This window comes from Anopheles arabiensis, chromosome 2 (assembly GCF_016920715.1).
Source record: "Anopheles arabiensis isolate DONGOLA chromosome 2, AaraD3, whole genome shotgun sequence".
Classification (NCBI taxonomy): Eukaryota; Metazoa; Arthropoda; class Insecta; order Diptera; family Culicidae; genus Anopheles; species Anopheles arabiensis.
Window position 1 is genome coordinate 20,638,160 of NC_053517.1, and position 144,179 is coordinate 20,782,338.

A 144,179-nucleotide genomic window follows, 5' to 3' on the forward strand; every position below is an offset into this window, starting at 1 on the left:
CTTCGGCGCTGGCGTCGTGTGCGTCGACAGGAAAACATGCTCGAGATGAAACATTGTGACACATCCCAGCGAGTTGCGAGAGCGTTGGAGCACCGCACCTCAAGGACTGCCCCGGGACGGTTAAGCGGGGAGTTGCCGCCAGCTGTGACCTGGGAAGGATAGGGCGGAAGGGTGTTCATTGTGTTGTGGTTTTAATGTGGACGCGCTTGGACGTGCTTATGCTTTTATGCCAGAAAAGCGAGCTCGTCCCCTTGTCGTTTTTTGTTGTGTGCTACCCATTAAGCCCATGTCTGGTCTGCTGAACGGCTTGGCCAGCTCAAAGCCCCCCCCCCCACTCTACCCGTGAGGTTTTTCTCGCGCTCGTGTTCCTAATTTCGTGCGGAAATGTTGCGCTCGCTCGCCCGAGCCCCGTTTGCAAAGGAGAAGCTAAACAGGAAATGGTTATTTTTTCATATAATCACCTCGAACGGCGACCATTCATCATTGTTTCGTCACACTGTTGGTGCAAAGTTTGTGTCTTTTCTTGTGTGCGCCGCGGCATAGAAAAGGGAGAGCTTGGGCTAGCGCGAACCCAAAACCCATCGTCGTAACGTCGACACCACGAGTGACACCCGGCCACCCGGTACCGTTTTCGCACACGGCTCACAAAACCCATACACATACACTCACAGAGAGACAGGTCGCGCTATAATAAAGTTATCTTCGCCCGTTCCCATCCTGCGGCGTGTGAGTTATGGACGGGAGCGGTTTCGGTTTGGAACGTGAGACGTACTAAAATAATAAAAAAAGACAACAAAAAGAACCCCATCGAAAGCACGTCGATGTTGGCCACCGTACGGGCTCGGGGTGTGAATGCGGATGCTAATAAATTATTCATTCAGCGTACTCATCACCGGTTGTCATACGTTTCGGCGAAACGGGGTCCGGCGCGTTTTTCGGGCACCGCGTTCGGTCGGGATGCCGAAAATGCGCTAAGCTTTCGAAAATCTATTATTTCACTTTCACCCGCGGCCCCTTTCTGTCGGGCGATGATAGAAAAGTTGTCTCTCCGGGAAAAGTGTGGGAGCGCATGGCAGGCAGGTATTGCTTACGTGGGGTGCGCCCGAGGTAACAGGCGGCAACACTTTAAGAGGCGGCAGCTTAAAGCGGTCGGATTTCAGGTGTTATTTTTCCTGGCGTCTAAAAATAATACTTTACATGTTTTCCCTTTTTCCGGTGCGGTGAACTGTCGAATGTCGTAGGCAGTGTTGGAGCGGTTCAATTTGTATAAGGTTCAGGTTACAGGAAATTCAATTCGTTGAGTTCCTAAGAAATGGCAACGCTGTGAAATGGAGGTTGTAATTATGGGAACGGAAATGATAGAACTAGGTATTGGAAAAAATGAAGAAAACAAGCTGAAGTCATCCTGTTTTAATTGAAAAAGACAAGCAAAGCAAGAAGAATCATTCTTTATGAATTAATTATGCGAATAGTTACTAACTTATCCAGCGCTAAATCCAGTCTGCCTTGCGGTTCTAGCCTACTATAGTATAATTGATTTATTAATTAAATTGTCGTTCGTTGATTGATCTAAGACAATTTAATCTTATAGTAGTCTTCTTCTCTATGGGCATGTGGAAAGGTAATAAATATGATAATGCACGACTCACTTCTAAGTGCATCAACAAATTATAAGCGCTCAAACGCTCCACGTCAACAAAATCAACGCGATTTGTTTCAGAATCTGTGAACAGCATGGATAAATGTGTGTGTCTATACCGACCTGAAAGCGGCCTTCGATAAAGTTCGCATTAAACTTTGACTTTTTTCACCTGGCTTTAGAAAAAAATAATAAGCAAGATAATTACTTTCCATGAACATCCTTTAAAAGGAAATTATTGAAGCTTGTTTGCAAAAATAAATCTACGACCTTTCGTCAGTTATTCGGACTTTTTGCCATGGCGGACGAAAACATGCGTGTATGTGCATGTTTTTGAGATCTGTTTGGTTTTTTATAAGTTCCTTCTCAGTTTTCACGACACATTTGCTGGAGTCGAGCTTTTGCATCATTTTGAAAAAAAAAAAAAAACAATACGACGTAGTTGGACCGGTTCGCGTACAAGGTTGTCGAAATTCAGCATGAAATTCGCTTGGAATGATAGAATGGAGTTTGAACATCATTGCTTGCTGCTGCGAAGGTGGTTGACGCGATTTATAGTGATATGTTTGTGTTTCTACTGATATATAACCAGATGTCCCTCAGACTTCAAGTCGCTCAGGGTCGTCGACCATTTGGAACTGGATTTCATTTCCTGGCTCTGATTGTTGTCTAATAGTGCCAAGATGTTGTACATGCCGGAACAGACTTATACGACGTCTACAAACTGCCGCACGGAGTCCCTTTTTAGACGCTACGGGGTGCAGTTCTTTGATCGCGCACGCTTCTAAACGAAGTTGCTTCACTGTTTTGGTCATCAAGGCTAGAGAAGATAGGGGTGTCAAATTTCGTCTGCTGACTTATGGGATACTATAATTGAATGTGAAATCAATCTTTCGTTAGTAAGGATTAAGGTAAACCCATGAAAAATCGACAATTTATTTCCATTTTTTTAAATGCAAATGTTGTGTATGTTTGTGTTTACATTTAAATGTTAAGTAGTAACCCTAATGTTTGGTTCTCTCGTTAAGCATTCATGGTGGATAATTTTGTTCATAATAACAATAATGTGCTTGTAAATCTTTTATTCAATATCAGAGTAAAATGCCTTTTAAAACGAATAGCACTAACAAAATTATCTTTATATCTTTAAAAAATGCAGAACAACATTCATAGAATAGTTAAAAAAACGTGAGAACGCCATAACGAACCAATCCTCTGCACAGTGGCACCGTCCTTACCGAAAAAGGGCTAACCGTAACGCAACAACAACAACGACACTGGTTACGATCTCTCTATCATTGGCAAATATCCGGCTGCAAAGTAATTACCGTCAAAGCGAATTTACGCCGGATTCGTGAAAGCTTTCCGCTGAAAACTTAATCGAGTTGTGCGAGTTTCGCTGCTCCCGGATAAGAATTTAAGCTCCCATTATTTGTAATAAGAAACACCTTGGGGCGGTTTTTCGTCGAGTTTCACCCATTAGCATGCTGCACCAGAGCGTGCGACAGAGGGTTTTTCGTGTGCTTTCTTTTTTTGTTGTTGCTCCCTTTTCTTGCTCGGCCCAACCGATGACTGAAGGCAGTTTGGAGGAATCGTCACCGCCCGGGTCTGCAGATATGGAAAATGACTGAGTGCGCACAGAGAATGCGACGAACCCTCGCGTTTCTTCCCTCCACCGCACCTGGCGGGCAACGCGCGCTAAACTGCAAGCGAAAGATCGCGCACGAAATGGGCAAAGATTTGAGGGGGGTACCGCCACCGAGATTCATTAAAAGTTTCCTTTGCCGTGAGCCGTGTGTTCGTTCGCGCTGTGAAGGGCGCAACGGAACGCGCCCGGGAACGGAATCCTTCGGCTGCACTTTAACGAGTTCCGCATGATGGAGCTGGCTGGCTGGCAGGCTGGCTGGCGTCAACGGTCGGATGAGAATGTGCCAGGTTTTTCGGAAAAACAAAATATGCCATTCAGCTGTGCCGGCGAGACGGTGGGGGTGCCGGGTGGGATGTACCTTCCCCTGGGTGGTGTGGGTGTGGAATCCGTTCTTCAAGGCAGCATGGCAGCAGCAGCCAAAGAAAACAGACGCGAAACCTTCTTCGCTTCTTGTGTCGCAAGATGAAGTGTAAAGATTTGTGCTAAATAGGAAAATAGCAGGTTTGGTGGCTCTTTTTTTCGCGCAAGCAAAAATCGCACCATCGCGAAAAGGATTAGAACGGTTCGAAGCTTGCTGCTGCTGCTGCTCGGAATAGGTTCTCCAAAAATCCCGATCCAACACAAAAAAACGAAGAAAAGAAACCGTGCGTCTGTATGCTCGCGGCAATTTCGGAGCCTTTATCCGTCACTTAACCATTGTTGAAGCGTATTCCGGTAAGTGAGAGCATTTTCGTTGGCGCAAATTCTTCGCTCCCGTGCCGGAACGATGCCGGGCTGCGTTCGAATGTCGTTTAGCGAATTGTTTACCATTTCTTGAATTCTCATTTCCCACCGTTCAACACCTTCGTTCGTTACGTACAGTGAGCCCTGTTCCGCCGCACTAACCCTTGCACGTTCCGTTTCTGCAAATGCTCCAGGCTAAATAATCGCATTTCATTGGAAAGCAGCTTCCGAACGCACACCGGAGGAGCACCGGAGCGCAGCCCCGCGTTTCGAAGGGTGTGAAATGTGTAACACCTTTATCACGAAATGAAATCATCGTTCGCTATTACAGTTACCTTTTTTTATTACCACACTCCCTGCCCTTCACCATTCGTACCGTATTTCGGTTGTGCTTGAGACGAGGTGATGCTGATAGCGTTTTTTTGTTGTGAGCGCGATTTTGTGAGTTTTACGATTACTGAGGCAGGGGTTGGTAATGGGGTACGGGGTGGCGGGACGCAAACACACTACCACATAGGGGGAGCAGGGCGGGAAGAAACACATTTTCACGCGATTATTGTAAGGTGCCACATGGTTAAATTTCTTCGCAACTCGAGTAAAAAGTGCGCGTCGCAAAACTCAATAACATAAACAAGTGGGAAATGTTCATAAAAGGATATTTGATTTTTTTTTCTCTCTGTTCTCCTCGTAGCGTTTGTGTGTGTTCCATTTTCAGTATTGTAAGGAATGTGGCGTTCGTACAATATGGTAGAAATCGTACTCAGCACCATTGGCTTGCCGTATGGGTAATGCAAATTTATTTTGTAGTATCGTTTCGTCAGTAAAGAAAAGAGCGAACAAATGCCCGAATGGAGACGCCTGGTGGGTTGTCGGGAGGGCAAGCAGCAAATAATGAAGCTGCTGTATTAACACTGCCAGCAAAATGTTTACCAGCACGAGATTGATAGAACAATGGAACGACCAGCACCGAACTGCCATATGCATCTGTGAGTGAGTTACGCTGCATGTTGATTTAATCCTCACGGGGTTGTCAATACCGAGTAGCTAAAACAACAACAAAAAACCCGCTCCTCAACCTCCTTCTCCCCGCCTAATCAACCGGTTGAGGGTGGGCCTGATGGTTCGCTTCAAAAGAACAAACATCTTGTTTGCGTGTGCTGGCTAAATGTGGCAGGCATCAGCAATGCAAAACCTTTCCCGGCATGCAAAACATCCTTCCCATTTAGCTCCCAATAGTCTAACGATCAGATGCAATCTTCCACGGCTCATCGGGCTGGAAAGTGGAAAGGAATGTGTGCCCACACGTTCCTGTGTATGTGTGCGTGTGTGTGTGTGGATTTGTTTTTGTTTATCAGAAGCCATCTTCTCGGTCCAGCAATAAATCAATGTCAGGGCGTCTTCCGGATCAGCAGTTTACCGTAACGATCACTTCCGAATGATCTCAACAATCTTCTTTCTCCCTCCCCCTGCTTCCGAAGATTCCAGGTGGCACAGTAAAGTATGTTTTCATTTAATCCGGATTGTGAGATTGTGTTCCGCTTCAATTTAGAAACAGCGGGGACAGATGGGAAGGGTCTGTCGAAACCCTTTTCTGGCCCCTGAGATCCCACAGGATGTTGGGGAGAGTGCGTTCATACCTTCCAAGTAGACAATCGACGCACGATTCGGTCCCACGGGATGTTTGTCTTGTTTTATGTTTGTTTCTTCTTTTCGGTTCGCCGCACCACCTTACTCTTTTCCACCAAAACCCCGCTGCCCCCTGATTCGAGAAAACAGCCCCCGATACGAGGTGCTTCATTTGAAATGCAAAAATGTTCATAAAATTCGATTGGATTTACTTGTATTGGGGCTGTAACTGTAAGCCCTCCCTCCCTCCCACGGCATGTACGGCATTTCATCACAGTTTGGGCCGAATCTTACCGCATTAATCTTTTCCATCTTTAGCAGAGCGATCTGTGCCGCTTTTGCAAAAGGGGACGGCTGGGGTGGGACTTTTTATTGTGTCAAAATTTTGCACTAAAAAGAGAGCAAGCCCACCGGGTTGGGAGGGGAAGAACTTTTTGAAGTTCTTTACGGCACGAAACATCCGGCGTAGCCTCGTGCGGTACTCGATTTGCCCAAGAGATAGGATTACAGTGCAGACTTTGCTCTCCAGTTAAGCTTTCATTGTGTGTGTGTGGGATGCGTATGTGGGAGGATTGTTTATCTTTCTATCCGTATGGTACGGTGCAGCGTAGGAGGGGCTGTTTTTTTTTCGGGTGTATAAGAAGGCAAACCGGATTACGATATTGGCCGGATACTAGTTTCTCTGGCGTTCTGGCTCTGGTAGTGTGTAGCTTTTTGCTCTGGCCAGTGTTTGGAAATAATTCAGAAACAGCGAAACTGAAAGCTTGGGGGCCAGGTACGTGCACGTCCGCTTGCACGGCCCAGCAGCCCGTCCAGGTGACATGCCCAAGTGGTTGACGGTTGGGCGTGGGAACGAAATTATCTTTTTTGTTTGCTTTCCATTTACCCGTCCACCGTTAGAAGCGGAGGAAAGTCAGCGATGGCTGGGATTGCAACTGGGTTCTGCCCCGTTCCAGTGTTGCTTCATCCATCATTGGGCTAAAGTGAAGAGAAAAGGGGAAGAAAACACACACACACACACACACACACACACACACACACACACACACACACGTGCTCGGGGAAACTTTCTGCAAGCCCAGCAACGGGGACGATGCAGGATATAAAACGATCACAAGCCTGTTTTTGTTTTGTGCCAAGCGTTCGGCTCGTTTGCAATTGAATTCGAGGGCGGGTGGCAGCAGTAAGGCAGAAGAAACAAACCCCGTTCTGCTCGCAGGTGCAGGATTAATGGCATGTGCATGATGCTCGACCTGCTGCCAGCATTAGTCACACAAAACTTTGGCTTTATGCAATTACGAAATCCCGAAAGCCGGCAGCGCGGTGGGCGTATTGGTTGCACACTACCCGATGCATAATGACTTCAGTGGGGGGGAAAAAGCGTCCAACTTAAATGAAGCGACCGGCGTTTTTGCGCGACGGGGGATGGTCCGCTCGCGCACCGGGCCATGGTGGGCAAATCTGTGATCGCTCTCCGTGGGGTCGTTTGCGTTGTGGCGTTGTGCTCGTGTTTTTATGTTCAATTAAAGCCTTTATTGTACGGTTCGTCTTTGACCGTTTTTTATTCATTTTCTGTTTGCACTTTCTGTCGGGGATGTACTACTTCGCTGCCAGCCGATACCACCTAGACAACTCATTTCGTGCTGCAAGAGGAAGTTGTTGGACGGTGTTTCATTTTGTCTTTTTTTTGTCACACCCAAGAAAGTTGTTGTGCATACCAACGTGCGAGTTTGTCGGTGGGTAGGAACTTCTCATCTGGCGGCGTTTGTGCCATCTTGTGCACGGATAGCGGTATCAGTGGATACCTTTTTGGTTTCCCAAAGCCCGGCCCGGAGGCTGTGCTCAATCTGGGCAGAAAGTGCAGTACAGCAACTGCATGCTCGTTACAGCCCGCCCATAATCCCGCACACGTCCCGGAGGGCTAGCCGACGCGGTTCACTTTTGCTGCGATGCTTCGTGAGTGGATTTTAATTGAAACCGGCAAAACCGAGCCAGCACTAGCCTACCCTGCCCCCGCGGGACATTAAAGCTGTCGGGAACATAATGAATTGACAACGGGCTTGCTGCTTGCTGTTGTTTTTCGTTCCTGCCTCTCAAAGCCCCAGGTGGGAGATCAGGTTCAGTGCGTGCGGTGGCAATGTACATAATGCAGAAGTTTAGCGCGCTGTGTAATCGGGACGTTTTTGCACAGCTGTCGATGCTGAATGCGAAGCAATTAGGTTGTACATGTGAGTGGTTGTTTCTTTCTTTCTTTTTCTCGCCATCACATCATGTACGGGAAGTGGGTTTTTGTACAGTTTGCATTTAATTAGAATCATTTTTCGAATGGATAATCAAAATAAATGATCTTTTCATTGAAAGTTGTAATGTAGCGTTGTGTTTAAGTGTAACTATTAATTGCACGCAATTCGGTCAGTCTCATACATCACGTGTCTTTACAACACGTGTTTGAGTGTGATTTTTCATTATTTGTACGTTGGATGGCTTACATTGTTGGTGGGGAAACAAGTTTTAGGTCATTTTGCTAATAAACAGCTTCAAAACCAAAAGCTTTCAAGGTAAAGATTTCATGAACAGATATGGTTGTTAATCTCCATAAATTGCATTACACTTCACACAAGAGAAATTATACCGTTTTCGCGGCTGTACCGTGTTGCACATTTGCATGAAAATAGATCATCATGTGTGTGTGTGTGTGTTTTTTACGGTACAAAATGAGAAAAAAAGAGAAATGATGTTCATTCTTCCGTTTTATTCACTACAGTACAGTACAGCTTGTTGTGTATCCACCTTACCCATTGCCCAATTATCCATGAACATGGTTGGCGTTGATTTAAGCGCTGCGCCATCGCACGGCAGACCATCACCAGCTCATCGTTGTTCGTTCGATCGGTCTCGACACGTGGTTGAGTCTAATTATCATAACTATTTACGATATTCATGGTACCAACCACCATGGAGAGTGGATTAATTTGCACCCGCTTCGTAATATTATCGTGCGGAGGGATAACATGTTTTCACGATCGAATCGTTACGGTGTGGAATGCACATTATCGATGTGCTTACTTTCCATATTCATCGATGGACACTGCATAACATAAACCGCTCGACAAATTCGATTAATACGCAGATGTGAGCTTAAGCTTAAGAGGAATATGACACACGTGCACGTATGCTGCTTTAATGGTATAATTTTTTTCCCCATCCAGATGTGTGACCTTAATTTACTCTTTGCAGATTCTTCAATTTTTGCTTGTTAGTATCATAATTTTCAACAAATTATTACAACTCTGCACAAAGAGCGTGAGAGGTTAAAGTTTCCCCGAACAACGCGCCATGCTTTTTGTGGCTTATCAGTTCCGCACGTTACTGCTCCCGGGCAGAAACGGGAAGCGTGTGACACATTGGGTACCATTTTGCTGCACGTACGGTGGATAAATCAATGATCAACTTGTGCCGCAATCTTTCCACTGCGGTTACCATCATCTTGGCGGGCATATTTTCTTCTGCCAAACTTGTTCCTTTCCCCCAAAGAGCGAAAGCAAAGATAGAAACGCATACGTCGTCATCGATATGTAAATCGCTTCGATCGTAATTCCGTACGTGCAAACGGAGTCGTGGATGTGTGTGTGTGTGTGTCCCGTGTGTGCGTCCCGAGGGAAATAAACTTCTTTGTGCTCCAACAACAGTTCGTGCGTTAAGATTCTTGGAGTGCGATTGTAACGATGTGACCAAAAAAAAAGGGACTCAACCAACAGTGCGAGTGCGAGAGAGTGAGATGACTGCCATACCACAACCAGCCCGAGGGCTAGAAATATCGTTTATGTATCAAATGACGATAAAAACATTAATTACGATCTTGGTTGTGGCAGCCCGCATGCCGGGGCAAGCAGGTTGTATGCGGTGGGATATCGCAAAGGGTCGTGGAACACCCAATCCGCTACTCCCTTGGAAAAAACACCCCTCGCTCGAATCAGAAGTAAAAAGTAAATCGAAAAGCGAACAAAATCCATGCCACGTCCACGTTCACGAACGGCTGCCAATTAAGTGGGCAATCATGTGGTTAAAATAAAGTCAGGAAAAAGGCGGCCCCAAGTATATGGGGTTATAAAATCGGATCGGGCAACGAGCAACAATACCGGGGGCCCGGTTTGCCATTAGTATTGTTATTACGGTAGCCGCAAACCGCCACAGCAGCAGTAGCCAAACCTCACGCGACCTGCCATCACCGTCCAACGGATTCCCCCGTGATATCCGAGGCCATGATTTTCGATTATCCACAATCAGCCGAACGTGCCGAGACTGGTAAATTGCATCTCAAGAGGGCTTCCCGCCGGAGGTCGGATGATCCCTTCCGCCCCGGGGTTTCTGTGCGGAGGCATGAGTGGTCGCGCGTTGTTTCGAGTGTTTGTTGTGTTCTTGAAGGTTGGTTGAAAATGAGCAACTTACTAGAGAACGCTTGATGCTAGAAAGGGTAGAGAAAAGAAAATATTACCTAGTGCATTTTTGGAGCTCATTTTAAACGCTTTAAGCAGACTGTATCATACCAACGTTGTGGTGTTGATAGAAGTTGGGGTTGGATTTTACATTAAAACAGGATATTAATGAAGCGTTTTGATGCCAATGGATTTGTTTTGTAAGGAACATATTTCTGATAACACACAAAGGATTTCACATTAAGCATTGTGTGCGCCATCGCGCCCACCATCGGTTACCAAACGTCAATATACATTGCTTTACATGAGCGCCTTGCCTTAACGTCACGCCAATTCAATAGCGCCAGTGTCTTGTGCTACAAAATTAAATTATTTCCTACAGCTTGGCTAACCAGCGTCCAGCTGAGTGCATCGAGAGCGGACCGGCCACGCATACAAATCATCGCCTGACGGAGGTGCAACATGTTCCAGAAATAACCAGCACGCGGTCTTTATTTGCCATCTCGGGTCATTCCATCGAAAAGCGCACTTTGAATGCAACGATAAACTTGGAAGCACTGGCGGGTAAAAGCGCACGGCCATCCCGTTTCGGCAGCACACAGCCATTGCTGTCACCGGCACACAAGACATTTGTAAGCGCAATGGTGCTCGAGATGGTGCTCCTAACGCCGGCTGCTACTTGGCCTGACTCTCGTTGGGTGAGTGTCCATGTATGTGTGTGTGGGTTTTTTCCAGCACTGACCATGTATGTCCTGCCCCACCTGGGCACGTCCCAACAGCATCCGTGTGTGTGTGTTGGGGCAATTTCAACGTAGCAAAACCCATCCACAGCGAAAGACGATCACCGGTACGTGACTCCATCATCTTCGGACGGCGAGTTATTCATTTTGTCTGGTTTCTGTGGCTGCCGGTGTCCAGTTGAAAGACCCGGCTTAACCCTGCCTTAGCGCCTTACCCGAGTGTAAGGAAACCCGTACCCGAGCTGTGTACGGTGCATTTCGGGCGCATGATGATGGATGCAATCACTTGCATCGCTTGATTGCACCGAATTGCAACAGATTTTTGGCTCGCAAGCGCTCAAAGGCACCGGTTGTAGGTGGGCGCTGGTTGGTCCAAAATCAACGAGCCGGAATGACCGTATGACCGCGCTTGAGTTGGTAAGGTTGTCTTTCTGAATGTGCAGGATGTATGTATGTGTGTCTTCTGAGAGGAGTGCTTGAGCGTAAAATTGGTGACGCTGGCGCAAAAAAAAAAAGAAGCCTCAAGCAATTGCCGCTCGCTGAGGAAGACTGATTTCTTGTGTCAGTTAAAAATGTGAGTGTGATGTCTGGAAATTGCTTCCGAGCAGTGGTCGGGTTTTGCTTCTTTGTTTTTCGTTTCATTTTCCCTCCGAGCGAACATCAACCAGCTGCTGATGATTGTAGGATCAGCAGACTGGCTTTGCTTTCTAGATCACAGTCCTTGACGTCCCGGCGTATGTTTCCTCTACACTATGCACGAAAGCATAATGAGTTGCGAAATGACATTCCACACCCTGGGGCAGCAATGGTGGCCTACTGCTAGGTGGTTCCCCGGGACCCGTTGTGCTAGCGGCACTCCGTACGTTGATGTACAGCGATCGCTTTATCATGTGGGGTGACACAGGGCGCTTTCGCGACGGAACCGGCCTCCCGTCAGTTGGGGTGGAAAAAGGCGCGCGCGCGAGCGTTCTGATTGGATCAAATATTTCAACCGCACTGTGAGCGGGAAACGTTTCGGGAGGGAAAGTGTGCCATCGGGAGGGGTGCAAATTTTGGGGGTGAAAAACATTCGAAAGCAGAAAAACGCATTCCAGCTAGCATTGTTTTTCTTTGAGCCACTCGGGTGCCTACCCGACCGTAAGGATAGAGGGAAGGATGTGACACTTTGATGCAGGGGAAAGAGGGATTGTATTTTTTTTGTTGCCCGTTGTGTAGGTCGTCCCAGTCCCCTGCTCACGTTTATTGCGCCACGAAAAAGCGTCCAGATTCCAGTGCGCTAGCATTCAATTCATCTTCGCTTGTGGAGAGATTTTTTTGTGTGTCTTAAAGTTTCTCGTTACGGATTGTGTGCTTGTTTTTTGCCGTTGGTTGGCGTAGCAACGGACCCTCCTCGGTCCTTGCCGGTTTGTGTGTGTGTATGTGTTTGTGCATCTCCCGGCGGGGTCTGTCTTTGATAAATGGTATGACATTTATTTTGAGCTTCATATATATTTCATCCATCTGTTGCCCTGCAAATGCTGAATATTGCGGAGGAAAAACGTAAACCGGCGCCGGGAATGATTTTTGATGGAGCACAGCAACAGCGAGTGCGTTTGTGTAGATTTTGTTTTTTTTTTTCCATAAAAGAGTAGGTTTTTTGTACAGGGTTTTCGTTTTTGTGTAGCGCAAATGAAAGTGATCGAAAGCAAATGTCCCATTGCATGGTAGGAGGATCATATGGTGAGCTCTTATTGCTTTATGAACTTTCTTTTCAATATTTATTATACAAAGAGCTTGTTGGCGTAAAACTAGGCTGATTGTAACTATCGTTGTAGTGAAGTTGATGAACCGTATTTCCTTATTTATTATAAAACAAATCAGGTTTATTTCACTCAAAGGAGTACTTCTTGAGCACAGCAAATGGTAATTATAGGATGAGGCTGTCAAATGAATAAATTTCTGGCCGCCGCGCGGCACTGGCACTAATTAGAAACAGTTGAGACTCTATAGCATAATCTTACCCGTCTATGTACAACGCGGAAGACTGGAGCTCACCAGAGCGTTCTTAATGCGACAACCGGGCTGTGCAGCTCGGTAAAAGATAATCCACCGCTCTGTGCCGAAAATTATTTGCTCGGACAGTTCACGGAACATAAACAGCACTAGCACCACTCGTTAAGGAAAGTGCGGGGGCAAACGGCCTGCGAAGCAGAAAAAAGGAACACCAAAGAACCGGGAAGAAACAACTAACAACACACCAAAAAAGAAAAAAAAACAACGAAAAGAATGCAGAAACAAATGCACCACTTCCTTAACGAAGATTGTTTGAAAGAAAGTTGGTATGATGATTGGGTTAGAAATATAAATAATAACGAAAACTTGTTCAAGATCTTCCAGATACCGGAGGTGGATTCCGAATTCAGGAAGTGGGGAGGGAAAGGGGGGTAGGGGGTGAGGGTTTACGGGTAAAGGAGTAAAAATCGGGCGAAAAATGTAGCATCAAAGGGCATAGCTCGCGCGGCACGGGGAGCAAAGCAAAGCTGGGGTACAGGGGATGGTGGTTTAGCAGGTCAAGATTGTGAAACTTTTGCGCGAGGAATTTGAGGAGTGAACAGAACTAAAGCATTAAGCAGGGGGTGGGTAGTAAGCGAGCGAAAGCGTGGGTTGAAACAATGAACGAGTGGTTGGAACAGCAAGCAAAAAAAACTGTATACACATACACACACAAAGCGAAAAGGGGAGTTCTGATGATGGAGTTGCCGTTTTTCTCATTTGTTTCATATTATTCTAGCGTGCGGAAAGTTTTATGAAAATTCCGAACAATAGCACGGGTAGTGTAGCGGCAAAGGCGCGGCAAGATGCGTTCGCTGCGGGTGTCGAATGCGAATAACGAGCGCGAATAACCGAAGTGCGGGGCTTTTAATGTTCAGTAGGGTGAAGCTTATTATGAAACTAAGATTAGTGACGATTTGCAAATTAGTTGCAGCGTTGGTGAGGAAGGAATGTGACTATTAGGTTAAATTATTAATCACTGTTGAACGAAATTTAAGTAGAGTTTTATGTCAGAACTTTTTGTTCACTCTAGTTCTTTATATTTATACATTTTCGATTACTTTACTACACAAGCGTTTTAAACGAAGATGTTTCTGCATCCTAATAAGCACTCAGCCTTTTCACTCCTTAGCTGCCATCGTGGACAACGCTTCGCAGGCGGTAATAAAGTGCGAAACAAGCCAGCCAGCCGACGCTAAATGTTTGCTAAGAGCACCGTTCAAAGACATAATAATTCACCGTTCTTATCCTGCCGCGCCGTTCAGCGTGCTGGCCTGGCAAGCCTATCCCGCCCCCCCCCCCCCCCCGCTGCCACTAGTGGAACAGGGCTACAGCAGCCACAAAGCGAGGGACAAAAAATATCCAACCCAACAATGCTTTCCGTAACGAAAAAGTGTGCACATTTCCTTTTTTTTTGTCTGTGTGTATGTGTGTTGCTTTGTGAGACCCTACTGAAACGCATTAACGTGGCGGCAAAAGCTGTTCACGCCATGGTGTGGAACATAGCGACAAGATGGTAGATAATTGTTTGCAGAAAACAACTGTAATTTATTATATTTATGAACTTCCATCGTGTAAGACGATGATTTTTTTGTTGTTGTTGCTGCTTGCTGTTAATGTTGGCACATTGCGGATGCGGGCTGGGAAAATGGGGCGCTCGGAGCGTTGGATTCGTTCGTTGTGGTTAAAACATTGTTTCGCTGGCGTGGAGTTTATCGTGACCGGTCTGGGGCCTTTTTTTTGCTATTGAGTTCATCACTGGCACTGTATTTCTGTGCCACTTACAATGCTTTAGCTAGCAGTAACGAGATGTATCTTTGGTGGACGTTTTAACATTTAATAACTAGCGTATGGAAGAGTTTGTTCGAAAAATGTGGTAATACAAGAAAAAAAATGTTATAAAGTGTAATTATAATGTTGCTAAAGAGCAAGCAGTGTTGCATTAATGGAATATTGCTACTAGAAAGCTGGGAAGCGTTACAAAGCTTAAGACTAATAAATAATTCCAGTTACGACTAAGGTATGCAGCGTGTCAAACAGTGCGCCTAAATGTATACGCTTTGCATGGCATAAAACAACGATTATGCTGAATGATGGTGACTTTAGTGCACCGCGGTGAAACACAAAACGTTCCAACAAAGCAGAAGAATAGAGTAAATCCAGCAAACACGAGTCGCATACATTCGCTGCTAGATAGCAATCAAACGACTCGTTTATACGATATTAATAATGAATGAACGTTTCACTGCATGCTGGTTCACGCTTGCCATCGAGCCAAAGTTTCGCCAAGATTATGCTCGAAATGTTCTTCCCATCGGCAACTTTTGAGCTTCGTTACTTAGTAGTTAGCCGGTGTGCGCTTTGCGTTTGCAGTGGGAACAAGTTATCCGTACCTTGCGAAGGAGCCTCCCGATGATAGATATGATCAGCGTACAGCGCAAGGACACTGGAAAGAACAAGCCGCCGAGTGGACATTGGCAATACGCTTGTAACGGGCGTTTCGTTTCGCACAAGGCAAAACTTTGTCGTTGCTGCGCAGAGAGAAAGCGTGAAAGAAAGGGAGCTTCGAAGTGAGAGTTGTCAAATTTAATATTAATGCTTGCTGCATCAGCCTTAACACCCGTTAACCGGTACACGCGCACCGCAGGCGTCCGCGTTACACGTAGCCCGAGAACGGCATGTGTTTGCTTTGGTCTTTTCTGTCCCGGTCGAAATATGCACCGGTGGGTTGGTCATATGTTCTGGCGAAAGTTTTGCCCGTGTACGCTGCCATTTCCCAGCCATGTGTTTGTCCGCACCGTGTGTGTATGTATGAAATGAAACGAAACGGGCTTTGGAAGATGGCACGGAATCGGATCGCAATGCTGCTGGCAGAATTATGAAGTTTTCGCTACGCTTCGGCTGCTGGAAGGACAGTTTTTGAGGGCGATGAGGTCGGTCGGGCGCTGTGTTCCTGGGTGTTGTGTGTGTGTGTGTGTGTGTGTGTGTGTGTGTGTGAGTGTAATCTTTCTGCAGCCGTTGGTACTTGCCGCACGGTAAAACTTGCAAGCCGCCGCATAATTCATACAGCTGGGCGCATAACTTCGATCCCGCTCAAAGGGTTTTTACTTTGGCCCGGATCGGAACCGGGTGCTGAGACGTATCGTCACATGCTGCGATAATAGCGGGAGCAAAAAGGAACCATGTAGTGAATGTTCATACATTTTTCATGGCACCATGAAGGGTGGGTTAAACATTGCTGCTGGTGTGATGTATCTATTAGCATGAACAATGTATTTACCGGTATCGATAACACCTGATTGGTTCAGAAATTTGAAAGCTAATTTTAGAATGTTTTAATAAAAATAGTTCATGTTTCATGCATTTTGTCGTGAATGCGGAAAATTACAAAATTATTAATCGTTTCCCGCCAACGGCTAGATTAGCCGCTGAGATGTGTATCATGCTCATGATAAATTGCTCATGAATTTCGTAATTAAACCTAGAAACCGTATCCTTTCGCAGCCAGCAACGCATCGACAGTGCCACGGGAAATGGGAACGAGCGCCGTCACACTGCTCGAACGTACACCACGAGGCGGCACAACTTCCTGCGCCCGTAGCTGCAGTGGTAGTAAAGTTTCCTAGGGAACAAATCAAAGTGAGCCGGTTAGTTAGAGCATTCTTGAATAAATATGAGACATTTACGAGCTCGATACACTTGCCCCGGAAAACGTGCATCACGAGTGCGAGAGAGAGAGCGGGGTGACACGGACGCGCGACAAACGGAACGAAACGGCTCTGCACCAAACAGAAGAGGGCAAAAAAAAAACTCTACCCCCGAAAAGCGTGTAAGTTTGCAGCTAACGAGAAAGCTTTTAGATTAATGTGCAATTTCATGCACCAGCTGCTTTCGGTACTCACGACCCAATGGTACGGCAGCTCGGCTGCGGTATGTTTTTCCTCCGCGGAGCACGATCCCAGCGGCACGGCATGGCCATCATCCCGGGAGAAGTCGAAACACAGAAGCCTCCTTGCAAGATTTGCGGAGCGCTGTGGCACTGATGTTACGGGTCCTCGGAATCGTGTATTCACACTCACCCCATGCACACACACACATACCACACGTACACGCCCGGTTGAGTTCGGGAATGTATGTAAAGACAGGGCGCTACACCATCACGTTGAGTGGTTGTCCCGCTTCCTGCACGCTCCGAAGCGCGTACCAATGCCGTGCCTTTTCGGGGCGAACAACTCTGCAGCGGCGAAAAATGACATCGTCATTGGTTAGTGCTGGCCTATTTACAATGGGGAAACGTTTCGCAATCATGTCGCGCCAGCATCAGCACCCGTAGCCAGCCGCAGTCGTAACATTAGGTGAAACCTTAAGTGTTGAGAGTGACAAATTTTACACCCTGCACCTCATGGTTTCGGTTCACCCGGACGGGCGGGCGTCAGTAAGGTTCGGGGCTAAAATGTAGCAAACGTAGCTGGCAAAGAGCCTTTGTTTATCCTACAAATGACGATCATTAGGAACGGAATGGATGGTTTCGCAGGGGGTAAATGATTGACTGATAGAAATGATAAGAAACTGGCAACGTAGATGGTTATAGTTATGGAAGTGTCAGCTGTGATACGGAATGTATTGTTTGGACGGTATTTAAATATGCATGAGAAAGAAATAACTATTCGACGGGCATGAATGATGGTTTGGTTATCGTGTTCGGGGAAACCCGGTTCTGCAGCGCAGCTTCCATAGTAACGCACGCAGTACAGCTGCTGCACCGGAGATGATGTTTCCAGCGGCAGACAGTATATCCTGCTTTTCATTGGATCACACCTACGTTGCATCGCGAGTACCTGTCATGGTTTCGGAAATAAAAGAAATCCAATGATTTTGCGTGGTTCTGTTTGCTTTGTGATGTGGCCTCGACAGAATGCAGCAACGCTTCATGTCATACGTCATAAGTGTCATGTCGTGGGTTTTTTTTCTTCTTCCGCTGAAGAGCATCAGAGGATGAGTTTTGACCTATGATTGGTTTTGTGAGGATGGTATGTCAAAATCTTGGAAATAGTGAAATGTATTTTCTAAAATGAAAAAAAAGGACTCATCCAAACACACACACACACACACACACACACACACACGGACAATGGATGAGATTTTCCAATGTTTGATGGTGGATGCATTTCATGTTTCCATGTATTGGATGCGATATACGATATTTTGACACAGTCATTTCCTGGTACATATCCGTAGAAGATAAATAGATGTTGCATATGGATTTAAGCGTTGATCCGAATGAATATTATACCATCAAAGGATTCTAATTACTTTTTTCGTAGCTAATGGCTACTAAGCCGATGCTCAATCAGAAAAATAAATGTCCGTTAAAATTCGCCTAAAACTATGCAACCCTCGTATCAATGTTGCTTTGTTAATCCGTTACTCCACATATTTTTGCTCATTAATTCACTGTTTTATAACAAAAAAATGATAACAGTTTCTATGTGTTTTTTCGTCGAATTCATCTTTGATCGAGATGAGTGTTGGTCATTTCCCCACATTTACGTAGCGACTGCATAGATATGTATTAAATCTGGATTTTATAAAATTTGATTCGGAAAAAGTTGTTGGTGTTTATTTTCAATCAAAAATAATCTATTGCCATTTTCGCTGTACGATTTCCCTGTACGATTTCTAGTGTAATTACGAAAAATAAAATACTGAGCCATATGGTTGAGGCCTCCTTGTTTGCCAACCATGTAACATTAATGCGGCAAATAGCAAAACGTGAACAAACTTTCAAACACCAAAAGCATCCTTTTCCATTACCGAAAATATAATAGCAAACCCATAAAGCCCGGCTATGTTTCAGTGTCATGCCAGCCCAGGAGCACTGGACACAACGGCCCAACCAGGAACGTGTGTGTTTCTCGTGCTAGAAAGCATTTACGAGCAAAAACGCAAAAAAAAACTAAACACTCTGTACCCTCTCGGTACTCGGGCACGGGCACGTAGAATCCATTGAAAGCTTCCAGTAATGAGCACACTCCACCTAGCAGTAACCGAATCCGGCCAGCTTTTAGCACCCTGCAAGCGTTTCCCCCCGCAAAGATGGTATGGTCCCGTAAGTTGTAGCACAACTTCACATCTTCGAAATCCGTCTACGATCCTTTAGTAGAAACATGCTTCGAATACATGGCATCCTAGCGGCACAGGAAGCAGTGGCAGTCCAACCGTAGACGGATGGTTTGTGCAACGGTTCTGTTGCCTGTATAGATTGTACAGCTCAAACAACAGTGCTGCAGCAATGTGTTTCAACTCTTCTACGAGTGCTCGTGAGCCCAAGTTACGTTAACCGAAAACAAGAACCAAAAAGCGTTGGGAAAGATTCGCTATTTTGCTAGCACTTTTTGCCACCGTTCTATGTATGTGTGTGTTTTTGGTTCTAGGATAGGATATATTGGACGTATGAATGGCTTTTGGTTTGGATGGTTAAAGGACACGCCAACAAACCAACACGGAACCGTGCCGGATTTTCCGGATTTCTTGTGCACATTTTCACGTTTCCACTTCATTTATTTACGCTTCGTATCGGTATTGGGGCACGGTTTGTGTTAGTATGAGCAAAAATGTTGCTCTGGCCTTCGTTGGTTCTCCAACTTTGAAGGCGTGATCCATGGCAGCAGGGATGCCGGTGATGTGCTTACGGCAGAGCGAGCTCAAAACAACAAGAAGCGAAAGCCCATCTCGTACCGTCTTCCCGTGCGGTCGAAAGATGACTGATTATGGGGAAGAAATTGAATCGGATTGGGGAATTCCCGTTTCCCGATATTACACGTATTAAGACCGTATTTTGAAAAAAAAAAGACGGTACAAATGAGAAACGGATGTTGTTGAAAGGTTGTTAAATGGGGAATGGAGAGATGATGTTTTTTTTCCTGTCAGATGTACGGTGCTACACGAAATGGAAAGCAATACGTTGTCGGTTGTCGGTAGGTGGTTCGATCTGTTTCACGGTTCACTGGGTGGCTCGGCATAACATAATTGCGCGGCTGCGGTGTAAGTGACAATAATGGGAATGAGAGCGAAACAAATGGTTTTTGATAAAATTTCCAGCAAATTTCTGTTTCCGGATTCCTGTGACCGGTTGATTGGTTCGGTGCGAGTTACAACTCACACTGCTGGCTTCAGCAGTAGCTGCGGCAGTTCGGGCTTTAACGGGAACCATTCTGCGCTGTGTGTTTGGTGAGCTTTTGTATGACTTCTCACGCACAGCTCCTTAAAATCGCGCCCCACCAGACGGATGATGATGATGATGGATTCATGATCATGCAAAAACACGATGCCGCCGTTTATCGACCGGGGCTAAATAGAAATGGTTCGTTGGACGGTTTTCCACCGCATTTACAACGTCGAACCATCATCACGCCAGGCGGCAGCACATTTCGACCCAAGGCAAACAGGTTAGCAAGCTGCAAACGAGGAACGATGGTACGATGGCGCTAAGCGAACCTACCCTGCGTCCCAGCAGCGTTCGATGGATGGCAGTTCCGATACGGTGTCTCGAAGCTTTCGGCCCCGCTTTAAGGGCGTACCCGTGGGGCGACGATGATTGATGAGGAAAATGAATGGAAATGAAAGGATCAGAGCGAAGGGTATCGTTCATCGCCGTCCATTGCAGGCGTATCGTTTTGGGGGGAGGGAAGCAGACAGGAATCGGTTGTTCGGATACATTTTCGACCAAGATTTATGGGCGTGCTGGCCGACCCGCATAAGTTTGCTGCATTTCCGGCACCGTTTTTCTTGATCGTGCTGCCGTATTTCAATGCCGCTTGCTGGTGGATGTCAGGACGGGGGAGAGAGAGAACAGGGTGGAGTTGGTGCTATTTAAGAAGCGATGAAAATCATTTGCGTGATTTTCACATCACTTTGCTGCCGCGCGTACCATGCTTATCTGCCCTGAAAGTGTCACCATGCAAGTGAAGTAAAGAAAGGAGTGAAAGAGAAATTCAACGCAAGTTTGATTGTTGATGTGACTTTTAAATGTTTATTAAACAATTTACTTATAGCCTCTCGTTACCCTCCCTTTCCCAACAGTTGTAATCTTTTCGCTTTGTTTTCTTTGTTTAGTTTAGTGTAATTCGCTATCTCCCGTTTTCCACTCTAGATATATTGTTGTACTCCTCCTCCTTTTGTTCATTATTTCCACTTGAATCGCGAAGAAGGTTAGCTTTGGTATATTCTTAATCTTTCCCGCGTTTCCCCAACGCCCTCAGCTTTGTCCCCCGTTTTACTTTGCATGATTCTTTTGTACACTTTTGTGTCTCCCGCAAACGTTGCCAACTCTTACGCTCTTGGTCTCGTTTTCCCTTACGGATAAATATATATATAATACTACAAAACCGAACTTCATTTGGCATCCTGTTGAGGGGGAGGAAAAAGAACCTATGAAAATGAGCGGAAGTGTCGGATGGCAATGTTAATGGTCGTCAAAGGTGGTGTGGCGTAAAAAACAGGGTTCCTCGCACGGTCGGCTGTAGTGAGCTGTCGATCGTTCACTAATATCGAGTATCGAACTGATTGTGGCAGACAATCACGCTACAGGAAGGGGGAGCGCCTTTTGTTTGGAGAGTTACATTGGGTTTGTACGGTTGCTACTATTTTAAATTCATATCGATCGTTTTTGACAGTAAAGTACATATAATACAACGTGGGTTTTCAGTTTTCGTTCTGCTCAGTGTGGTTGCTTTCTGCTTCAAGTACGCTACTGTACACAAAACACTTTGCTTAGTTATTTTGTTCGCGTGTAAGTGATTTGTCCCTTTTACGCTACAAATCTTGAACGGATTGGTGAGCTGAATCGTTCCCCTTAATCCCACCCTGATAGACACAACTCGCCAACGACGGGCTGGATGGGCTGGTCGGTCAGCTGCGTCAAGCTGCGCTTTAAGCTGTCAACAAAATATGAGTGAATTTATAAATGCATGGGCTTTCACCAGACCTCACCTACAAGCGCATCAATGTTTACCGCCAATCCAGCGTTCCTTCACCTGATTCGTAAACGGTGCCAGTAATGATCGGTGCAACCCATTTGCAGCCATAACAGTTCCATTTGAAACTGTGTAATGCCCAAAAGGGGGAAAAGCAACAAACAATAAAGGGAAAACAACCGCCATAATCTTTTGACCCGATTCTTCACCGTGCATTGTGCGGCGGTGATGATGATGGTGGTGCATAAATCTGCTTTCAACCATTGTGCCGTGATAAATCAATCAGCTGTCCATTGATCCTGCCCCGGGATGCCCGGAAGAGAGCGGGGAGTATGCAAACAACCGCAGTTTACCTTGTGGATGTTTTTGTTCTTTGCTTCACTGCGGTAGGATGGAGCTGTGGTGATTTAATGTGTTTTATTACTCACACACATACACACACATATACAAATACACATGCAAGCGCTCTTTAGTGGTGGGTCACCTGTTTTGATGGGTTGATAGTTAAAGATGATGGATGTAAATGGAAACGCGCGCTCACTGCAGGTTGTGGGGAAGCATTAATGGATGTAACGGTGAGCAGTGATTCGAGGGTGGAAGGAAGTGTTACGCATATCGTTGCATTTATTACACTACTATGACTATGTACAAACTGTTTAGTTGGCGCTTTGCATTCAATTTACAGGAACATGTGGTGTAGGAGGATGGATGAATTGTGCCATTTTCTGTAACAAGCGTTTGTGGCATTGATTGCACAATTACAGACAAACTGGAGCAATAAATGTTTCTGTGTGTGTGTATGTGTCTGTGTATGTAAAGAGGAGAGAGAGAGCAAGAGTGATTAAAAATGAACTGAACATTAGGGGCATAGTGGAAGCTTTAAAAAAATGATCCTCAAGGTACAAGGAAAGGGGAAAAAAAGGGAACGCTTTGTACGCTTGCTGTTGCTGCAAGTGTAGTTGTTTAAGCTGGGCTTTTCTTTTCAATATAACTTTATCACATTTCGATTTGACGAGTTTTGATCTCCACCTGTCTCGTGCTGTGACCAACGTGGAGAACACAACGAAGAAAACGAGTGTTTTGGGAAGAGTGTTTGCGTGAGGAGTTGTGTGTGGGCAGTTGATCGATCGGTTTGTTTGTTGCTCGACAAGGGACAGCTGATTGATTGTTCTACACCGGTAAGAACCGAAAGCGGAGATAATAAATGAACGCTTGAATGTAAACCTTAGCTTTTCTGCTGACCGAACCATTGTAAACCAACCCCGTACCTTCGGATCTCAGTTTGCGCTGTAGCGATTGGCTCCCAATCCGCCTTAAACCGTTTCGTTCCGCTTGTAGTGTCGTTTATCACTTGCTACATGATAGTGTATGTACATGTGGGTTTGTTTTTATCGGTTTTTTTTTGTTGCTACGATACTATTACATCTACCTTACCAATTGAAGCTAACTCCGTTGAAACGGTTGAAGATTTGATCGTGATGCAGACGCTCCTCTGTCAAAGCGTCGATCGGTGTGCGGCTACTGCGCGGAACAAATCGATACCTTCTTCGATGCTGCCGGAAGCTTATCCCTTCGAGACGGAACAACGGCTAGAACTATTAAAGACAAACTGCCTTCGTGACGCTTTGCGTTCAGTAACGGTTTGGTGGCCGTTTGTCGCTCTTTCTTTGTTACAATTTTGATGCATTGCATTGGATGAACAAAAACTGTCATCCCCCCGCTTGGAACTGTTGGAGAGAGTGAAGTCTTGTCCGGAAGGGGACAAATAAACCGGATTGCGAGATCTTATCGTACCCTGCAATTTGTAGTGCGAGCGTTTCCTTCGTAACCCTCCCGTTGTGTCGCTGTGTCGGTAACTTACTACCAAATTACTATGAGTTACTGTGAGTGTGTGTGTGTGTGTGTGTGTGTGTCGGTTTGTGTATCTGTGTGATATGCAATAAAATGGCGAAACCATTTGGTCGGGTTTCGCTTCGTCCATGCGCGGAAGTTCATCGGCTGCTGCTGCTGCTGCTGCCCGAGTAGTTTGGCGTACGGGAGTTTCCCAGGGCGCTCTAATCTGCCGTCAGCCTCAGCGGTCGGCAGCCGGGTTCAGCCGGTGTTACCGCAGTCGCGGGCGCACGGTTCTGGTGGATTGGTTCGATGGTGAGTGGTGGAAGCAGTGGAAGGGGCACGGTCGTCCGAACCGGTCGCACTTCATCACGTACGCGGCCCCGAGTAGCGGCAGTACGAGCGGCCGAGGATGTCTTCCGGCGGTATCGATTGGTCGATGGGAAGCATTCCCTGGGCTTCGAGCTGATCCCGTACCTGCGCAGAGTGGAAGCAGAAGAGAAACCCCTTTTAACTGTCACTAGTGGTGTCCCCGGTGGTGAGGCAGGATACACCTCGGCGGCCGCCACTTACCTGCTCCACCTGTCGAAACACCCGTATAAGATTTCTACCGGCCAGCTTCGCTATGTCCTCCTCGGTCCACCGTTCTGATTCTAGCAGTTCTGCGAACAGGTAAGGATACCTGGAGACATCCTCCAAACCTTGCGGCACTCTGCGGGATCGGGATTGCGCGTACGGTGCGTTACGCGGTTAGTGTTAGTGAGTGCTAGTGCAGACGGGTAGTCAAACAGTGGCTCTACTTACAAATTGACCCCATCGTATCCGGCCCCTATACCGACGTGGTCGACTCCGGCCACATCTCGGATGTGATTAATGTGAGCTGTGTGGGAAAAGCGAGCGAGAACATTCGCGTTGCGTTATTGTGCAAGTTCTTGTTTTGTGTTTGAGAGTGTTTGCTGTTGAGGTGTCCAGAATGCTTCAGAATGCGTTGAGAATCTGAAATTTATAATCCAATTTCAGCTCCCATCCTCCTCAGTGTACACACGAGGACGGAAATTGAGTTGCACCATACGTTAGCCATTTTAATGACTCTTCTAGTGGGCGTGTTTTTTGTGAGCTTTTTCTGATTTTTTTACCTCACCCAAAATCCGGTCACAAAACAGCCGGGTTAGCCATCGTTTTTGCCATCGCTCCCTCCCATGGCAAAGGGCAGAGGTTTTGGGTTATACCAGGCGGTACAGGGTTTCACAATTTTGGGCTGTGCATTAGAAGCATTCGTGGACAAGCGCATAGAAGCATTCCATACTCACCAACTACATCCTTGAGCGTTGCCTTTTCGCCACAGCTCACAAAATGGGGATAGAATGCAACCATCACGAGACCACCGTTAACGGCCTGCATTTCGGTGGGGCAGGTAGTTTGAGACGATCGCGTTTGTCCCCGGGTAGAAGCGGAAGGGTGGAAGTATTGTCCAGCACACACACACACACACACACACCGGTTGAGCGAGTGACGGCAAATTGGGAGCGGAAATTGGTTTTTCCCGTAGTTCCCGTTGTCATTGTGTCCGGTGTCGGTGTCGGTCGATGCCGATGGATGCCGAGTACGTCCGGAGTGGGTTGCAAAAAATAGGAGAAAAAAAGGCAAAAAAAAAAGTGCATTATAGAACGGACGTAGGTGATGTCGCTTGTTGTTGTTTTTATAGCTGCGTGTGTTTTTTTTCTTCTTTCGTTTGTTTCTTTGCGTACGCTCTCGTTTGAAGAAAGGTGTTCGTTTTCGAACCTTCCCCGGCAGCAGAAATCCATAATGAACGCATGGACCAAAGCGGCCCGGCCGGTTTGCCCGTTCACACTGAAATATTCATATTTTTGTGCTGATTTTTAATTAATTTCTTGTTATTCTTTTGCGACCGGCGCAGAGCCGATGGTGGAGCGATTTCGATGCCGTCGATAAAGAAGTGGCAAAAGAACGGGGCCCTACGCTTGCTGTGCAGCACTGGCACGAGCAGGGAGGGGAGGCGCTAAAACAGAGGGAATGTCAACACAAGAAGCACATGCCCGCGCGAGCGCAACGGCTACGGCTATATTAAATTTCATCAAATTATGCAAATATTTTGGATCGTCACTGGTCTGGCAAGTCTGGCTAGCCGCGGTTCATGGAAGGCCAGCAGCAGCAACAGCAGGAGCAACCGCCAGCAGCGGTAGTAGTACCGATGAATAAGAAATGCCGTTTTAAAAATCCAACAATATAGAATGGGAAAAATAATACCCGCCAGACCAAAGTCCGAGACGCTTAGTGGGTGGGGTGTGTGAGTGGTCACGTGATTATGAAGCGCATGGCTAGGGCGAAGGGTGCCATTGTGAGAGAGAGAGAGTGCTAAATTATTTCAATGTGGACCGAGTGTCCACCGTCTACCGGCGCAATATGGGATGGATTTTCATTTTAATTTGCTTTGGCTGGCTAAGTTCATTAGCGCCGGGGACCGGTTTTTAATTGGATCCGTCCCACCCACCTGAGAGCGAGAAGCGATCGCGCGAGATCGAGAACGCAAACAAAACCAGCAGGAGCACCGCACTTACGATTCGCTTCAGCACATGGTCCGGGACGTTGCGCGAGCTGTTGCAGATGGCATGGGCGGAAGAGTGTGAAAAGATGACCGGTGCCTTCGAGGTGGCCAGCGCATCCAGCATCGTCGGCACGGAGACGTGCGACAGGTCCACGATCATGCCGAGCCGATTCATCTCGGTCACGACGAGCGTGCCGAAGTGGGAGAGGCCCCCGATGTGGGGCACCCGGCCCGGCTCATCAACTTTGCAGCAGTCCGCCCACGGCGTGTTGCAGGTGTGCGTGAGGGTGAGATAGCGGGCGCCGAGCTGGTAGAACGTGCGCAACACACCGAGGCTGGTGCCGATCGAGTGGCCGCCCTCGATCCCGATCAGGCTGGCCAGCTTGCCGGAACGATGGCTCTCCTCGATGCCTGTGGTGAGTTTGGTGAATGGAGAGAGAAAGAAAGAAAGAGAGAAAGAGAAAGAGGAAGAACTTATTAGAAATGATTGTATTTGTAAATAATAGAAACTAAACAACATAAATAATATATGAAGCGTTAGTTTGTTTGTCGCAAACGTTTGAAATGACATTGTGTAATGTGGATTGCATACATTTAGGCGGTTAAACCGAAAAAAAGCGAATGTACTCTATAGTGCTGTTTGCCACGTAAACGAGTCGAGTTATTGCTTGCAGAAGGAATGAGCTGCCGCAAAGTACTTACCATCGGCCGTCGTCACCAGGGCCATGTGCTGCGGGTAAAGGTTTACTAGCCGGCGGATGAGATCGATCTGCTCCAGCGTTAATTGCACTGCGTCCAAATGTTGCGACGAGCAGGGCGCATAGGCCGACCAGAACTGGAAGGAAACAAACACGGCACCAAGCGAAGAATGCTTAATAGAACCATCCATAAACGGAAGCGGTTATGGTACGGGAACAGCGGCAGGTTGCGTACGAGACGCTCGCATAAACCACAGTTCCCAGCCCCTGCCGGCTGCCGCTGACACGGAACAAAAACGGAATGAAAACGAGCAGATCAAACATTTACTCAGCTCATGCTCCCGGCACGCAATCACGAAGTGGTCGTAAATTTTTGCAGTACTCCGCATCGGAAGCAGGAAGTCGATATCCGCACCGCGGGTGCGCTACAGCAAGTGAAGAAGCACAGCACAGTGGTACAGTTGCGTGTAAAATGATTTACGCGCGTCGGTTCGGGTCGCTCAGGAGGGAAGAGACTTCGTCGTGGGGGAGATGGGAAGGGGGAAGAAATCATAAAACATAAAGCAAAGCGTCATGTCGGATGTGTTGTCCATGCCGGGTGGCACAGCAAGGCAAGCCACGGTGCGACGACAGGGTGAGAAATTTACTTAGAGTAAATTGACTACTCGCACCGAGGTTAAATAGATGCCGTTTGGCCATGTTTCTCGGGCACAGCTTGGGAGGAAATGTACGGTCGAAAGATAGGGTGGATAGTGGGCGGATGAAGGGAGTTGAAGAGTTTCGCAATAGGACAAACTTCCCTGGCACAAGACAAGTTCTGTGCCACCGGAGCGTTAGTCTCACGACACTTTCCGATGATAAGGACAATCACGAAGCATAAAGATAACATTAGCAAAACCACCTTCGCAGCCAAACTTTGAGGGCTTCAGTGTTTGACCTTTTACTCGACGCCCGGTTCCGTTTGTTCGCAGTTGGTTTCACCTCTTCATCTTGCTTCGCAGGCCGCCAAACAGAGAGAAAGGGAAAGCCAAACAAAGCAAAACAACGCACAAAAAAAAAGAACCACTCAGTGAAGCCAGCGGTAAAGAACCAGAGATGAAGTTGGTTCCGAGATTGAAAGAAGATTGGACCGTCATTGTCGTCTCAAGGGGACAATCAGGGCAGAAGTCGTCCCGCTCGGGCCCTTCCCCAAAAGCAAACGAAAGGCGGCAAACGCGCTCGGCACACACACACACACCCACCCACAAAAACTCAATTCTGACCTTACTCTTGCCAACCACGATGGTGCCGGAAAAATTGAAGAAGGTAGTCGCCGTAGTTGCGGTTTGGCTTCGTTTGCATAAGGGGGGCTTTTTTGCTGCTGCGGGCCCCACTTCTCGGTACACGCCGCCCGGAGACAAACGTCCGATTTCTAACACCTCACCATATCTTGGAGGTGTGTTTCATGCACGAGGGGAATGGTTGGCTTTTTTTATTACTCATGCAAAATGAATTATTTATTCTGCTCTCAAGAGCCCGTTGCTCGAAGACGGCTCGAAGACGGCGTACCGATGGCTGGCTTCTGGCAGTGGCAAAATGGCACCCTGAACTCTGGCGATGCTGGTGTGCGAAGCCCACAGAGCGTGAGAGAGTCATTTAATTTTTATGACTATCCTACTGATTGAGCGTTTTATCTTCAATTAAAAGGGTTGGCATTGGGTTCGGTTGTGCATTGTTTACTTTTGATTGTTTGGTTCAAGCATTGACGACAGGGGAGACAGTGTCGAAGAAGAGAGTTAATGCTTGGATAGTGAGCAAATACAAACAAAAAAGGTATTTTATGCGCAAACCTATTTTAAAGGAAAGCTTTGACGTGCTAGCTTGAAGATCAACTCAAATTCTTGTAGATAGGCACTTCAATCGAATTATGAAACAAAATTTAGCTTCCATTGTATGCTCACTGATAATGGGACGTGTAGGTATGTTGACGCTTGCGATTGAATTTTCTGGTTAAAATGATATTATTTTCTTCAAAGGCTCGCTTTTCTCACTTGAATCACATTTCATCAACGTGTAAAAACGTTCATCCACCCATCGATTTGGTACCGCGAAGAACCATCCTTCTCCCCCAATGACACCGTCCCACCGTCCTGGACGTTCGTTCATCCAGTCAGCACAAATTAAACGCACTCATTATACGAGCGGGCATGGCTCCATCACATCGTACCCACGGCTAGATCGCAGCGGAACGACGAGGTGATAAAGAGGATGAAGTTTTCGTGTCGAATTTAAAGCATCGTGCAAAAGCAAACAAGCTTACAACGTAAACTTTACAACCGGTCAGCCGTTCAGCGATGCAGCGCCGTTAGCGAGAGCGATGCGGTGCAAAATCCCTTTCCCCCCCATGCCCCGGGTGGTCATCGTGAGCGTGCCCAAAAGCGGCCCACGGGACGCGCCACGGTGTAAAGCGGAAAAACTTGTTTTAGCTTTTCAACGGTATTCCATAAAATCGAAACGCCAGTGTCTTGTAAGAGATGTTGTGTTGTTTTTTGCTGTTGTGTTTGTGAGGGGTTTTTTTTGTTGCTCCACTTTCCTTGCAGTTCCCTATCTTTGGACACTGGGAACGATGGATCGAGCGTAACGAAACAAAAAGGGCGAGACACGAAAGAAAAGAGCGAAAAAAACAACAAGACACGAAGCAAACGATAGTAAAACAGTACACAGCTCGACAACATCCATCAAACCGTCAAAAGTTACTACGATAGCCGGGGTGGTCGGTGCTAAATGAGGAGCTGAAGCATGAAATGGGGCAACACCATTTAGCGGGGCGGAGAGAAGGGCAGTGCGAGGGATAGAAGATTCGTTCGAAAATAGTCCGAAACGAGCGAGTTTTTATCACGTCCTCACGGCCTGCGCAACCGAACACGAACAAAGCTGATAGCACTCCCGAGGGTGGTGGTTTCGATGTTACGGACCCACCCCCCTCTTCTTCTCCTACTCATCCCCCCTTCCGGTTCGGCTGATAGGGATGGAGACATTATTATGCTGGCACGCAGACACTGCCGACCGTTTACCGGTGCGGTGGGCGCGTGTGTTCGCCGTTCCGCCACCCATTTCCATTAAACACCCGGGGAAGTGGGAGAGATTTTGAGGATTTTGTGGGTGAGGAAAATTAGTTTCCTGTCTTGAGCGCACACACACACACACACACAAGAGCATAACAAAACAGGGCGAACAAAAAAAAAATCCAGTTCCGGAAGAACTGTTATTGCTCGAAGCTTTCCACGCACTCAGACTCGTTTTGGGCTCGTGCCGTGGAAAGCGAGTATCCGGGACGCACAGACATTCGGGGCAAAACACTGATAGGTGATGATGACCGGGGCCGATGATGGGGTAGATGACAGCTACGGGCATTCGATGCCTTACCGGCGAGACGCCAACCGACACCGAACAGGGACAGGGACAAACGTGTTAGAAGTTTGCGCTTCGTGCTATTATCTGCCAGCAGGTTTCTCCCGTTCCGGCACGGGATGCGCACGTGGCGAACGACAAAAAATCACGTAAAACAACGGTGTCAACGGTAAGTGACGATAGTGACGATAGCACGGTCGTTGTTTTGCTTTTGTTTGCTTCCTTGCTGGCCGGCGGGAAATGGAACCACTTTCGCACCACCGGCACACTCGTTTACGATGGACGGTGTTTGCGAGTGTTCGCCGTGCTTTTCTGCTTCGTTTCCGTGCGTTGACCAATTTAATGATAACTAGTTGAAAGTAATCGCCGCCGGCGTCGGCCCATGATGTCGTCCCCGGTTTATGCTTTGGTGCAGTGTGATTAGCCGCTGCAGAGGTCCGCCGCAAAGGAAAGGGGAAGATCACACAGACAGTAACGCCCATCATTAGGTGGAGACACGCCGGTAAGAAGCAGGTGAGCCGTGGTTGAAGTTTTCATTTTATGGGTCGTTGTTTCACGTGCCGAGCTAAAAGGGGTTCATGGCAAGAAATATCACCCCGCCCCACTCCCACCGAAGATCACTAACCTGTGCTGAAACCATGCCTTCCTTCAAGCGTCGCAGATCCGTGTGACTCCAGGCACTCGTTGACCAGGGTGTAATGTCGCGGAGGTCCTCCCCAAATCGAAACTCTCGGAGCTGATTCTTGAGAAACTTTCGTATATTCCAGGGTAGATCGTTGTGACTGATTGTGGGGAAAAGGCGAGACAAAAGCGAGAAATACACTCACATCAGAAGAGGAAAACTTAAACGTAAGTTGCTAAAGTTCTTCAAGCCAATCGTGATGGTAAAGTGGTTGAGCGGGCAAATTTAAAGAAACAAAAAACTCATACCGTTTTTAGTGAATCATTTCATTTTTTGAGAGAGAACCCACCTATGATACCCCACCGCAACCCTTACACTTACCCATCGATTAAAGGCACTTCCTTCAGCACTTTGCGCACGATCTCCATCCGCTCCTCGAGCTGGGCGGCGAGACATGTCGAGACGAGATGGGCGATTATTGTCCAGCAGAACACTCCGCAAAGAATGAAGCCGTCGGTCGGCTTCCGGCGACGCATGGCGCCGCACTAAACGCAACGTCGCCGGCGTTCTCCACGTTGCGATCGTCGCGCCTGTACCGCTTCCGGGACGGTTCACCGGTTTGGTCCGCAGTGTCGTCGGCAGGACCACGCGTCTACCCGGGCGGCTCCACCGGGTGGAATCGGCTGTCCGGGAGCCGAAGCCGAGGACTTACCGGTGTGCGCTGCCCTGGGCCAATGGAACCAGGTGACGTTAGCGGCTCACCCCAAAACGATTGGATGAATCGAAAGATGGCGTAGAGTATGAGGATCAGGATGGTGGCGGCTGGTGCTGGCTCGGGTGTGATAAGAAGAGCGTTCGCGGGCGCTGCCCACGGCTAGCGGCCCGAAACGGTGAGCTGGGCCGGGTCCGATAAAAACCGCGCGTTACCGGGCGTGTCGTTATCGATTCGAACGATCTGTGGTACCATCAACGTGGTTGATAATGATGGCATCAAGCTTTGCACCGCAGTATTCAAACCGTTCTGCTCCAAACGTACGATGCCTGCCAGCACGCGCTGATTAGAATCGAACCGTTGTGCTGTAGGGGATCTAAGAACAAAATAGAGAGCAAGAGAGCAAAAGAAAAATCAACGTCAAGAAACGATAGCATCATGGTGGCAGCAGCTTTCGCCAGAAACGAACGAATCGGATTAAAATCTATTCCTGCTGAGCCAGTAGTCCCGGGAATCTTCCTATTTTATCGTCCCTTTTTGTGTATGTGTATGTGTGTGTGTGTGGGAAAAGAGATCTTCCCCGGGAGTACGCAGCGTTAGACTGCAGCCGTTCCACTGCCGGTGCGCTAGCGCAAAAGTAGAACGGTACGGCAGCGGTGTTTGAACTTCATTACCGAGGCCCGGTACCCCTAACGAAGCGTTGGTTTGAACGTTTAATCAACAGTTTTCGGTAGCCCGTAATTATGGCCGTACCACCGTTCCGCGTGTGCTAGGCGAACGTGGTGCCGAGGCTGCCGCATGGTGACGTGACCAGGATGATGGGTCGATTATCATCACACCCAATCTGGCGCAGCGTTTTTATGAGATATCTCTCCAGCCCTCGCAAAGCTTTGTGGAAATCGCTGCAATTGAACCCATTTACATGAAGGGTCGTTAGCCGGTGCAAATAAGTAATGTTCGTTTCAGCGTTCGATTTCAGAGCGTAGTTTCTGCGCCCCTCCTGTACGCTGCGTACCGTCAGCAGCATAAGCTAGACAGTTGCTTGAGGCGCAGGTTTGGGTGAAGAATAAGCTTGTTGATTAGATTTCATCGCCTTATCCGGTGGAAGTGGTCCGGAAGATGGCAGGGGTTAGATTTTCTCCAGCGCCAGTGCACCGAGAAGTCAAGCTTGTGGTATCGAAGGCACAGCAGCACAGACTGTGTGGCTCAACCGTATCTGCATGAGGTCAACCGCACCGCACCCACTATGCCACAATGTGTGTACCGTGCGGTTCTTCCGGTGGGTGGAGTTGTGATTGGTTGGGCCTTCCTTTTGCATCTCATTTCGCACCACTGCAAGCGAAACGATACCGCGAAAGGGGCTGCACACCATGCCATCTAAACACACAACGTCTTGGGACGGATCGGGCAGATCGGTTACTCGGTTGGCACTGGGATCAGCATGATGCAACCGTAACCGTACAGCCAGCTGCCGATGAGCTGTGCGTTATTGATCGGAAATTCTCCTCTTCCGGTTGCGTCGTATCCGAACCGGGCAGGAGGCTGTTGTTTGAGTAATCGAATGACGAAGATAGACGCATCCGATGCAGCAAATCGATAGGATCGGGCATGCGAAAAGAATGCTACGTGTGAGCTGTGTGTGTGTGTGTGTGCGTGTGTCTGCCAACAAGCAAATAATCCACATCCGTCTGCTGAGGCGTCGCTATGGGATAACGGAAGCTGGCAAAATGGTGGGCACTGGAGCATGACCCGGAAAACTAAATTGCCAAGCAGCACGGCAGCAGTAGCCATATGCCATCATTAGCCTGCCGTAGTAGTAGGGCTTGCCGGTCGGTGCCGTGCGCTACTGGAAAGGAAACCCTCGGTCCAGCAGAGGTGGACATGAATCGCTACGAATCGCCTGTCTTGCCCGAGAAATGATTATTTGTGAATGATATACGAAGCCTTCGGGGAGCTTGTGCGTTTGAGCCTTCAAACATGAGAATTTGCTGATTTGATTGCACTCGTGGGAAACGGCTGAAACAGATTTATAGTCAACTGTGAGGTCCTGTTTGTTCTCGGAACGGGGTTGATTGAAGAATATTACGGATTTACTTTGCAGTGCAATCGGTATTGATTCTTGTTACAAAATACGGCCAGATTCGAATACGTGATCGTAGTTACAAGGCAGCTGAAAAGGCAAGTAGGAAGGATTGCATACATTCTGGCGTTTACGGCAGAACCGGTGCGGCGAATAGACGCGCGTCACCTGAATCAATAAAGCCAGCATTATGCAAAGGTTGCCATTCAACTCTCGGAGCTGAAAACTTTGCAAACGCACACAGTCAACCGAAGCGTGAACTCGCACAGGAAACTTTATCATAATATGACGCTCCAGAGAACGCGAGGGAGAGGAAAAAATCTACCATTCCTCCTTCTGTTTCTAAGGTCGAACAAAATGTGTCAGAATGTTGCAGCGCTTTGGTTTGCCTCGGGCAGCAACGGTGGCATAATCAAAATGGGAATAGCTATCAGCTTTAGTATCTTTACCAATTTCCAGCCCGACCCTAACCTTCGGTGGTGGTGGTGGTGGCCATAAAACGGAACTACTGCTACCACTACAGACAGCATCTCCGGCTGCACGGGGTTTTCGGGCAGCCGTAAAATGGAGGAAAAAAAAGAAGTTCGACATGCAATTCCTATCACGCACCACCGACACAAAGTTGTACGACCCGGGCCCACGAGGATGGGGAGTGTTTGTGTGTGTGGATTTTACCGTCCTTTTTTTACACTTCCCTATCCCGGCTTTACCCACAGCTGAACCGTGTCTTGTGCACCGCACTCGGAAGGATGTTCGGTTTCATCGAACTTCATGTTGTGACGATGATCGTTGCAATCGAATGAAGTACCCGTGCGGAAAAAAAAACTGGCGGGAAGTGCACACCATAACCCTACGGTCGCAAGGGGCACGGGGCACCAGATTTTGCCCCCAAAACTATCCTTGCCGGCTTGCCACGGTACGGTTGCGGCCAACTTTATCACAGACTCGCACATAAAGTTGAGCCGACTGAATGTGCGGAGAAAGAGCAGTGCAAAAAAAAAAGGAAAGAAAAGAATCTCAATCGTACCGCTCAACCGTCTCCTCTCCCCTCTCGCAACCTCTACGATGTGCATATTTATGTGTCATATGGTAAAATTGATATTTTTATCACCCATCTCTATCAAAATTCCATTTGTAACATTTCCATTCTGTTCGATGCACACACACAGCAGACCGTTGTGCAAAGTGCATTTGAACGGGGTCGTCCTTTGGCTGCCGAACCGTTACTGCTACGTTATGTACGTTCTGGAGCGGCTGTAGCGGCTAAGATGAGCGGCATTTTCGTTCGCTCGATACTACGGTGGCGTTAAGGTTCTGAGTTTAGGAGGAACCTCTTCTAAATGCATTCCGTTTCGTTTCGCTTGGCACAAAAGGGGCCTGGCATGAAATAGTGCAATCATTTCTTGGCAGACATTTTCCCATCCCGCTCCTCCTTGGTTGTGCAATGACGGTGCAGACTGGAAAAGGGATAGTTGCGCTGGACGGAGGAGATTCGAGAGTTCGAGAGAGCTACCAAAAAATCTGCTTTTGTGACACCATTAAAGCGTTCTTTATGAACTATCACAACGTCATCAGTTTTGCGGTGCAACGCTTTGATACGGATCGTTAAAGCGGCAAGCGCGTTTGCCGAACCTCGGGGCCTTGCGTTGGCACGAGCTAACGTGAGCAGTAAGTCCGAACGCTCGACCAGCTTCATTAGGGGCAACCCGAAATTGCGCTTGTATAGTATTTTTATGAGCCTTTTGAGATGGCTTAGAGGAACCACTTATCGAGTAGAGCAAAACGGGTGGAATGGTACTTATTTTTTCATTCTATTTGCGTTGTGACAGTTTGTCATACTTTATGTGTTATGTGGTAATGCTTTTAGCAATTTCAAAATCATTTTCTTTTAACATTCTATTTTTACTAAACAAAAAGTAACAGTTTCGTACACAAAGCAGTGAACATATCCAATCATCGAAAGTCAACAAGCTAATCCAAAAAGTAAACTGCAAACAATATCGTCCAAAAGCAAAACATACCACCATTTGCAACAGTATCGTACACGCTACAATATCGCTCGCTACAGTGGGGGTGGAATTGTGTCTTGTATAAAATGGATCGGTACGGTGATAAGAAAAGGAAGAATCAAGCTTGTATGATGAATGGGCTGGAAAAATCGTTCGACCACTCCACGGTTGGCGCCACGGAGCGGAGGTATGCGAATGGCTAGGCGTAGTCCTTCTCGCTTGTTTATTCGCTAGCACGTTTGTCTCTCGGCGTATTTATTCCTTCGTTTTGGTCCGTTTACAGTGAGCATACGGATGGCCAGACAAGATGGCTGCAACAGCAGTCGGTAAAGAAGCCTGTGTAGTACCGCCGGCGGGCATATGGTTGGCTGCTACACATGCAAGTAAAGCGCTTCCACCTTCCACCGGCACACATGCACACGCAAACGGTAAAGCTTCACGTGTTGCTCAAGCAATTGTGCACAAAAGCGCTTCTCGAGTAGCTCGAGTAGTACGGGAAGTGCGCGGCTTGATGTGGTCCACACTTGTGCGGTCGGTTTGAAGAATCGAAGCGCCGTCTACGGAGCCAGGGCCGACTGTCGATTCCAGGGCGTCCATTCCCGCTTGAATGGCAAAGGGGTGGGCAAAAAAAAACGGATGGCAAAGGCATTTTCTGGCTGGGGCAACTCGAGCCGCTTTACAATAGTGAAGCGTTCTTTCGCGACCATCCTGCCGCCGAACATACATAACGGGTACGGAAGCTCGTGTTTGCTCGGTGGGCCCGGTATGCCGGTTATGTATGATAGGAATTCATCTATTGTACGTGAAGCTACTGATTTATGCAACGTTTTTGATCTTTATGGCACGGTAATTTTTTTCCCTTCATGCGACAACAATTCATTGAGGCTAAGTGTGTGTGTGAGTATAGAAAATGGGGAAGGTCGGCTTGCTCGAATGGTGCACGGAAAGGGAAACTGTTGAAGAACAACGCGCACGTGAAGAACAAATAGCCGCTAGCTTGGTGTGGCAATCACCCACAGATGGAGAGATAAGCGGTAAGCGTTTCCGTTTCGCGTAAAGGGTGACATTTTTTATTTACGGTAGGTGGTGGATTTTTACCTTTTCAACTGAACGTTTCGTTTATTTTCATTGGTATGTACAAATCTGTTGTTCTCCCGAGTGGGACAGCGGAGCTAGGAAGGTTTGTTTATGTGAGATTACACATGCCTTTGAGCAGTTAGATGAGTCGAGGTTGAATGGAGAAATGTTGATTTTTTCGAAAAATAAAACAAAACCAACGTACGTCGGTCAACTTGCAGCATAAACGTACGACTCGATACAAACAGCAAAGGAAAATTCTCCATAAATGTCACCAATTAAATCAAATGGCCTTTAATTCGGTAATAACACGAAACACTTGTTATCCCGAATTACGACCAATATCCGCATCATAATCGTCACAGCGAGCTGATCATCTAAGCTTAAAGCGAACGTAACGCAACCGCAAGGCCCGATTAATGGAGACGCCCGGTGCATAGTGTCCACCTGGGCCTTTGAAGGGAAAAGTTTGTTCGACCACAGCTGCCAAACCACAATTGCCGTGATTGGACAGTGAAACTTTAAGTACATCCGTCCCTTAAAACCAAAACCGCAACCGATGAAAGATTGAATCACCCTCGGAAAGGAAAGGGAGATCAAAACCCCCGTCCGTCGGTTCCCAACAAACCAGCGACAGATAAAATCGATAATGAAAGCTAAAATCACCGTCTGATCCGACATCAATCGGGTAGAACCTCGCTATTTTTATATGTGCGGGAGTGTGTTTGATGGAATGGGAGAAGAAAGAAAAACGATCCACTTCGGGTGAGAAAGCAAACTCCCCCAGTCTAGGCCACATCAATCAAAAAGCCTTTCAAAACTATATCGAACATTTTTGATAAATTATCGGAAGTGATCCATTTTTGCTTCTTTTGCAAGGTGTTTTTTCCTCTTCATATTGAGCGATGAGATGGATTGGTTCGAGATACTACCGGGCTGGACCAGCTCGAAATGGTGCTCCAAGCAGTCCCTTTAGGGGATACGAGATTAAACTGATTGCGGGACGAAGAATGCTTCCGAGAAACCATCGTTGCTTTTGCATTTCAATTTAGCTGCATTTAGAATTCGATTCGTCATTTAAAGAATCAATCATAGTCGAAACGTGTCGTTGAGAGTGAAAATGTGTGTATTTCCATTTATCAAATCACTGCTCTCGCTTCTCAGCTCCCAAAAACCCAACCCTTAATTGAATATGACTGATAAAAGGATCACTAATGCAGCAAAACAGTTGTGTTGGGTGGCGAAAAATCGTTCCGGTGTGAGAGACAAAGGGTAGCGACTGCTCAACATAAGCTAGCTGTGCTGGTTCAAGCTTCCCTGTCACGTACCGAGCAAGTTGACGTGCAGAACAATACCACCTATCTCGTCTCGCTCATTCCTTGAAACCGCCCACTCATCCATTCTTCAAGCAAACAACCCCGTACAGAGCAACTCGAAACATGTCATTTCCATATCGCAGCTTACCGATCTTGTCCGACAATTGCTGTGACGTCTTAAACTATCGTAACAATGTTAATTTTATTTCTCTGCTCGCTCGAGTACTTTATCGTGCCAAAATTTGTTCTCTGCCTCGCACAAAGGGCTTTGCAGAACTTTTGTGAATCTTCTGCTCTCTCCCCTCCATATCCACTCATGTCTCGTTCCTTTGAGCACAGAGACGCACAAGCAAGGCCCGCCACGCATATGGCTTTATCGTCAGCGCATTATCGTCGACAGCATTTTTGCGGGGCGTCGAGTAACAAAGTTCCCGCCACGAGGTACGTGAAACTTACGCTGAGACTCTTTGAAAAGCTCCAAAGGTTTGTGTTAAACCCCGTTTGCCCCGTCACCCTTTCGGCCGGGCCGGTCTTCAACTGTGTAAACTGAGCTGCTGCTGTGGAGTTCTTTTTTCTTCCCCCTGTTTCAACTTATATCTCACTTTTCGTGCTGATAACCTTTTACGTCAAGGTTTCCACGGCTCGCTGTGATCTGCGAGTCACACTTAATCCCCACACACATATACACACACCCACCTATGATGCTCATTCCCATTGCTTCTTTCTTGTTAAGATAACAAGAAAGGGGGGAGAACGCAAAGCAAAAAAAAAATGAAACTTTCCCTTCAAGTACCGGCCGAATGTGCAACTGGGGGGAAAAAATACTCACAACGATCAGCAAGAGAGGAAAAAAAAGAACAAGAGCGACGGAGAGAGATAGAGAAAGAGACCACTGGAGATAAAAAATAAAATGCATCAACTGCAGGCAACACTGGCACTAAATTGTCAACGTGGTGAACTTTTGTCCGAGTTGGCCGGAAAACGGGTGGCCGACAATGGTAAAGCGGGACACCAAACCGCCCGGGAGATAGTGGTGTCATTTTCATTAGAAACATTTTCAACTCCGGTTTCCACCCTCGTTCGAACCACACCCACACTCAGCTCATCCAGTCTGGGTTTTGCAACGGATAGTCGGTTTGTTTAAGACAAGCAGCCCCCAGCCCGACAATCTTGTAATGGTCGCAAATGAAGCAAAAACTTTACCGCCAGAGATGCACGACGTAGGTACGCAAAAAAGGGGGTAAATATCACGTGGTTAAGCGACTTAGCTCGGGTCACCATTCATACAGCAAGTGAGCGAGCTAAAAGTGTCGGGGCTGGTGCGAAAAAAACAAAAAACACTGTGTGTATGTTGTTATCCGTGTTGGAGTTAACATAAAAGTTAGTGCAATAGCGCTAGCAGTTGATAATTAGTTTTATATCCGCACCGGGGACACACAGTGCGGTGAAACGTTTTGTAAACTTTCGCCAGTAATAGCTCGTCGTTAGATGGGGATTCACTTGCATTTTAGCTGCTTTTTTTGCCATGCCAGCGCCAACATTTATATCCCCTTTTGTCGTTCGTGATCGCTGGCACTGACGTGACACAGGATCTTTTGATAGCACACAAAAAAAATAGCCACCCAGACACAAAGCTGCACACCGCGCACGGTCAGGAAAAAGGTGACAAAAGAGCAGTAAAAAAATCAACCATCTAACGTGACCGATTACGTTGCCCCGGTGAGCCGGTGCAGTGTTGTACCCATGTCAGACAGCTAGCACGGGCTCAGCTATTAATACTTTGCGATGAAACTTGGCAATGATTACACCGCTTGGCACCGCAGTTCACCCCACCGCGATAGTGGAGATTTGACAATTAGTTTTTAATAGCAGAGTTAATTTTACTGCAAGCTTCTCAGCCACCCATTTGCTTGCTTTTCCAGCATTCCATCTACCATCGTGCGCGGCGAGCGGCGAGCAACGAAGGAAAGATGATAATTGCCCAGCGTCTCTTACGGTTGCCCGGGTTACACTCAGTGCCGCGATGTACTACTTGCCTTCACGCGTACGCTTCTAGCTTGGGTTGCGTAAGTTTTGCACGTAATTTAATCGGGATAACTCATGACCTGCTCCGAGCACTCCAACCGAGCCATATTCATCAACTCCCTCAACGGCGTACAATTGAACCCGGTCCACAGACACACATCACGTAACTACGTTTGCCAGCGAGCTGAAGTTGCGCGTTGAAAAGTGAGTGAAAAGTGTGGAGCTCTCCCCGTGAGTCTCAAGAGGGCTTCAACTGCCACAAGGGTAATTACATTTAGAAGTTTGAAGAGCATCGTATGCATGCTCGCTGACGTGCATCGTTTCGGGGGCCGGTCTTTTACCGGCGAACACACCGACCCTACCGACCGATCTACCGCCAAAACCGGGTGCAAAAACGGACGACACCAAATTGGCCATAAAACCGGCGTAAAGCATATTTTATTCGCCACGTGTATTTGTCTTCATTCCCGTGACGTTCGTTTATTTCACTTTCTCTCTCTCTCTTTCTCGCCATTCCGCCACAATCACAATCGATTGAACATCGTGTCTATGCGTGTGACTATGTATGTGTGTATGCGTGTGTTTGTGTGTGTGTGGCATTTTATTTGGCATGTTTCAGTGCGGCCATGCATGAAATGGAGAAAACGGCACAGCATTTTGGCACAGTGTTTGGTCACAACTGTGAAAACATTAAACACGCTCCCGGTTTTGCTCGTTGTTCGTTGCTTTCGGGCTCGAACAAAAAAAAAAACTTATGTTTTTTTATAGCCTTCCTTCCTTCCCCGCTTCACGTGTGCGGCGGAGTTGCATCCGCATGCGGGATTGGGATTCCGCCTGGGATGGATGAAGGCAAGGATGAACAGCGAAATATGTCTTCTGAAAGGGAAGACCTGCACCCTTGCCTGACCGCTCCGACACCGAAAAAGGCGATGGAATGTCGTGTGCGCCGGGCTGCAGGCGAACGAATTGACTGCCTGGTTTCTGGGCAGGCGGAATTGCATACATTCCGGCGCATTTTGCCCGAACGGCGGACCAGTCCGACCGACCGGTCAAATAATGTTTCTCTTTTCACGTGTCATCTACCTTATCTTGGATGGCAGCGCTTTTTTGTTGTTGCTGTTGTGTGATCGTTTCTTGCACGTTCCTCCTGTTCGCTTGAATCAAAACTATGGGTCGAACACATAGTTTCTGAGGGTTTCAGGGTGGAAAAAAAAATCTCCCCCGCACCCGGACTAACAACAATCACACGACGGATGATTGCAAGCGGAAACGGGAAGCGCAACACAAAGTGTCCTCGTTGCGTTGGTTTGGTTGTTGTGCGACGTTTCTTTTTGCCGTTCATTTCGTGCCTTCCGGCGACCGAGAGAGAAAGCCAGAGAACGGCAGAGAGAGAAAGTGAGAGGCACAGATATAGTGCGCGCGGAGCCCACACAAGTTGCAGCCGTGCTGCAGAAACCATAACCATAAAAATGAAATCCCTCTGTATAAATAGGGACCCATTGGAAAACAATTCGTGATAAATTACCATTTGTTATCGTTGTCGGGCGAGCGGAAATTTATTTGTTTGTTTTTGTAGTGTGTGCGCTGTATTTTTTTTTTGTTTTTGTTTCGTTCTGTTCGTTTGTTTGTTTTGCTGCTTCCCTGCGCCCGTGGCGCTCCACCTTTCTGCTTCACGCCAAACCTGTGCATCTTTGGCTCGGTGAAATGATGGTTATGGTTGCACCTTTCCCATTTTGAAAGGATTTTCCTCGCAATGAAACGAAGAGAAATGAGTCGTTGTTTTCTTCCCTCTCCCGTTGCCGGTTGCAGTTCGTTAGTGAAGTTTCCCGATGCCGTATTGATTTTGTCTTAAGGGAGTATGGAAACTGGACGGCTTCAAATCAATCGCATGGTGGGTGGGTAAATTCGTGGGAATGGAAATGAAGCCCTTTTTGGTGGGGGGGGGTTTGTTTCACCGAAAAAGTGTGGCTTTTAAGGGGAATTAAGGGGCTTTTAAGGGGAGTGTTGGATCTGGTGATTAAAAAGGTAGAAGAAGCTGGGATGAAATATGTTTCGCGGAAACAAACATGGAACGTGCAGTACGCTGTTCGGCAGAATACAGCATGTGCGAGCGGCAATATTTACCGCATGTCGATTGTTCATAAAAAACATTGAGTGATTGTTTCGTTTTTGTTGTTTTTTGAGCCCTTTAACAAATAGACAGTGGTTCAGTTTTTTAATGGTTTTATTTTTCATTTGTGGCGTTGTGGAAGGAAAATATTTGTATATAGCACTTATTTTGATTGCATTACCCCAAAAAAGTGTGAAGCACAACCTGTTTTATCATGCTGCATTGCAAACAACAGAAAATCATATTTTTATTTCACTTTGATTGTATTCCTGTTGAATCATAAGTAGACACGCATTGTTTAACATATTTTGTAGTATTTGCTTGCAGTTTGCATACATAGAAGGCCAATAATCTTCTCAACTAGAAATTGCAACAAATAAAAAAAATGTCTACATACATGTTTTTGTATCATATCCGAGCATTTTGAATGACACAATCGATTAGCTTTCTATGAAAATGTCGAAATTTTTAACATTTCGCATCTCGCAAACTCGTTCTCTGTGTGGAGCGGATCCTGAACGATGCCGTGTGGTTTTATGATCCTTCTCCGGGCGCACCGAAACGCTGTAGCGTAGTAAAGAAAGGAAAATAACGCCTTTATTGTACGCATTTTAACTTCCCGCATGATTGATGGGAGGGGCACACCAACACCGACCCGCAAGCAATCGAATCGAGTGACACCCGGTGAGGAATATTTTACAACGCAACGCTCGTCCTGAACCGCTGGTGGGTGGCTGTGGGTGGCACAACGGCACAAACGGGTGTCACCCACACATACCAACTACTCGCGGGAGGATCGTTGTGCTGTAGCATAATCATCAACTGTGATCCCGGCCAGTGAACCAAAACCCGATTGAAGTGATCTCACGGTGGGAAGAGTTTCAACACGGCCACGACACCTCGGCGGGGGCAAAAAAAGAAGAAAAGCATGTTTGGTGCAAAGGTGCCACCCAGCAATACGCATCACGGGTTGGGAAGGTTGGGGCACATAAGCTTTGCGCGCTAACGAAATGCTTTGGTTGTTACGCTTGCTTGCACGCTAAATGATGCGCGGCGGCATAAAACGTTAAGAGACCGCAGCAGCCTCGCCGGTGGAGGTGTGCACGCGCTAGGGTAGGTGTAAGCTAATGTTTACTGTTTGGCAGTTGTTAGCTTTTCTCACCGTGGTACGTACGAGGTACGGTTGAAGTGTAGGAGTGCTTGAATGCTTCCCTCCACTTGGCGTACTTGATCCAGCCGAAGGTGCACGGATTTGTTTTTGGGTGGGCAGACGAAATCAAACTACTTCACTACTGCCTACCCGTTTCCGAGACACACGCCAGCCTAGGTGCCCTTTGCATGCTGCTGCTGGTGCGGATGCGCAATGGTTCCCACCCTGGAGGAGGTTGTGTGTTGAATAATGCTTGCGAAAGTTTTACAAGTTTAGTACCGCCGTCGTGCCCTGGGGCGGTGGACTTGGACGAGATCTTTGCCGCGCTTTCTTGGCATGAAATATGACGAGCCAACGCCATGCTGAGACGAACAGTGCTGTGTAGGATCAGCACCGGTAGCGCACAACGAGGAAATCTAATCACAAACAAAGAAAACTTTCATCTTTACCCCTTTACCCCGACCACAGCACGCGCACAACAAAAAGGGCCCCGAAGGTGTTGTATGTAATTCGCGCAGGAACAGTTAGGTTGATTGTTTAGCCCGAAAGTATGCGTAACCGTGTACGGGTAGGATTGTTTTCGGCAGTGTTGTGCAAAGCGGGGCGGGTTTGCAAAAACAATGGCAATCGTGACAAAATTTCATTAATCATCCGAACAATTAGTGGTGCGCACAGCGAGGTGTGAGTGAGCGCAAGAGTGCGCCAGTCAAATTTATCGCCCTTTATGCCGGGGACTCATTTATCTCCACCGCGGTGGCTGTTTTGAGCAATGGAGCTTCACGGAGGATTACAATTTCTTGAGGTGGGATTTGGTTGCTTCTTTTTTGTAATACGAGCTGTTGGGCTGGTTTGAGATTGGTTGGTGCAGAAGATAATTATGCAAAGCGGGAGCGATTTCAAGTCTAATTATATAATGTGCTTGTTTGAACCTCGCGCCATCCATTTAAAGCTTGAATGATGAGTTTCAAACAACCATTTTACGCTTACCGAATCTCCCGGTTTTGATGAAGTAACGAAACTGCCTGCTCATCCCAAAATGAAAAAGCAATTTTATTGATCGACCAATGGGCTTAATGAACCGTGCCGTGGTGGCCGTCTTTCTGTGTTGACTTTTCGGTTGTCTCTCTGTCTCACTCGCACACAGGGCTCAGTCCTGTGAAAAAAAAAACCCCACGCGAAGGGAATACAAAACTGTATTTAAATATCAGATTAACATCCTAATCGTAAACGATTACGACTGGCGGCCTCGGAAGGCTTTGCCACGCGCCAAGGATAATGGCGACGAACGGTGTGACAGTCATGATTTGGATGATTTTTGCACAAATGAAAAAGGGGTTGACAGGGTGAGTGGGTGAGAGGTGCGGAAGCCCCACCACCCATTCGGAGGGAAAGAGCAAGGGTGAAGTGAGCCCGGGGGTAGTATTGTGGTGTGCGGCGTCGATGAAAACACGCGGAGGTGGGAGCTGCAATAAAAGAAAAGCTCGCATCCGCATCCTTTCCTCGGCCGCGCGCGCGTTCGTTTGTTGCGCGAAAGTACGCCGTCAGGCGGAACGACATTGCGGCAGATTTTCATCTTAATCTTCACTTCTTCTCTGCTCGCAATTAGAAGCGACGAGAAGGGAAGGTGATGATGGGGCGGCGGTGCGCTGTAACGGGTTTGCAGGAAGTTGTCCTGTCGATGGCGTTGCTTGTAATTAAAACATTAATCATGCATCGTTGCCGTTTAATGCGCAGGGCATTAATTGCTGTTGGGCATTGTTTCGCGCTGCTAAGTGGCGTGAAAAGCGAGCGAAACAATGACGCGGGACCAACGTGGGGCTGCATGGTTGAGCTGGGAGGGAGCGTGGGGAGCGAGCTGGAGGTATAAGACGGTAAAAGCGGTCATGGCGCGAAGTTTAAAGAATGTGGTGGAAACAAAACAAAACAAAAAAATAAAATTGTTGAGATGATTGTTTTTTGTTTTTTGTTGATGAGATGAGCGACTTTGACAGCGATTGACTTTTAGGAGGGAGATGTTTGAAGAGAAGGGATTGTTTACGTGGCATGTTTTATTATTTGCAGTGATATGCATTGTTGACAGTTTTGAGCAGTGTTTTTTTTTTTGTTAAACAAACTCAAGCTTGAGCCATTTTTAATGACAAAACGTAATCATTATTACTGGTCTAACCTACCACAGTCACATTTGGAAAACATTATCTAGTAATTCTATTAACTAATAGTAACGAGCTTAATTTGAAATCGCTTGCAAATCATCGTTACAACACGTTGGACAGAAATCTTAAAAGACATAAACATTGGATGGAAATAGCTACAGTATCCCAGGTCAGCTCAGCAAACCCTCAGCAAGCGCAGCAGTTGCCCATGATTTAATTAGAACTGCAAACTCTTGAAAGCTGCATTCTACTGCACACAACTCAGCACCGGATGCAACTGCCAGTGTTCAAACGCTGGCCGCGGAAGAACTGACCGGAGTTGGAAGAAACCGTCCAACAGTCCACACAGTGCATTGGCCGCGTAAGGTAATTGGATCGTGAGATTTAATCAATGCAGCCGACACCGCCAGCAGAAGCGACGATGGGAAAGTGGAGCAAACGTCAGAACCATCGCAGAAATTGAAATGAACGGCGATCCTGAAGCGTCGCCGTGTTTCGCATGCCGGCGAAGAAAATCCACTCTTCGCCATTCGGGACGATGTCTGGCGTCGGTCGTACTACTCTGCTCACCCAGCAGCAACCGGGGGCTTCATTTTGAAGTGCAATTGTGTCGCACAGGTGGATGCACAACGACAAAGGGTCGTTGGGGCGGGAATCGAATCAGCGCTAGTGCTAGCACCGGCTTCTCGGACACTTTCCCTGTTCCGCCGGCCGGCACGGCGCTGTGCCCTGGTTCCGGCCATTTCCGGTTTGAAGTTGCGCAAAATTTGTCTCCATTTGGGTTGAATTGCTATGGGAAAGTGCTCACCAAGCTGGGCAACTGGTGGCAACGGTGTTGAGATGGTTCGTTTTTCCCTTGACCGGCAACGCGTCGAAAGACGGTAAAGGTAAAGAAATGGGTTTCTTCTTCGAGCAACGGTAAGGGTTTTGCTCTTGCTTTTTTTTTTTTTTGCTGAAGACTGTTTGCAACTTTCTTACCGTTGCTTTTGCCGGTCGATACACTGTGAAAATGTTTGCAAGGGGGCGAAAAGGACGGAACGTGTAACGTGGTTTTCGCAGAATGCCAGAACAATTTCAATTGTTGTTTCATTTCTGTCCGATAAATGAGTAAATGGCAAAGCGACGGTTCCAATCACGATTGGATGGCAGGCGGGCGGGCGGGCGGTCTTTGTCGAAGCGATAATGGGACGCTTCCGAAAGGGAAACGGAACACGGTTGAAAGCGAATGGGAAAGTTTAAATTATGTTTCTTTGCTAAAGTGCTCGGGGCACTCGGCTACGGTTGAATTGGATCAGAGTTTTTGAGGTGGAGACTTCGACTGTTGCTGCCAAAGTGTGGTTTTAATGCGATTGGTACAAGATTTTGCTGCGATTGTGGAAGATTCGTTTTGCGACGCAGATTGTTGCTTAAACAGTCGACTGTAGTTGTGTGAATTATTGCATACTCAACTACATTGACTTGCTCGAAATGATTTGAGAGTGCATGAAGACTTATTAGAACACATTTAAATACTTCAGATAGTATATCTATAAAGTAGAAGCCAAGTTCTGATGACGCGGAACATGTTAACGCGAGTTTTTGTGCAACTTATAGGGGTTTTCAGGAGTTCTCATAGCTGTGGGACACTTTATTGAGTCTTTCTTAAGTGAAATGAACATAATGTAATGGGAATTGGACTGTATAGTACCCTTGCTGGGCAAATCCAATAAGAATTTCAAAGGAGCCTGTCTAAATAGGATGCCATGAGTCCAATTTACAGCATATGAAGTTCACTTCCAATAAGAAAGAGTCAATGACGGGTCTCACAATTATGAGATCTCCAGGAAAACCCTGTAAAAAACTTGGTTATCCACCTTAAGACTAAATCTACTTGAAGCATGATTCAATTTATTTCCCTCATATTTTAACTGCATAAATGTTATTTGTTTGAATAAACTAAACAATAATCTTTTGGATTATTTTGGATTGCTTTACATCACGAAATAAATAATCACGAAGATTGTTTGGGCAATGTACGCATCGTGGAATATGCTCGAAACCTTCTTCTAGCATCGGTTCAAAAACACTCCGATTGTATAATTCAGTTTCTTTTCCTTTTCAACGCAACAAAAAGTAAAAATACTAAATGATTGACATTCCATTGACGTTTACGAAGCAAAGGTCGCAGAGCTTTTTTCTCCACGGTATTCACTGTTACACGATCCTTGATTAGATATAAATCATGTTATCAGTTTCTGCACCTAAAAAAAGAATTACAGAAAAGGCTATCGCCGCATTCGATCAAGTGAAACCGATCCAGATTGGATCAGCTTCCCTCCCTGGTGTGCCTACTGGTATAGGAAAGTAAATACTTTCCATTGACGTACCCCACCCAAAGCCGGCCCACGACCCAATGCCGATGATTAGTTGCGCAAAAAAAAAAAAACGCAATGAACCAAAAACGCAACCGAAAATCGGCTCGGATGGTTCAAATGTCAAACCGAATCACGTCCACCGATTCGCCATTACGGCTACACAAGTGCTTCGAATTTATTCCCCCATTTCGCGGTACCATTTCACCATGTCCCGAAGGGGCTGCCGACGTTTTAGAACAGCGCAACAAAAGATCGGCACTCCAGATTTCCTTCCCCTTTGCTATGGCCGTTGCAAAGCAAAACTTCTTACCGTTGGTGGGTGTTTTTGTGTGTTGCGTTTGCTTTTCGCCTGGACTGTTTGCCAGTGCCAGCTCTTCCTTTTTCTCCTTCTCCTCTTCCATGTCCACCCGTCGGCTCACATTGACGAGCGAGCCGTAAATATTGTGCGCTGTTGCGTGTGTACATGACCGCACGTTCCGATGGGTACGCAGCTGGAATAAATTAATCCTTGCAAAACATGAGCGACTGGCATTGTCCCGGCACTGAGGTTGGGTCAAATGATTGGCTGTTCCGTTTGGCTGAGCGGCACCAGGTTGTTCCCTTCGTTCACCGTCGTTCGTCTTCGTCTTCGTCGTCCCTGCTCCGGGGGCACAGACTGGGAGCTTCTGTTCGGCTTGGAAGCGCGTGGAAAAATGTATTAAACCCAGTGCTCCAATCGTTTGCGTTTCATCTAACCGACCGATACAGCAGGCGGCCAAAGCAGGCGGCCAAAACCGGCATGGTGTATGGTAAAGTAAATGGTTCGCAAAAATTAGGTTGTAATTTATGACTTTAAATTATAAGAAATTAAAGCGCACCCGGGCAGCGGGGTTCAATGGCCCGGCGGGTTGGGAGTGCCTGGAGTGTGGCAGTTCATTAACGGTGTGATTTATTGCACGATTATTACAATTTCAGTGCGCGTAAATATTCGGACGTGATCGGGAGCGGCAAAAACACACGCACGCGCACACACTTACTCCTGGTCTTAATGGAGGCGCCCAGTACGTTATGGCACAGGTAATGTTCGTTAAAGGGAAAGTTAATGATTTTTGAATACAGATGCGTGGTTGGTGGCAGAAAATCGATCGGTTAGAAGGTTTTGCTTCTGCAGCTGGAAAGCGAGTGTTCCAGCTTCTTTAGTATGAATTTATGCTTGAAAGTATGGAAAGCTGAAGCGTATAAATTATGCTTTGCTTTATGCATAATCTTCCCATAAACTGGAAGTGGTACTCGCTACGCATTGAGCTTGCTCTCGTAGTGAAGCTCTGAGGTGTGTGGTTTTGTGTCGGCTTTGTTTGCGTCTTCTGGCCCTTTTCTAGAAAAAAAGGTATTAAAATGTTGCTTTTCAGGGTTTCTGTGCCTTTTAGCCTAAGGTGGTAATAGGTAGCATGTAAATGATTTGCCTGCTTTGTTCCTAGTAACAGGGCCCATTTTCTGCAACAGTAAGCTTCTTTCTTTCACACCCCATGTCAATATGCAACCATGTTCGGGTAAGGCTAACAAGCCCCCGGTATGTTCCCGTACAATGAATCATTTAATAACGCTGCACATCAGTGTAAAGGTTGTAGTGTCGAGCAGCTCCAAGCACAAAGAAGTGGCACCTCGCTCTCTTGCTCTCTCTCTCTCGCTCCCGGGTGAGAACGAACAGGTTTCCCCCTTTTCCACGAATAACGAAGCATTTGGCTGGGCAAGATATGAAGGGCCAAACAACATGAGCAGAAACACAAATGCAAAAAAAAAGAAGTGGCTCATCTTCGCCACCGTTACACACTGCAGGGATTATTATTTACCTCGTTCGCACATGTGAACAACACACATGCACACACACGCGCGCTTTGCCACGTTTTGCCTCCCAGACGCCTTTATGCGCACATTCGTACGTTTTCACATTCGTTTTGAGGGATGGATATTACTGCTGAGCAGAGCTAGTTTTTTCTTTCTGTTCTGTGCTCTTTCCTCGTCAGCATGTGTTTTTGCCGTTGTTGTGTGCCCGCCGTGCCTGTGCTCCTGCCAGCGCTTTGAAGCGATTGTTTTCGTTTTGCTAACTACAAATCTCGCACAAAGCACCGACAGAACGGTGGGGGTAGCGCCAGCGCCGCAGCATAGTGGCAGCCAAATGGCCATCGCAAATGAATGTGCGCTGGTGCGCCTTTGACAGATAGACGAATGAATGGAATGGAGTCGTTGTTGTCGTGTCGTGTCGAGTAAACCTCGTTAGTGAGTGAGTAATGGAAATGGTGCAGATTCGTACACCTGATCGTACGTGTCAGTGTCGGAGATTTACGGTTCCGTCCTTGGCTGGGCTTGGACGGAGAGGCCGACGGCGTTGCAGGAGCGCGAGAGCACGGCTATAAGCATAAGGTAACGTTTTGCAACATCCAAGCGGGGCGCTGACCGGAGGCAACAAAAAAACAAAGCCCGCAGTCACCAAACGATGGGCGCAGTGCTATAAAGCGGAATTGAATGTAACTTTTGAGCTCGTTCGCCGGAAGATTTAGTGAGCAAGGGTGGTTGTTTCGTCCGTTTCGGTAGTGTAAATCAGAATTAATCAGAGCGTAACCCGATCACTGTTCGGATTTTTGTACGACAAATACCGGTACAGTTTGTGCAGTGGTATTCCAAGAGGAATTCCAATTCCATTCTCACGTTAAGGTATGATTGTTTTTTTTTTTTATTTCCAAAAAGGCAAGCAATAATGCTATAAATCAATTACGTTCGGCAAAGGATCAAAGCAGCACTGCAGCACAAATCCACAAAATTAACCGTTCGTGACCGATTGATGATTTTTCGCCAGCGCACCAACCCCCCCCCCCCCGTGTTGATTTGCCATTTGCCACGTGAGCATAAAGTGGCACGTGGGGCGGCAAAAATTGTCACCTTGTGCGCGCGTGTGGCGCACACAAATTGAAAGGTTAAAACACACACTGACCGAACGGGCCCGCCCGATTCGCTCGACTTCCGCCTGGAAGCACCACAAAATCGCCCAACTGCTGACAAGTGTGAAACAAGCGAAACAATGGTGCGAGAGAAAGCTCTGTGGCGGCGCGGGGCAGACGGGAGGGGCGAGAAACTGTTGTCAAAGTACGAAATGTTTGCCACGGGAAGCTTCCGCGCGTATGCCGAACGCTCCTCCGTCCCATTTGCGTTGGCGGTGATGTACTCGTATCATTTGCATATAAATTATTTGATTGCAAATCGAGTTTCGCACGGTTGAAGCGCCTGTTCCTGTGTCGACCCCAACTGGGAGGCGTTGATTATACGCTGGGAGGCAGCGGTGTGCTTGTCTTTCCGGTCCCGAAATCAACAGCCACGCGCGTGATCCGCCAGACAGCGCAAGTAGAGTGCCGCCGGGGTAGAAGGGTAGGGCTCACCGCCAGTCACGAATTTTCACCGAATGCGTGTCACGAAGCGCCATGAATCGTTTCGCCTGTCAGACGGTAAGGTCTGCTGAGGTCGGAACCGGGTGACACTGTCAATTAAAAACTGAATGTGTGTGTGTATGTGACGTCGAAAAATAGCAAAATCTCTGCCGCTCTGGAACGCCCACGACGTAATGGGAAAGTTGTGCGGTCGGGAGCAATGGTATTTTGTTATTTCTGTTCCTAGAAAGCAAGGGTGGGTTGCCCTTTTTTTAAGCTGAAACATTAAGTCTCGATGGTGATGATGACAGCAAACTGCTAATTAATATGCTGCGGATGAGTTTAATTATCATAAATCGTGTTTAGGTGTAATGAAACAATTTCGTGCGCTCGCAGAGATCGTAATGCACTTAGTGCGATTTCTTAGACATGAGACCGAAAAACGTTTATACTGAATATGTGTGGCTGAAGGAAACGCGCTCGGATGGGTTGATTTTTTAACAGGTAGCAATTTTGATGAAACTCTCGCAGAAAAGCATGTATGACACTTTAACGATGCCCCACCATCAGCGATGGCACTCTGATTGATCATTTATTCACAAAAGAGTAAAAACAGTGTGTCAGCACTGTGAGCCACCACACAAGCGTGTGGTACTGTGTAACATGAATTAGATTTTACGTGGAAGCATTTTACTGTAATTTAAATTATTGAATCGAGTATTTATTTCTATAAATTTTCGTTATTTGGAAAACGTCATCAAAAAAAGTCGTTTCGTTGAGTATCATACATATCAGTTTTGCTTAACTACTTACACAACTTTATCATTGTCGAAATCCAAATTTCGTTTGTGCCTGCGAATGACATTCTTCTATTGGATGAAGATGGCGTTCAAATCGTTTTAGATTTATTTTGCTTGAATATTTGGCAAAAAAGAAGGCACCCCAATTGACATTTTCGAGCACAAATCATCGGGAATTTGAGCCTTAAACTGGAGCCTTAAACTTCCCTTCAACTGCACCAGTTTAAGGGAATTCAGAAAAAGTCCTTTCAAATGAACTGTGAGGCGACTTTTTCGCTAGTTTCTTCTAGATTTGCTCGGAAATGATGTTTCCTATCGTTATAGTTGGTCATGTTCCCATTTTATACTTAAAAAACACCCATTTTTATAGAATATCGTCACACAAAATTAGCTTTTGTTTTTCATCTAAAAACCATGGTTGCGCATATGAATGAAAAATGAGCTCGACAGCATCATCCATCGATAGCAGAAAGTCTAATTTACGAACACACCAAATCTTAGCGCTTTCAACACACTTGATCACACACAAATCCACAATTTCAGGCGTATCGAGTACTAATCGAGCAGATATGGAAAAACAATTTCGAGCAAATGTCACTTGGGAAGATTAAGGTGTCAGTTTAAGGGAAATAGCTCGAAACCCCGATTTTACAACTCAAAATTGTCAATTGGGAAAGCTTCATTTAGTATCTCATGCTGTACATTTTGACGGTGTAGGAAATGTGTAGTGCTATAGCCAAATTAAGAGCTTTGAATGATATGTGTAGTAGTCATAAAAAAGCAATATTGAACGTTCACTTTCATACAATCACTAAATATTTCCCATTGATAGATTGCTGCTTGTATTGTCAAGTGTTTGTTAAACTATTCCAGTAATTACGCCCATAAAGTCGTTGTTCGTCCATACGTGTGTCCTTGCAGCGCTCGCCACTTAAGGTCTAAGGAGCTTCCCAGTGTCATTGCTCGCTCTTGCGCTAGCAGTTTGCCATCGCATTTCGGACCATCAAGCCTTCGAAGCTCGGTGAAAGCCTAATAATTCGTCGAAAGAAACTACACCATCAGGTGTGTAAATTAAGTGGCACATGAGACTGCCCCTCCTCCCAGGAGGCATAGCAGCAGCACAAGGCCCGAAGCAGCACCACATCGCTGCTTCCTTAGGCTACGGTGGCTGGCTAAAAGCATGCAATATCCTCGGGCAAGCCACTTACCCCTGAGCGGCATAATGGACGAGCCGGCAGCGACGAGCGATACGGAGCATTTTAACAAGATGTTAACAGTCGGAAGCTCCCTGCAGTGACAGGCGGGGGAAGGGCAGCGTGAGGGCAATTGGCGAAAGGCGAAACAACAAAAACCGGAAGCATTTGGTTCGTTAAACATCCGCCCCGATACCCCGCTAGCACGCCCTGTCAGCCCTGCCCAGTAAGGGTAGATTCACTTACGTTTCGAACGTTTCGGGCTCGGTTTTTGTTGATTATCTTTCGCTTACAAGAAAAACGAGCCCTCTTCGCTATCAGCATAAATCTGGCACAACGGTTCTTGAGGGATGCGCTTGGTTTGGGTGGGTGGGTGCGGGTGTGTTCAGTCCCCGTTTGCATGGGCGCGCGCGTGTTTGAGGATGTCTGCTAATAAAAAAAAAAAAAAACGCACACACACGACAACAATGGTTCTTTGGAACGCAACGCGGCGAGATGAGAGATAGAGGCAGCAAGGATAAACCCATGAACGGTTGGCAGTTAGGGAAAATATTTACCCACGGGGTTTAATTAAACGCTGTCGGCACGTGAGAAGCGGCAAATGACTCCCGCAGTTCAACGGCCGCCCCTGTCCCGCCGGCCTCTCACCGGTCTTCAGGAAAAAAGGTTCGTGACTATTTGCACATACATACACACACAAACACGCTGGCTGGCAATCGTGCATGTTGCTTGCAGGCTTCCCGTGTGCACACGGCAGCCGCCGTGCCCCACCGTCGACCGAGTTGAGGATTAGTCTTTCGCACGGAAGGTTTCCACCTCGAACAGCGCGACTCACCTGTGTGCGTGTGTGTGTGTGTCTGTGTTGTTCGTGTTGTACCTGTCAGCCAAAACGGGGCAGGTGGGGGGGTTAGAGCACGGCCCGCCAAGAGCCCCACGGCCTGGCGCAAGCACAATGAAAAGCGAAAAGTAGTTTGAAGATTTTGAAAATGAAAGGCACACCTGAAATGGAACAGACAAGCACAAGCGGTGTGCTGCGTGAGGGTGAACGCTCCAACCATCGCCCTTGAAGGGTGCAAAAGTTTTGCACCCCTCCCCTTTCGCTGCCGCCGCACCACACGAAACCTCGTCACGATTTGTACGATCGTTTAGCGAATTGATGAAATGGCTGGGGAACTGCCGGGGGAGGTGAGCGCCAAACCGTACCACCGCAATGTAAATAACGATGAAAACATTTCCCAGCCGAGTCAATCACCCGTGGCTTAGTGCAAAAGTTGGCCAAAGTTCAATCGACCGTGACCGAGTATCGCGCAACCAGGACGGTGTGCCGAGATGATGTATTGGCGGTCGGTAAGGTCGACGTCGTGCAGCCCCGGTCTCTAGGGCGAAGGGGACCGGTGTTAGAAGCTGGCTCTTAAAGTGTTTTTTCAAGTGGGAGAGACTGCGCTTCGGTTTAATTTAAATGCCGGCTCGCCGGTTTAATTGAGTTATGTTTGTTTGAATGTACTTTCTTCGAATGAGTTCAAAAATGTTTGTTATCATCGTGCAGGAGGGGAGACCTTCTCTAATATAGGCAAGTATGAAGCATGTACCGAGTGTATCACAAACTGCACAGACATTGCAACTAATTTGAGACAACAAATCTTGGTTTATAATTTCGGTCATTAAATTATAAGTGAAGTGGCCCCGTGTTTTATGCTCACTCACACCGCTTTGCCCAGTGAGAAACAACCCGTCCTTCGAATGATGGAAGCGGCTGGTACCGGTTGGGTCAAATTACAACCACTCACCCATCCCCGTGGGAGTCGGCATGGTGCAATAAAACCAGAGAAGGGCACATCTTAAATAAGTCCCTCTCGCAACCGAGTGACAGCTTCCCGGTTACTGACGGAACAGGCAACGGTAAGTGTTTCAACAAATTTAGCCGGGCCAGCGCTCGACGCTGGACCCATCAGTCTTTTGGGTCGCGTTTCATTTTACGATCGTCTTTCGCGTACCGCACAGTGCAGAATAAAACCTACGGGACTGAAAGGTGGTTTTCATATTTCTACCCACAGCGCCATAGCCATAGTTTTTTGGGCTTTCTCATGGCCCGGTGGAAGGCGGGCGGCAACTGGAAGCGCCGTTTTATTTTGCGCTCCTTTACAGTACACCTGATACCCGAGGTTGCTGTTGGATGCTGTCGCCGCTGCTGCTGACGTGGCCCCATCCTGTTTCGCATTCATTTCTGCTGGTGTCACTTTTAATGAAACCGAATTTCTTTTTAAACCATCTTAATGGCTTTTTCTTATCAACGCCGGACGAAATGTCTCATTACACGGGTGTGCGGTGCGCTGTATTCATCTTTGAATATGTCATTACGATGGCCGGGCGAGTAAAGTGCAGGACATGACTTGTTTGTCCGGTGTTTTAATGGGCTTCTGGCCGTACGGCACAATAGTTTTTGCAGATGGCAGGTGGCAAAAAACAGCTGGGTAAAAGTAGAAAATAGAGTCGTAAAAACAAAACTTACCTTACTTTCAAACCATAAATGATGAAGCAGTTCGTGCAAAGTCTGAAAAGAAACAGAAAAATTTCCGTTAGTCAAAAAGGAAAAATGCAAAGGGAACAGCAATGTAATGAAAAATGACTGCTTTTGTAAGAAGAATAGCATACGCTCGGGCTGAATATGATGCTGATTGCATAAAAACATTGTACGCGAATTCATAGTTGGAATGGAAATTAACACAAAGCGCCTGAAGATATGCAATACAATGCAGGTAAATACTCATTTTAATATTATGGCAATTGACAAAGAATTTCGATATGGTTCCTGTAGAGCACCTATAGACACAAGCATCCCTTTGAATCAGATTTGATCCCTTGTTAATGTCCCTCCGGCAATGATTCAAATCTGACTGCTTTCGCAAACTATTCACATCTTAACACTCAATAATGCCGACTGGTGGCTAAAATCTTGAGCTAGGACTGACTGTTTGAAAGCTTTCCCAGCACCCTGTTTGCACCTTTTATTTGACAAGGGAGCATACGTCTGGTCGCTTCTGCAATATCTTTGCCATATCGTTTGCCTGCACCAGCATCGGCCCCGGCGGTCAATTCAAATTCGTAGAAATATCTATCCAACGTTAGTCTTGGCAAAGTAGAGCAATGGGAAGACGTGCCCAGTGATGGAGCAGATCGAACGCATCCCTTTCGGATCAGATTTGCACCATAGGCTGAAGAAATCACCGTGACGAAGGCAGGCCGGCGACACGTTGGGGATGGGTTTCATCCCGATTCCATTAGCCGGTTTTTTTCATCCGATGTGCCGGTTCGTCGTAGTACGATTGCCCGAGCACTAGTGGCGTGTGGAAGGAGCCCAGGTCTGCCACTGCACGAGCGAGACTGTAGCAGCGCAAGTGAAACGTACCACGCTGGGTGCAACCGTCCCCTTTTCGAGGTGACGCATAATCCTCAGATAATTTGCTAGCGATATAGCTTCGAAGCAACTTCCAGCCACGTTTGACTAGACCGAGTGGGTGTGGGCAGAAGCGGGCATGAATGAGCTGGTGGTTGGCTACCTTTTTTACGGTAGCCCTAAGGCATCGGTCTCGGGAAATGAGATAGACGAATGCGCATCAAGGCCCGGAAAAGGACCGGCCGTTCGACGGTAGAAAGGGTTTTCATCAATCGGTCACTTCGGAGGCTCGAGGAAGGACGAAATCTGCCTGGAGTGGAATAGAAACAGAAAACATTTATCTATTTCCTCATCGTCGTCCTCGTCGTCGTCATCGTTTGGGATGCCATTGCTCCGGTTGCTTTAGCACTTTCGTTCTTTTTTATTATTGTTGTTGTTGGGATACCGGTTCCCAGTGCCCAGTGGCGAGTGTTTATCACCGGAAATTCACATTCCGATGTGTTCGGCTGCCGGAGAGGATTATTCAAGCAAAATAGATTTGGTGAGCAATTTTTTTTTATATTCTATCTTATCACCAGTACCAGACTGGGTAGCTCGCATTCTTGCGCCTGCTGAAGATGAAAAATGTTAACATTTTTATCGCCCAAAAAGGACTGCAAGGGAGACAGTACAAAGGTACCTGCTACCAGTAGGCATTCTGTTATTCTTTATTTCGATCGTTTTGCCGATCGTTTCAAAATGAAATGTGATCCTTTTTCTGTGCACTCCTTTCTCGGCCCAAAGTTTTGTGGGCATGATAGCGTGGGAAAAACATTTTATTTGCACCCTCCCTTTGCTTCTTTTCCAAAAGCAAAGCAGGAAATCCCTTCGGCAGGAATATTATGCGGCACAAAATCACATCATCGGGTGCGGTGGCTTCGTTTAAGCTGAGGTAAAAGGAAAGTTTTGGTAGGCTGCTGCTAAAGTCTGGGGGAATATAGGGGATGCAAAATCGGTCCTTCACCGTCACGTAAAGCAAATCAACGTGTTTGAACATTTGCACGAACGAAAATTTGTCCCATTTTGTTGCGTTTGTGAAATGCAAATGAAAAGAAAGAAAAAACTCGCTAGAAAAGCGAGTTAAAGATTTCGATTGCGAGCAAGAAAGCAACAGCACCTGCAGTTCTGCTTGCCGTTGAAACGATTTATCTGTGCACGTGTATTTTGAGCATCTAAACCAGGCCTAGGGTAATCTGATGCACCGGAGTCAGCATACGATGGGAGCGTCTCTGTCGTCACAAATTACCCTTTGCGAGTGCAGCACTAGGGCATGGCTCCGAGGCTCGAGGGCTTTGAAATTTGAGCTCGACATGATTGAGCACGAAACACCAAGTCCCTGCTGTTTGAAGATCGACTGAGTGAAGTAATCATTCTTCTTGCGTGCGCTGGAATGAAGTGAGCTCGCCTTTCTGCAGTGACGTGACTAGATCCGGAGTGTTTCGGAACAGAGCATCCCATCCTCTGTTAGTGGTCGAGGTCGCGTACATTCTCCCCTGCTAGAGTGTGTGTGTGTGTGTGTGTGCGTCAAAGCAAGTAGAGATGAAGGTTCGATGGAGTAGAAGTAGAACCGGTAACATATGTATGGGATCTTGCCAGTCTGTGACCACCGTATGTGTGTGTGTGTGTTTACCCTATGTGCCATCGGAGCTCCATTAACTAGATTCGACTTTTCTTCGGGTTGTACGGTACGGTACGGTAATAGCTTTATAAGTGATGAAACATAATACGCTTCACGATGTGAGGGGAGGAGCGTTTCGGTCGTGGGAAAAAGGAGTACTGCCGTGCCACGTACGAGCAGCTTGAAACTTTAGACTTTTGTTTCCCACACGAGATGCGGATCCAGCTCGGGAGTTTGGGTTGAGCGGTATGGCAACAGCCGTTTAGTTAAGCTTTTGCCCGATAGCGGAGTGAATTCTCTTAAAGCGTCCGTTCCTGTGGCAGCCAGTTTCGTGCCAGTTTAATATGTTATTGGTTCGCAATCATTATCCCTCGTCGTGTGTAGCAATCAATCACTCACGCGCAGGTAACAAAAAACCGACATGCTATTATGTTATTCGAACAATTTACTAATGTAATGCTATCGGATCCGTCACGCTGTTTGCGGCCAGTAAATAATTACAGTGATTGAAATGGTAATCACCGTCTGATTCTACCCCTAGCAAGCGCGCTAGAAATTATTGTTCTCGATTGAAAACCGGTACAATGAAGAAGTTTAGCAAAAGCGCGGGGGGTATTTTTAATACGCCCCAATTAAGCTGTGGCGTAATTAGCGTTGCGTTGTTTTGCATAATTTCCAAACCAACTCCATCCAGTTTCGTAATCGGTTGCAGTCGGTTTGTCTAGCTCCATTGGGATGGAGCACCTCAACGATGTAAGCCCGACGGAACAACGGCCAACAGCATCCATCCAGCGAAACGATCCATCAACTGTGCTGCCAGACGTTGGCCGATTTGCGGGATGCTTCAATGTACGACCATTATCGTACACGACCAATCAATGAACTATCGGGCGAATAAATAGCATCAACAAATCTGACTCATTACACGCCAAATGATGGTTCATTTCTCTTCGCCAGACGACGCACCGGTCGGTCCGATGGGCTCGTTACGCGGCACGCTCGAACCGTAAACAGGTGAGGGCCCCTGTTAGCACAAACCCCCAGCTCCCGCTAAAAGGGAGCAAGAATTAGAGCAAAAACAATCACGATCACGCCCGCCCGCCCAGGGTGGATAAAAGGCCGTACTATGGGGTTGGTTTTTTGGATGCCGGGTTTGGCCGAACTACTTGCAGCAGGTGTGTCCCGGCGCACATGTACGATACCGAGCTGTCTGCCGATGAAGTGGTGAAGTGGCCGTGGTGGTAAAGATTGAACGGCGATACTTTATCTTCACCCTCGTTAGCTTCTCCCAGCCCAGGCAGCATCGGCATCCATCGGACTCTCTTAACGGCAGCAACACTTCACTTTGAGTTCTGCACTCAATAGCGCCTAGCTGGACCTAGGCACCCAGAGCAAGGGGTGGAGTGGTGTCTTGGGGGGAGGAGAAACGCTTCAGGCATGTTTGAGAGTTCATTGGGCAGCGAACGTACGGTACAGGTACAGGGTTAAATGTACCGTGACGAGAGTTTGGTTCACTGTAGGCTGGAAGCGAATCTCACCATTCCACTTGCACCTGTGTGGCCTCCTGGCTGGCCTGGGCGGGTTGGTGGATGAAGAGTTTATGTTTGGCACAATGAGGTTCATAAAATTTCACTTCCGCTTGTCGGTGAGGGTTTTATTGATGCTTTAGTGTATTGATGGTGTGCACCATTTAAGGGACGCTCGAGAGTCTTATTTGCGGATATAATTCGGTACAAATGAATGTTTTATGACAATCGGGGAAAAATACGATTAGTGTCACATTGATAGTTTAATTGTTGTTTTGCACTTTCATTTAATTGTAAAAACATTCCACTATTTCTATGAAAAAAGCAAAAATAGTTTTTAAAAACTTTTACACTGAAATAAAGCTCGACACATTTACAATACAAAACGTAACCTGTTGCACAACCTGCAGTATGTTCGACCTTATCGACCTTATACACATTATGCTAATGCTACAAACATTCTACCCGCTCGCTGTGCAGCATCTGCTGCTTTCCAATTCCAATTTGCATCATAACGAGAAACAATTAGCTTCGGAAGAGCCAGGCGCGCCCCAAGCAGTTAATAAAGCACCCGTCCAACGATCGGCAGACAGAGCAAATTGACATTTCTGCCCGTCTCGCGCGATTAATAATGTCCCTTTTCGGCCGGCATGCAATTAATCTTTATTTACGAGGACGCCCGAGATCCTTCGAGTCGGGTTTCCTCTTCTGCGAATCGCTTTTTTGGGCGGGGGTAGATCGTAATTTGAGCATTCCGTTGGCCATCAAAGAAGGTGATCTGATGCGCCGCAGCACTTGAACAGCCAGCACGCCACCAAGGCTTCATTTGTTTGTCGATTTGAGTGTATGTTTTTACCACCATCACCTTTTACGCGTTTATTGCTTTGTCAGCGCCCCGCACCCAGCAGCGCGCAACGGTAACGGTCATTATTGAATACGAGACCGAGCAAGGTGAACGACTGGAGGGGGGAAAAGGAAATTTTAATTACTTGTTTTACTCTCTCCCTCTTCCATTATGCTTGCCATCCTGCTTCCCACGAAGATGGCATTCATTCGTTTGCGTGCGACGAATGGTGAACTTGATCCACGATCTAGGCTGGGAAAGACATTGCCTGGGGTTTGAGTGGCACCGTCTGGTCGCAGGAAAAACACTTCAAACAGGGAAATTGAATATCGATTTTCAAATTAAAAACAATCCAAGCAATTGATTAATTGTCACACCCGTGGCGGTAGTCGACGTTCCAGTGCCATTTTCTGTGCTGGTAAAGGCACACGATCCAGGTAGTGTCGTCGCGTTTGTTGATTGGAAAAGAATTCCGCGAAATGAGTTTCGACTTTCGTCGTTCTATCGCATCGGTTGGGGAGCAAAAGTCAATTGGTCCTGTTTTGGTGGAAGTAGAATAAAAATAAAGGTGGCATGACTCGAACTGAGTGAATTAGAGCGCGATCCATGGTAAGACCAACACGTACTTACGAGTATCCTTTGGCTGGGTTGAGTGTTTTTATGTGGGATGTGTTTCTAAGAGGGAAAATTCCTTTTAATTTCTGTTGAGCGATTTGGTGATGTTTCAGAAAAATAAAACAATTTTTTGTTTAACAAACATTCAAATGAACGCTTCCTCAACAAGGATTGCTACTGAAAACAAACGGTTCAAAATAAAATCAGTTTCAATTCTCCGAAAACAGGCACCCCCAACCTGTCCCACCCATAAAATAGAAGAAAACCATCTGGCACACTGATTGCTCCGAAATCGATCACGGTACAGTCGGGCGGGCGAGCTCATTACAGTAATGATTTGTCGAGTGTTTGGGGGAAAATAGAGCAAGAAAAATAAAACCCGTGCGCGCTTGCAACTGACGTAACCGAACGCGATTCCCGTACCGACGGGGTATTTTCTCTCTCTGTCTCTCTCTCTCGTCCTTAGATCCTTCTCGTTAGCTTTACCCCGTTTGCCGTGCATTCGATTCCGTGGCCAAAACACACTCCACACAAAAACGTGCTTTCACCGGGTTCCGTTCGGCAAAGCGATGAAATAGGAAATAAATCATCACAATTGAAACCCGGCTGCTTGTCGCAAACGAGGGCGAATAGCGATGACATCGAATGGGAGTGACGGGCAGCGGAGATGATGAGAGGGAAAACGTGGTGGTGGTGTCGCTTTATGCCAATGAAAATCATTCGTTGAAACTGTGCCAATCGAAGGCAAAAATGGTCAGAAGCACAGAAGGAGAGAGAGAGACACAAGAAACAGGTGGTTGGCAGTTGGCAACCCTCGCCAGCTTCGCGGCGACTACAGGTGATTTTGCTCGACCCGCCTCTCTCTCGAGGGTCCGCTTTTGCCAAAATGAATGGTTTGTTGATAATTTTCACTGAACGATTTTGTCATTTTCACAATCGTCCTTTCCGCAAAGCAACCGAGAACAGGCAGAACAAAGCAGGAAGTTCGGGCCGCCCGAAAAACCATTCAATTTCAACCCCAGCGGCTAGGCGGATTTGCTATTTTCATCATTATCTCACCCGACTGCCGGGCTAGAGATGCTTGGCGTTCGCGTTTTTCATTCGCCAGTCAGATGGTTGGTTTTGCGTCCTATTAAAAATAAGTTTTGTTAGTCTCCCACCGTGGCCCATTCGATGGTTTCTATTGAGCGGGAAGTGAAATGGTGCCTGAAATAAATAATACGCGACAGTCATCTTTCTTTACACCGGTGACACAACCGCAGCAAACAGCTCCAGCACGGTCCGCACGAAGCACATGAAACATTCGCACAAGCTTTTGGCTTGCTTTTGTAGCGTTCGAAAATCACCTGAATAGGTTTGGAAATGAAGTTTCCGTACTGGTTTGGCAGGGACAGCCGATGGGAGCTGGAAGATAGGCACGGGCGCAGCGCTTTCCTGGAGTGTTTGTGAAGAGTCAAAATGAGGAGGTGGTTGGCTTGCTTTTTTTTGTTGCTGTTATCTTTTCTCCAGCTAAGAGGAAGAAGCAGCAGGCGGACGGATCAACCAAGGGTCGTCTCCGTTGTCGATATCGTTAAAATTCAATCAAGTTTATAATGGCACAGGGCTGTTGATTTTGAGAAACTGTTGAATAATATCGCTCTCGTACGCCATGCGCAAACATCCGTTTAGCCTTGGAATGCGAGAGAGAGAGAGAGAGAGAGAGGTGGAGGGGACGGAAGAAGCCGAAACACTCCCACTCTTACTGACACACCCACACAGAAAAGGCAATTCGGCTTAATCGCTTGCCCTGTTGCTGGTCCGCTGCTCGATGTTTGGAGTGTGTTCGGCTTACCTTACCTCAGGCCTCCGAAGAAAGCGGTGGATTATATCACTGTGCCAATATTTGATCGATTTGCTGCAAAGTTGGGAAGGATAAGGAGGGGGCGCAGTGACGCAGTTGCCCAGCTGGGGCCTGGAAGGTGGCGTTGTACATAAATAGAACATCAGGCGTCCATTAGAGTAGGCTTCGGCGTAAACATAATGGCGGGTCGTTTGTGCGCTAAGGTGTGACTGCTGTTCCTGTTTGGCAATTACGTTCAGTGATTCTAATTTCGTGCACAATGAACCTTTGATGGCATATTGCGGAAAAGGGCAATAGCAATTCCGGAAGAGCAGTAATTGATTTTGGTTGATTGCTTTTTTCAGGCGGTTCCGTTGAAAAATTCAAGTTTAAAAATAGTTGCCGCTAAGCAGTGTAGTGAAATTTAATGTAAATCGCTGTGGGCGCCTAAAGGTAGGCTATCCTGGAGACATTTTCATTTTTTTAGCCTGTTGATAGTACCACTGAGTACTTTTATTTATTTGTTAAAAATATTATTATTGACTTTTTTATTATTGAAACTAAATCTAGAATTATTTTCAGGTGGTTCACTTCAAATTGACAAGAGAGCTTTTATCAATATACAGCCACGTTGAAGGATATCATCCGGTTAGTAATGACCTAAAGCCTCGACCAAAGTAAATCGACAAACACTATAATGAAAACATAAGATAAGAAACAAATACAACCTTAATCACATTTCCAAACCACATACCCATCCTCAAACAGATTCACACCTTTGGCCAAACAAGAAGGCGTCAATGTGAAAGATATCATCACAATCTCCCCCTCACCGGGCGGCCCACGACGGCAATGCGTGTTTGAGCGTGTTTATTTTCATACTCAACCGGATACACCGATCCGAAAGCCCAAATCCTGGACCATCGCGCTCGGCCGGCAGCCGGGCACAAACGGTGGTGAATATTTTATGCTCAATCGGGTCGCTTTCCTTTAGCCCGCGTTATGTTGAACCTTTTTTTTGGTTCACTGTGTCTTATTTTCTTATTGGCTGTTTTCGGGTTTTGGCGTGAGTATACCTCCATAAAGAGAGTTGTCAGCGAGTGCTTTAGCGCGCTATAAATATTTGTGAGACATTGAAAGATTTTCAGCAGAACTTGAAGAATGCCAGAATTCATTTCATCCACGGACAGCAACGATGCGGTGATGTAAAGGGCCACTCGGGATGGAAAGTTTCCTTCCATCGATGAGTGGAATGAAAAGTAATTCAATAAATCTTGAAACTTCCCAACCAACTCGCCCCCAGCCTCGGCCTGGTTGGAGGTTGAAGTTGATTTTAAGGAGCAAACAGGAATCCTTTTTCCACCCTGCAGCGTTGTGCTCGTGACAGTTGACAACGCACCTAAATTACATTCACCCACAGACACACACATACTGTCACATTTTGGTCGAATGTGCCTGCCTCGTAGAACAGAGGCAATCAATGGTCTACGAGGTTTTTTTTTTTATATACATTGTGCTCTCAATCCGTAATTTGGATCAGAAAGAGACGAAAACCGAGCAAACGTAATCATCGAGCTATGTTTGAATTGCTCACTGGCCCAAATTTTTGCGAGTGTGTATGTGTGCGGTTGTGCTCCGTGTCGTAGCGTAATCGACACAAGTCCTTTGGCACAATCCGAGCTCGCGGTTCCGTTGCCGACATTGGCCCCGGTGGTGGAAGGGATTGGGAGCGGCCAAAGAAGGACCAAAAATGATTACGCAAGCAGAAGAACAATTGGCAGGCTGAAGCGTGACCGACCGAGCGTGTGCGATTGTGGCCGGCTGTGTGTGTGTGTGTGTGTGTGTGTGTCTGTGGATATTCGATGCCCGAAGAGGGTGTGTTTGACTTCCATTTTACGGGCCAGACTTTAGCGTGAAGTGGCTCTCACACGACCCCGTTTGGATCCTTCCCGCCAGCCAACGCCCCGTTCTCTCCGATGTCTCAAAAGTGTAGCAAACGTGGACCAAATTAATATAGTTATGAATTATGGGGCCCGAAAAGTTCCGAAAGCACTGGTACCCCTCCCATCGGTAGGGCGGCAGGACAGATTAAACGATTGTGTGTTCGCTTTGGATTTTCGGTGCTTGCGGTTTGCACCGAACATGCTTTCGATAGGAATGGGCAGAGTTGGCAGCTAGCTCATTTTTTAAAGTCAATTACAGCACGGCTCTGCCGAAGGCTTGGATTAGTTGGGCACGGCGACGCTTAGAAAATTGGCCACCAAAGTTCAGCGTGCCGGGGACGACCCAGCCAATTTCTGCCCTGCTGCTTGCTGCTTAATGTTTGATTAATGGAATTCGATAAAGAAGAGCGCGGTCATAGTCGATGCCTCTGGCTGTTGGTGGGCGGGTAGTGGAGGAGTATAGAGGACCGAAGGGAGGATTTTGAACTTGTGTGCGCATTAATTCTTTGAGGTTTGGTGTTCCATTTCATCGCCAACTGTCTAACAACTGTCCTTTAATTACGGAAGCTGTGGAAGCACTTGAATGCTGTAGGTGAGTTGAGAATCTTACCGTCTGGCTGGACCTTTACTGATGAGTCCTTGTTCATACTATTCATCACCCTGCGCACTGGAAATGACAGACGCTTGGTATACTCTACATAGAAATAGCGAGTCAGGCGGAGAGTATGAGAGAGAACGAGCGCAAAAAGAAGATGACACCTTGTTTTTCACCCACATCAAAGAGGGTTTCTCTGAAGTAACCCTGTTTGTTCCGGTTCGCTACGGAAGCTGCTGAGCAAGATTGAAATAAAAAGAAAGAGGGTCAGTGGGAGAGACCGTTGCACTGTTCCCTGCAATTCAAAATGTAAAAAAGAAGACGAGCAAGGTATGGTAGAGTTTCCGAGACCTCAAGTGGTGAAAGTGCGACGATGGCGTCAAGTGATACGTTCCCTGCCGACAGCTGCAGTTGGCTGTTGGAATTTTTCAAGTGGCATAACACTTGCGATGGCAACAAAGTCTCACCAACGCGAAGAGACAATTGTGAAGAGCAAGCTCGCCGACCCACATCCGTGCCAGATGCCAGGCGGTCACAGGACAACCAGGTACAAATGAGACACTCGATGGAATGATCAGCGTTCTGATTTTTGAAGGGATTTTCTTCACCTCTTAGATGCACAGTCGTACGTAGTCGTTGTTTACTTACTGAACGGTTGATTCGTACGAGGTAACGTTCTGGCCCGGCCACTTAAAGCATACACGGCTAACCACGAATGAGCAAACGGTACACGACTTCGGCGAGTCATTTGAAAACACGTAACGCAGCGTATACACGTACCTTCAACGCGCAAATATTCGGCGCGACACGCCGTAAGCATAAAGCCCAAGCATCATCACCCAACCTCGCGCACACTCCACACCAAATTGCGATGATGTGAGCTACGAAGTACATTTGCTACCGTAAAACGAGCACACATATTCTGGAGCACGCAAAACAGTGCGGGGAAGGCACCTTTAGAGTGTTTTTATTTTCGCCCCTTCAACGCTCCTACGCTACTGTCATTCGCCAACCTCGGCTTTCAGGGCAGAGCAGAGCCCAAGTACGGGCTGTCAGTACGTTGTGTCAATCCACTAGCTAGCAATGGCACTGCTGGTGGCTTTGCTGGATGAACCCTAATTTATTTAATTTAAAGATTACGGCTGGCTTTTTCTGCCGTGGCGGCATCTTCGCTCGCTGAAGTCGTTTCAGGATCGTTTGAGCCGTGTTTATGATGATAGAGCTCAGCAGCTGTGAGCTGTGTGGGCTTTTGGCGTTGACTGGTTACATGTGGCGTGTACATGTGTGGCTAGGATTATGGGATACGACATTACGCCCGTACGTTCATTGATATTTACCCGTACGTGATAGGACGTAAGACCGGCGGTGGCCGGTTGGCATTGTGGGTAAGAAGCTCAAACAGCGAACGCAACCAACAGACAATCAACCAGCGTCAATCTCACGCCCCGCTTGTTCATTCTAAATTCGAAACAAATGGTATGTTTGCCCGTACCAATCACTCTACGCAGATCAAACATGGCCACAGTAGGAGGCTGCACCAGCTGCAAAACTGTATACACCTATCAATCTCACGGCCGTTTATTTGCATGCTCGTTCCTCCTGCTACACGTTGATTACAAACAAGCGTAAATATAGGGGAAAAAAATCTACTGTGTGGTTTTTTGTATTGCACTGCCACCGGGAATTCCCTTTACCGCGGCAAAACAATTCCACGTGATTGTGCTGCATTGGAGCGATAGAATTGGTAAAATAAATAAACGCAAAATGTAATCGCAAACGTGAAAGCGACGATTTTATACGATTGAGTGACTGTGCTTTTTTCAGTCTGCTGGACAACAGCTCGATTTTCGTTGCTCAATTTTTCGCCCGGTCTGGTCTGGTAAATGCTGAGTGATTCATATTTTTATCCGTGCACCATTCGCGCTGATTTGCCGCAAGGTGTCAGAATTTGAAGGGAACTGTCTCTCTCTTCCGTCCACTATCGTTCTAGGGGTGGAATTCCCCGAATTCGCAGGCCCAGTGACAGCCAGGCAAGCAAAAAATGGGGCAGCGAATTGTCTCTTCCACCGTCGAAATTGTACCAGATCAGCAGAAATCAAAAACTGCTTGTTCCGCGCACTGACCAGGGGGCGAGGCTGGAAACGCTTTGCGTTAAATCTGATTCACGGAATATGGAATTTGAAGCACGTTGCTTTGGGGGAGCCCTGTTGAGCTCCAACTACCAGAGAGCAGTGATCGTTTAGCGGTTATATGATATCAACACACACACACACACACACACACACACACACACACACACACACACACACACACATACACACATACTTTTGTCTTTAGGTGGGAAATTCCATCGTTATTTTTCCTGAATCCACGAATGAGGTTGAAATGTACGCGACAAGTCATCTGAAAATTGAGCGTTGTAATAGTAACATAGTAATTTCTGCAACGAACATTTGCTTAATTTTTAAGCTATACTTCGATTATCAATGGCCGTGTAATACACAGCCAGATGCATTTCCAGTGCTTCACCAACTCTACCGAGAAAAGTATGGTTTCGAAACCTTCCAAACAGAGCAATTGTGCAGCAATGTTGCAACTGTTACAAATGTTGCAAATCGCAGTTCCTTGTACGCTGCACAAACAATCAAACATACACACACACACACAGAACCGCCACTAGCACTGCACTGGCACTGTGGGAAAACATCAGAAGCAGGGAAAAAAACAAACAGAAAACCAAACCAAACGTAACGCGCTCGGTATATCCGGTTGATCGATGCCGTTTCGCTTACACCGGCTTGGGTGTGTGTTGATGTTGTTGTTTTATTTTTTTACGAGGCTTTTTAGCATTCGCCTCTCGCTTGGGTGTGTGTGTGTGGTCGTCGTTGATGCGGAGAACAGCGTTGCATAGGGAAAACCGGGCTTCGTTTGATGTCATTCGAATGCTTTCTGCGTTGGCTTGTGGCACCCGTTGGATCCAGATGGATTGCAGCCAATCGATTCGCTGTTATTAGAAAGTGCACTCTTCACTCGACGCCCGGAACGGGATGGTTTCGATAGAAGAGTGACTGCTTTCCAGACGAGCCACAGACGCGCACAAAATTCGCGCACTCAACTGGCAGCAGCAGCACTGACTGACAGTGCAAGAAAATTCCAACCTACGCTCAAAGCATAAATTTTGTATCGTCATTTGCAAAGCGCAGCGTGTGCCAGCGGCTTCATCGACCGTAGCGTTTTCGGTGCGTCTCCATTCCTGTGGCTGTGATGATTCCAATCGGTTTGTTTTTTTGTTGTTCTTCTTCGTTTGCTTCCCATTTCACTGTACAGAACATATGTGTGGGTGAACACGCTAAAACAGGATACGCTCGGAAGCATCGATTAGATCGAGCTTTCGCGGTGTGCTGGTTCGCCCTGACTTTGGGCGGGAGGTTGAGGCAGCTCGCTCCACGGCCAGTGCTTATGAATTGGTAAAATTCACCCTTGCCAGACTCAATAATTCAGCGTGGACCAATTATTTCAGCAGATTTTCAACGGAAGCAATCATCGCATTATTTATTCGACCAAACTAAGGCCGGTCGTTCGGTATCGGCCGATGTCAATCGATTGCCGGGCTGCGCGGGTGGCGGAACCGGTCTATAAATCTGTGCTGCTGCGGTTGCCATGGTGGTGGCTGGCGCCAAATGTAGCCATTTGCTAGCAGCAAGCCAGCTGTGAGGTAATATAAACGTGGCGTGTGTTTTGTGGATGTTTTTTGTATGTTTTTTTTGTGTCATTTTGGCACGGTTGATGTGGAGTTTATGGACTGGATTTTGTGCCGCAGTGCAACATCGTTTAGAGTAGATTTCTGGTACCACAAAGAGATACAAAATTTGGTAGGGAATAATGAAAAAGCGAAGGTAGCTTTTGTTTTTTGAAGTTTTAGACAAATATTTTTGTGAAAATTGTGTAAATAAGTATTGCGCTGCTTTATTGCTCGGTTTGTTTTACAAATTGCATACATTTAGGAGCTCTGCGATCAGCAATACGAAAATAATATAGTACTTAAAATAAATGTGATACAAATAAAGCATAAATTAAACCTTTTTCTCATAACGTTCTACGGTGCATTTAATATTTAACTAAATTCGTACATCTTTTTCCTGCACATCATTCCGCAAATTCATTGCACAACAAAACTCATAGCGTCGATTTTTCAACAGTAACACAGATCAAACTGAAACTGCTCACTGACTATAACAGAGTTCAGCCGAAAGCAGTCAGTTATTTATGGTTTCTTCAGCAAGTCGTCCGTCCGAGTCCGTACAATTCATCACCAACCTTACACTACGTAAGGATGAGCCCGGTCGGAGTTCATCCACATGCGACGACGGTACAAAAATCACCAGGTATGAACGTTCAGCAAATTGACATAAATGATGGTGTGCGAAACAGGCAGCTGACCTGAGCGTACGAGCAGTGCACTTGGCATCTTCCGCAGAACAATACAGCGAGGAGCCATGGCGGTGGCCCGTCGTCACAGAGTAACGAGCGAGTACCTTGGGTACGGCAGAGTATGAGAAATGGTAGGAATCTGATTGTAAACGGAACGTGTATCATAGTTGTCGAATGCCGACTCGCTACGGTTCGTACCGCCAGTCGCACGTACTCGCCGGAATGGTTTCTGCCCATTGCTGTTGCCCGATGTCTGGGTGAGCTGCTTTTGATGACGATTGCACTGTGCAATGCAATTTTTGCTGCAGCTAGGCTAGCGTATCCATTACTCTCTTCCCTGCGCGTCACGATACAGCCGTACAGCCCAGCCGAACGAGTCGTTGTGTGTTGCCGGTCCCGGTCGCGTCCAGTACCGTCCGGTTGCAGCCAGTACAGACAGTGGATACAATGCAAAATGTACATCCTTTGCTTCGGTACGGTTTCCCCGGGTATCGGGGGGCGGCGGGACCGGGCCCGTCATCTTTGCTTTATTTACTCAAGGCGCATCTCACCGGGGATCGACTCGTTCCCTTCCGGGCGCTACGAAGAAATTGAATCGTAAATGCAGAGCGTGTAGACGACGAGCGTGCGCTGCACGGATTTGCCAACGATAGAAAAACGATATTGAATATTTATTCATGAGCTCTGTTGACGATACCCATTATTGTAATGCAGCGCGGCGCCCGGAGGCTTACACAATATTTTACGAAGGTTTTAACGTGAGCCAAGCTACCATTACTGGCAAAAGAAATGGACGGTACACGGTTGGGGTGGCGGATCGGGTCGCGCTGGTCGTGTTTAGAATCAACCCGCTTGGTTTAGTGTTTGTGGATGATAAGGTAAGTAATGCAGCTACTTTTAAAGTGCGATTTACGCTAAGCGGGTGATTTGGTGTAAATGTGTGAAAAAGTACGCGTTGCAAAAAGGAAAGAGCTTACGGAACGCATTAATTTGATGGGCGAAAAACGAGCGCTGCTTTGTTTTTTTGTGAGCGGTTAAACTCAATAACCTTGAAAATATTGTCGAGTAATAACATAAATTGTAATCCTGCCGGAGAAGCATTGTTAAATCGATTACATGCTTGCGAGGAAACCACATCCACGGCAGGTATGGGAAGCCAACGTACACCAAAGCGACGTGGTGCGGGCGCGCTTGATTCAATAACATTTCGAATAAACGAGCCGCAACCATTTCAACCTTGATAGCCATGCAAACGAACCGGCTGCGAGGGCGTGGGGCATATCAGGTGCAAAGGCTTTTCCTTATCATTACACCCTCAAAAGAAACGGTACTAACCACAACGTCCCATGAGCCGCAGGCACGAACATCCCGTATCCGCTTGCTTTCGGGAACACCATTTCCGTCTTTAGTTCCGTTGTTTATAAATGTGTGTGTGTTTGAGTGGTATAACTACGCACAGTGCCCAAAGAGAGGTAGCAAAAAAAAAAAAACAATCAAAATGTGTCCAAAAACCAGCGTTATCAAGTGGGGGTAAATATGACCATAAATTCCATTAAAAATTTATGCGACATTCACCTTCACCTCGGGCGCCTAGTTTGGAGAGGGACGAGCCTTGAAACGGCAAGGAATAGAATGGCACGAGGACTAGCAAAGAACTTGCCATAAATATTCACACTCACACTACTCGATTCCCACCATCGCCGGTACACAGTTTATTGCTATTGTGTACTTTCATGCCCGAACCGCTTTGCAGACCGGGCGCCGGGTCGCCTGTTTTCGACTGGATTGTTTCATCTCGACGCAGGGAGACTTTTTACGTTTTATTGCCTGTTGAGACCTACCTACTAGCCACTTTGGGCGCACCCGCCCAGACGAATCGTTTCCTTTCTTGCCTTCTCACTTACACAGTGTAAAATGCTGTGTGGTGCGGTGGTAGTCACTCACGGATGAGCCCCGGTTTCCGGTTAAGCCGACCCCCACTCGCACCGGAACGACGACCTCAATGGTCGGCCGGAGAGCAATAGATCCTCCAGATCCGGAGGTGAAGTGGCAACCGTTTTGGTTGCCGATGAGAGATGTTCCCGTACGCCCACTTTTACTGTGCCGGTGTTGCGGTTAGTAGCCCGCCCTACAATAGCTACGAGTATGTGAGTCTGTAAGTCCCGTCTAATATGTTGTCGTGGGTAACGTTTCATCAGCAACTCGCCGAAGCCGGTGGCAGTGCTTACCGACGCTGAAATGAAATCTTTTGTCCATCGTGCCAAAGCACATCGCACCCCGTTCGGCTGAGTGATGCCCATGCTTCCGCGCGTTTGCGGGCACGCTTTTATGGTGGAACATAAATGTCAGCATAATTAAGACACAACCGCGCCGCGCAGTGTCAAACGCAAAACCGTCCCGCACGGCAAAAGTGGCCCATAAATTATCAGGACAGGAGCAGTAGCATGGTAGAATGCACGCCACCAGTGAGGCTGTATGGCAGCTTTTTCCGCGCAGGAAAGGGACTCACTTTGTCTGTGATGATGAAGAATGTCTCGGCTCGGGCGATACAGTGCCCCGAACGGCATCGTCGAATGCACGTCACCGTCAACGTTGGGCGGAAGGCACTCGCTGACAAATTTGCCCCGAAAACAATCGCCGTGCCAGAAAGTTTATCTTCCGCGGTTTCATCCCCGTGGCACGATGCAAACAAGCGCGAACATACAAATGAGCTGTAAATGTCTAGGGCACGCGTTTGCGTGAAAGTTGCGAACGTGATTTATTGTGCGAAACGCGCTTTCTTTATGAACGCAACGCCTGGCACCGAAGGCACAGGCTCGTAAATGCTGGGCGGTGGTGGTGATGGTGGCAAGGTTGACTTGAGGCTGCCAGTGGGACTTGCTCGATAGCAAACGCACTGGCCATGGGCGTACGCGTAATGGAAGCCTTGCTGGTAGGGGAACTTTTTTGCCAATCCTGCACGACGAAACGTTGCCGCTGCTGTCAGCTGTAATCAGCATCATAATTTTAATAATAAAAATTCAAATTTGGCAAATTTATTGAACGCTTTCGAACGAGATCGCTTTGTAGCACGTCAGATTGAGTGCGTGTTGTTGAGACCCGTTCATCATCACCAGCCGAGCCGCGGTACAGCGGTGGCAGCAGCTGGAGACAGGCTGCCAAAATTGGGGCGAAAGCCTGCTTGCCATTATTCTACACTTAACAAGCAGCGTGGAAAATGCACACAAAGTATGGTGAAACGATAGGAAAACACATAAACAAAATCGCGTAATTCTCCTGTTCGCGAGTGTGGTGATGAAATCAAAATTCATAAATAATCTTCGTTTGCGACGCTAGGGGGTACGGTGAAGTATGCCCGTGCGGTGATGCTTTCCGTCTATGGAGCAGAGAGATTGCGAAGATAAACCCGTGTGTCAAGATTTAAGCGCTGTCGCACTATCGTGCCTACTGCACGAGCGCGGAGCATCGGCATCTTTTCGGCTTTCAATCAAGACGCAAAGCTGAACGATGCAAATTGTTCACAGGGTCGTTTGACGTTTGCCGTGTGGCTGAGCATGTGTTGAGACAGTCTTTTCTTTGCCGCCTGCGCTGGAAGTGAGCACGTTTGCACTCAAGAAACGGATGCTTCTTTGGAGCTTCCCTAGCTAGCTAGGTGACGAACGAAAAGAGAGGACGTAGTGACTGCATTGCAACCTGGGACAGGAGGTCGGCCCACGTCGGTGGATGTGTTTGTATGAATTATGTATGCAGCGCACGGTATGACACGATGCAAATGTCAGAGATTGATTAGCATAGAAAATGCCTATCATGATTGATTGGCATCTGGGGTGGCGGTTGAAGCAGCGTTTTGGTGGAACGGGAACGGAAAGTATCGCTTTCCGTTACAGGAAGCAAGAAAGAAACACTGACAATGCAACAAAATGGTACAATAGAGCCGTTGTTGGTGTGTTTTCACCAAGAGAATATAACGTAAGAGAGAACGATTGAGTTTACCACTGCAAATGATCGAATCTGGTGTGCTGTTATTTATTTAGCGTTGGCTGTGTGTTTGGAACAAGCAGTGCAGAAGTGTGTTGACAGAGCTCAATACTTGAAATGCTTTTAACGTGGAACGTCGCACTTTGCTTTGTCTATTTCCCTCGCTTTTTTAGCCATCGCATCCGCCTCTAAAGTGGTAAATATATTCTCATGCAAGTGCATTAGCATATTTTAATCCATGAAGTGTTTGAGTTCATTTCTTAACAATTTTCCTGCTTTTTTTTGCACCAAATAAAATAAAAAAACCTCCTCACCTTTCTTACCTAGACTTATTTTCTGTTCCACTTTTCTTCTTGTCGTGCAAACGCTTGAAGAATGAAGCTAGAAAATCAAATAGAAAGCTATTAAAACTTTTCCGCCGTGGAATTTTTGCACCGCTTCCTGTCCCATTGGAGACAGAGTAAGAGTATCAGTTGGGAAGTTGAGTTTATTTTTTTCTTCCCCATATTGTGCAAGAGGAGAGCGAATATGTTGGGCATTGTTATAACGTCAATGTTTAAAGTGTAGTCTCGTGTTGTCTCGCTTTGATGGCAAGAATGCGTGGCCCATCGTTAGTGTAATCCATCAAGCATCATCTCAGTAAGATATTTGGAGTTGCGATTTGATGATTTTCAAGTGTCTGTAATCCTAAGAATTTGGTATGGATGTTTTGTTTTGGGTTAAAAACTTAAGAAATACTGTGTCAGTGATTTAAGTTGATTTTGTATCCTAAGACATGTTCGTTTGCGTGAATGCTTTGTTGAAAGAAGTAGAGCAAATAAATTACAGAGCTTTAAAGCACCTTATATTACACGAAATCTTCCGGTTTTGGTAATCAAGCAAAGTATCTTATTTGACTTTATTCAAGCAAAAGCTAGAAAAGCTTTGCAATTACAATGGAAACGTAGCAAGCAGTTCCTTTGTGGAATAATATAGGTAAATTGAGTTTCTCCCTCATAATGGTTAGTAACATTTCTCAATGATGCAATGATATAAATACCTATTTTCCATCACTAAACCAATCTTCTTTAATCTCACTTCAACGTTACCTAACAACCATTTACCAGCGCAAAAGCCACCAAAGTAACTTCCAACCAATCCAACCAGCTCGAGCCAATGTATCCAGCCTTGCAGTTAGTCTGAAAGGAGAGCCGGTAATTAAATTTATGTATCCATATCGCCGGTACGCCCGTAGTGGAGCTGATGTGACGTGATTGGCCCACCAATGGAAAGCAAAATAATCCATAAATTGTACCTCCCAAAGGAGCTCGTTTGCATAATTGAATCCTCAGGCAATGACGTTTCAAAACGGAGACGGTTTGACGCGGTACGTCGCGCACGGTACGGATCGGTTGGCCGGTCGACCGGTTGCAAGCGTAGCTAAAAATTGACTACCGATGATCGTAAAAAAGTTGATGGCAAACGCACACCAATGGAAGCTTCAAATTATTCATCACGATTAGCTTTCGCGATTGGATATCCCGCCCGAACTGGAGGGCTTGAGCGAGTGAAACCAAGGATACAGCTCTATGAATCTTTTATTTTCATAAATATTATTTTCTTTCTTCGCTGCTACGGATCAGCAAAAAGAATGAGCGTTTTATTATCATTTTACGTTTGAAGATTAAATGCGTTTGATAGAAGCAGCTCCACATTTGCTTCCTCGTGCTTATGCACTCAACCAGTCGTTGGTCTCTTAAATTCAGTAGGAAGTGGTTCGCCGTTAACAGCGAACAAACAAGCTGGTAACTAGGTCACTAGGGAAATCCGGCCGGCCGGATAATGGTGGAGCATATTTATTGACTGGTTTTTGTAACCCATTTCGTTGCTTTATTTCCTGTTAAAAAAAAGCAACCAAAATCGAATTTCGTTCGGGCGTCCTTCTGGATTTGAGAGAATTTAATTATGCTGGCCAAAGCCGTTTGCTACCAAAAACAACTGGGGGGAAAACGACACAATAGTGAATACTAACAAACAGCGACTACCCACGCAAATGCTTGCCCACCTCGCCGGCAGAAGAGAGACCTTCCTTATCACAGTTCCGGTGGGTGAGTACGTGCTTCAATGTGGACGCACTTTGCCAGTACGGCTACGCGACTCCAGGTCCGAAACGATGCAACGGGGCAGCAACAAATCGGTGTAGGAAATCGTCCGAAACTGCCTGCAGCGCCCGCACGTCACCATTGTGACGTGAGTACCGCCGAGTTTCGAGTCGATGGAATGAGGTTGTTGGTGGCTGTTGTTGTTTCGTTAGTTTGTTTTTTTTTTGGTTGCTTCCCTGCCCTGCCCCTAGGAGCAAACGTCAAACGTTTATCGGTATCCAATTTATTTTTATGGCGAGCGATTTCGGAGCGGTCGGTAGGTACGAAATGAACGGAACAGTGCGGTGTGTCTGTGTATGGGTTTTACGTTGTGCATTTCGTGGGGCCAAATTTCTAACGGTACCGGGCAACCGGGCTATGTGGCTCTGACAAATCAGAGGAAATGATAATGACCGACCAGGGTTTTTTTTGGGGGGGAAAAGGTTCGGGAAATTGGTACGGCGAAGAAGGGACACTGGGAGGCAGGGAAACAATTCCGGAGCCCGATAATTGAGGCCGTGTTGATTGACCATTTAGTCGCTACCATCGTAGCCTTTAGGTCTCGGGGTCGGGTGCGCGCGTGTGTGTGTGTGTGTGTGAGTGGGCTGAAGCTTACGCTCAGAAAGGTTTTATACGATCGGTACCCGGCTGCTCGGTAACGACGGCGCGGCTAATTGATCTTTGATATTGAAATGCCATTTGACTCGTCGTACCCTTGGCGGTGCCTGGTAGCGGTACATTCGCTTGTTTCCGGTCGTGCGAGAGGGAGCAGGGGGAGGCAGAAAAGGGATCGAATAGCCATGAAAATGTTCCATCACCCCGGGAAACGCCGAACAGAGCGTCGGGCCACTGCGGATTAGATGATGAGCTTCCTTTCACTTTCATGTGTTTCATTGCCATCTTATCGGCGCGGGTGTTCACTTTGGGATGCGATAACATTTTCCGGTTCATTTCATTCAATGATAAAAAATTATCTGTTTGACCTCCGGCGAAGGGAACAACAAAAAATCGTAGTATAACATCGGCAAGGATCGTAAAAGCCAATGGGTTTTGAAGGGGTAGGCAAGAACAGATGGATGGGACGAGGTTACAAATTTAGTGGTGCGTGGGACATCAAAGGAGTTGCAAAATTTAATTCTTTTCGTAATGATTGGGATGTATCAATTTGTTTAAACATTTCCAGCATCAACTATTGAAGATTATTTTGTCATTGAACAGATGGTGTATTTTTATGCGTTACCATATTCTTGGCAATTGGAAAGCGATTCCTGCTTCCAATGAATGTCCAATCAATGAAAAGTGAATGAAACATATTCAATTATTTTAAGTAGTAAAAACACATCCACTACACATCACTTCCATTAACTCGAATTTGTAATTGATATCTGCATCAAATGGTTCATCCAAATTAATTTACTTGTGCACTTGCGTAGGATGTATTTCTGGGATGTTTAAAGCTGCATGAAATTAAGGGAATTTTTGCAACATTTAGCATTGAAGAGTCTTGAGGTATTTTACGATTTCCATCGCCAATTGATCACAATTAATTAATCAGAGTGACATTAAGTACAGTTTAGTCAAAACATTCTGTCCAATATTTTATTACTGGAATTTACATTTCGAAACATGGGTGCAATGAATTATTTCTACAAAACTATAGAAATCGATTATTCCGCATTGAAATTCATTATTGAAATTCGTGCAACTACTTTTATCTACACGCTCACACATATTTATTCAACCGATTCGTGTTTGCCCACTCGGCGCCCATTTCGGTGAGTGTGTTAAAAATTATCAAATTATCATTCTCATTAGTGTGATTGAAGTAATTATCGCAAATATAGCCCTATCAAATTTCACATCATTATTCGTCCGCACAAGGGTTGGCGCAGGGGTTGACGCAGAAACAGCAGTGAATGATATGCCCATTCAGCTCCGTTGCCAAACACAAACAGCAAGAACATTAACACAAATGGGTATGCTAAAATGGGGTGTTACGTAAGCTTTGGCCGCACACGTATACCAATACACCAATACGTTGCTGTCCCATTTTTGTTGCTTTTTTTTTGTCTGTTTGTTGGAAGGGTGATCGGGTAGGGCTTGATAAAATATTGCGGGGTCACCCGGTATAAAGCGAAACAGCCGGGCGGCCGCTCAGGTTCGTGACCTCCATTTGGTGCGTGTTTATTTTTCACCGGCGTGAGTTATGGGAAAATAGGAAACTATGACGATGGAAATACATCGCCCGGGACCCTAGCTACCCGTTAAGGTTTGGCGCGCGAACAGGTGAAGGAAGGTGTACGGCGCCAAAAAACGAAACCCAATGGGCATTTTATTACTTCACCGGGGCAACCCATCAGCGCCCCCACCGACGGACGGATAGAGGGGTTTCTCTAGCTTCCGAAAGGCAATAATACGTCAAACTTACCATAAATCTCGACCATATAAAAAAACGCCACACCAAGAGGAGGGCACAGGGAAAGGGGGAAGGACAGAAAAACATCGTCCAAGAAGTTATATACGCAAGGTGAAAAAATAAATTATTCGCCGTGATTCGAGGGAAGCGAAGCAGGAGAAAAAGCAAAATAACATTGAGGAAGTCGAAATCATGCTGAATCACAGTTTTCCAGTTTCCTAATGACTAATAAAGTATTCATAGAAATCTGCAATTCCTACTCCCTCTCTTCACTCGCATGGATTTCTCCTTCCATACACAGCATTATTTGCCTGCCAGTTAACCCACCCGGGGGGGGGGGGGGGCTCGGAGGTTATGCTGCTCGTAAAACTCGTATACGTGTGTACATGAATCGCTACGCTTCGGACGAAATTTGCACGAAAGCTCGCACGCACAGCGACGCGTGCCGTTAATGTACAGTCGGTCCCTCCAAAACCCCTTTGCCGAAAACCAACAATATCATAAACGCCAGCCAGGAAGGTTTCCTGGAGCTGCCCGGCATAATAAAGATATAAATATGGCTTTTATTTCCTCAAATCTACAGCCGCAACCGGATGGGTTTGGCCCACCGGTAGCCAGGTTCTCTCTTGGAACCTTGGGTCTTGGTTACAGGCGCGTCAGGCAGGAAAGCGAATCCCATGGTGGAAGGGACCGTTCGGGTTATGTACTCACCTTTTCGAGCTATTCCCACCGGGAGGGAAGGTCAGTTTGAAAGCACGTTGCTAACGATCGGTCTATATTTTATCGATTTCCAGCATTGGTGCCAACCTAGGTGCCGTTGTGAAGTTAGAAGATTAGTAGTTGTTGTGTCATCGGTATGGTGTGGAAAATTGCACATTTTAAAAAGCAACCTTTTTTTGAAAAGCAACATATTTTATTTACATAACATACTTATTACTCTACCATCGGGACTTTGTGAATGCTCCAATACCAATATTAACGACTCTAATGGAGTTATCTAGTCACAGCATCATCATGAATGGTGCAAGAGCTTGCAGACCGGCTCAGACAGAGCAAACAGTTCAATAGAATGTATTCATTAAGCGCTACGTTTGTGTAATGTCACCAAGCAGACGGTAGAAAATCCGATTTTAATGACGCACACCCACTAGAACAGACAGACATACACTGCTTCCCTGTTCCGATGATTGATATCAATTCAGTTCATCAAAACCAGTTGACCGACACGGATATCCGTTACCATCAGTCGGCAGGGTTGGGCTCGTTCAAACGAACGAACCCGGCAAAGGATCTCCTCGAACTACTAATGAATCGTAATCCTAGCTACCAACATGCCAGCAGTGGCAGCATTCAAACTAATTGTTGTCACATGATAGCAAAACATTTCCCTCTTTCGAACCTGATACAGTGTAGGTATGGTTGTGTGTGTATTTAAATCAATGCAGAGAAACATCGATTGAGCATTCCGTTTTTGTGTTTTGCTTTTGGCACATCAATCTGGTAGGAAATCCTTCGAGTGTGTAAACTCAGAACCGAACGCCGGTTGTGCCGGATACTCTAAAAAGCAATTCAAATCGTTTAAGCCGCTTTTCCGGGACAGTCGTAACAAAACCCCTGGCCATGGTTAGCGTTCTGTCGTTCCTTTACGGGGAATTCCAAATGGTTCCTGTAATATGATGAAGCATGCCACTCTTTGTCTTCGGTTCGATCGATTTCGACCACCAAAACACACGCACAGCCACAGCCGCACTCAACATGAGTATCAGATGAGACGTCCTGGTGGTGTTACATTTTCTGTAACATAACACTCGAACGTTTGCAGAGACTTTGCCACCAATTCACCCACCGCTCGTTAGGCATGGGATGTCGTCTGTGCAGAGATGTCTGGGTGGGATGTCCACTTAATCCATTCCGCATTCACTTGTGATGTCCCCGGGAAGTAGTTATCCCGAACGGCCTGGTGTACTCTTTTCTGTTCCCTGCGTAAAGACACAGCACTGTTGCAGTAGTTGACACACGGGCCGAAGGATGTTTACGGTAGGGCTGTGGAGCATTTGTTTACGAAACTCCCCGAACTTGAAGCACGTCGATCTGCCTGGTTGGTGGTAACCAGTTTGTAGCCTGCAGCCTTGGTTCGATGAAAATTGAGACGTACCGGGAGTAATCCTTTTTGTTTCTAGGAATTTCCTCACCACCATTGACTCGTTCGTCAGTTTTGTGGGTTTTTTTTTTTATTTCAACTGTTCTCTTGGGGCAACTTGTCGTGAGACAGAGAGCCGCTCCAAGTGGGATATTGAGCCAAGAAGGAAAGGGTGACTAGGGTAACAAGCACAAGACATAACATATTTAATCAACCGATCGTACCGAAGTGCTGTCAGCTGTTGCTACGGGGCGAGTCAGCAGGTCGATTTTGCGGATGTTACCGGATGTTGTTGCTACCCGCACCACCTTGGGATGGGGGAGTGACATTTTGATCGTTTACTTTCCCGGGAAAGTGTTATGCAAACCTTCGCTCCCGCAAAGGAGATTCGATCGGGGTCGAAAAGGGGCCCGAAGTTGAAGAATTAATTTGCCACCAATAGTATGCTAAATTAAACAAGATCAACGACATGGCAGCATGGTGTGTGAGCTGTCCCTTACAAGAGGACAGACGGCATGCCGTCTGCTTATAACCTCAACCCGACGTTAGGCTTGTTTTCGATGGAGCTGATAATGGTGGATGGTGTCGTGTGGTTCCTGCCATGTCTAGGACACCTTTCCCCGTAGTTGCTGGAGCCGAAAAGTTGTACGCGCCTGTGGATTCATGTTTTCGTGGCGAACGATTTGTGAGAGCGGCCCGGCTTGGGCCTTTTGCACCCAGGGTGAACTCGCCATTTAGGGGTACGAACGAACTGTAAAGTTGTTTTGGTGCTTCACGTTTTAAACGACACCGGGCCACGATTAGCTTTCGTTTCGATGTTTCTTTTCCTCGGCTGGAGGGTGGGAATGGCTATGAGAATGGTTCTCCACCCCGTTCTGTCACGGTACGGCAGGCTCGTAAAACATCGCATTATATTAATGTTACATAATTTGCTAAAGTCGTTAGACGAGTTGCGTGGAAAATCCGGCCACGAAGGGTGGCCCTCCTAGTACGCTGGCGCCTTGCAGGCGTCGGTTGCAGAGAGAAGAATTGGATTCTCATCGTTCGAAGTGGGGGAAGGTCATTTTTTGTTTTCGGGGTCGCTGCTTGTCGTGTCATGTTGAGGGTTTTTCGGGAGTTTGTGCGTGTGTGGGTTGTTTTGCGCTTGTCGGGAAGAAAATAAGCACACCAACGGATCCAACCCTTACTGGGAGGGAAACATCTGTAGACATTTTTGCTGAATAAATTTTCCCGTAAAACTGTCTTTGCAATTTGCTCCCTTCTTCGCATGCTGTCATGGTGTGGAAGCTACGCCGCACCCGCGGAGCTTTGTCCACCGTGCCAACCGTGCAGCGGTGACATTCGCCTTCGATTACGTTCGCTACAGGGCGGTACGGGCTTTCGTTACACAGTCATAGACGCGCGAACCGCATTTATGAATGGAGCGCTGCAGTGGCAACGGATCGTGTGGAAGTGGAACGCAATTTCCACCAGTGGTCTGGTTCGATTTGCCCCGAACGCACGTGTATGTGAGAGGCGGTTTGTCTTACGCACTTGTTCTAGCATGTGACGCTCAGCCACTCGAACTAAAGCGTCCCCGACAGGAGCATACTCGTTTTCGAAAATAACTTTCGCAAGAAGAGCATCACCAGCAGCAAGAAGCATGTAATTTTATTTATTGTTTCGAGCGTGAATTGAGAAATTTTCGGAGCTGTTTGTAACTTTGTTTTTGGTTTTGGGGGTTTCGGGTAAGGACCGCCAAGGAACATTCCTTCATGCTGCCAGCTGCGAGAAGTTTTGCACCGTACCTAGTCAGCGCTGTTACAAGAGCTGGCACAAAAGCAGAAACTAGTTCGCCAATGTGACACAATGGGAAAGAGTAAATGGAGCTTGAAGACGTTATCGACTGATAAGTTGAATGTAACGTGGGTCAAAATTGACTGCCAGCAAGCGTGCGATTGTATCGGGGCAGAGGATGTGTCGGTGGAAACGAAAACGATGCTCGTTTAGCGGATAGAAGAAGGGAACACAAACAGACATATTTTCAAATTACCGTTAAATCGATACACCATCGAAAAATGCTGATGGGTAAAGGTGGCAAGGGAAGAAAAGGGAAAAGAAAGCCAGGAATGTGTGCATAATCCAATCAATGATGCGTGGAAAGTATGTCGAGAAAGGTGGAACGGTACGAAATACATGATAAGGGTTCGAAGAAGAAGAATAAGAAAGCAGATAAAAATTCAACCCAACATCACACAGTCTGGCAGGAGCAGCCAGTACATTCGGTGAAGGTATTGCTGGGCTAGTGGTAGAATTTTGTACATTCTCATTCTCGGATCGCTGCGCGTAGCAACTGGCTAGCAGTGGTGCGCGAGTTTTCCTAGCGGTGAAGATATTTCGAAACGATCCACAACGCAAACATGCCTTTGCGGTCGACCGAAGCACTTCAGGGAAGGGTTGCAATAAATGTGGGACAGCTTTTTAAATAAGCCAAAGTGGAAATGCTAACAGACCGATGATGATGCGACCCGATAAGGAATCGGTGATCAAACGAAACAGTGCAGAGGTCTAGGCTACGGAGGACGGTCCTGGGTATGGGAAGAAGTTTGACATGCCAAACATACAGCTTAAGGGATTAAGTTGTGAGGGGAATGAAGCTGTGAAGCGTTTTTATAGGAACATGTTTGAAAAATGTATGATTTAATAAATAAATAAATAAATAAATAAATAAATACATTACTAACTACACTTACAAACTCCATCGACAGAAAAAGGAACGATTGATTAAGAGCTTTTTCATTTAAAGCGTAATGAAAGCATCCGAAGCTTTTGTCACATAATTTGTCGAACGATCGTAACCATACCACAAGTGTGACAAAACAAGTCGTCAAACACCAGCGAATAGTCGTTAAGCAAAGCTACCAATATCACATACCATGTCGGAGGCGTTCCGAATTACAACCCGGGGACGATATGGAACCAAAACTTTAAACTCCCTCAACCAACGCCCACCCGAACCTGTCAAACATCCGTTGGTTGGTGGGGGGGGCGACATATTCCTTCATAGCTGGGTTTCCGCACACAACGCGCCACTTGGTCGGTTGGATCGCTTCACGCGTGCCGTTGTGTGTGAAGTGTACCCGTAACCAGAATCGAGCGTAGAACCTTCGTCAAGCGCAAAAGTTTCGCCTTTCACCATAATCACTCCTATCATCAACGGGAACATCATCATGAGCCGTGCACCAGTAACGGGGCGGGTATGTATGGGTCATTTCTCACCCCCCTCCGGAAGGAAATGTGCGCACGTGGGCACTGTGCCGGGGGTCGGCAAACTGTTACCGGGCTTACTGAGGGACTGTGGGAGTTGAGAAATGGAGTCAAAAGTTGAGTATTACCGGACGCTTTACCGTAAAAGCATTCGAGGTGAGTGAGAGGTTAGCTTTCGCATCGGATTACACTTCTTGCATGTAAAAAAGCGCCACCAGATCTCGCTAAATGGGAGGCCAGTGGATGAGTGGACCTCTACATACGTTCAAGCGTAGCTAGACTTTGGTCTGACTTGTGCTGGAAATGTGAGAAATGTCTGTCAGGGAATGCACTCCAAAACAATGGTTTCATTTCTTAAACAGTACCACAGCATGCTGTTGGCTACCCTCGGTATGTTTCTATCCCTCTTGCATCACAAAGAACGTTATGTCCAACGCATAGCATACTCTTGCTCGGTAACTGTTCACGCTGCTCGGTCAACTGCATGTAAATTGGATGTTTGCTCAATGACAGACAGACCGAATGCGTATTGGTTTATACTCGTATGGCCAGAAGTACGCCAATTGAATTGTCTGCCAGCAATGACTCTTTGTGATGAAAACACCCATCGTTCTCGCTCGATGGCATCGAGTTTTTTTTCGTGCTACACTCGAGCTCCCAATTTTGCCGGATAATGATGAAAGTTATTCATCCTGACCTGGTCGGTCACAGACACAGAGAAACGATGGCATTTAGGTCAAGCGTGCGCTGTATCCTAAGGTTGGCAGATAAATGCTACCTTTGTTCGTACATGTCGCTCGTTATTAATTTCGGATATGAAATTCGCGAAGTCGCGGAAGGTTAGTTGATCGGTTCAGACAAAAAACTCTGTACACGGGTGCACAGTTAGGCGTCAGAATTGTAAGTGTTTATTCAGATTCAAAATGAATTCTTATATACTAATTTCTTCAAGTTCTATTTTGGGAAGGTTATTTTCTCTTCCTTTTTCGCATATGTTCGTGTCGCTAGCCTTTTCCTTTTTGCCACGCCTACGCATTCTCCTAGGAGGTTTTCTGGTTCTGGTGTGCTGTTTTATGTCAAGCGATCCTGAAGGAAATGTGATCCCTTTTTTTATTGCTTTCTCTGGTGAGAACAAATTGTTGCATTGATTGCAGGCGTTGTGGTTTTCCCTTTTTGGCGTAACTGTACCTAACACTTGACTTCTGTGGTGCATGTTCCGGATGTATCGCATCATTGACAAATACTTGAACTTATTGCCTTTCGAAATCTTATCTGGTTCATGTTATTAACGCATCTATGTTTGAGAGATTTTTAGGTTTAACGATTTTACGGCCGTGAGAAAAATGGATGTGGAATTTTCCTACGCTTCTCGGAGTTGGTCTAGCTTGGCACACATGCATGCTGTAATCCTAAGTTAATCGTTATAGGTTCGAAACGAATTGAAGTAATTGACTGCTAAAAAATGCAAGTCAAAATACCCAGATGGCAGTACTTGAAGGGTTTAGGATTACATTAAGTTTGTCTCCTTGATGGTACGTCTGTTCTCGAGTATGTTTGAACTATCATATTTTATTCTATTTTATGGTTAGAAAGAAATATAAAAAATCTGGATTGTCGCGTTCGCAACATACCGGCCCTCGTAAAACTACAAGTTTTACAAAATAACGCGACATTTTCTATGATAGAATTTAGGAGATTATAAAGCAGAGATAAAAAAAAAAAAAATAAAAAATAATAAAATGTATAAACCTACGATATTTGTGTTACTTGCGTTCGTAATCACCGTCTTGCTGCCCGATGAGCGGTTGCTGTAAAGGCGGTGCGCATGCTGTAGTCATCTCGTGGTCTATTGTTGTTGGGATGTTGTTGTATCGCGGATACAGGAACATTGGTAGAGTACGATGTATTCTTTGCTCTACTACGGGTGATGAGAATGCTGGCGGGTTCTGGTCTGTATTTGGTTCATCGATAGTGTGGTTTTGATTGTACGCCGGCTGTGGTGCTACATTTTCTTGTTGTCTCCGATGGCCGCGATGAGATAGCAGATTAGTCAAGGAATCCCAAAAGGATGCTAGCAACTGCCATCCTACTCCGTAGATTTCGAATAGAATTCTGCCATGGATTATTGTATCCATAATGAATTTGACTGCTCTGCCAAATACATAGATACCTATGGCTGTAGATGTAATGTTTCCGATCCACGTGGACCATGATACCAGTTTCGACCAATATTTTTGAAATGCATTATGAATTACCTTTTCTGATATGAGTGCGTCAAAAGTAAATCCTTGTAGATTAGGATGTTGACCGGCGATCATCTTGTACAAGACTGAAGATGCTATTTTCTTATCACCTTGTTCGTACACTAAGTTCTTCATCTTTTGGAGACTTTCGGCATCGTACACTCCACTCTTCATTAGACTTGGTAAGGGAGTGTATGCCCAATTGGTTACGATATCGGTGGTCAGTTGTTGTGGGGCTGTCGTTTCTCTCAAACGATGATCTGTAGTATACCACCTACCACCAATTGTAAATTTCGCTGGTAGTAATGGTGTGCAGTCTATTTGCGTGCCTCTTAGTTGTAGCATTCGTGTAACTGGAGCCATAAACATAGAGCGATTATTGTACTTCACTGGAATTTCTTGATAGCAATCTTCTTTGCTGTCATAAGTGACGTAGACCGGTTTGCATTCCAGAATGTATAGTACTTCGGCTGCTACGACTGCTGTGTAACCAGGACGTTTAACGAGATTCTTGACGAATTCACTTGGATTTAGGCGAGCAAGTGTTAATTTGGTCTCCAAAAGTGCTTTATCTAGTTTGCACATTTCGGTCATAACTGTAGTGTACACATCGTTCAACTTTTGACCGAGATAGTTTTCTACTAGCGTGATTTTTGAATTGAAATAGGTGAACAAGTCGAGATTTTTTCCATCGATTGCTCTGCGTTTGAAAGGCGATTGATATCCTTGTAACTCAAGAATGAAAATCTTTGGGTGATCGGTTACGTAGCTATTAAAGCCGCATATTTGAGTAGCATCGAGAGCCCTTATTGAAAACATATGCTTTTTCGATATTAAGGTGTAGACTGCGTTAGCTCGTGTTTTGACGTCAGTATTTTGATCAAAGGTTTTGTTTACAGTACCTTCGTAGATTATTTCAAAGTCGTTGCGCTCGCATTGTCTTGACAAGTCGACACTCCACGTAAGGTAGCCGTATTCCGCATCTAGACACCAACCCGTCGTATATTTGCAGATGATCCCGTTACGCAGCGTTACCTGGTCGTTTTCGATGTCCGCCGTGGCTACGTAATCGTACATTCCGATTTCATATTCGTAATATACCAATGCGCTTTCCCAGGTGTAGCTCGATGTCCGGTAAGTTCCGCCGCTGCATTTGGTTCCCGTGACGCTGCCGACGATGAGTGCTTCCCCTCTGGTGGTGTGATTACGACGCAGTTCCCTGACCTTGGCATTGATAGATATAGAAACTTCTCCTAACGTTTGAGCTAATTTACATTCTACTGGTGTAAATTCCTTTATGATGTACGCGTACCCATATTCATAATCAGAAGTGTGAGAAAAGGCGCCACAATGTCGAATTGAGCGTTTGATTATTACTTTGCATTGACTAACATGTACTATAGTTTTCGGACTTCTTTGTAGTACTTGAATGCGTATTTCTTTTGTCGTTACATTTTTGGCCGGTGGGATACATGATGCTACGTCCATAAGGGAGTAGCTAGTAATGTTTATGTCATTATTAGCGCAGTCATACGCTATCAAACCCCTTGATGATTCCCCTATTGCTTCAGCTGAAAGAAACAAAATCATTAGTAGAGTAATGACAATATTGTTAAATTTTTTGATGGTATTCCCCGTTAATTTCTTTTCCGATCCCGGCCCTCGTTTAGAGTCTGAAACGCGCGTGTCGTTTGGTGGTAAATCATTATAAGGACGTTTAAAAGATTTAACATCGCGATCGTTTTTCTTGTTTTCATTTACTTGATTATGACAGGTACTTAATGGTTTTTTAGGGTTTCGTTCATGCATGATACCTACAAATTCAGGTGTTTTGGCGGAATTGTCTATTGAAGTCTTAAGATTTTCTTGTTTATAAACGTCAAGGATTGCTACTCCTGTAACTGGACGACAATATATACCTTGTGCTGTTTTTATTTTAACAGATCGTATTTGTCCGTCCTTGCCGGGTTGTAATTCTATTACTCGTCCCTTTAGCCAGGTACCGGGTTTCATCGAATTAGAATCTGTAATTACAACGATATCATCGATTTTAATCGGTTCTGTCAATTTATTCCATTTTGGTCTTTGGGAAATGAGTGGTAAATATTGCTTTACCCATTTGTCCCAAAAAACCTTGCCATAGTAGAGCGCAAGTCTGTAATGTTTACGTTCTAAGCTATGGGTTGGGGTTTCTATCGGTATGGAGTAATTTCCTGCTCTACCGATAAGAATATGAAACGGTGTTAACGGTTCATCGTTTTCTTCATTTAGAGGAATGTTCGTTAAGGGGCGAGAATTTAGAATAAATTCGGCTTGTATTAAGGCACTTCTTAAGACTTCAATGGTCGGTGCACGATTTTTTCTACAATGTATCATATCCTTCAAATTGGATTTGATTATGCGGATTAATCGTTCCCAAGACCCTCCAAAGTGCGGGGCGCTTGGTGGATTAAAGTGCCACATTATTTGTAGTTTCATTGCCTCTCCCTGTTCCATGCGGGCGTTAATTTGTTTTATCAACGATCGCAGTTCGTTGTCTGCTCCCACAAAGTTTGTTCCATTGTCGCTGTAGACATGAGTCACCATTCCTCGTCTCCCTTGAAAGTTTAGGAAGCACATGATAAAGGAATCGGTATCTAGCTTTTCAGCTAACTCGATATGGCTTGCTCTTGTGGTCATGCATGTGAAGATTACACCCCAGCGTTTTTCTATTGATCTTTTTACTGCTACTTCGAATGGTCCGAAGTAGTCTATACCCGTATGTGTAAATGGATAGACGTACGCTTCCGTTCTACAGGTAGGCAACGGTGCCATTAGCGGTGCTATCGGTTTAGCCTTAGCATTTTTACAGTATTGGCATCTAGCCTTTACGTAACGAAATGCTGTATTCAAACTGGGTATGAAATATTTTTGTTGAATTGCCGATAAAACTATTTTATCTGACTGGTGGTTGTAAGCTTCATGATACCATTGTATTATTAGACGAGTGATGTGATGATCTTTTGGTAATATAATTGGCATCCTCGTTGGTGTCGGGAGATGCTCGGTGTATTCCAGTCGGCTCTTGAAACGCATTACGCCGTTTTCGTCCAAAAAGGGCGTTAGCTTCGAGAGAGGTCCAATTGTTGTCAATTGTCCGTTTTTCTTTATATCTTTTATTTCGTCTGGATAGATATCTTTTTGAGCCTTTCTGTACAAAATATTCTCGGCACGAATTCTATCTTTCATCGTGTATGCCTTGGAAAATGACCTTTTGTTCAATCCAAAATCGACTATTTTCATGATGGTCGAAATTCTAAATATGAGTTTCCACCAATTGGAGAATTTTTGTTCTTGAATGTAGTCCTTTTCATCTATATGAATGTTGACGAAATGTTTTTCTTCGTCTGTCTCTACCGCTACATTCCTGGGCCATTCCCTTTTGTCATGCGTTAGGAATGGTGGTCCTTGTAACCATATGGAATTTTTGGTTATGACCTTTGTGGCCTCATCTGCTGGGTTCAGCTCTGATGGTACCCATCTCCATTGGTTCATTGTCGTTGTATCGAGGATTTCTCCGATACGATGGGCGACAAATGGTTTGTATTTACGGTGAGAGGAATTTATCCATGCTAACACCGTTTTTGAATCAGTCCAAAATGTTGTTTCGGATATTTTGATTCTCAGTTCACTTTTGATTGTATCCAACAGCCTAACCCCCAATAATGCTGCTTGTAATTCTAAACGAGGTATTGATAATATTTTAATTGGCGCAACTCTAGCCTTTGCGGTGAGAATTTGGACATATGGTTTCCCATTGTTTATGCTTCTGGCGTAAATAACTGCGGCAAATGCCTTGTCGGAGGCGTCTACAAATGTGTGTAGTTCTATTTCTGAAGTGGGCGTTTTCATAATCCATCTAGGAATACGAACATGTTTGGTTAAGTCAACATATTTTAGCCACGTTGTCCACATTTCAAACAAATTGTCTGAAATTGGTACGTCCCATTCATTTGTTTCTTTTGTCACTTCTTGCATAAGAATTCTCCCTTGTATGGTTATGTTGGATAAGAGACCCAATGGATCGAAGAAACTCATAACAAATGATAATACTTCCCGTTTTGTTGGGTGTCTGAATTTTAGACGAACGTCAGAAGGTATTTTGTCCAGTTTTGCATGAAAGCCAATGTTATCTTTAGTTGTGTTCCAATAAATTCCGAGTATTTTCGATTCCTCGTTTCTACTATCCATTACCTTTATATTGTCTGCGTCAATCCTATCTTCTGATATGGTACTGAGCAATTCTTTGTTATTTGAGCAAAACTTGGTAATAAAGAATCCTCCTTCATCATGAGCCTTTATTACCTGTTGTACTGTCTCTATGGCAGTGCTCATTGAATTAAAGCTGTCATTATAATCGTCAACATAATGCTGTTGCACGATTGGAGTTAACGCTAAAGGGTATTTGTCCTTTAGCCTCTCTGCATTGGAATTTTTTGCGGCCTGCGCGCAAGAAGGTGAACATGTTGACCCGAAGGTCATTACTTGCATAACGTAAGTATCTGGCTTACGGTCTTCGCAATCGCGCCAAAGAAATCTTTGGGCATGTTGATCTTCTTTACGAATTCTTACTTGATGAAACATTTCTTTAATGTCACCACAGATTGCGTATTTTCCTTCACGGAACCTAATTAGGATTCCAAATAGTGAAGTGGTGCTGTCCGGACCCGATAGTAAGGCGGAGTTAAGAGATTGTCCTCTAACCTTTGCTGCTGCATCGAACACCAATCGGGGTTTCGGCGGATCCTTGTTTTTGTTTATTACCACGAAGTGTGGAAGATAAAATGTATTTGATGGATGCATTTCTATTTCCCATGGTTCTAGTTTCCTAGCGTAACCTTTTTCTACATAGCTCTTGAAAGTTGTTAACGCCCATTCCTTTAGTTCTGGTTCCTTTTTCAACTTTCTTTCTAAGCCAATGAGCCTTGACATTGCGTTGTCCAAGCTAGCGGGAAATTTATGGTTATCCTTTTTCCATAGCAATCCTACCTCGTAACGTCCTTCTTTGAACTTCAGAGTATTTTTCAGGATTTGCTTTGCCCTTGTTTCTTCCTCAGATTCAGGTAGCGCCCTTACGGGCTTTACACCAAAATCTTCAATGGAAAAATAATTTGACATCATTCGTTGAATTTCCGAATCTTCTTGAATAACCATCGAGAAATTTTGATTTTTGTTTTCCATCCTTTTACCGTGTATAAGCCAGCCAAGTGGGGTTTTTACGGCTATAGGTTCTCCCTGCTTCCCGTAGCGATGCTTTGTACCCATTAATAGTTTGTTATGTCTTATGCCGATCACAATGGTCGGCTGTACGTTTTCAAACTTATCGATTGGTAAATTTTTCAAATAAGGGAACTTGAGACACAATTCATTGTAATCTAACGTTTGTAATGGTAGCATTAGATTTTTAATCGTCCTAACGTCTTTTAGGGCGAAAGTCTTTTTGGTTGTCCCTCTTATCTTTAGATTTACCTTTTGACTTCCTTCATGGTCAGCCTTTGTACCTTGCGTCCAAACTAGTTGAAGAGGAGTTTCTTCTCCCGTTAGCGACAATTGTTTGGCTATTTTTGCATCTAATAGGGTGAGAGATGAGCCTGTATCTAAGAAAGCATACGTTTCCACGGTTTTTTCTTTATTTATTAGTGTTACTGGTAACACTTGGTAATGCGTGGAAGATGCGCTTTGTACCTCGTGGTGATTATTTGCTACTTCTCTTTCAACTGCTGGTGTTGATTCTGTAGAATGAAGCATTTTATGATGTTTAGCTGTACATCCGTTAATACCACACGTTTGCGCACTTCTACAAACGTTTATACCGTGATTGTTAGAATTCAAACATCCGGCACAAAGTCGTTTGTTACGAACTATCTGTTGACGCTCTGTTATAGTTTTGTTTACTAAGACGTAACATTTAATAGTTTCGTGGGATTTATTGCATATTAAGCATTTTATAGATGATTTGTTTTGATTTGGTTTATTATTGTCCTGCCATTTTGGCTTAGATTTATGTTCAAATTTTTGCTCACGTATGTTTAGATGTCCTTTGTTATTAATCGATTGTGCGGCTCTCATGAGACTGGCTCTTTTGGCAAAGGGTTTTAACCATTCACACAATTCATCTAAGGTTTGATTTTCTAAATCTACCTTTTGTGCTATAATATAATCCGTCCTTTTGACTTGGATGTCGTAGGGGAGTTTGGACACTAATTCCAAAACCAGTCTATGATCGTTTAGATAAGACGGTTTATTCATGAGTTTTACCGTGTGCACTAGATTTTCTAATGCATTGGTCAATTCATAAATCATGGTTTTTGACTCTTTTTTAATTTTCTGTAGATTATTTAGGAGTTCAAGATAAACTAAATCATTTCTTCCATATTCCTCTTCTAACCTCGACATAATTTCTTTAACGTTATTGGATTCCATCATTAGCTGTTGAACGTGCTGCAACGCTTTTCCGTTCAAGGCCTGTGTTAAACGGTTTAGATTTTCTAAGTCCGTAAAACTGCCCTCTTCGTTTGTTTTATCAAACGTTTGTTTGAATTTCGTCCATTCTTTTGGATCGCCTCCAAACTTGGGCAACTGCATCAAGGATTGCCTTCTGATAAGGGTTTCCACGTGCGATGGTTCCTTTTTATCATCAACTAATATTTTGATGACGTTAAAAATGTCTTTCATCTGATCCTTTTGGCTGATGATAAAATCTTTTATGGAGTTTTCAATGCTTGTTTCTTGTTCCTTTCCCTCCTTGCCCTTTTCGGTTTCCTTTGTCAAGCTTGTAAGACGATTAATTTCGTACTTGATGCTTTGACATTTCGGACATAACCAATATTCTTCTCGTTTAGGCAGTCGTTGTAATTTAACACACGACAAATGGAACCAACGATCGCATTCATTGCATTGTGTCATCGTTGGTTCGCTCGTGTCCACCCCGGTACACAATCGACATGCGCCGTTTGGATTGGTCACAAATTTTACAGGCATTTTGGACGATGATTTCCTTGCCTTTTGTTAGTTTTAATAAGGAATTGGCTTACCTGGATAAGTTCCTTTATTTCCTTTTGAAGTGACGCAGGGTGACGTTCTCCTTGTCTGGACCTTGGCTGCGCTGTGATGAATTATTACAAGCACAATTGTTCAGTAATTTGATAAACAAACACTGCTGGTTCAGATTACGAGTTTTTTTTTGTTTTGTTTAATTAACGAGTTTAACGGACGAGGAGGAAATTGTTCTTTCACAAGAACGGTAAGAAATACGATTTGACGTTACAATTTAACACCCTTTTGTGTAAACTCATTCACTAACTTTTTTGTTCACTTCGTTCACTGGAGTAGATATAAAAAAAAAATAAAGTTTTGGAGTTTTCCTATTTCTTTACACTACTCCTCTCTGGAGCCACCATTATTAATTTCGGATATGAAATTCGCGAAGTCGCGGAAGGTTAGTTGATCGGTTCAGACAAAAAACTCTGTACACGGGTGCACAGTTAGGCGTCAGAATTGTAAGTGTTTATTCAGATTCAAAATGAATTCTTATATACTAATTTCTTCAAGTTCTATTTTGGGAAGGTTATTTTCTCTTCCTTTTTCGCATATGTTCGTGTCGCTAGCCTTTTCCTTTTTGCCACGCCTACGCATTCTCCTAGGAGGTTTTCTGGTTCTGGTGTGCTGTTTTATGTCAAGCGATCCTGAAGGAAATGTGATCCCTTTTTTTATTGCTTTCTCTGGTGAGAACAAATTGTTGCATTGATTGCAGGCGTTGTGGTTTTCCCTTTTTGGCGTAACTGTACCTAACACTTGACTTCTGTGGTGCATGTTCCGGATGTATCGCATCATTGACAAATACTTGAACTTATTGCCTTTCGAAATCTTATCTGGTTCATGTTATTAACGCATCTATGTTTGAGAGATTTTTAGGTTTAACGATTTTACGGCCGTGAGAAAAATGGATGTGGAATTTTCCTACGCTTCTCGGAGTTGGTCTAGCTTGGCACACATGCATGCTGTAATCCTAAGTTAATCGTTATAGGTTCGAAACGAATTGAAGTAATTGACTGCTAAAAAATGCAAGTCAAAATACCCAGATGGCAGTACTTGAAGGGTTTAGGATTACATTAAGTTTGTCTCCTTGATGGTACGTCTGTTCTCGAGTATGTTTGAACTATCATATTTTATTCTATTTTATGGTTAGAAAGAAATATAAAAAATCTGGATTGTCGCGTTCGCAACACTCGTACACACACACAAACACACGCACAGACTGGAAAGGTAAACATTTTGATAACTATATCGAAGAAGTGCCATTTCCTAGTGGACAACCACACCCAGCTCTGGTTCCACGTTTGAACGGTCACGTTTTTTTTTGTCTGACCGGAGATACCTGTCACAGGCTCCCGTTCGACCCATTCCACGACCACAAGTATCCGGTCGGTTTGAAGGGAAGGAAATGCTTCCCGCGCTACTATCTCCCCCAAAACTCCTGTTGGCGATAACGCCGTTGATGAGAAGGTGCAAAAGGATGACATTTTGATTTCCGTTGGAGATTGTAAACAGTGGTTCAAGTGGGTAGCATCTGTTTCGGTTTAATGGAGGTTCATTTCAAACGGGTCTCAGTTGGCACGGTCCCAACAAAACACAACCAAATTCTACTGTCCACAGATCGCACAACCTCTGGCCCTGCTGTATATCTTTCGCTCTCTCATTGCTCTTTGTTTCTCTTGCCCTCTTACATCCGGCATGTCAACTCCGATCAGACATTTCCCTCGAGATGATAGTCCCCCCGCCATCGAACAAACAGCCCACAGCGAGCTGTCAACAATCGCCGGATCCCGAACTCCGGCCGACCGTAAACAACACACTGTCAGTAATTGAGGACGGAAAAGCAATTCCACTCGCCAGCAGCTTCGCTAATAAGGATTGCCATTGATTGATAGGTTTATATTTGCTTCAGCTCCGAGTCGGCTGCCGTGCGAGCCCTGGGTAGACGAGAAAACTGTCACCTTAAGGCATCCATCGTTCTGGTTCGCAGAGGGTCGAAGATTATGGCACTTTATCACCTGAATATAGTGGATAAAGAGTATGAAAAAAACACATCCTCATCGACTAACCACATATTCATGATCGCTATTCGGCTGCAAACGCTGGACGACTGCCGAAGGGAAATGATTGCCTGCTCGAAAGTGCTTAATTACGCAGTGGCTCTATTACTTATCTAATTTTCTAGCTCATTAAAAGTAAGCCGAGATAAATCGTTCCGCTCTATCGCAGGATCATTTACCATTCGTTTCCGGTTTGGGGGGAAAAGCAACCGCACACTCCCGGAAGCGGCAGCGATCCTTGGCTGCCTGTTTTTGTTGGGCCGGCTGGTCTGGTCGTTCGGTGGTGTGCCGCTTTCGGCAGCGTTGAACTGAAAGAACCATTAGTTATCGCACAAATATGGCCGGACAGGCGGCAGAGCGGCCAGTTGAGCGGCAGTGATCTTAAGATGTATAACCCAGAGCAGAACCCTGTTGATTTCCTGTGAGATATTTGCGTGACCGGTTGTGACGATGGCCACGAACGAAAAACGAATAAATATTTCCATAGCTCCTAAAAGCCACAGGAGGGAAGCGGCTAGACACGCTTCCGTATAATCACGTGCCAAAAAATGTGTCTCCTTCGGCAACCAGGGCAGGTCCGGAAAGTGAACGAACAGGGTATGAACCACGCGGTCTCATGCCCTAGTGACCGGTACGGTATGCAGTAACAGGGTCTGTGGTATGTGGTTTTGGCTTTTATGGTGACATCGTTATTATCTATCTTAATTATACCCGCTAAGACAATTCCCCTACTACATGCCAACAGTACTTCAACGTGTCCTATTTGCCTGTGTGGTGCTGTTGGTTGGACGCTGTGGGTTTGCTGCTCTATGTACTTGGTGCTCCGTTTGGCACCCCAGCTCGGAGTGCCATAATCCACCGGATTGCGCCGAAAGAGATGAAGAAAAACATTGATTACACTTCTTTTTTGGGGAAGCCACAGACGCCTCGCCTTTCAAGCATCCTCCGGGGGCCTCTACGGCCAGCGTCACCGGAAGGAAAAGTCCCAGAAGGATGAGTTATTACCAATAAATAATCCGATTCACTGTCTCTAACTGGTGTGCCACGGTGTGCTGGACACTGCGGGCTTCGGCCGGCAGCCGGCACATCACAAATCCTGCCAGCTTACACTTGGGACATTCGTCTCGCAGTACGGCAGCCTGGTACGAGAGGATTCGTTACTAGCGTTTTATTTTTTTCGGCTTTAGTTTCTCTGCAGCACGCTGTTTGTTCGGCATACACACCGAGCGCTCCTAATCCTTCGAGCAGCGAAATACTAAATTACGACTGCACCAGTTCCATGGCGGACTCCGACTACGACCTTGCTGGCTGTAGCGTGCGACCAAAGGTTTGAGAAGGACTGAGAGAAAACACTAAAATTCTACTCTTAAAAAAGGCAGTGCAGTGGCCAAAACTTCGTTCGGACGCTGTTGCACTGACGAGCGGAATGCGCTGTGAAGCGTAATGTGTCATTTACGATGTCTCGGGGCTCAAAAGTAAAGTGCTTCATAACTTCTGCTCAACGCAGCACTCCTTACGGTGTCGTGGTAGTAGGGATTCATTAAGATTTATTTTTTAAAGGACACGTAAAAATGCCGGCCCGGTCTGTACTTGTGAGCACGAGGGCGACTCTTATGGCAAGTTGTATGCCCGGAGAGGGTTATATTTTGAAGCTCAAATCTTTTTCGGTGAAGGATTTCACTGGCTGCCCGGCGATAGTTTATTTCTGGCGTGAGAACACAAGGATGGTTAAGATTTGTTGAAAGTGGTGAGATTTGGATTTTTACACACTTCCCCAAATCATATGAATCTTTTGTTTCTAAAGTGCTGGGAGGATGCCAAGAGATATTACTAACAATTGGAAAATAAGTGGGAAACTATTGAACAAATACAAAAAAAGCCAAAAACGACTAAAAACGGAGGAAAACCCTGTATTACGCAACAAGATTGCTTGTAATTGCCTTCGACTAAACGGGTCAGCAAGGGTCAATTAAGATTTTTAATTAGTTTCAGCAGCAAATTTGAAAATGTCAATTTACACTGAGTGAATTCTATTTTGAGAAGCCTGTTTATCCGTGCTGAAATATCAAATAATCATTTGAGCTAACGCAGCAAGCTTCTTTGATACGGTAGCACGGATTTGCAGTGAAAGCTAGCGGTTATTTTCTCACTGCCCACATGATTTAATCTGTAACGTGCTGTAGGACGTTCCATTCATTTGAATCATTCACTTTGCGCTGAAAATTGCCAGTATTGTGCTTCAGGCCAGTGGAATGTGTTGGAAAATATTTGGCGTGATGTTCGAATAAAGTCGCTTATTTCTTTAAGTCGATTTTTATTTTGATCTGTATGTTTAAGATTCTTAACATTGGATTCGTGAGTTTTTCAAAAGAGTGAAAGAATGAAAGAAAACATATTTTTAATAACATTAAAACATTCATCTTAGAGAGTATTGGTGATCTTATCCTATTTATATAGTTTGGAGTAGTTCCACTTAAACAAACATTCTCCCTAGAAAAGACAGGAACGAATGTGTAAGGATGGGGCGATAGATCACTATTTGCTCGAATAACTAATAATTCATTGAAAATGATTGTGTCTGTAATATGAACATCGTAACAAAGTCGCTTAAATGAAGTACTATTTGGAAAGATTATTGCAACATCTCTGAAAAAGAGCATGATAAAGTTTTAGTTTAGTTATTTTTTTAAACCCAGATTACATCATCTTTACCACCATGGCCAGCCATGGCTACCATGGCTAACAAACTGTATGGCTAAAACAGTTCCGCAAAAGTTTTATTTTCCCCACCCATTGCCTCAAAGTACCATCCATAACGGATGAGCACAACTAAACAGCGTATCGTTCTGCCAATGCTGAAAAAGACAACAAAGTCATGCTCGCTGTTTAGTTAGCGAAAACCCATAAAATGTGTCGCGAGAGATGAAATGCAAACCGAACATGTCACGCGATGCGCCAGAACTGATCCGTACCGTTCCGTTCATTTACTCGATTGAACAGTCGTCCCGAGTTCGTCAAGCGCTTTTGCACATGTTTCAATTTTACGCTCATGTCGGTTCGGTTTACTTTCAATCCATCCATCTTGCCCGTGCATCGACATCGCTGCGCAGCAGCATATCCCGTGCAGATATGCAACATTTCAGCAAATGAACGATTGGTGCAGCATCAACCGACAGACAGAGGTCGGCCGTGTGAGGGGCGGTGCGCATACAGACATATGAATGTTTAATGTTTACCTTCGCCGCTGCGTTTGCCGCAGTTTGCTCGAGGGCTGCAGCGCCGGTTTCGTTTAGGATGTTTCCGTATGGTGGAATTTGTCCAGTTTTTTTCACCCTCACACTCTTTCACTCTCTTGTTCGGCTGTTCGCCCCTTTTTTTGTTGTTGTTAAGCCAATGTCCTTCACCAGCGGCATGGACACATCAATGTGTCGGAAGTACTGGTTCGTTTGCGGTGTACACTTTTGCAGCACAGTTCGACAGCAAGCGGTGTGGAGCGGAGCGCACACCCAGCCGCGTAAACCCGTTCGCAATCGCCCCGCCGGAAGGGACGGGACAGTTTCGCAAAGTGAACGTTATTTTAAGGGCCACTTTAGTCGGTCAGTTACTGGAGCTGGTACCGGCTCCGCAAAGTACGTACGGTGCGGCGTGCAATGAAGCGAAATGGAAAGTGGTCCGAGCAGTGGTGCAATGGAAACTCTTTCTTTCCGCACTAAATGGGTCGTTTTTTGTGCTCTCCCCCCCGGGGTGAGGAAGATTAGACGACAAATGAAACAAGACGAACCGAACACAGACGGGCACTGCAAAATGGCATTAGAAAGCTTCGGTGACAGCATAACTGGGCCAATTTACTTCGTTTTTGTGTAAGCGCGCGCGTGCCCAGCGGCAATACGTTCAAACTCCCCGGGCAGGCTACACGAGCATGCGACCGGGACTGACTGCTTCCTGTCATCACTGCAACCACTCACTCACTCACTCACGTCCAGCACAAAACCAATCAGTCCCGGTTGGTGCTCATCGAAATTGAATGGTGACACCATTCCTCGTGCGGGCAATCACGCTTGCTGGTGGGGCCACGCTACCGGCGTACCGCTTTTCACTCGTAACGCGCTTCAAAAAGCTTTCCAAGCTTATCAGCAAACGGAAAACATTTTGTTCAATCCGCACCAGAAACTCGGTGGCAATGGAGCCTTTCCTTTTCCTTTTTGAGTTCGTTGCAGTCACTCGGGATGCATTGGGGGGGTTTTTTCGCTGGCTCTCAAGCAAAGGGGTTCACATGATTCTGTGCAGCGCTTGTACTACGAGAATCGATCGTTCGTCACTCCATCCCGTCTCGTGGGGAGGGCGTGTTGGTGCAACAAAAAACCGCACCCCATTTCTAGCCCGTGTGTTAGCTTTTCTCATTTGAAAAGTTAAACTTTCAACAAATCAACGGAATAAACAAACAAACCGAACAATTTCACCCTGCGCCGGGTCTGAGTTTGCAAGCAACTGACAACAATGCGAACTCTTCCCTGTCTGCGTATGCCCTAGTTCGCTCTGTCCGCAGTTCGTCGCTGGGTGTGGCTGGCGATGATGATAGATTATGTGTGTGCGTGAGAGAGGAATAAGCTTTTATTTGGCTGATTGAATAATGGATCAATCGAGTTAAGTGGAGAAGTGAAGTCGAGAGTTGATACATTCTGAATGTGGCAGACACAAACAGACAAAAAAGAAAACCTCAGGCCGGCAGCTTCAATTTGGCAGCTTTTCAAGTGGAGTGAAAGTCAAGTCACTCAAGTGGACGTTGCTTGGCAGACGGTGGAGAAGAAAAAGCGCTGCCACTGAATAGCTCAATCGTTGGGTTTCATGTTTTCCGAAAATGAAGCGGTTCATTACGGGGCTGGTAATCGATGGCTCGAGTGTCAGGGCAGAAGTTCTGAATTGCACGCTGAGAGCTGGAAATGATTCTCGGTAAATCGTGTCAAATGACATGATTGTGGGGTAATTTGCGATAGAAGAGTACACTCTCGCACCGAGGCATCGTACCGTGTGTTTTTCGAAATGTAAGGCAGTGAGCGCCAGAAGGTATGTAGAGAGCATTACATTTTCGCATTATTTCTGCTACGAAGCTGCTCTATCTTCTATCCAAACCAAATTCACGGAAAAACACACTACGACCACAACAGTTCGGCACAATCAAAAAGCTTACCACTTATGATGTATCATCATTATCATATTTATCCCCATTCTCGCTTGACAATACAAATCAACGACGCTTTCCCTTGATTATCCCAGTGATGTTTGGGGAAATAAATTTAAATGTCTTTTCCCCGAGCCTCAATTCATTGTTTGTGGTTTCTTTTGCGGATTGGTGGTACGCACTATTCCCAGGTATGTGATTCAACCCGGACCATTTATCAACGACCTTTTTGGGGGCCAGTGTCACTCGCCTTCCCCGCCAGCGTGCGTCGTACAGACGAGTGAAGATAAATGCTACGAGCGGACATAAAAGATTGAAGCACACCTCAATCATTACCCCTGTAACTGGGTCCGTTTATCGTTCCAATGCACAGTTTGTCACTCGGCCGCAAAGAATTCCCCTTTGCAAGACCCCCGGGGAGATATGATAAATATTTAAAACCCAAACCCACCACCTTTCTGCAGTCCGTATCCGTGGTCCGGCTGCACGCCTACATGATAAATGTCCGAGGAAGCGCCTGCCAAACAAACTGCTCCCCCGGGGAGAGTGTTCTGGGGGGTGGGTGCACATCATCTATGCTGCCCTGTGAACCGCATTTATCCCACTAGCCGGTGAAAACGCAACGGGATCAACACCGGAGAACCACCACTGGAGTGCTCTGGTTTGTCCCATTAAGGAAAAATCAACAACCACACTCCAGCCGTCATTGCTCCACAGCAAATCTTTTCCCATCGAATGCGGGTTTGTACCTACCTGCCTTCCTTCTCCGGTTGGCTTTCGTTCAGGTCCCCCCCTACACCTGGACAGGTGGATGAAAGGATTTCTTCCCTTTGCGGTCCTTTCCGCTTTTCTCCAGCGTCCAGAGCGCCGGAGCCGTAAGGTTTTCCGATGCTTCACTTGAAGTTTTGATTTTGTACGCCTCTGGCACAAGGTTAATCCTTCCTGGATGAAAAGGGTCGTCTTCTCTGTGGATTGCTTTTTATTTCCACCGTTTTTTGTTGTTGCCGTTACTTGGGCCTTCTGTTGATCGTACCCTTCTTAGCTGCTTCTATTCATTCAAACAAACTTGAAGTGCTTCTTATCCAGCACTACTGGTGCTACTGTTTTTTTTTCTTTCTTCTGCATACGGGCCACGTGCTACACTGTTTCGGTTTTCGGCTTACTCATCCTCGCATCAAAAGACGCTCTCATTGACTTCACCGCTTATCGCCTCCGACACCGATGGCGAACGCACCTCGTCATCAGCACGGCTCTTGGCGGGGCACTGTTGCAACCTCACGCTTTGAAGGCTCTCGGAATTATCGTGCGCGTTCAAAAGAAGCTGAATTGAAGGGAAAGACAACAAACCAAAAAAAAAAAAACGATGCGAAACCTTCTTCACCTTTCCCGATAAACACTTTGCACTTACACTTCACACAACATCACCGCCCGGGGACACACTGTTGAAGAGGAAAACATGCACACACTCCGTCGGTTACAAGTGGTATGAGTGAGCTCGACTCGTAAAACCTTGACGCTTTGCACTGTAGGGATAAAATTACAAGATTGCTTCATTCGCTACTGGGACCCTATTCCCGACCGGGGTTCATGTAAGATGTCTCCCAAGAGCGACCCGATTTCCCCACGGTGGAGTTGGGCCCGTTGGTGGTGGATAATTTATTGCATTTCTAATTTATACCCTTTCAATATGCCAGAAAGCGGTCGGTGGGCAAAGTTTTCCTTTCCTTTCCCTTTTACTTTCCACATAATCTATTCACCCTCGCTTTTTAAGTCATTTCACTTCGATTAGCTCAGTGCTCGTCGTACCTAACAGTGTGGCAGCGTCGAGTGCTCGGCTCCTTGATGTGTGCTACACGGCATGTATCTGAAACGGGAGATAAAAATAAAGAACGCTTTCATTCACCATAAACAGAGCAGCAAAAAGAAACTAAGCAGCTACTAACGTTGCGAAAACACCGGACACGATGTGCGACGCACGAGCTATGATGACCTCTACCGGAGAAGTCGACCTTCGGCTCTGTGAACCGGCAAAACGAGAAAAGACCCTCCTGGAAAGGAGCGGAAACCTTCGATGGCGATTTCAACCTCAACCCTCAATGTCTACTGTATATGGGCTGTGCGTGTGTGCGGGACTTCCCTTCCTCGGCGACAAAGTTCGAAATCATTTACCACACCATTTCTTGTGCAACATGATGACCGAAGCGGTTTTTCACTTCACTTGGGCGGCGGATGAAGTAGCTCGGATAAAAGGCAATCCTCCAGTAACGCGTTTCGAGTCGCCCGTGCTTCCACGTGGCAACGCAAGGTTCTTATTGAAGAACAGCTTTTTAAAGGCAGTGGCATGAACAACACACAGACATCCGGTAGCGCTTGGCGAAAGTGGAGCGCCAGCAGCATCCTGAAGGTCCCCATAATTGATGCGACTTTTCGACAGCACAGCCGAAACTGGGTCCACACGGGAGAAGGTAGGTTGGGAATTTGCCATGCGAACCAAACCGGGTCCTTGCCGCTGGTCCTCTCGATGCGGTCGGTTGGTTTTCTTATTTCTTTACGGTCAGGTGGAGTTCCCAATTCCGTGCGCGTATCCGCACACCAGAGAGCCGCACACAATGGCCGCACGGGTGCATGGTAAAAGCCGGTCCGTCCATGCCTCAGCCAATCCGTGCCCGTGGTGCGGTGCCGAGAGCTCCCGAAAGCAGCGGAAGTGATTTGAGCTGAAGCGCTGACCCGAATGTGGAATTGTGCCATTTATCAGAAAATGATTACTGTCTCAGCTGGGTTTTCGGGACGGGACTGTCCCTATCGGCCCCGGGCATTGCAGGACTCGTTAATGGGATCGGGTCGGGCCCTTTCGGGGAAAGGGATAAGCTGCGAGATCCTGATGCCGGTCGGTAGATCCATCCGAATGTCGTTGCGGTGGTGTGACTCATCAATAATTCAAGTCAGTGCCGGCCACCAGTCAGCGCTACTGCAGCAGCGTGGCATGCCTGGCCACGTTGCTGGTAATAAATTCCGATCCGATCCCTAATCAGTTTCATTTGTCGGCCAGTTAGTGCGCGATGCGAGCGGCCTGCTGGCCTTTCCGTGCAAAACGGGCACGTCAGTGGGACGATTATTTTCCACCGGATCAATGCCTGGACACGTGGCCCGGGCGGAGGCTGCGTTAGCGTGGTGTGATTTTATTATCGATGTGTTATGTTCCCGTGTCGTGAAATCACGCGCAACACGGCTCGTCAAATCCACACCGCTGGGATTAAAGAGGTGCTTCCGGGAATGTTTTGGCTGCCGATCGTTTGCTTTATTTTCACACCTCTTAAGCTCCTGCTGGGCTTTTTCCGGCCTTTTTTTATGTTTTTTTTTGCGTACTTAATCCCTCATCAAACCGTACTTCAACACCGACTCTCGCTGACTAATTCACAAAATGTCCATCAAATTGTCATCAACTGTTGGCCTCCATTTGCTGGAAGGAACAAGGTGAACAGGCACATCCATCACCTGTTCGTGTACCCTTGACCCATCACTCTAACGTCACTCGAGTTGAGCAAAAGCTCGTTGTTGGTGATGCGTTTTGACAGAAGCACACTTATTACGGGATTGGCAAATGGAAATGGAATATTAATTACGGGATGTGCTGTAAGAGTAAGAGGCTCCGTCTGCATGACAGCCGTTTGTTTTCTTATTATTATCTCAGCACGTTGTTTTAGGGTTGCCTGTATTTTTTCCCCGTGACCCAGCCAACCGTGCGACGGAGGCAAATTGGTCGGTCGTTTTGAATGATTCATATTCTTAAGTACACTTTTAATTTACATTTTTTGTTCTTATCGCAGCAAAAGGGACCACCAGTAGCAGTGGAATTGGAGTGGAAGATTCTAAAACTGCAAAGATACGGGAAATATGACAACAAAATGTATTTTGTCATCCTGCTGAACGCTACAAACCCGGCACAATTAGCCTGCACTGCTTATATGGAGTAGAGAGGATTTTTTGTCCCATTTTTAAATTCAAGCAACTTGTTGTATATGTGCTGGAAGATGCTGTACAAAATATGAATTACACGAAAACGAGTTTCATTTTTTAAGCTCGACTCACTGTACGCCCAAAAGTATGCACTTGATTACGGCAAAGGGACCAGCGAATTAAATTAACCGATTTTATCGCATTCATAAAAAAGCCCGGTCACAGGCCGCAGTAAATCGGAAAATTGTTTTTTTTCCGTGCTGTGTTAAGTTGGCAGTAGGAAGAGCATAAACACACACACACAAATCTACATACTCTGCCTCGGGCTTGTGTTGCGTACCCTTTTAAGCCGAAATTTGCGCTGTTCTTCGCATGAGGGGGTTTCCTTTCCCACAACCCCGACCGACAGTTGTTAAGCACTTCCCGCGCCGTTGTCCGCCGAGAACGTTCAGCGAGCGGGTGCCACGAAATGCTCAAGACATTTAAAGGCCTGCTGTTGGCCCCGAGTGTGTCTTCGACGTGTCGCTGGTGCGGTATCGCAACGAGCCATACTTTCACCTTTGATCCGGGGAGGAATAAAATTTAAATTGAACCAATAAGAAACCGCTATAAATTTGAGTGGGATCTTGCGAGCGAGTGCTACTGCGGCGCATAACACATGGGCTGTGCTTTAAGGGGTCATGCATACACACATACACAGAGACACAAATCCCTTTTTCCGGTCCCTTGTCGTTGCGTCGGCCAAAGCTGGTTCCCATTGCACGGGAAGGTGTACCGAAAAGGGGTTTAGTACACCTTCTTGACTTAACTGAGGTTTCTGAAACCATTTTGGGAAGAAGCATTTGATCTGTCCAAACGATAAGACCAGAGGACGCTTCCAGTAATGAGTTTCAGCCCTTTGTCCTTGACGCATCCCTCCATTGATTTTTTTCCTTTTTGCTTTGCCGACACGCACTTAAACAAGTCGCATTTTCTCTCGCCCTCCCTTGCACTCCCGAGGTGATGTTTATCAATTCGTAAAAAAACAATTTCAACCGAATTTTCCACCAAAGTTACTTCAGTTCACAGGCACATGGGTTCCGCCATGCGTTGCACTGAATTTTGGGCGCAAATTGGCAGCTAAATTGTACGACTGTTGCAATGAATTTTTCAGTACGCCGGCATAAATCAGCCATCGATTCCTCGGTTTGCGGAGCAAAGAGGGAAAATGCTTTATTTACGAGCCAGCGCAGGATGGCGAATCACATTTCTGCCCCGGCGCGGCCAGTTGGCAAGCGAATGGATTGGGTAGCTGTTGATGAAATTTTTAGCATCCTGCTCCTGGCCGGGCCAAAGCCAGTGCTTAACTCACATTTCATATTTTATTGTTCTGCCCATGCGGGTGTGGTGTTTATCAAAATCATTGATTCGGATAGGCGTGGTGCTGGTATTGCTGGGCGATGGAGAGTGTTTTGTAACTTTATCGCAGCATCGGGTGGTAACTGGAGCTGTAAAATTGATTTTCAAATGATTCGTCGTCGAAAGGGCGTTGCTGTTTTGCCAATTGGATGTGATGTTATAGTCGGTTGCGCAGCTTTTGCCTGCTGCCTGCCGTATCAATTGTTATCGGAGTGATTTCAGCACTGCGTTTAGAGCGGGAAATGATTCGGAAAATGCTTTGTGCTGGCCGACCAGCATACGCTTAGCATCGACGCATAACAAAGATCATTTCCATTGATGTAGAAAAATCCATCATGTGCATAATGCGTTTCACTGCTAACAATGAAATGTGTCTAAAAATGCTTTCTCACAAAAGCCCTGAAAGCATGCAAAAAGAAGAAGAATATTCATTGCTTTGATCATTCCATCAACTGGTCTGGCAATGGATCGGGATTTGAGCATGATGTGAACCTTACGAATGGAAGCCGGGAGTGAATTTGAGCCTTTTGCTAGCATTAATATTCCAATCGTTGCTCCAATTGCTGTGGCCAAATGAGAAGTTAAGGAAATGGAAGTCAACCCGATACGATAAATTGTGCCCCAGCGCAAGAAGTTAAAGCATTCGCCCCGGCAGCGCCTGATTGATGGGATTCAATTTCGATTGCCTTTGCCCGGGCCCCCGGATTCTCAGTTCACCGTAATCGTTTGCGGTCAAATAATCTTCACTCGTTCATTATTTGTCACATTTGTCACACCGAGCTTTGGCCTGAGAAGGACGAAAAAAGCCTTTTAGGAATGTTGCATTTGCCCCGTGTCGGTCCCGTCTCGTTAGAAGCGAAACCATTCCGTGCGGCTGAAGCTACATGATTGTTCTTTTTTTTTTTTGCTCCGGAACATCGCCGATCAGCAAAGACCGAAATCCGTTCCAGCGCTGGAAATGAAAACACAAAACGCCAAAATCCATCGCTATTAAAATAACCGAGCGTCAACGGTGCGGAACCGGAACGGGCCGGACAGAAGCTGTCATCTAATTCGGTTGAGTTGAAAGGATTTGCTCCTAATTCCGTTGCCTCCCGATTGCAATTACAGTTAGCCCAGCCCGCAACCCGACCGGATTCAACCGGCGGATGAAGCTAAATGGTGTACGCAGGAATTACGCTCGGCGTTTCTGTAACGCTCTGCTTTAGCACGGTGAAGGCACGGTGAAGGAAATGTGTTGAAAGAAGGTTGAAGAGTGTGGTCGACGAGCGCACGCGGGAGGAATGGGGAAGGAAAACTTTTAGAAAGAGTCTTATTTCGGCAAGAAGTTCTCAACCGGGCGAGAAAGAATAAGGCAACACGGTAAGGTTCTGGAGGGCAGACTAGCGGCAGGACTGGTTGAGGGCAGCTAAAATCCCAAAACAGAAGAAATTTGTTCGAATTCGGCTCGAAGCTGATTGAGGAAGGTGAAAACTCACCGCCCCAAACACACACACACACAGTTCCTCTCGTTGCTTTCGCTCCCCCAAAATAACGGATCTTTCTCCTCGCTCTCCGTTCCGTTCAGACAAATGGAAAAAGTTTTTCCGATGCGATGTTTGTGCGTCCTGCCTTTCTTGTTTTTCCGCTACGGTAAATGCCATACATAAAGCTATCCCATACCGTGGCCGTTGATTAATCCTTCCGATTTGTGGGGCTTCGCTGTTGGAAAGAAAAGCGCGTCGTCTTCGTCTTCGTGGGAAAATAGCAAACCCGAAGCGGGAGACAATCGACCTGCCCTGGTAGCATTCATTTGGGGGCTTTGTTTCATTTGGCTGATTATCGTTAATATCTATTTACTTTAGGTGAGGAAGAAGGTATGAGGAGCGAGGATGGAAAGAGGTTTTTGCCGAGCGAAACGGTACCTCGGCGGAGACCAAAGTAACAAAACTCAATTACGCGCCTTCCGGTGATTGGAGTGTCTTTCGAATTCATTTCCCGTTCCCTCGGATGAGGAATGCCAATTTCCGTTTGATGGAACGACTGGAAACCCCGCAGCAAGGGGGTTGGTGGAAAGAACAATGTTTAAATATTTTCAATCGGTTTTTAGGAATGCCTGAAGAGCCTCCATTCTTAATAACATCCTGCTTCGATCGTTCGATCGCGACAGTGTAGTGCTCGGTTTGGATAGTAGATATGCGCGCAATGAACTCCGCTCCAGGTGCACTACTGGGACTGGAACTGGGACGAGCCCTGTCGAAGCGAAATCGGGCATCCGACCCGTGACGGAACTTGCCAGTGAACTATGCAACCATCGTTCCCGGCAGTAAACCACAGCTAATAAGATTGGAATCTCCGCGCTTGTCGGACGACTTTTCCCGGTCGAGCTTTGGGCGCTTCCGGGTGCAGTGCAGCGGGCCGAATGATGGAAACCTATCGCCCGTCACCGATCCCGGGGGCGCCCAGGGTTCCGCTGTCAATGTTGCGCCGTTCACGTCCCTTGAAACCGTGAACGACTAGCGCTCCAACGGTGTGGAAATGGAGATCGGGAAAAACGCATTATCTAAATTGAAAGATAATTGCATTTGGTTCCGGTGTCCTCACGTCCTGCCTGGGACAACAACAACGCGCCCGTGGGCGTGGGTTGAACGTTGATGCATGTTTGTGTGTGTGTGCGAGCGTGTGTGACACTGTGCCCGGTAATCTTACCGACGAAACGAAACGTGAACGATGGCTGCAACTTGATCGAACAGCCATCTAGAGGGAAGGTCTTTTGTTTGTACGCGCATCGGAAAATACCGCACTCTATCGCGGGAGGGGTGTGGAGGGCGAAAACGACGACGAACGATGATGATGATGGGGTTTCGCCGATGTCGCAAACCACGGCTTCCTTTAACGAGCGTTTCATTCTAGGCGCTTCTGGCGGAGGAAGCGCCGAAACTGAAGCGGCAAGACACACAACGGACACCCACACACACACACACACACACATCTACTGCAGAGTAAGCTCGCTGGAGGGCTAGGAAAAGGAACAGTGAGGTCCGGGGCGCCGAAATTGGCCGCCAACTTTAGTCGCATGAAACATTAATTTCATGGTCTCGGTCATCAGTGCCAGTTCGGGCGTCGAGATTTACGGTCTCCGTTTGTGCAGAGGATGCAGCCGATCAAATCGTTCTACCTGTTCTCGAAGCTGTTCGGGCTGTGCCCGTACCCGCTCGATCCGACCGTACCGGTCAACACGCGGGCCAGCTACGTGAAGCAGCTGCTGCCAACGTACACGGTACTGCTGCTGTACTCCTCCTGCCTGGTGAGCATCTTCTGGCAGAGTGGCAACACGTCCGACATTTCCAACGCCGCTAATTGGATACAGGTGAGCGTACAGACGAGCGTGACCGGGGCACCCGCTGACCCGTTGACTGCACGTTGGGCATGCATGTTTCGAACCGGAACCGGAGCGCAGGAAATCAATTTTATCAAACGGGATATAAAACGGTATTTTGATGAAGGAGGCGGTTTCGTAGCCGGTGACGGTGGCTTTGCTCTAGGCACGGAGAGTTTAAAGTTGGAACAAATGGGGAGCTTTGTTAGGTACGATCAGTCTCCTAAAACTTGTAGCAAGTTTGAAGAGAGAAAATTGCTTTAAAAAAAGGAGTATTGTTTCGCACATTGCATACATTTAGGGGGTTTAGGCACCGTTGTGCGTAAAACGCCCGAGGAAAGTCTGCATTTGTGTTAAAGTCTTTGCATTTTTCGTCTAATTAATGCTTCATTCTTCCCGCTGCAGTTCATTCCCAACTCATTCGCGTACGTCTTTTCGCTCGTCTTTGCCATCCGGCATCGTACGATGGCGAACGAAATTTTGACCACCTTCGCCATCGCCGACGATAAGCTGCGAACGCAGTTTGGCATTTCCTTCACGATGCCAAACGTCAAAATGAGACGCGTATCCATCCTGGCTTGCATTGGTAAGTGATATGGTGACCTTTGATAACCTTATTGCTTTCCAGAGTGATTTGAGCTCTACTGTTTGCTGCAATCGTACGAAGCCGCATCGAGCGCGCCTGTAACAACGAGCTGGGCGCTCCGAACCATTCACCCATGGTTAATGATGTCCCTTATTTTGGATTCCTTTATGTTTCACGCCATCAAACACTTCCGAACGCCCGTGACGTGACCTTTCCACACCCCAGTCACCATGACCTGCGGCAGTACCATCGGGGCGCTCACTTATTTGATCGGAGTTAATTGGAATCGTATATGGACGTTGCTTTATTGGATCGCCTTCTGTATGCCAAAGGTAAGTCGTTTCGAAACCGTAACCATGAGTACGAGAGTGGATGAGTATTGTTAGGAGCTATTGGAAAATAAAATGCAGGAGAAAAACAACGACAAAAAACTCCCCAAAGTGAAACAAGCCACGATACTGCCTCGAACCTAGCAACCGTGATTTTAACGACCCGGGCCCAGTGATCAGTATTGGGCTTATGCACGGTGGTGTTTCGGGCGGCAAGCGGAGATTACATTAGAAATGGAACCGTGTGCTAACAAATGAGCAGTTTTGGCTGCTTTCAACATTCTTTTTTCGAATGCATACAAACTCGTTCCCAACCCCCCAGCCCGGTCAATAGCAAAGAATGGTATCAAACTCAACTAACCTCCACCGAGCACGGTCACCGTGGGAAGGCCATCAAAAATCGTTTCTAAAAGCACACTTAAATCCTCCACTCATTTCACAGGCAATTAAGCAGAGCTGTATTTTGTTGTGTAACACGGCCAGCTTGCCCGGACGGGGCAACGGGAACGGTCGGATGCGTTTTTGTGCATAAGCATAACCGGCAAGCGGCATCGCAGCTCCTGCGTGGCAAAGCACTTTCGTGCACTGTAGAGATCGTTTTTGTGTACATTTGTGTACAAGGTTCGTTTGGGCGCGCTGGCTTAGTAAAATCCTTGTCCAAGCGTTCATTCTACGTGCTCCAAAAGTAAAAAAAAATAGGTTCACTTTATCTGCGCGTTCCTGCCTTTGCAGCAAAGTGCACGGGAAGTTAATTACCCCACCCGATCGTGCAAAAAGTCCTTTTGTCTCGCCGGTTACTGCAGTCTTTTTTCCTCCTTTCCTGCATCCCGAAAGGATCATTGAGCAAGTCGACCCATTAGACGGTCGACGCAGAATTTGACTTTTAGATGAATGGCGATAAAAGCCTGATCCAATGGTCGGAACAGTTTTTTTTGTTGCTGTGTTTGACGTGGTAAGCGTGTGCGTACTCTCTAATCGCTTCACCACGGGGCAAGCTGGTACCATGATGTGGCAAAGTAGTGCACTATCCTACTCTTTTTTTTATGTGTGTCCTATTCACTTGCTATGGAAATATAAAAAGCCTTCAGCAAAGCACCATGACTTGCACCGTGATGGGATGGATTGTGTGAAAGCGAATCGCTTTTGAAACGCACCGCGAACCTGATCCGAGCTGTCGATGGTACGCTGTCAAAAGATAGACGAAAAGGCCTCTGTTTTTGGGGGAAAACCAAACAACGCACCAGTTATTGCATGTTCAAACGCAAAATGAATATTTTTTTAGTATTTTTTCCTCCTCCTAGCGGAATGAAAATGTTATGCTTTCATACATTGTAAGCCACTTGAAGTGAACCTTGCTGAAATGAAATCTGCTTTTTCTTCTTTTGCTCTCTCTCTCGTTTTTAATGCTTGCACGAAACCCAAATCTCATCACGATCAGTTTGGATTGCTTCTGTTCAGTTTCCAGTTCGCCGGCTGTATCCTGTACCTGTCGGACCGGGCCATGCTGCTGCTGAGAGGCATGAAGTAATCAACCGTGAACTTTGCTCTTTTTTTCTGTGTGTGTTTGCTGCACCTGGTCACAAGCTATCTGGTGTTTGGTGTGTTTCACATTTTGCTTCAAAGGTGCACACTACCCCCGGCATAGCTCAAACAGAATCACGCACGCAACTGCACACGATTGCATTCGGGATGCGCACCCATTTCCCACGTGCAGCACCGTGCTGCAGCACCCCCACCACAACATTTCCACTGACTAACATTTGTGCACGCTCGGTTGCAGCAATTTTCCGGTTGGTGTGGAAAACCTCGCCCTGCAGCCGCAAACCCACGGCCACGCGCCGCAGTACAAAACGCTCAACATGGCGATGGGCGGCAACCATCTGCCGAGCATGCACGAGGGCAAGCTGAACCGGCTGACCACGCTCGCGACCATCAAGATCCGCGCCATCAGCCCGCTCGACTCGATCCAGCACATCCGCGAGGTGGTCGAGCTGCTGCAGGACCTGTCGGTCAAGATAAACCACTGCTTCGGCAAGCAGGCCATCTTCTCGCTGCTGTCCGCGTTCACCTGCGTCACGGTGCAGCTGTACTACATGCTGAACCACATCAAGTCCGGCTTCACCGCGTCCCGGTCCGAGATCTATGCGCTCGCGTCCTGCAGCCTGCTGTTTCTGCACGGCATCGAGTTTTGGTCGCTGTTTACCAGTGGCGAGAATGTGCGGCTCAAGTGGAAAAAGGTGATCAATTTCCTGTTCTTCATGAAGTCCAAATCGGCCGACGATGACTTTCGCACCAAGGTGAGTATCCGGGGGAGGAAAGCAAGGAAGGGCGTGGTTATGGGTTAGTATCGTAATTAAAAATCGCCGATATTAAAACGCGCCGGCCACTGATTTGCCTCGTTTCCGGTGCGTGTCCGGTGCGGGTTGGCTTCATTTCCGAATGTTCTACACCAAAACGGCTATAAAACCAAAAACACTAGGTGGACGATCTGATTTCGTTCATGGTGACGAATCCGCTCGAGTTCAATGCGTACGGGCTGTTTCCCATCGATCTGTCGGTGCTGACGGGGGTAAGCAGATATGCCAGCGGTAGCACTGCCGAAATACATAATTAATGTTGCTCCCATCGATTGGGATGCGTTTCCTCTGTCTCTCTTTGTGTGTGTGTGCGTCTTTCTTCTTTTTAACAGATTGCTTCCTCCATCACAACGTATCTGATCGTGCTGATACAGTTCAAAATATCCGAGGAGCAGTCCAGCGGCTATGACGATGATTCGGACGAGAAAAGTCAGATCCAGTATTCAGCACACTAGCGCAGTAACTGCACGGTGGAAGTGCGCTGTTGGTGCGATTGGGACTATTGGCGGATGGGATGATACCGTGCCCGGGACTGTGCGTTCGCTCTTTGTCGCCTGACGTCGTTGTGGAAGGTCGCCATGGTTTTTGTGCCATCTACCTGGATCTCGATGCATGAGCTCCAATGCCCGATAAAGCTTTAGTTCGAACATTATTTGTTTCATTGCGAATCGCATGAATGCTCGCATCAATTTAAATTGACAGGATTTCTATTTGAAGTTTTGGAAAGCTACATTGCCTGCTATAATATTTTTCCAATCCATAGCTTCTCTCTTATCGATAATATAAGCTCAATTTATTACCAAATCATATGTATCTTAATCACTTAATTCAAAATTTTAATTAAAATTTTAATCACAAAGTAGATCAAAGAAATGTTTTCGGGATTATTTTGTATTTTTCTATGAGTTTGTTGACTATTTCAATAGTTTGAGTAGGTAAACCATACAAATTATGTTTAAAACGATTTTTTTCATTGAGTAGGATTAACTGAACAAATATTCTTTATCACTTGAAATCAAAAATTCGTCATTTTGCAAGGATCTATTTTAAATTAAAATGTAAATCGGTAGTACAAAAATCAGTTTGAACAGGAAGGTGTAAACCAAGTATTAAGTTTTATCATAGAGTTGGTAAACTTCCTTTTACGTCTACAAAAGTGCTCAAATAACACAAAAGTTGTTATAGCAGCCACTTACAGATAAACACTTTGTTATGTGAACTAAAAACATCAAGAAAAGTGATGGAAGCAACATAAACGAGCCCAGTCCGGGCAGCAGCTTCGAGAAGCTTTAATGTACATTCATAACAATGTAAAACGCCGGGCTTACACTTGCTTGCTCTGTAAAACATCCTTCTGTTTATTGCTTTATTTATTTAAATCATAAAGTAACAATACAATGTACTTCACCCGATGGGTTTATTAATGTTTAGAATCGCCCATTAGCTTTAATCGCCGTACTTGAGAAACAACACGCTGACCTGAGCCTGTTAGCTCAACGCTTGCCGCAATGCAATGGGTTGAACACCCTTTTTTTCTGCACTTTAATAACACCGATTAGCAAGTCTTTATTCTTTCCACCCGGCCCAGCCGAAGGACACCAGCTACACCGGCAGCGCACAACATCACATTAATGTAGTGCTCACAACGCACTTCGCACAGCGCTGTGATAATTTAATTGCTCTCGAAGCGCAACCACCAACGCACCGTGTGTGCAACGAGCAATTGGGGACGAACGGTGAATCATGCTTGGCTCACCGTGAGCACCAGCTCGAAGCACCCGGTAGCAATGATGATGAGTGAGCGGTAGTAGCAGCCCGACACCGGGCTGCCCATGTAGCCATTAAGCCGGTAACAGTTTGTAATAATCGCTTTACAAAACATCCTCCACAATAGGACGCAGCAGCAGCAGCAGCAGCAGCACAGAGCAGTAGAGCTGGGACGCCGCCGACACTTGAGCAGCACAACCGATCTCCTGCCTGAAGAAACCACCGAACCAAGCGGTGAAGACAATGGGGCCAACGGAAGCTGAGTGAGGCAGGAAAACGTTTAAGACCGGTTAATGCCGTCTCCAGTCGGGGGGGAGAAGGAGACCCATAATTACAAGTAAGTACATTTATTACTGGCGAATTCGAAATTATACACACATACACATTCACTGAAAGCACCGGTGGGCTTTACAAATGTCACAAAAGCGCTGGAAGAGAGAGAGAAGGTAGCTGTGAGGTTGAAATGGGCGCACATTAGACCGTCATTTAGACAATGTTCTTTTGGTGAGACCCGCCACCAGCCCAGAGCGAGATGCCCTGGTGCGTCTTGTTGTGGAAGTTTGAGCACTGCGCCCGGTCTGGAAAGCAGTAACGTGTGCGTCCCAAAAGCGGCAAATCATTAGCTACGATCATGAAGTGGTTTTGTGTGTAGCGTGGTCAAATTGCGGTGGTGCGAAACTTGCACTCCGCTGGGCACTGGGAAGCTGCAGCACGCAAAACGTTTGCCAGCCGGCAATTTAAACGTGGAAAACTCAGCTACATTACGCTAATTAACACGAACGGTACCGAGCAAGCTGCACCGCACACGCTTTCCAGTTAACGAAATGTGTTACTGAACTTTTGCATTTGCACCAAAAACGATCCCAACAGTTGGGGCGAGTATTTGTCGGTGGGACGCTCGGGTGAGTGAACTGAATTTTGGGCCAACGCTTGGAAATTTCTCCCATTTCATGCTGACTGACTGGCATAACAATGTGTGCGGGTGCTTGTTCCGCGGGTTGGTTGGGTCTGGTTGGTGTGCCTCAAGATTACACACCCGGGACAGGTGGGTGAGGCGGAGGCGGTACAACCGGTGATGGTTGGCAAAAAATAATAAAGTAAAGCAAGCACAACCCATTTCCCGCGTGCCCCAATCGCACCTCCGTTGGAAGGCGAGGAAAGCTTCTGCCTTGTTAAGGTCCAGGACGAAGCACAGGGGACGTGTTGAGAGTGAAAGAGAAAGCTGCACGGGAAAAACTGTACGGGAGAGGAATTAAAACTGCTCCAGTGTTGTTGCAAAACTCAAACAATGGGACCGGGCGAAGGGAGAGGGCGTCCATCGTTCGGGAAGCGTATAGAAAGGTAGCAGAACAATAACGACAATGCCCGGCTGCAAGCGTGAGCACGTGAGCAAATGTGCCAGGCCCTTTTGTGGCCTGGGCGTACCGTTGAGGCCAAGGTTGAGGCTTGATCCCGGCGCTACTCGTGTTTTTGTTTTCCTTTTCCCCCTTTTGTAATGCCACAACATACGAGCCGGGAGCTTCGTGCGCATTTTTATGCCCAAACTGTTCCGTTCTCGCTGCCCATAGTCTGCTCTACACACGCTCGCCTAACAATGGGCATTCTTTTGGTGCCTTCATACCGACACCTGCCAGCGTTACGTGTGGGGAAATGGGGGGAGGGTGATCCATTTACACACATTCACAAACACAGACACAGGGTTAACATGTTAGCTTTATGTTGGCCTCGGGAAGAGGCACCACCCGTCTTTACCCACTTACATGCGCTTGAAATGCTGCTCCCACCGGTTATACCCCTGAAATCCCCCAAAACGGCTCATCTCAGCTGATGATAAGATGCATACGCTTTCAATTCCACCGTCCCCCTCATACCGCTTCGCACGGGGCGCAAGCAGAATGGCAAGCGCTTGAACTTTCCGACATGCTGCTTATGCACCAGGGCCAACATTTAGCTGTGCAGCGTTGCAGGGCGATGCTAGGAGTTGGAGTTTGCGATGTGTTGGAACTATTCTAGTTATTACATTTAAAACTGCTGCCCCCTTCTGCCCGGGCAAGACCGGTCTGCTCGCATCCGAACGGACGGTGGTGCAAAAATGTTGCAGGGAAAAAAATGTGGAATGGAATCGAGCGGGCTATCGTGCAGGTAAGTGTCTTTGAATGCTTGCGCTGTGGCCCTGCAGGAATTGAGCATTTGCGAAAGTGCAAAACAAACGTATGGAATACATGGTAAAGGCAAACGTGTAAAGAGCAGTTTTCAGTTCAGTGTTGTAATGTTATTTTGCAGTGCTTGTTGGTTTATTTGGTGCACAAATTAAACCGTTACAGGTGAGCTTTGCTCGTTTGCAGTAAAAGTGTTGTGTTTGTGTCGAGAGCTGTTTTTGCTGGGAAAAGTTCGTAACGAGACTGCAAGAAAAAGAGATCGTTTACGGTCGACTCAAAAGTTTACTTCGTACTGTGAAATGAAATGTTTTACTTTGCTGATATGTTTTCTATGTAACAAAAACAAGGAAAACTCCCATTCTGTATGCAAATGTAATTGAATTCTGCACCCCAAAGCTTTCCTTTTTAAATGATGTTTTATTGACAAAAGAATCCTGTTTCTGAATTGAATGCTGCTCATGAAAAATAAAGGATAAATATTGATACAAGAATCATCCGATCAAAACACACCTCGAAAAGAGGCTTAAAGTATTCATGACACCACTCTTTCTAGTTCCGTAGGTTTTTCTATTTAAGTATAAAGAAAAAAAATCACAGATAGACTTATACACGCACAGGCAGCAATATCACATACCAAAGCATCTGTTCTCGGAGCCGGATTGACATAGAAAAAACAGAAACCCCCAACGCAACACTCCGTCACGAATGGAAACGCAAAACCACCGAACGGTGGCAACACTTTAACTCGGTAAAGCAAACGGTTCGAGCTCACTGTCTCGCCGTCACTTCTGTTGTGCGTTGTGCGGCTTAGTTCAATAGTAAACAAAATAGAGCAAAAAAAGCAATGGCGACGAGTGAACAGGTTTACCTCTGCAGCTCGTGCGTGCTCGTGCTGGATGGAGGCGCCTGGTACGTTGTAGGCGCACTGGTAAAACGAAAATCGTCATGCAGGTGATGGCTTTCGCAGTTTGAAATAAGTTAGCAGCGATAAATATAGAAACTGCTTTTTGATAAATGAATTAGTAATACGCTTACCTTCTACGAATTTCAACTTGCGAGCGTATATTTTTTTCATTATTTTTATTCATTGAATTTGACTGTAGTTTAAGAAACTGTAAAACAACCGTTATTACCTCACTCGGCACAAATTGGAAAGCAATTTGTTTGCTTTTTTTCACCGTGTCCCGGTAGAATGTATGAGGTAAAACTGGTAAAACATGAAGAAACCACACACATCAGCTAAAGCCAGGTAAGCGATACAGATCGCAGCAAATTCCCTGAAAACGGGCTACGGTTTTAGTACATTTGATTAACATTTCAACACATTTGGTACAAGCTTTTCAATTTGGGTTCAAAAGGTTCGAACCCGGTGGGATGGGATGTGTTCGGTGAGCATTTTGTTTTATCGAATCTAAATGGTTTTCCTGGTTACAACGAACTGCCAGAAAGCTGATAAGGTACACGCAAACGGGCAGTGTAAGGAAAGCAGCACTTACTCCTTTATTTTTTCAATCCGAAATAGTAATTTATTTATTTATTTATTTATTTATTATAGAGTATCGAGCCTCCATGGCCTACATACACAATTAAAACTAATGTCTTATAAACTATGTGTTCCTAAAATTAGACGTAATGCAATCTCGAATGACGCTAGTACATTTCGGTACACTAAAGGACAGGTCTACAAAATTTGAAAATAAATTAAAATTCTTGGACATTAATAACAACGGATCCCTAGCACAGAAAAGACGATAACGAAAGTCAGTTATTAAAAATTGAAAGTAATGGTTTTATTGATTTTTTTTCGAAACCAAAACACACTATGAAAAGAGTTCTAGGAATGACCCAGTAAAGGGTGAAATTTAATGCAATTTAGTTCCATTTTAAGAAATGTGTATCAGCATTAGTATTGACTGTACATTTTTGTATAGGGTCCCTCTTTCTACAGTGGTCATGGCCTTGGCCAGTCGGCCTTCATCTTACAGTTTATCAAGCTGGTAGTTCTTCCTACGCCATCGTATGCTCGAACACATAGTCAAATATGGTCCGAAAGAAGTGTCGCTCAAACACGTCCAGAGCGTTAGCATCCTTCAGTGGGCTGGTTCAAATCTCGTGTCCATAGAGGTTCACCAAGCACATCGATGAACATGAATCTTGGACCATCCAAAGATAAAACCTACTCAACTTATGAAACTAATAATGACCAGGTTCAACCTTGCTACCGGGAACTGAATAACCATCTACGTTTAGCATTATCCACTATTATCCACTTATTAAAAAGCATATTTTGTTCTCGCAAATGATATATTTTGCCGTAAAGTGATTATTTTTTTCTGTGAATAAAATCACTTTGAAGTTAATATTCTCGCTTTCATTCGAAATCATTATAGATTATGCTTGATGATTTGAAAGGGCTAGCATAAATGTAGGTTTTTTCTGGGAAAGTTTTTTAGAGCTATTTTTTTTACTTTCACAAGCATATTGTTTACAGAAACATAATGACATATTGAAGCTGAACAGGCAGTATTGAATTTAATTTTTCCTAGGTCAGAATTGATAACAAATTTGAACGGCGATAATCAACCCTGTTCGTTTGAATTCATTTCCCAGCCAATACCGACAACCACACAAAACTTTAAAATTAAAAAAAAAAATGCACAACACAAGATGAATACATTCCATCTATCAACCCGCTCCGATCAGCTCGTTTTGCAACGGATCCTTCGTTCGTAGCTCTGCCAGCTGCTTGGATGGTTTTTGTTGTTGTTGTTGCTGTTGCCTTTGTCCCCACGAAAGCGATCTTCATTAGTGTTTGCGGTGCCATGAACGACAAAAAGCTTACCGCCATTACTAGCCTAGCCGTACTCATAAATCACTCCCTTGTTTGTCCAGCCCGTGCAGGGCGGGAAAGGGTCGTCAATCCCGAGTTTTGGGTGGGGTGCCGAATGAGGCGGACGGTGCGTTAAATAAAACCGACAACCAGTCCGATGCGGGACACTCGAGTAAGTAATTTGGTGTGCATATTTTAGCATAAATTAATCGAAATCGCCCACGTACGCGACACGGTAGCTGGAAGGTAGGATGGGCCGGGTGGCAGTGCGCGAACGACGGAATAATGAAGATTAATATCATCCGCCCGGTGTGGGACAGTGTGCAAACGCAAAACAAAAACAGCACACGGATAAGCTCAGCTCAAGGGTGTGTTTTTTTTAAAGGGGTGTACCAGTTTTGCCAAAGATGAGACGGTTGCCCCTTGCCGGAAGGGAAGTGTGGAACATTTTTAAGATTTCGTAGGTGGTGCCTCATCAAGCGTACCTCCGCATGATTATACACATCCTTGAAGACGTTTAAACCAACCGGCGGCTGAAAGCATCCTTTCTTTGAGATGAAAAATCCGCCCCAGGGTGGCGAGTTCATGCACGTGCCATGGCTGACTGATGAATATTAATCAGTGTGTGGTGTGGCCTGAGGAATCTTGAGGCTGCAATCCTAAGGCCACCACTGCTATAGGTTTCCTCAGCCCCGCCAGCATCATTACACAATGAATCGCAGCTAATTTCAATTGGTCCCTCGAGGAGCTTCACAGTTAATTGTGCGCTCACAGCTCTCAGCCGGTGGGAAAATCTAGGCTTGGGAAAAATAACTCCCACCCCATCCCTCCACGCGGTACACAAACATCCGCAGGGAGGATAAAAGTCCCCCGCGAATTCATTGCCAAAGCATCGAACGCTGGTTGGCATTTGTTAATCTGATGCCACTTCAGATCACTCAGGCCGCCCGCAAAAGCTCACCCAACTGTGCAACGAACGGAGTGACGGGCTGGTCTCTTCACCGGCGTCAAATCAAACGATACAGCCCCTATCCTGTCGTGAGACAATTTATCTTGCCAAAAGCCGCTTCCCTTCACCGACATTCACCCTGCAAAAGCTTGGGCCCGTTTGCCTGCCGAACCCTATCGGGTGCCCAGTGGAATGGAAATGATTACATTTATTCTTTCCATTTGATGCGACCCGTTTTGCGCTCGTTCTATTTGCACTGATTATATCTATTCTCTGGCTGCCATCGACTGCCAGAATGCCAGGGCACGGAAGGCAAAGGCGAGCGATCGATTAGCAGGGATCGGTCGGATAGCTGGGCTAGAACAGGGGCAGCCGTGTGGCTGGCAAGTGAAAATGTTTTCAAATTGATAACTCAATCCATACGGCAGTCGGGCCACCAGCACCAACCACCGAGCCCTGTCAATGAGTGGCACCGAGCCGTGCAGCAAAACCGAAGGAACGGAAATGTAGAAATCTATCCCTGCCACAGATTGATCCGTGGCCCGATCTCGTGCGCGCGTGCCTCCCCCCCGGGTTGAACAAAGTAGAATCCCGCCGGGAACGAAACACCCGTGGGTGACGAGAAAGGTTGACACGGCTCAGCCTTTCACAGGCCGCGGTACCAAACGGAGCGGTACGATGAGGGGGCTCTTGTATTACTCGCTAAAGCTCCACCAAGGGGGGCCCCTTTGGTGAAGAGGAAGCGCTGTGAAATGAACACACTCACACAGACACAGAATCCGAAACAAAGCAACACTAACGATGACACACGACGCTCCAAAGACAATGAAATAAACCATGGGATTTCTTTCCTTTCCCTCTCTCTCACTCTACACTCTCGCCCGATCGGCTGGGATGGAGGTATCGTTCGAGCAGACCCCGGGAAAGGACATGCTGGTTCTGTCCCTGCTGGGCATTGGTGCAAAGCTGCTTTCTGTGTGGGCTTTAGCCCTCGACGTTGAAGGCGGACCGCGGTGTGTTGAAATGGTTTTGAAAAGATCCTTTCCCGGTTTACCGGATTCCATTGGCAAAATGGTGAAGTAAAGGGGGTGGGGCGGTTGGTTTCGAAAGGATTTTGTGTCCATTATTTACTTGCTTTTTTCTTTTCGAAATATGGTGCAAAAGCAATATTCTACGAGCGGCATCGCTTGGAAAGCTGTGCCAAGGATTGGTAGAGAACGTTCTCTAGCGATGGTTTGGCATCGAGCCGGAGCTTCTAGTGAGCGAATTATGGAGATGAATGTGACGAGCGGGTTTTTTTATGGGAAAGAAAGGAGAGCAGCCAAAAAAAAAACAAGAACAAGCTCGGATGATGGGTCGAGAGTGCAAAGATTTATGATTTGCCAACTGTGGTTTAATTCTATCACAGGCAAAGGAGAAACGCTTTTTCATCCACTTTTTCGCTCCGCACTCGATGCAAAGTCATTCGTGGTCGCAACGGGTCGAGTCTTGGGAACGGTTTGGAAAGGGGTAGAAGGGGAAGGAAGCTTTCAGCAGTGTAAATTCATACTTTTGTAAGCACACAGAGCCCAGACGGATTATGGAGCCTGTGCGGGCTAGCAGCGTATTAATTGACTAGAAATACATTCCCAATCGGGCAAAAGACAAAAACAGCTCTTGGGTGGTCAAAGCACTCGACAATAGGGGTTTGATTTGTATTGTAATCTATCGAGAGAATTGAGGAATGTTGTTTTTTATGTATGCCAATGTATATTTCTCCATTATTATACGCTTGTTTTTAATGCAAAAAGGGAAGCAAATGAAAAAAAAACAGGGAGAAATAAAAACAAGCATCGATTCGTTGTGAATTGTAAATTTGTTTTGCGACAATATTATCGCATTTATTATTCATAGCTTCGTTGGAATGGGGTGGGGTTTTTGTTTTGTTTGTATAGATTATGTTGTTTCCTCGCTCTCCTCTTCCCTTTCGGTCCTCAGTTTACAATTCCGACCCATTAATTAACGCAGAAAAGGACGATCGTGCGCCGTTCGGCAGCTTCATGTCGGCCGGAACGGAATTACCAATTCCATCCAGCGCTCCACCGCCGCTGCAGCAACGGATCGTTGCAGCGGTGTAGTACCGTCCGTTTGCTGTAACCCTTGCAAAAGGAAGCATAAAAGCGTGGAATCGATTGTTTGTGTTGGTGCGGCAATTTAACCGACTGAAAAGCGATGGAACGGCTTCTTTGGTTAGATTCATTTCACTGCAAAAGAAACCCACTCATAACACAAACACGAGTAGGAAAAATGAGACTAGTTTTTGGTGGATGGTTTGTTTTCCTCTTCCTACGCTTGTTCGTGGAAACCCATTTCCGGTTTGCAGCGCTGGCACACTGGCACGAGCGTCCATGCCCTCCCAGCCCACCGGTGGGGGCGGCTATTTAAAAAGTGGTAATGAGCAGGAATAAGTGCGCAAATATTATAATGAGGTAATATTTGTACTCGGGTGCTACATTCGACTGCTTTCGTGGGAGCTGCTGCCTGCGGGGAACCCCTTTTTCGAGTGCTTTCTGCACGATACTTGTACAACCGACCGCACTCTCCGCGTCCTGAACTTCAACAATCGTCCTGCCAGCACTGCGTCATGAATACTAAGTGAGCATTTTTGGCTGACGTGAGCACGGCCGTCGCGTGCTGCAGGCTTGAGTCGTACCCGGTTTTTGGCCAGCCCGTTAGGGCCAACCGAGGGAGCTTAGCCGCCCGTAATCCTGCAGTAGCAGAGCGATATTTTAGCGTTATTTTATCCCGCCCCGGACAAAGCTCGGCCGCAGATTAGCCGCTGTACCCTGCCGTCAATAGTGGGGAGGGGAGGGGGAGGTGTTAAGAGTGTGGCTTATGATTATCAAACTTGTAAGTTGATTTTAATTGTCCGTTCGTTGTTGCGTAGATAGAAGCAGTTGCTTTCTAATCCTTTGCGCTCACTGCAACGCTAAGCTCAGGTTGTCTCGTTCCACTTGAGTTCAGCTGTGGCGGCTAGGTTTAAATAGTGTTTGTCGGTGTTTTGAAAAGCATTATTTTGTCAACACTCAAATTGAAACACGAAAACACAGGGATAAGGCGGTTTGCAATACATTAAATAGGCGAAGGAGGAGAAGAAAAAGAAACAAATGCATGTGGAGTTTTTTTATTCGGTTTAGACAAATAACGCTTTATTTAGATTTCAGTTCACAACATGTTATTCGCTTCGCGGTCCGAATTCAACTCCTCGCGCTTAACCCGCGCTCCCGATTTTAAAGCTGCGCGTTCTCTCTCTCGCTACTCGTTGCTAGTTCGCTCTCGTTCTCCTGATCTCGCTACCGTTATTTCTCTCTCTCACTACCGCTAGCGCTTTTCCTTTCTTACATTCGGCCGTCCTACCCTATCTTCAGCCCCTGAAGATTTTTCTTCTAATTCATTTTATTCGTTTTCCGATTCTGCTTCATCTTCCGAAAATACTTTGTCGTTACTGATGGCAAACGACCATAACTTCATGTTGTCGCAACTTGTTGTTGTTATGTTCGGTCCCTCGCAATTGGCTGCCCTTTTAACCTTGTATCGTCCGTTACGATTAATTTTAATAACTTCATACGGTCCCAAAAATTCGCTAGCAAGCTTTCTTCCGGCTACAAATTGTGTTCTTTTGATGGCTACCAAATCTCCTACCACGTACGCATATTCCGGCTTTCGTGATAAATCATAATGTTTTTTATATACATTTTGCGCATTACAAATGTCATTCTTCGCTCCTTTTCGCATTTCCTGCCGTTCACAATCAAAACGATCATACGCTTCCTCCTCCAGTAACCGCGACAAGTCTTCCACCTCCGACGTCCTCATCTTTGTCCCGAACATCAACTCGAATGGCGACTTTCCAGCTGCTACGTGAATATGAGAGTTAATCGCTCGCTGCACAGAAGGCACCACCTTGAACCACTTTCCAGGATCTTCCGATGACAACTTCGTCAAAACCGATAACATGGTGCGGTTCACTCTCTCCGCTTGACCGTTGCCCCTCGGCACTCCTGTTGTACAAACGACGTGCTGTATACCATGGCGATTAGCGTACTCACCAAATGCGTTGGCTGTGAAAGCTGAGCCCCTGTCAGTTACGATACGAGCCGGATAGCCAAAAATTGTCGACCAGCATTCCAGCTTCCTCAACGTTTCCTCCGCTCCAGTCGTTTTTGTCGGGTACAACCAGACGAACTTGGAAAAACCATCCACTACAGTCAAAACGTATTTGTACTGCTTTCCCGTAGCGTCCATAGGCCCTACATGATCGAGGTGAAGGGTTTGCAGTGGCTGATCTCCCTTGTCAATGGGGTGCAGGAACCCTTCCTTTCGTCCTAACTTCTTATTGTGGATGATACACTTCACACAGCTGTTGAGAATCAGTTTCACTTTTCGCTCTAAATGCGGTATAAAATACCGTTGTTTTATGGCGTGCATGGTTTTGCATAGTCCAAAATGACCCTCACTATGAATGTCCGAAATTATTTGTTTTTCCATATCACGCGGAATCACTAAAAGGTCTTGTCCTTCGACACACTTGTATAAAAGTTCTCCTTTTATTTTGTAATCTTCGTACGGTCTGGTGTTAAGAATTTCAACTATCGCTTTTATTGAATCGTCCCTTTGTTGACTTCTTTTAACACGAGCCGTCACTTCACATGTCACCATCATTGTTAACTGTGGATATCGACTGAGACAATCGACGTGTTTCAATCGGTCTCCGGCACGATGTTCCACCTCAAAACTAAACTCCTCCAAGCAAATAACCCACTGCACCACCTCTCGCGGAACGTCTGCTTTCTTCAATGTTTGTTTGAATGCATTACAGTCGGTCACAAGCTTGAACTTTATCCCCAGGAGATAATGCCTGAATTTTTTCAACGCAAGATAAATAGCCTTTGCTTCCAACACATAGCTGTGATGTTTGGCCTCTGCATCGGTTGCCTTCTTGCTCCAAAAATATACGGGATGCAGCTCTCCATCAAACCATTGCAACATTGTTGCCCCAAACCCTTTGATGGAAGCATCCGTGTGCACTTCTGTTTTAGCATTTCGATCGTATATTTTGAGCACCGGTTCTTTCACTAACGCACTTTTCAAATCATTAAAGGCTTCGATCTCTATACTACCCATTTTAAAATCTACCTCCTTCCGCAACAAGTCAGTAAGAGGCTTGGCCATAATAGAATATCCTTTTATAAATTTCCTAAAAAATCCTGTCAAACCCAAAAACGCTTGCACCGCTCTTATGTTTTTCGGTATAGGGAAATTTTTCACCGCACTAACTTTTTCTTGTCCAGGCCAAATCGATCCGTTTTCAATATGATGTCCCAAAAACTCAATCGATGTTTGAAGGAAACGACACTTTTTCCACTTTATTTTTAATCCATTTTGGGCTGCTACTTCAAACACTTTCCCCATTTTTTCTAAACACTCCTCAGCCGTACTACCACAAACCACAATATCGTCCATGTAAATATGCAACACATTCTCTCTTAACAAATTTTGAAAAACATAATTCACAAACCTTATGAACACCGCTGGCGAGTTGCATAGTCCAAATGGCACACGATTAAATTCAAATAATCCCGATTTTGTAACGAATGCGGTATACTTGCGGCTAGCTTCTTCTATCGGCACATGAAAAAACCCGTTTTCCAAATCCATAACAGTAAACACCTTTGCACTCTGAAGCTGCTCCAAAACTTCTTCTAACAATGGAACTGGAAACCCATCCTTTAGAACCATTGTATTCAGTTTCCGAAAGTCGATACAAATCCGACTAGTGCCGTCTTTCTTCTTCACTACCACAACGCGACTTGCAAAGTCTGACGTCGACGGACGAACAATTCCCTTCCTCAGCCATTCCCCTACATGGTTTTCGACTGCTTCTTCCTCCGTTAAAGGCAAGCGACGGGGCGTATGCCGAAAAGGTGACGCGTTTTCTTCCAACACTATCTTCATTTGTATGGGACAATTGTCTTCGTAATTATCCACCACTGAAGCTTCGTATTGACTTTTCAGCGCTTGTACCTTGTCTCGAAACTTCTCCGGCACTTCCAGTTCTTGGATTTGCTCACAATCAATCTTATACACAGCACTTTCGTGATCGCTACCCGATTCCTCATTGTCACTTTTTTTCTTAAAAATCTGCACTCCATCGTTGGTTATAGCGTAACAAACACTTCGAAGAAAATTCATGCCTACCAGCATTGGAACCTTCATCGAATTTGGAGAGACCACCAGCAAACCGATTTCGTATTCAACGTCATCGATGCCAATGTTTGTTACCAATTCGCCTATCGGCTTTTGTATGATTCCACCAAAACCACGCAATTGTTGTATGGATTGTTCCATGCTTTGTTGTACACACCCTAAATCTTGCAATGTGTCTTGACGGACAATCGACACTTCGCTGCCTGTGTCAATAACCGCTTTTATATTTTTTCCCCCCAACTGGACCATTTTTGTCGGTAGCTCAGCTTGGACATGGTTTATCAGGTTTGCACTTGTACCCGGTTGTTGTTTATTCCTTTGCCCACACTGATTCGCACGATGCCCAAACTCGTTGCACTGAAAACACCGTGGTCCTCTTCTTTGTTCTGGACAATTCCGTACCATATGTCCCATCACACCACAATTAAGACAACGTGCTTTTGTTGCATTTTTCACAGGAATTGTGTCTTGAACCGGCAAACTTTTGTTCTCTTTCTGCCCCGCGCGCTCGTGCCATGCAGATCTCACCGCACGTGTTTGTTTCTGCGCTGCACGCTCTTGCCAGGCAATTTTTTCTTTCAACTCTCTCACCGTGCGCGCTTCGTACAATGCCGCGCGTTGCGCTTCGCTCTCCGCGATACCATCAACAATGTACTCACACACACTTTCTTCGTCAAGGTCAATCTGTTTGGCAATTCGCTGCATAGAGTAAATGAAATCCAAAGCAGATTCCCCTTTTTTTCGTCGTCGTGATGCAAGTTGACGATGAATGTCCATCGGACGCACTTTTTCTCCGAATTCTGCTACTAGCGCCTTGCGAAGAGCCCCGAACGATGAGACCCCACGCATCGTTAGCAAAAAACTTCTCGCTGTGCCCACCAACTTTTTTCGACACATCACATATTTTTGCTCATCTGACCATCCCGCCATGGTCGCAACATCCTCAAAATCGGTCAGCCACGCAGCAAAATTCACCGAGCCATCTGCACAAAACGCCTCAATTCCCTCTTCCACGTCCCTAAAGGAGTAGGGCTGCTGCACTATGCTCGGCTCTACTTTCGCTGCTGCACTGCTAGCTGCCGCTTCAGATTTTTCATCCATGTCATGAAATTGATCCATTGTGGAATCATCCGCGCTGGACATTTCTTCACTTTCCACTAGTGATCTTGCCATTTCTTCTTTGGTTCCCGTTGAGGGCAACCCTTTTTGCTGGCACCTTTTCGTTAGGCCAGTCTTCGTGAATTCTTCACACAGATCAAGAATGCGCTGCTCCAGCTCATCCATTTTTGATCGGTCTTGTTTTGTTTTGCGAAAATCAATCGGTCACAGGAACACTTTCCTTCACTTTGACTGACTTTCACTCCACAGAAATTTGAGTCTACCTCTGATCACCTCAAATCAATTAGTCACGGGATCACTTTTCCCTCACTTCAATTGATTTTCTTAGATCAATCTACTCAACGTTCTAATCACTCTTATTTGGATGTTCATCCCACTTCTGACACCAAATGTGGAGTTTTTTTATTCGGTTTAGACAAATAACGCTTTATTTAGATTTCAGTTCACAACATGTTATTCGCTTCGCGGTCCGAATTCAACTCCTCGCGCTTAACCCGCGCTCCCGATTTTAAAGCTGCGCGTTCTCTCTCTCGCTACTCGTTGCTAGTTCGCTCTCGTTCTCCTGATCTCGCTACCGTTATTTCTCTCTCTCACTACCGCTAGCGCTTTTCCTTTCTTACATGCATCAACCGTCTTCGGGCAAGCGATTCGGTTGGCGTAATGCGGTGATATTATTACCACAGAAAACGTGCTCCATGTGTTTGCTCTTCGTAAATCGATTGCCACCGCGCAAACCTAGGCCCAAGGGCCATAACAAAAAAAAAAAAAAAACAAACAAACTCAGCCCGTCGTAAACCGCCGATGTATCATGTTTGAAAAGTGTTTCGCTACTTCTTTTTCGATCGCTTTTGAAGTGCCGCTAGTGTGCTGCTAGACATAGGCAGCGCGGCGGTGGAGGAGAGTGCAGGTTTGGGGAAGGAAAACACCACCTCACTAACACGCCCTTCAACAGCACATACACACGAACAAACAGACACGCACAACAACATCGTGGTGCGATCATGCTTTCCCTCTCTGGCCCCTTCTTCCTCTCCAAAAATTGTGGCTCTGTTCGTTGCAAGTGTGCAAGTGTGAGGTTTGGTGCTGTTTTTCCGCCCATCGCCATCAGACAGGAACTGGCATGAAAGCGGCGGCGTACCGGGTGAATGTGATAGCTAGAAATTTCCGGGCTCCATTTTCGGTGCTTGTGGCCTCCGCTCTCTCTCACTCTCTCTCTCTCTCTCTCTCTCTTTCTCTCTCTCTCTCCCTTTATCTATCTCTGCTTCTCTCTCTCTTTCTCTCTTAAACACACACGAACATACACAAAGCTCACAACTGCTCCCCTAAGCTACGACAAGAAGTCGGTATGGCTGACTGAGCTTTTTCTCCACAACGCGTCTGGCGTATGATTTCAATCGGAATGTATGCACGTGTATGTATTTGCCGGTGTAGGTTTGTGTGTGTGTGTGTTTGGTTTTTGTCCCCGAAAAACGGGAAGGAATCTTGCAATCATAACATTCCATTGAAATTTATAGAAATACTTTCCGCCTTGACATAATTCCGGATCGACGGATGGCGGCACCGTCGCACCGTTCGGGAGAATTTCGGCGACTTTGCGATACGTTTTGATGGTGGTGGGAGATGCGATGCGTTCAAGCTTACCGTCTGGCGCGTTGTTTGAAGCGCGGTACAGAATTACCGCCGTCGTCATTCGGAGAAGTGCAGTGTGTCATAGGTCAGGTGGGTTTGCATGTGTGAATGTGGTTGTTTCAATTGCGATTTAATGTAGTGCCACCGGTTTCACGTGAAAATTCAGAGAAATTCATGCAAAATAGGTTGGATGCCTTTGAAGCTCGCAATAGTTTTAGCGGGATCCATTGCTTTGTAGTGCTATTTAATTACTCCTGTGAATCATTAGTGTGTGGGGAATGCGATCATGCGTCAATAAAAAACACATTTAAGAATCTGTTCAAGCGTTGCAATGAAACGTGTTGAATAAACAGCCATGTTATTTATTAAATTATAAAAAAACAGTTTTTTTTTATAATAATTCCAAAGCAAAGTACGCCCAAAACCGTTTCAATAACTCGACTAACAAACCAGCCAGCCTAAGCTTAACCCAACAGCTACGGAGGAAGGTTTTGTGGGGTGATGTTTTTTTCTTTCAACACCGTTGCTGGCTCGGTAATGGTGTGCCATGTTCGGTGGCTGGAATGTCTGGTGCCCGGAACTCGACATTACAGACCCAGAACCGCTTGAGAGAGGCATAAAAATGAGCACTTCATATTCATTTCATTACACACTCTTTTTTATTACACCCTCACTCTTGCCCTCGATTCTCACCCCGGCTCGGCGTGCCGGAAATGAATGCTATAATGGCGTCGAGTATGAGAGAGATAGATATAGTGTGTTTGTGTTCGAAGGAAATGTGCCCCATTCCCCTTTCACGCTGGTACCGTAAATGGCCTCCACTTTGCACTCCGTTACGGGAGGAAGCGCGCTGTCTACCTTTGCTAGATCATCCATATTTCTCCCGGTGAGATGGAATATGTTTTTATATAGAAAATAACAACCGCACACATTCACACACATACAGTATCCACACCTGAAACGGAAGCAAGTGAAGGCAAAGTGAAGGGATTTATTTATGTGCATCAAAGTGGAGTAAAAATCTCGGTCGTCCCCTGACAGGTCGGGCGGGCGAGCGAGCGAGCGGGTGAGCGAAAAAATCTGCCTTCACCTACACCAACACCCTCTACGCACACGGGCTAGAGCGGGTATGCGCGGGGCACATTTTAGGAGGCGAGGGAAATACTTCCTGCACCACTCACCGGTACGATTTATGCTGCAACTTACATAATACATCATCACGATAATTGTGGCTCGAGTGGCACAGCGGCAGCCGTGGCCCTGCCGCGTAACGTCGAGAAGAAAACCATGCAAAGTGGGATACTTTTAATGCAAAGAACTGCCAGTGTGCCGGAATCGCGATGCTGCACTGTGGCCCACCATCGGTCGGGATGAAAAGGGGTTGAATAATGAATGTAGCCCAGGAGAGTGTAAGCGGGAAACCTTGCCGCGGCGGTATGATAAAGGCGACTCGCTTAAAAATCTCTTCATGCATGCACAAATCCCTGTAAATGAAAAGCCGCACGAATGGAATGCCAACATATATTTATGACGCGCTGCGCCCGATATGCGTTGATGAGTGTGTGAGCGAGCGTACGTGTGCTCGTAGATAGCGAACGTCTGTGAAGAGTATTTAGCACACGTTAAAGAGGCGAAAATAATGAAAATTAACATTAGCCGGAATTTAATGTTTGCATGGAAAATGCAACGTATCTTATTGGACGGTTTTCTATCTGACATAAGAAAGTGATCTCCTCACTTGCACGTAATCTCCGAAAGCATTGAACCAATTAAAATCTCACCCTCTCATCAGGAAGCTCCGTTTTGGCAAAACTTTTAAATTTATCCTTGCCATGCTCGGCTCCACCTTTGCAGCGTGCTGACATTAACAAATTAATCATATCATCGCGCATCGTGTCTGCCGCTGACATCCAATTTCCGGCACGTGTGATACAGCTTCGGGATCAAACAGATTGATTTCTTTCGATTTTTTTTCTTCTTTTTTTCTTTTTTTGCTGCTTCCCTTCAGCTCAACACCAAAGTGCTCGCCAACGACTTTTAAACGGATATTGAACGATTCCCATTTTGCTGATTGCTTTCGCCCGCCCCAAAGTCTGCACGGAGCGGCACGGCGTGTGTGTTTCTGCGTCGATGTGGTAGAGGAAAAACTGACTGAAAAATCATAAGTCGAACAGTATGTGGGTACGTTGTTTTGCTTTGCCTTTTGTGTAGCGAAGCACAGCGAACCCAGCACCCAACACACGCCTCACTGCTTGCTTTCTTGCTTCCCACTCGACAAGGGCTTTGAACGCAATTGTTTTTCTTGCGAGCAAGTTTTGCTCCCTCATCCAGCGCAGCATGCAGCGAAGAGTGCCGGTGGTAGAGTGACACAAAAGGCAACAAAATCAATTGATGTTTTCCAATTTAGTCACTCGAGCAATCGTCCTCGGGATGCAAAGTTCTGGTGGCGAGAGTTTTGTGTGTGTGAAATATTAGTTTTCCATCAGCTGGCTTTTTGCACACAAGGGAACGCGTTCGATCGATCGATAGAGCGTTGGGTGGGTTTGTTGGGATGGAGTTTTCCTCCGCTTACTTACACCCACCTCACAGTGCCCTGCATAAAGATACGCTTATGCCATCCCAACCCGATGGGACGCAACTTCCTGGCCAACTTTTCGAACCCGTCGCTTCAAATGCCACCCTTTCCGCACTGAAGCAAGGAACTTCATCGCCTCACATGAACCTTTTGTGCATTGCTTTCACCTAACTTACCGTGTTCTGTTTGTTCAGCGGTGCTTGTGCTACAGCGCCGAAGATGCTCCCGGGGTCGAGCTGGAGCTGTAGCCTTTATTTTTCACCTCGTCCTCCGGCTTTGCCTTTATGATGTTGCTTTTTATGCTAAAGAAACTTCATGCAGGGCCAATTTCCCCTGGCGGTGCTAAATAAAGGAGAAAAGGAAAGGGAAGGAAAATTGAAATTATGATAAATTCATTTAAGCGATCTCCATTCTGCTGGTGATGAAAGTGATGGATGAGGAGCGAGGCGGCCAAATTTATGACTTCCGGATTAAAGATGGCACCCCAGTGCAGCCGTACTCGGCAGCCTCGGCCGAATGCTGTAAGGAGTGCCGATCGTTTAAGTGACGGTGTGGGAATTTCAGCACCATACAGACCGCTCCGGCAGACGGCAATAACGTGTCTCGCCATGCTCGTCTCCGTGCGGCAAGTGCTCGTTCGATGGATGGAATTAAATTTAATCAGCAGTCATGCCAATTCACTCTCTGAATTGGTGCCCCGAGCGAGTGCTGATGGTGTTATGCTTTAGCTGCGCTGCCTCCGCCATTTTACCTTTCGGTTTTTTTTCATGAGCAACGATTGGAATCGTGGTACCACCGTTCGGAGAAGTGCGCGAAACAAATGTTGCCCATGACATGGAGCACCACAAATCGACAAACGCGCTGCATGATGGATCTCAAATAAGCGCCCGGCGCGAATGATGGATCAATACACAAAGGGGAAGGGCTGAACAGGCATCAACCTCAGCAACACACCAGCAAGGCACCCACTTTTATGTGTTCTTCCATTGACGCTTTCGGCTTTTGCCCCCATAAATCGTTCACGCTACAGGCGCCCTTGCTATTGCGTCGAATGCTATGATCCACTGCTTCTTCATTTTTCAGCCCCATTCGCACCCTCCCTGTATGCTGATAATAAGAGAGAAAATGTGCATGATTTTTTCGCGGCTGCAATGTCCGTACAGCATACGCCCAAAAACAGAATCCAATAAACGGATTGCTTTCATGCCGAAAAGTTTCCGAATTTATCAGCCCTCGCCGAGCGAATGCTCGAAATGTGTGTGCACAAGGAGGATTTTGTTCATTTGCATTTTAATCTAGGAAAAGTTCAAACACTTACACGCATGATGATTAAAATCCGAAAAGGGTGAATGTGGGGTCAACATTTTTGGGGCTTTAAAATTGAATTCAATTAAAATTGTTTCGTTTCGTTTTCCCGGGTTTTATATCGAGTTCCTTCATCGCAAAAAAAATGGTCCAAAATTCACTTTGATGGTTGAAATGAATTTCAACCACTGCATGCGCATGAAAGGATGTGCTTTTTATAACCACGGTTTGGTGCTCACTCACAAACACGCGCCCAGCCACACTCTGTCAATATTAAAATAGCTGTTTTTCCTCGTTACGATCATGTCGGGCTAAGCAAAAAGCATAATCGACTGTAAAATATGTTTTGAAGCAACACAGCGACGGATTAAAAAGCGTTGCACCGTTCCGGCCACGCCACTCACACGTTCTCCAGCACGTGTGAATTGTTTGCCCACTCGTGATCGGCACTTCTTCGACACCATCGTTTTGCTTTTTCACCCATTTTTTTTTTCGGGGGGCCTTTGCAAAAGCTCCATTCAACCGCTGCTTGGCTCATATCTGCTACTGCCAACTGCTTTTGCATAAAACTGTTTTGTGTCGGTGCCGGTTACTCCCTTTGCAACAGTGTAGAACGGGAAAAACGACGTTGCAACTTGCAGGCACCAAATCAAACAGAACGGTGAAATGAATAATAACATACTACTCTATCATACACACAAACAGACACGTACCGTAAGCGACACACGACGTGTATGAAATACGCTTGCAGCCGTACCGAAAGCTTCCAGGAGGCAGTGTGTGCGGATAGCTTGGCCGTAAAAGCATCTGCCTTGCGTTCGGGAGAGCCAGCGCAGGAGCCTATTTTTCACGCGCAAATGCTCGTAAAATTGGCTGCCGATTGGAAATCGGTGAAGTAAATCTGGCCATATTCTTCAGTCCCGTTGGACGAGCAATGGAGGAAAACGAAAGCGGGCGCGCTCGCCATTCATGTGATCCGATGTTGCCGATAAGGACCGAGCAGGTTTGCCATCGACCAACAATAAACCGATCAGTAGTATGATCCGTCGTGTGAAGTGCCCGGGAGAAGAAAAGCACATTTTTTCCAATTGATGTCAAGGATGTGGGTAGACCAAATAGAAGGCGACAAGAGAAAAAAAATACCCCCGAACGAAACTATTCCGTCGTTTTACCTCAAAAAGCATTCCGCACACGAAAAAGGCACAAAGGCAAACAGAGCAATCCCATAATCCGTGCACCTACGGTGAAGAAGCATCGTCATTCCGGGTGCTGCTCCCTGCCCAACACGGTACAGATAGTGGTGTAGTTGCCGCTGGAAGTAGTTATTATTGATTGCGGAAAAGTTATTGCCACGCCGGTTAAACGACTGAGCGGCGAGAGTGACGGGTTTGGTCCGTTCTTTTGTATCCGCCCCGCAGGGGCATCGATTGGCATCGTTTGCTTTGCCGACGCAACTTTTGCTGGTGGCGGTTGGCCTTTCGGTTTCACCGCTTCTACCCGCTGCTGCCGGTGGGGGCGCTTTTATCACACATCGCGGTAAAGCCTACGCCGCCGATCCGGGGTTCGATCGATCGTATAAAGCTCGTAAATAAATATCGTCAATAGAGCGTTCGTCGCCAACTTCGAGGTACGAGCAGGGGAGTGTAGTGAGTGTTTTCGTGGTTTCGTTTTTATTCTTCCTTGTGTTTTGGTTGCTGTTGTTGGTGGTTGTTCTTGCCAGAGTCAAACGTTCGATTGAGCCGATGCGCACCAGGAGCCCCGGAAGGTGATGGGAAAATCGATGTATCAAATCATCATCGTTGCCTTTCCCTTATCGTAAGCGCAAAACGCTTCGAGGAGCCGCCAGATGGAACGCGACCAAGATCAATCAATCGATAGCGCTTGGATGTTTTTTTTTGCTTCTCTGCCATTCTGAAAAGTTCTATTTCGGGTGAAACATTATAAAAAAAACTCAAGCTCACACACACCTACAGCCATAAAACGTACAATGACTTCAAGCTGTTGGCGAAATGTGTTTCCGCGCTTTGGCAGCAGCTAGGCAACTTCTAGGTTCCAAAAGGTTGTCTTTCTGTTGCCTACCTCGACATTACCGCCATTAATCGAGCCGCAGAGAAAGGCAAAAGAGTAGCCACAGCCCCAAACAGCCCGCACTCAACCAACGTTACCAGCGAAGCGGAAAAGCGAAAAACTCCACTTTATTTTACCCCGGCACCATGTCACACACCCATAGACTCACACACACACACCCCAGGTGATAAATGGGAAGGAATTAAAGGCTCGGCCCGGTATCACGGAGAGGCCCTAAAGTCACAGGTGTCGGACGTCCCGCCGGTTGGGCGGGCGAAAGTTTGCGCACTTGACGTTTTACTTTTTGATGGGATGTTTGGTTCGCGGGCCTGCGCAGGGTGGTGACCGGATATTCAAAAGTGGCCACAGCCGACCATGGTTTCAGCGCCGGCATTAACAGGTTTTACGATCGTTCACGGCAGAGGTGGACGCTGGGAACGGCGTGGTAGCCAACACCTGCATGTGTTTGTGTGTATGCGGCTGAAACGGGAAAGGGCTCCAGCTGGGTTACAACTTGCTGGAAATGACAGCCTATTTTCCTATTTTCCAACGTTTTGAACGGAAGCAAACGATGAGGCTTACGCTTCGTCTTCGTACGAGAAGCTACGATCGTGGGATTTTTCTCTTAAAAGTGGATTGAACTGAAAGCGTAGTTTGTCACTTTGATCCCGCTGATTAATGTGATTGGATTGGATAAGGCTTGTGAAAGAGGTGTATAGCAAAATTCATTCTATAATTTGCTCATTTATCTATTTTCTTGTGTTCAGAAAAGCTTTTTTGCTATCGTAATGTTAATCAATCGATTTTGTGACACCATTTGCATAACTTTAGGCGTTTGGCAATAACCGTCGGTATGCGAATTTTGTGTCAGTTGATTATATTATTGTTATTGATACAATAACAATCATCAAAAATTATAGTGTATTAAACACAAAAACTGCTCCTAGTCTAGGAAAGGGTAAAATTTCATTAAAAACCAATCCACTAAGCTATAACATCTATAAAACCAGGTGTACAGTACAATTATGCATTTAATGTAAAGTGTCTTTAAAATAGTATTTATTAACGCATTTCATGAACTTAACTTAACAAAGTGGAACTTAGTGTTTGCTTTCTAATTAATTGCTTTAAAATGCTCATGATTTCATACCACCCGGATCGTTCTTTCGCAATAAAAATAACTAAATTAACATGATGCAGCCCTGGCGTATGCGCTGGAAGTAATTAAATTTACGGTGCAGCGGTGCATAAAGATACTCCAGCTAAAGATCTCTTTAAGCATGATGATTATAATTGTTATTACGCAACCCACTTTTTTGCTCCTTCTCGCGAGAGACGGAACCCTCCCTACAGGCGGTGGATTATTCTTCTACACGGATCGCTTGCTTTTTCGTTCTGATTTCACCCTTCACTTGCTGCGGACATATTTTCTCGCTCGTGCTTTTGTTCTAGGCACGGTGGGGGCAAATTCATAACTACAAAAAGAAAGAAAAATCGCTCCCTCGAGAGCTAAAGGTCTGTTTTTCTCGTGGCATTATTTTTTTTATTTTTTGTATAACGACCATCACAGTACAGACTGCGTTAAAATTTAAGATCCGATTTTAGCTACCTTTCACCGGTGCTTGGTTTGCCGCTAACTGTAATGAACGAAAAGAACAGGCTCGGCGAACGGTTCGCACTTCTTTTATGGCGTGGGCTGGGCAGGGCGAGGGTGCCGTGTCGCGGTTTACCCATAGAAATAGCGTCATTCCGCGCAAGAGCAGAAATCCGGCCAGCTCAACGGATTTGTATGCATGAGCGGTTGAGATCACCTAGCGAAGGATAATTTATGATCCACGGCGCTGCTCCTTCCTCCCTGCGCGGCTGGCGCACGGTCAGCAGTGAATTGAGATGGAAAAGCAATGCCGCAGGGCACTTGCAGCAAGAAGGAAAAAAAACCTTCAGCAAAACATTGTTTGTGTGATTCGACAACGACAGCAGCATCAGCAGCAACAACAACAAAAAATCCACATGCCTCAAAGCGCGAACAAACAAACGCGTGGCACGCGTGCGATCCCACATCTCAACAGCTTCACTCCCTCCGGTTACGATGTCAGTAAGGATGTGATAAATGACGGAAGCTTTGTTTACATCTGATCCTAAGCCGCGCGAATTGTCTCCATGCCGTGCTATCGCGATGCGAGGACCGTTTGAATGCGGACCTTCCCGCTTCCGTCACAAAAGAAGACGTTTCTCCTTATCGCCCGATAAGGCTTTTATTTGAAGTCAGCGCCCTGAAGGGGGGGGGGGGGTTGTGAGGAGGGATGGTACATATCCGGGGAAGTGAGCTCGTGAGCGACACTTGAACTCGGTAGGGCTTTTTGTGAGTGTGTATGCGCGCAAATATATTGTTCCACTCTAACAAAGGGTCTCACGTCACATTAAAGGCTTGCCGGAAGCATGGGTGTTTGTCGGGCAATATGGCGGACGAACGGCGGAGACGTTGCTTTTGATGCAATCGCGCTCCGTATGAAGTGCTCCATGACGCTGTACTAGGTTATTCCTGGTAAAAATGATGGAAATAATGTGTAGAGCTAGAAGAAGGAACTACCAGCAACGAACCCAGAATGAGTTGAACCTTTGGATCGTCCAAAGCGTTTGAGTTTGTGATGTTGTGATGTGATAAGCTTATTAAAATGACTACAAACCTGTAGTACGAAAAGTTACTAGCAATTCAAAACCTATAAAAATATACAAAAAAGGTTCATTGGGCGCCTTTCATCAAAAATATTTTAGTGTCCATCAGCCTCAACTACAAAGAAGCACTTAAGCTAATGGTAATAGTTAGCTTAAAAGAAGTTGTGATATAATTGCGACAGTTACTCTTTAAATTCCCTGTTGGTACAGCATCCACATCATTCAAAATCTTTTAACCTTAACGAAAAGGGCATCGTCTTCTGACCTTCAAAAATAATGGTTATTACAGTTATCATCAGCCTACACTCTGGTACAGTGTGGGTACTCTTCCGTTGCTCGCAGAAGCCAAACAAACTATCTCGCCTTAAACAAAACAAAACAAAAGCAAAACAGAACAAAAAACATCAAATCTTCACCATTGCCAACACACGAAAACACACGACTGAAGCTAAGCACGGTATATAAAATCACCACCAACATTAGCAAACAACCTGAGAACTGTGCTTGGCAGCCGGGATTGAGTCGACAAACGAAAACGTCCGCAGTTGGAATCACAATTTCGATCCGTGGGAGAAACGAAATGAAAAAAAACACACACAGAGCCAAAGTCCTACCCGCCGGCAGTGGTGTACATTCCGGCTGCTTGCAGAAATTATTCCAACTTCAATGTTACCGGAGCGAAACTCCATTGCGAAACGAAAGCAAAATGACCTAATTTTCAAAACCCAGCTTTCGCGTGTGGCTGCTTCCACCGTGCCAGCCCAGCGGCCACGGTATGGTGGCAACGGGCTGGCAAGGGAACCACCGTCATGCCAATTCCTGAGGTGGTCATTTTTCGGTCCTCTACCACCGACTGGCTGGATGTCCTTTTTGTGGGAATGGGTTTTGAGGAATTTCAACATGAAGAAAACGGACAAGCAGCAGCAGCGGCGGCAAAAATTTGTTCGTCCTTCGCTCGTGGCACAAAAACAGTGGGAAAAGAAAATCCTTACCAATGCATTTGTGCCGAGTGCCACGCACCGGTGGACACGGCGATGTGCACATACTCACACACATACACGTGCGATCCCAGCGAGAGTCGGTTTAATGCGCCAGTCGCCCAATTTTATGGTACTCATTGGGAGGACCTTTTTTTTGGTACTTCTCAGTCTAGTCCTCGGCACACTAACTTTTCTGGTTCATGTCGCTGTGTGGTTTTTTGTGCAACATTCCAAGAAGAAAAAAGACGAGATCTTGGAGAGCCTGCAAGATCGCAACATTCGGAATTCAGTCTTGTCCCTTCTTGTCCTTGGGTGCTTTCAACACAGATCGTCAACACAGTTAAAGATTTCGGGGAAGATGAAGGCAAACAAACACAAAAAAAAAACAGCACAAGAAAAGGTTTGCTTGGCAGGAACAAATCTATTCCCGCATGCTTGCATCGGCAGTGCCAGACAATGCGACCAACTGGTGTAAGGCGGTTTACCGGTTTACCGAACGACACTTGAATATTGTATGAGCTTTTTGTGTGCAGTTCTGGTTCACTGTGTGCCCGGAACACTGCAGCCCGACCGACCGGGTGCAGCAGGAGAAGCATCCCAATTGTGATAATGCAGTGATTTTATGACGTCGCCCGGGTAGCATCATGTCAGCAGCACCGGGAGAGACATTTCAACTACCAATTTTTACCTATATCACCAATTTCTTTGTTTTTTTAGAGGGTTTCATTTTTTTCCTCTCTTTCCCAAATGCTCAATTCCGCTGGATTACATTAGAATCTAATTTACTGGCAGCTTTTTGCTTGTGCAAAAACACGTGACGATCCCGGTTGTTGACACTGGTTCGGTGTTGGTCCGTTTCTGCTCAACCACAATCCTTCCAGACGTTGTACAACACGCTAAATCCCGCCGCTAATCCCCCTAGCGCTAATTATGTGCGGCCATAATGGTGCGCGTTCGCACCAAACTGACTCAGCATCTTTCAACGCTCACTTTTGCTTCTTCCCTTCATAGCATACCGTTTTCCCCAAAATTCGGTACAGTTCACCTGAAATTTTGCAACTCATTAAAAACGGGCTCCACCCTTTTCGCGTACGGAGGCTTTCGCCGGAGAGACAGCTTAAAGTGGAACAATAATCTGGTACCATCGTTTTGGTGGGCTAAATGAAGCAATACAAACGACCTGATTTACGTTGGTACAAGAAACAAGACAAAGGGGAGCGTAATGTTTCGATTTGCAGCCAACACAACCCTACGACAACCCATAATGGCATTCCCAAGGACGTCCGCGCGACCAGAGCGGACGTAAACGAAAACAGCTAAATCGGACACTACCCAAGGCGCTACAGCAACTAGATGCGCATTTGTTTCCTTCTTCAACGGGGGACAAATACTCCCCACGAGTTGTCCACAGCTCCAGGGAGGCAAGCACGTTTTTTTGTTTGTCGCCGCCTTTGCCATTTTGCGCGGAATAATCCTCGAACCACCGTCGTTGCGCCGTCTTGCGCAAATGGGCATCGTTGTCGATAGTGTCTGTGTTACAGCAGCCGTGAGCAGTTGCGTGAAGCGGCAAAGTTTTGCCCGTCTTAAGTTGTGCATAAATCTGTTCCAACTGCTCAGCTGCTTCGGTTCTGTGCGCTTCCGAACCTTCGTGTTCGTGTTGGGCAAACTCACTGCCAAGAGAGCGAACCGGACCACCGGCCGGATTATGCTTCATTTTGTTGATATTCATTTGCGTTTTTCCACTACTACCTACGCTGGCAGTCGGCTGTATGCGTTTTCCGCACCAAAACCTTGTGTGCTTTGTGTGTTTTGTTTGCATGGTTGGTTCCTTTTTGTTTTTTTGTTTTTTTTTTTTGCTGCATCTTCCACCGTGCAACTGTGTGGCGCATAAATTTTGAAATCTTTGCCAACAACAGTGTGCCAACTCGCTGTTTTTTTTTACTCTCCTTCTTTGTTTTTTGCTTCAATTATGGCAACTGGCAACAGGCTGCAAAAATATCACTCACACATACATACACCAACATATAGTTACAAAAAGCTTTTCCCATTTTCCAGGGAGCATGCTTGGGAATGATGTTTCGTCTCGTTTTCCATTTATTGTGCTTTATAAATTATGTATTTTTTTGGAAAGGCAAACGACGTTCTTACACTAGTTTAATAGAATCACAGACGAAAGTTTCGTTCTTTTTAGGCAAAAATATGCTTCTCCCACTGCTCGTTTCCACTTCGCAGCAATTCGTAGTCAACATGATTTGGCTCGTTTATTTAAAAGCCCCTTTCCTCATTGATTATTATATCGCAATATCTTCGCAATAGTACACCAGCACCACAGCACCACTTAATTAATGCATGAGAGTTAAATTGTGCCAATAGATTAAACGAACCATTATCAACTCACTTATCATCTCAATTCCGATGAAAAGTCATGCTTGCCCACATCGGTCCTATTAAGCACGATACAATAATGTAACGTGCGCTATGTTTACAGCAAACGCTAACAATTTACTTTGTTCACCGAGCCATCCGTATTGACTTTAGCGCATAATTGCTGCAGCTATCGAATCCATTCCAAGCAGAAGCCCGTCCCGTGCGTTCAAAGGCTATAGACTATGGTTTGCCGCAGCTGCTCCTTCCGCCGCTCAGTTCGAGAAAATCCATTCGAGCGCATCTAAATTCATTGCATTTAAATAAACAGCATTCACAGCAGCAGCAGCAGCAGCAACCGTCAGCAAATATTCATTGTTATTTCGTTTCGATAGCGACCGTTTGTTCGATTGGAAAATCACTGCATGGCAATATATCCAACGCTCCTCCACAACACGCCCCAGGGCTGGCACCGACGCACCAAAGATGAGCCGGAAAGCTTCTAGAAAGGAACTAATTTTCATCGAGTACCATGAGGGCCGTCGTCGTCGTCGTCGTCGTAACTGCGTCGTTCGATGATGCTGTGGATTATGATGATCCTACGCCGCACCACCGGGGCCGAGAATAAACTTTTGCGTTTTGCTCAGCGCGTGGCGCGCGTTGGTAGGCAGCAACGACAACGACCACTAGCCGCCCTGTCTCGCTTCCCCGCTACGATGAAAATTGATTTCGAGTAATTTTCTATTCCCATTCATTGGATAAAACGGGATTGTTCGGCACGATTCTTTCGCTGCGTCGTACCACGGTAAAGCTGGCAAACTGCTGGGTTAGGTTTCTGTGCGGAGCCACTTGGGCGGATGTCTGTAAGATCTTAACGCCTGGGGGAGTTGAGAGCTTTGCCGCACTCACAGACACAAACACACACACACACACGCACGCAAGCCCAACTCCAATAGCTCCCGGGTACGAATGAATACCGAATGAGCGTCTCGTACATACGTTCGCACCTTATTGCTTCCGATTGCTCCCCCGAAGTGGCAACCGAACTTCAGCCCCGCAGCCCACTGTTGCCCGGCCTTCTCGCTCACCGGAAGCTCGAAATTCCACGTGCTTCCGTTTTATTTTTATTACATTTGAGAGTGGCATTTTTCCTTCCCCTGTGTGTCTGGTGAAACCCTTTTTTTCTTTGGCATTCCGTATGAGAGAGATAGAGTGTTGGCGGCCAATCGACATCATGCACACAACGTTTTGGGGTGGGGTTGGGTTGCAACTAAGTTCGACACAAAAAAAATCCGACTCCTGGTGAAAAATAAAACAGGTGAAAATAAACACGCTCCCTTACCACCCGCCTTTGCTCCCACGGCATGGCGCTCGATTATATGTTTTCGTTTCGAAATTCGTACCGGCTTGCAGGTGGAGCATGACGCTGGAACACACACACACTCGAAACCCGGTCGGCACAGGGAGGGAGGGCAAATATTTATGTAGCTGAGGTGTGCATTGGGTTAACCCGACCGCACACGAGCGAAAAGGGGGGGGGGAACTCCTCCCAAAACCCTGCCCAAAACCACTGTTAGTATGACAGCGCGACAGCGGACAAATACACAACTAAGCAACAGCACAGCTTTGCTTCATAGATAGTTGGAAAACTAGTTGAAATAGAAGGAAGGAGGAAGGTTCAACACACACACACGCAACAACAAACCCCCCAAAAAAAAGTTCCAACAACACAACCCACCTAAACCGCAACATGGACTGTCAACCACGGAACCGGGGCCACTGGTCAACCGTGAACCGCATGCCTCTCGCCTTTCCCCCCAGCTCACTCTCCGCACGACACACGGTACGATAAAATTGGACCGACTGGAAAACCAAAAACGAGCGCACCCGAAAAGGTGCTTTGTATTTTCCACCCAGGTCCGGTCCGGGTCATCTCCCCGGACAGTGTCGACCCTCGAAACGCAAACACACCGAGGCAACGGTGGCAGTGAAATCGGTGTGTTTACGATGTTCAATTTCTTCCCGTTGGCCGGCGGCCACTTTTCATACGGTGGAAGGTATGCAACTGATAAGCGTCCGCTATTGTTTCCTCTCCTCGGCCTGCCAAGCGCCAAGGTTGGTCGCGGGAACGATCGTTTGGGGAATTTATGCGCTCCCGTTTTTCTCTTCGATGGGGGAAACTCCTGCAGCTCCTTCGACCACAAAGACCCGAACACAATGGCTTCGAACAAGGCAGGGCCCGGGGGAAAACTCGCCCGAGGTCCGGTTCTCAAAATTGGACCCATCAAAGACATTGACAGGAAATTAGCGGGAGCCGGAAATTGCCCTGCCTTGGGCTGAAGTACTCATTTTGATGGAGGAAGTTAGAGGAAGGCAGAAAGAGACAGTGTGTGTGTGTGTGAGTAGAGGAAAGTTTGTGTTGATGCAGCTGCCTGCGGCAAGTCACAGCCGGTAGACAGTAAACATGGGCCGGTTTAATTGATCCTGAACCGGCGCAGTTCGAGCGGTGACGTGTCTGACTGTGACACTAAACCTGAACGATCAAAGTGGGTTGTGTTGCTGGACGCAAGCACTTTCGCAAATGGTGTAATGGGCGGTGGGAAGCTGCTGCCATCAATCAATCAGCACAAAACGGTAGCTGCAAATACGAGAAGGTAATAAATCGACACGTCGTCCAGTGCTGGCTATCAATCAATGCAAAAGTATGCCGCCTGCACCTCGATCCCGGGAGTGAACCTGTTGGGGCGAAACTCCCGCCGCCATGCTCTTTCTATTTGCTAATAAGATTTCCAGCCACGCTTTCGGCGCAACGCTTAGCGACGAAGCGAAAGCTGCACGGGTTGAGGGTGTTTGTTTTCTCTTTTCTTTTCGTTTTGTTCTACCACTTGGGTAGGGGCATCCACGGTACCCCTTTTTAGTTTCCGAGGCACCCCAAACGTCGGTTTGT

At 46.3% G+C, this 144,179-nt stretch overlaps 3 protein-coding genes across 3 annotated transcripts; 1 reads left to right on the forward strand and 2 right to left on the reverse strand.

Moving 5' to 3' along the window:
• Positions 1–20,847: 20,847 nt before the first annotated feature.
• Positions 20,848–31,482, reverse strand: LOC120893748 (dipeptidase 1). The gene is made up of 8 exons (XM_040295821.1): positions 31,306–31,482; positions 30,928–31,084; positions 26,917–27,049; positions 26,228–26,625; positions 24,959–25,043; positions 24,453–24,528; positions 24,222–24,360; positions 20,848–24,125 (listed from the first exon to the last, which is right to left on the reverse strand). Exons 1-8 carry the CDS (start codon positions 31,458–31,460, stop codon positions 24,018–24,020), a joined length of 1,251 nt encoding a protein of 416 aa, XP_040151755.1. The 5' UTR covers positions 31,461–31,482; the 3' UTR covers positions 20,848–24,017.
• Positions 31,483–31,774: 292 nt separating this feature from the next.
• On the reverse strand, positions 31,775–102,003 carry LOC120897352. The gene is made up of 4 exons (XM_040302188.1): positions 101,990–102,003; positions 101,335–101,472; positions 55,811–55,852; positions 31,775–32,012 (listed from the first exon to the last, which is right to left on the reverse strand). Exons 1-4 carry the CDS (start codon positions 102,001–102,003, stop codon positions 31,799–31,801), a joined length of 408 nt encoding a protein of 135 aa, XP_040158122.1. The 3' UTR covers positions 31,775–31,798.
• A 7,066-nt stretch (positions 102,004–109,069) lies between these two features.
• Positions 109,070–113,021, forward strand: LOC120897357 (gustatory receptor for bitter taste 66a-like). Its single transcript, XM_040302193.1, has 7 exons — positions 109,070–109,285; positions 109,700–109,880; positions 110,106–110,212; positions 111,648–111,733; positions 111,990–112,506; positions 112,689–112,778; positions 112,899–113,021. Exons 1-7 carry the CDS (start codon positions 109,070–109,072, stop codon positions 113,019–113,021), a joined length of 1,320 nt encoding a protein of 439 aa, XP_040158127.1.
• The last annotated feature ends 31,158 nt before the right edge of the window (positions 113,022–144,179 follow it).

Coding starts and splice junctions, on each gene's coding strand:
- LOC120893748 (XM_040295821.1), bottom strand. CDS start 31,460: ATGCGTCGCCGGAAGCCGACCGACGGCTTCATTCTTTGCGGAGTGTTC. Junction 31,085..31,305: donor GAAGTGCCTTTAATCGATGG/GTAAGTGTAAGG, acceptor CCCCACAATCAG/TCACAACGATCTACCCTGGA. Junction 25,044..26,227: donor ACCATGTGCTGAAGCGAATC/GTAAGTGCGGTG, acceptor ACCGAAATGCAG/GCCGTTAACGGTGGTCTCGT.
- LOC120897357 (XM_040302193.1), top strand. CDS start 109,070: ATGCAGCCGATCAAATCGTTCTACCTGTTCTCGAAGCTGTTCGGGCTG. Junction 111,734..111,989: donor CTGCTGCTGAGAGGCATGAA/GTAATCAACCGT, acceptor GCTCGGTTGCAG/CAATTTTCCGGTTGGTGTGG. Junction 112,507..112,688: donor ACGATGACTTTCGCACCAAG/GTGAGTATCCGG, acceptor CAAAAACACTAG/GTGGACGATCTGATTTCGTT.
- LOC120897352 (XM_040302188.1), bottom strand. Junction 55,853..101,334: donor CAACCGGAGAAGGAAGGCAG/GTAGGTACAAAC, acceptor GTTTCTTTTCAG/ACTTTGCACGAACTGCTTCA. Junction 32,013..55,810: donor ATTTATGGTTTGAAAGTAAG/GTAAGTTTTGTT, acceptor TTTTGTTCTTAG/ATCCCCTACAGCACAACGGT.